The sequence below is a fragment of the Leptodactylus fuscus genome, chromosome 1 (assembly GCF_031893055.1).
Source record: "Leptodactylus fuscus isolate aLepFus1 chromosome 1, aLepFus1.hap2, whole genome shotgun sequence".
Taxonomy (NCBI): Eukaryota; Metazoa; Chordata; class Amphibia; order Anura; family Leptodactylidae; genus Leptodactylus; species Leptodactylus fuscus.
In genome coordinates, this window is record NC_134265.1 from 63,804,146 (window position 1) to 63,948,324 (window position 144,179).

The following is a 144,179-nucleotide window of genomic DNA, read 5'->3' on the forward strand; positions in this document are numbered from 1 at the left end:
ATTGATCCTGAGTTTTGAATATATTTTTCGTTTTGACTTAAAAAAACTGGATGAAAACTGCCATAAATCTATAGCGTTTTTAGAAAAACCAGTTTGGTAGAGTTGTTAAGATCATAACATTATGATAGGGTCTCTGCTGCAAATTCCAGAAATTACAGGAACTGACCGACAACAGAGCAGTATAAGTAGCTGCTTAAATCTTGTGCAGCACTGAGAGATAGATCTCAGACACCCAAACACCTTCACCAGTGCCAGCCACAAAGCCAGAGAGACTCGTGCTGAATATGGAACACAAGTTATCACTAGAGATGAGCGAACAGTGAAATATTCGAGATTCGATATTCATTTTGAGTAGAGCCTCAATATTCGACTACTTGATCGAATATCGAATCCCATTATAGTCTACGGGAAAAAATGCTTGTTTCAGGGGAAACCACTATTCGACTAAAGGAGAGTCACCAAGTCCACGAGTAGCAGGAGGAGAGTGTTTAGGAGGAGCGATGTGCAGTTAAAGTGCATGGACCATATTATAGTCTATGGGGACCATGCGCTTTAACTGCAAAGCGCTTGCAGTTGCGCTGATAAAAAGTCTGCCAGCTCTCCTGAATAGCAAGGATGAGCCTGCTGCAGAACCAGTGTTGATTTGCCGCAGGCTCGTCCTTGCTAGTCAGGAGAGCTGGCAGCTTGCTGTTACGAGGGAGCTGACCTTTTCTCATAGGAATGAATAGACCAGCGTTGATTGGCAGTGTACAGCAATCGGCCAATCAACGCTGGTTCTGCCAGAGGCTCATCTGTGAGGAGGTGGAGTCTAAGATCGGACCACAGCAGTCTCCATTGTGCTCCGATTTTAGACTCCGCCTCTTCACAGACGAGCCTCCGGCACAACCAGCGTTAATTGGCCGAATGCTGTACACTGGCCAATCAACGCTGGTTAATTCATTCCTATGAGAAAGAGAGTCAGCTCCCTCATAACAGAAAGCTGCCAGCTCTCCCGGCTAGCAAAGACGAGCCTGCGGCAAATCAACGCTGGTTCTGCAGCAGGCTCGTCCTTGCTAGTCGGAAGAGCTGGCAGCTTTCTGTTATGAGGGAGCTGACTCTCTTTCTCATAGGAATAAATTGACCAGCGTTGATTGTCCAGTGTACAGCATTCAGCCAATTAACACTGGTCCTGCCGGAGGCTCATCTGTGAGGAGACAGAGTCTAAAATCGGACCACAATGGAGACTGCTGTGGTCCGATCTTAGACTCTGCCCATAGACCTCAATGTTTTTTTTCAAATGGACAGAAAAGTCCTGCATGTAAGATTTTTTTGTCTGCTTGAAAAAATGGACATGGTTGTAAACAGACACTAAAGGACACAAGATAAAATCACATTGAAATGAATGGAAATTGCAAACGGACCAGCTAGTGTCTATTGCTAAAATATTGTATGGACAATAGCCATGGACGGACACTGCTGAGCGGACACCAACGGTAGTGTAAAAGCCCCCTGAATCACGAAAATAAATGTTCAAACCAAAAGTCAGTTTGAGAGGTAACAGCCACAATCAGGAGGCAAGAAGATTGCCAATAACAAGCCAAAGATCAATATAAAGAAGGCCAGCACAATCAGGATATGGAAGCCACACTGGGTGCTGACTGGTTAGATTTCACATCTCTATTTGAATTAAGAGTGTGTTGATTTGTTATAAGAGCATAAAATGGAAATCACAATGGAAACTGATCTGTCATAAGACAGATACAGTGTGTCCCAATTGCTGGAGGTGCAGAAAAATTAGCTACAGCTCCAAAACCAATTAAGGTATTTAATGAAATTTCGGCAAAACATACATTACTCAATGAGAATTCAGAACCCCTCATAGTGAACTGGAAGTATCCTCTGTAACAGTGATGCACCACACTTTGCCAAAGATGCGCCACGTTTACGCCAGTGTTTAGTCACATCCATAATAGTAAACCAGGACCAATGTTTCTTTGGTGATATATGCTAAAATCAAAATGGTTGAAATAGTCTAGGGCATATTCACATGCAACAGATTTATTGCAGACGTTTCTCCATATGAGTATCCGTTTCCTTCACCTTAGTGGGTTTGTTTCAGCAATAAGAACATGAATTCTACATGTTCTATAGGTTCTATGTCCCTATGCCTCTGTAATTTACAGCAAAAAACAAAGTTTAGACATCTTAATTTACTTACAGTGGCATACCTCCCAACTTTTGAAGAACGGAAAGAGGGACAAAATGTGCGGCGCGCGTAGCGTGCCGCGGCAAATTTAGCCCCGCCCACTTTTTTGTTGACTCCACCCACTCGTTAATTTTTCATGTGCCCACACACAGTATAATCCTCCTACAGTCACCCGTAAATTATATGTCCCCCCTCTATCTCTCCCCCAGTTTCATATACACCCTTCATCTGCCCCCAGATTCATGTTCCTCCATCTCTGCCCCCAGATTCATGTCCCTCCATCTCTGCCCCCAGATTCATGTCCCCCATCTCTTCCCCAGTTTCATGTCCCCCCATCTCTGCCCACAGATTCCTGTCCCTCCATCTCTGCCCCCAGATTCATGTCCCTCCATCTCTGCCCCCAGATTCATGTCCTCTCCATCTCTGCCCCGATTCATGTCCCCACATCTCTGCCTCCAGATTCATGTCCCCACATCTCTGCCCCCAGTGTCATGCCGTCCTCTCCATCTCTGCCCCCAGATTCATGTTCCTCCATCTCTGCCCCCAGATTCATGTCCCCCCATCTCTGCCCCCAGATTCGTGTCCCTCCATCTCTGTCCCCAGATTCCTGTCCCTCCATCTCTGCCCCCAGATTCATGTCCTCTCCATCTCTGCCCCCAGATTCATGTCCCCACATCTCTGCCCCCACTGTCATACCGTCCTCTCCTTCATCTGCCCCCAGATTCACGTTCCACCTCCACATTAAACTTACCTTCTCCTCCGCTCCCTCGCCGCTCTCTGCCCGCCTCTCTCGCTGACACATGCGGCTGAAGGAAGGAGCTGACACAGGTCAGCTCCTCGCTTCCCCGCTGCCCGCCTCTCTCCCTGACACATGCGGCTGAAGCTGCTCGCGTGCTCGCTTCGCCGCTGCGTATCTCTCTCGCTGACACATGCGGCTGAAGCGAGGAGCTGACCTGTGTCAGCTCCTCGCTTCGCCGCTGCCGCCGGCTCCTGGCTTGTCACATCGCGTCTACAAGCCAGGAGCCGGCGGGGCTGCGAAGCGAGATGCTGACACAGGTCAGCTCCTCGCTTCAGCCGCATGTGTCAGCGAGAGAGACACGCAGCGGCGAAGCGAGCACGCGAGCAGCTTCAGCCGCATGTGTCAGGGAGAGACGCGGGCAGCGGCGAAGCGAGGAGCTGATCTGTGTCAGCTCCTTCCTTCAGCCGCATATGTGTTCAACTCAGATCTGCATCCTCTGGATGCAGATCTGAGTTGAAATCGGGACATACCTCCCTCCAACCGGGACCGCGGGACATGTCACCCAAATCGTGACTGTCCCGCGGAAATCGGGACGGTTGGGAGGTATGCAGTGGGATTGTAATACTTCTCTATAGTTGTTGCGGCCATTTTTGTAAAACTGACAACAGGAAATACATCCATATTGGCTGTCATCCGTAAATTAGCCTGTCAGAAACTGATGGTTAAACTGTCACTTTGTTATTGATTGAGTTGGCTGACAGAATGACATTTTACTATCAGTAAAAAGATAATACAAAGGTGACACACAGCTTTGTCATGTGCATGAGCCCATAGGGAACATATTTATAACATCACAAAAGGTTAGATACACAATGTTTCAAAGCACTTTATAGGTTTGACATTTGTGACCATATATAGGGTTAAACCTCGCAAGAGACACAGAAATTTACTAATGGAGTTATCACAACTTAAGGTGGCAAAAATTGGAACAGGGGGAGGAAAATATAGCCTGAATTTCTTATAACAAATGATTGTGGCTTTTATTTGTAATTTTATTTTTATTTTGCAAATATTTATTAATCTTTAGAGGTGGTTGGTATTTAATAATCCACTGGCAAAGCCATAAAGAGGACATGTTTGTCAGGCTGCTGTATTTTATTATGTATCATCTATATTTATTTTTACAGATTAAAGTCAGACTGTAACACAGGGTATCTATTCTTCTGAGGTTGCCCTTCAAAAAGAAGACAATCACAAATATAATGGCACGCTAAATATACTGGTTACTGTCACATTATGAAACACATAGGACCACATTTGCTAACGTTGATACAGTGTAAACTTAGACAGGACTAAATGGGCCAGGTCCATCACAACGAATGATCTTGAATGATAAATCTGGCACATGATTGGACTGTTTAGTCTAACTTTATATACACACGTGGACAAAATTGTTGGTAACCCTCGTTTAATGAAAGAAAACCCCACAAAGGTCACAGTGAATACATTCACAGATTCTATGAAAATGAACGAATGAAAGTCAGACATTGCTTTTCGCTTCAACAGAATTTTTTAAAAGAATAAAACACATGAAACAGCCCTGGACAATCGCTGCAATCAAACGATTCCTGTAACTATCAATGAGACTTCTGCACCTCTCAACATCCTCCTCATGAGCAAACTGCTTCAGTTATCTCGGGTTTGAAGGGTGCCTTTTCCAGACAACATGTTTCAGCTCCTTCCATGGATGCTCAATAAGATTTAGGTCAGGGCTCATAGAAGGCCACTTCAGAATAATCCAATGTTTTCCTCTTAGCCATTCTTGGGTGTTTTTAGCTGTGTGTTTTGGGTCATTATCCTGTTGCAAGACCCATGACTAGGGTTGAGCGATCGAGATGGGAAAAGATCAGATTCCGATCGGCGGTCGAGTAAATTACACGATCGCGATCGGAATTCCGATCCCAATTGTTTTAGGCAGGATTGAGGTCAGAGGTTATTTCCCACAATGCTTTGCTACTGGCCAAGTATTGTGGGAAAAGCGAACAATGTTAGGAATGAATGGATGCCGCTGGCACACAGCCTGTGCCGACGTCCGGCGCTTAACCCCCTGTGCACCGGCTGCGTCCATTCATTCCTACGGCATAGCAGGGAGGAAACAGAAGAGTAGATGGTATCTGCTATTCCATAGGAATGAATGGACGCAGCCAGCACGCAGAGGGTTAAGAGGCCGGACGCCGGCAGGTTGTGTGCCGGCGGCATCCATTCATTCCTATACTCATCAGCTCTGCTACATCCGAGATCTACATCTCAGATGTAGCAGAGCTGAGTATACAATAAAGAGTCGATAGACAAGTCCACTTACCGCTGCCGCTCCCTGTCTGTTCTCTTCTTGCCTCTTCTCGGTCTGTGCACGCCCCTAGCTCCCAGGTTACTGTTACAGACCTAGGAAGAAGGCTGGGCTTGTGGCTTAGGAGAGTGTGGACGGGTACTGTACCCGCCCACACGCCACTAAACCACAATAAGCCCCGCCTACTGCCAGCATTAGTAACACTAGCCTGGGAGGTGGGGGCACATACGGTGCTCTGAAGACATGGGCAGTAGAAAGAAGAGTAGCGTGAACAGCACGGATCGGTAGCGGCAGCGGGTAAGTAGACAACAGGAGGGACTTAGGTAGCTGGGGGGATTTTTTAATCACTACACAGCATGGATTCTAACAATTAAAGCTTTCAATTGTTAGACTCCATGCTGTGTAGTGAATAGGATAATTTTTAAAATCCGATCTCTGATTAGTAAAAAAATCCCATTGACTTGCATTGGGATCGGAATTGGGATCGAGATCGGGTTCGAATGAAAAATGATCGGAAATCGGATTTCAAAATTGATCCTGAAAAGTCAAGATCAGCTCAACCCTACCCATGACCTGCAACTGAGACCAAGCTTTCTGACACTGGGCAGCACATTGCTCGCTAGAATCCCTTGATAGTCATGAGATTTCACTGTACCCTGCACAGATTCAAGACACCCTGTGCCAGATGCAGCAAAGCAGCCCAAGAACACAACAGAGCCTCCTCCATGTTTCACAGTAGGGACAGTGTTCTTTACAAGATATGCTTAATTTTTCCGTCTGTGAACATAGAGCTGATGTGCCTTGCCAAAAAGTTACATTTTTGCCTCATCTGTCCAAAGGACATTCTCCCAGAAGCTTTATGGTTTGTTAACATGTAGTTTGGCAAATTCCAGTTTGTCAGATTCAAGTTATTTCTGTGACCATTTTGGATTTTTCTTTCATTAAATGAGGGATACCAACAATTTTGTCCACATGTTGTATATATGTATACCCATCTTATTTGGGACTCTGTCTCACTCTAACTCAGCCTTCCCTGAGCTTAAGCACAGTACCACTTGCCCCAATACTGATTTCCACACCAAGATGATGATTCCTACACCCCCAACAGGCTCCTTAGCATTAACTACTTGGATTGAAAATACACCAAGGCTATCATAGCCTAAATGGCCCACAAAGACCACTAACAGATCCACCTCTTATACAGTCCATCTCTAGCAGCCTGCCTGTGCACTCCTGGTCTAGGTTCCACTTAGCAGTCATTTTGTTTCTCTCCCAGAATTTGCTTATGCTAGATTCACACTAGCGCCTGGAGTCCTTTCTGAGCTTTCCGTCTTCTGCATCCAACTATGGTGGACCATAGCCGAACACCAGTACAAATGACACCTCTGCCAAAAAGTTCATGAACTGCCGTGAGTGTTGATTTCTGCACTTTGCCAGATCATTCCTATTTACTGGTTGTCATAGATAATTTTTCTAGGTTTCCAGTTATTGAACCTGCTTCCACCACCTCTGCAAGAGCTGTCATACCAAAACTGGACAAGATCTTCTCTGCATATGGCATACCTGAAACAGTGAAGACCGACAATGGGCCACCGTTCAATAGTGCAGATTTTATCTTGGTTTCACTCACATGAAAATAATGCCTTACTGGTCTCAAGCCAATGGCAAAGTGGAGCGCTTCATGCAATCAATCAACAAAACTCTTCGGATTGCTACCATGGAACACAAGGATTTGTAGCAAGAATTATACAGATTCCTTAGACAGTACAGAGCCACCCCACACTCTACTACAGGAACTCCGCCAGCGACTGCGCTTTTCGACAGGCCTTTGCGCATTAAGCTTCCAAACATCCCAGTAGTTCACGTCCAGACTCCATTGGTCCTTAATGATTCCCTTGCCAAAGACAGGATGAAAAGATATGCAGATAAGAGAAGTTGTCGCTTCAAACAGCTGGACGTGGGAGACTGGGTCCTTGTTAAAAGGCTGAGACCCAGTGACAAGTTATCATCCCCTTATCATCCAGAACCCTTTCAAGTCACGCCCGTCAAAGGTACCATGGTTACTGCCCAACGCCAGGGTCATCAAGTCACAAGAAATGTGTCCCATTTTAAAAAGCTTCGTGACTACAACCCAGGAGCAAGTACAGAGGAGACAGATGATGAGGAAATTTCACCAGCTACAACTGGTTCAGAAACACCAACTAGAGATACCGAAAATTCACAGACTGTTTCTGATAAGGAGATGTCTCAACGCTACAAGAATGAGTCGAAGGCCACCAGCACACCTCAGGGACTATGTTCTACAGTAAAATTTTCTTTTTAGTTCAGATCTTTTATTTATTGTCCATTTATAATGTTTGCATTTCATTTATTTATTTATTTTTTATAAGACGAGGAGAGATGTGATGTTGTTATACTGTAAGTATGTTCTGTTCTGCTTACTTATTTTGCTTTATCTGCCTAGCAACAGTGAGGTAGTAATGGAGGAGGAGCTGAGCTTAGGGGGAGGGTTGTTAGACAGGGAGCCATGATGGAAGCATGGAATAAAGAGTTCTGATCTGTAACTAACTCTAATTATTCCTGAAGACCGGCATCCTCACTACAACACTACAGTAGTCTGTAGGATGTCAAATGTCTCAGGATGCCCAGGAGAAGTGAAGCAAGTGTTTGTTATTTTTCCTCCCCCTCTCTCTATTCAGTAGGACTATCAGCCGTGTATCCACCTGACTTCTGCACAACACAACTGATGGTCCCAATCCTATTTATAGGGCAAGAAATCCCACTTATTAAACCTGACAGGGCACACCTGTGAAGTGAAAACCATTTCCGGTGACTACCTCTAGAAGCTCATCAAGAGAATGCCAAGAGTGTGCAAAGCAGTAATCAAAGCAAAAGGTGGCTACTTTGAAGAACCTAGAATAGAAGACATATTTTCAGTTGTTTCACACTTTTTGGTTAAGTATATAATTCCACATGTGTTAATTCATAGTTTTGATGCCTTCAGTGTGAATGTACAATTTTCATAGTCATGAAAATACAGAAAACTCTTTGAATGAGAAGTTGTGTCCAAACTTTTGGTCTGTACTGTATGTGGTGGCTGAAAAATGTGGCAGTATACTGTTAGGGGTCAAAAGAAGAGGGAAATATTATGTGTGGGGCCTAAAAAGGACAATATTCTGTGTGGGGACCAATAAAGGGGGCAAAATACTGTGTAGGGACTAGCAAAAGGGAGCAATATACTGTATGAGAGTCAGTAAAGGCGGTGTTATAATGTGAAGGAGCCAATAAAGAGGAGTAATGCACTGTGGGGTGCAAGTAAAGGGGGTGTTAAACTGTATGTGGGCCAGTAAAAGGGATAATATACTGTGGGGGCCAATAAAGTGTTGCCACACTGTGTGGGCCAAATAAGGTGATTTTTTTTTATCTGTAAAGGGGCATGGCCTACAATTTTAATTAGGAAGGCTCTTTCATGGAACCAAAGATCACCGGGTCAGGTATTTTTTTTTATAGCGGAGGGGAGTGTCTTTTTTATAGGTTGTCTTAGGCATCAGAAAGGCTATGGTCACCCCTGTTGACAAGCATGTCAATATTTCGGCAATGGAGGCACCGATTCACAAGGAGAACACATCGTTTGATTCAGTTCAGTTCCTGGGTTCTGGTGACCTTTAAGAGATTTGATTTTGACAGCCACAAAAATATAGGAAACTGAATATTTTGAATATATTCTGAATATTTTGTGATTTGCTGATGCATCTGTACATAGAGAATGAGGTGAACTATGTCCATCAACTACAAATAAAGGTGTAATCTTATTGTATTCCTTCCTGAGATGAGAAGTGATCTCTACAGAACAGGACATATCAGTTTATTGTAAGACAGTGACCTGTGTGAAAATTGTAAGATTTTATCATAGCTATTAATATGGAAAATGTAAAAAGAGCCACCATTAAAACAAATGTAATTAGCTATAAACATAAAACTTCTGACCACAAATTCTCTTTAATTAATGTGTTTCTACATAATGTCTGCTGACTTGGATTGTTATTACAGTATGAGTAATTGGCAGAGATCTGGGATTCTGTGCCTTCACTACGCTGGATTACTGTATCACATCTAGTGTTGAATGAGATGCTGTCTGGTCCATCTGGAGCTTCACTTGCTGGTACAGTTACAGAATTGTCCTTCCTTACCTTTCAGATTTTGATATACATATTTCGAGATTTGTGTGACTAAATGATTTTGTTTTTATTTAAAGAAACAGAATCTTGCTCCTACTCTGTTCTACATCTGCCTATGTGTAGCCACCCTGTGGTGGTTTTCAGTGTGAAATTCAGCTTTTGAAGGCTGCTTCTAGATGTGGCATTATATTATATGGGTTTTATGAGAAATTGAAGTACTATCCCATATATTAATATATAATTATATATTACTGTGGATATGTCACCTGTGAAAATAGTACATAATGTGGATCTCTCCTAAACCTCATCTGAAAGTTTAGACTTTTCTATTTTGGTGTGTCTGTGAGTCTTAGGTTTCTGGAGTGGAATCCACCATGGACTTTTTTGGTGGAATCCATAGACTATAATGTACTGTGTGATTTCCTACTTACTACCATTGTAACATATAGTTACTAGAGATGAGCAGGTTCTATTTGAAATGGTAGTTTCGAATAGCACGCTCCCATAGGAATGAATGGACGCAGCTGGCATGCAGCCAGGGCCACCGTACTGCTGCTTAACCCCCTGCGCGCCAGCCGCTCCCATTCATTCCTATAGGAGTGTGCTATTCGAAACTACTCGAATAGTACTTGCTCATCTCTAATAGTTACTGTATAGGAACAAAGGCTACCTTGCTGTCCGCTAAAACTACTCTGGTTATTTTTTCATCAACTAAATGTTTTTGTACATAAACCGGAAACTCAATAGATTTTTCCATTTTCAAATCAATTTCTATATACTCTAGACACTAGGCAATATTTTCTGATATACTCAGTCCACTTATTAGATAGAGATAGATAGATAGATAGATAGATAGATAGATAGATAGATAGATAAATAGATAGATGATAGATAGATAGATAGCGATAGATAGATAGATAGATAGATAGATAGATAGATAGATATTAGATAGAGGTAGATAGATTTGATTCAATGAAAAATTATGAGTTAACATGAAATATTTCATTTGTTAGCACCACTACTAGTATTTGTTAAATGTTTGCTCATCATTTTGCGCATAAGTTTATTTTTTCCTACATAAGATCAGAGTATGGATAATGCCTTATTCCTTTCTGGATCCTTTGGTGTTCCGGCACATACCCCCAAGGAATTATTGTATTCGTTCACCATTAATCATGCAATAAATATTGGTGTCATTTTTGCAAAATAGCAATGAGCCAACATTATACTCAACATGATTTATGACATTACGAAATCTGTAAATCACTTGTGTTGCACTTATTTTCGCCTTAAGCTTTATATTCCTCACTTCCTTTGAAATAGAACGACTCAATATAAAATGTATAAGACATAACGTATAGCCTTTAAACAGGCTGTACAATAAATGCTGCATCCTCGATAGTCAGACAAACACATGATGTCAATTTTTTCTGCATGTTTATTGAGTCAGCTTTTATGATCAGTAACATCAATACCAGGTAGATAGTCAGTACCTGAAGAAGTGGAGAGTATATTTTAATGTGGATTGGATGTCTTGAAACATTTTCAATACATCCAATAAGAAAGAATTGCTAAAGTGAAGTCATCCAGTGCCCCATCTGAAAGCCTGTTCTATCACAATGGGAATACAGTATATGCTGTTGTGAATAAAACTAGGGCTTTACTTCTTAACAGAGTGTTACCATTGTCCACCACAGGTAGGGGGAGCAGGCCTCATTGCATTTCCTCACCCTGGGAGCCTTCACACGGAGTTACACTGCCCTCATTCTGAACGTAAAAACACGTTCAGAATGAGCGCGTAAAAAGCAGCTCCCATTGACTTGAATGGATGCTGGCATACGTGTGCAACCCATTGAAATCAATGGGAGGCTTTTTTCCCTATTGTTTTCAATGTATTACGTGCGTATGCCGGCACCCATTGAAGTCAATGGGAGCTGCTTTTTGGTATGATATATAGGTTTGAGACCCTAAAATGTCTACTAAAAATCTCATGTTTATTTTTTTGAAAATTTGCCTATTTACAGTCATTTGCCTATTTTCAGCATTTTTTAAATAGTCAGCCAGAGACTAACTATACATGAAATGTTTACTTGCCATATAAGTACCATTGTCACACAATACTGAGAGGGTTTATTCTCAGACCTTTAATAAAATACTGTATTATTTGCTATATCTTTTTATTAGACATTTGCAGTTCTAACGATCCAAAACCAGAACCAGAAGACAGTTAATTCCATTCTCACCATATCTTACAGATGTAAAGTTTTCTCCAGATTGGGGTGTTGAACCATCTTATCACCATCCAGTATCTGCACCTCACAATCCACTTTCTTTTTACAGTGGAGATGTGGGTTCACACGTGTTCTATCACTATTAGAGATGAGCGAACAGTGTTCTATCGAACACATGTTCGATCGGATATCAGGGTGTTCGCCATGTTCGAATCGAATCGAACACCGCGTGGTAAAGTGCGCCAAAATTCGATTCCCCTCCCACCTTCCCTGGCGCCTTTTTTGCACCAATAACAGCGCAGGGGAGGTGGGACAGGAACTACGACACTGGGGGCATTGAAAAAAATTGGAAAAAGTCATTGGCTGCCGAAATCAGGTGACCTCCATTTTAGACGAATAGTGGATTTCAAATCCGGGTCATATGAGAATGTGAACTTTGTGACTATGAGACAGGGATAGCTGTACAGGCAGGGATAGCTAGGGATAACCTTTATTTAGGGGGGAATGTTATTAAAAATAACTTTTTGGGGCTCTATCGGGTGTGTAATTGTGATTTTTGTGAGATAAACTTTTTCCCATAGGGATGCATTGGCCAGCGCTGATTGGCCGAATTCCGTACTCTGGCCAATCAGTGCTGGCCAATGCATTCTATTAGCTTGATGAAGCAGAGTGTGCACAAGGGTTCAAGCGCACCCTCGGCTCTGATGTAGCAGAGCTGAGGCTGCACAAGGGTTCAAGCGCACCCTCGGCTCTGATGTAGGAGAGCCGAGGGTGCGCTTGAACCCTTGTGCACACTCTGCTTCATCAAGCTAATAGAATGCATTGGCCAGCGCTGATTGGCCAATGTATTCTATTAGCCTGATGAAGTAGAGCTGAATGTGTGTGCTAAGCACACACATTCAGCTCTACTTCATCGGGCTAATAGAATGCATTGGCCAGCGCTGATTGGCCAGAGTACGGAATTCGGCCAATCAGCGCTGGCTCTGCTGGAGGAGGCGGAGTCTAAGATCGCTCCACCCCAGTCTCCATTCAGGTCCGACCTTAGACTCCGCCTCCTCCAGCAGAGCCAGCGCTGATTGGCCGAATTCCGTACTCTGGCCAATCAGCACTGGCTAATGCATTGTATTGGCGTGATGAAGCAGTGCTGAATGTGTGTGCTTAACACACACATTCAGCTCTACTTCATCGGGCTAATAGAATGCATTGGCCAATCAGCGCTGGCCAATGCATTCTATTAGCGTGAACTGAGTTTGCACAGGGGTTCTAGTGCACCCTCGGCTCTGCTACATCAGATTGCTACATCTGATGTAGCAGTGCCGAGTGTGCATCAGATGTGTAGTTGAGCAAAACTGACTCAGCACTGCTAAGTCTCTGCATTCGCATAGGAATGCATTGGCCAGCCTTCGGCCAATCAGCGCTGGCTCTGCCGGAGGAGGCGGAGTCTAAGGTCGGACCTGAATGGAGACTGGTGTGGAGCGATCTTAGACTCCGCCTCCTCCAGCAGAGCCAGCGCTGATTGGTCGAGTTCCGTACTCTGGCCAATCAGCACTGGCCAATGCATTTCTATGGGGAAAAGTTAGCTTGCGAAAATCGCAAACTGACAGGGATTTCCATGAAATAAAGTGACTTTTATGCCCCCAGACATGCTTCCCCTGCTGTCCCAGTGTCATTCCAGGGTGTTGGTATCATTTCCTGGGGTGTCATAGTGGACTTGGTGACCCTCCAGACACGAATTTGGGTTTCCCCCTTAACGAGTTTATGTTCCCCATAGACTATAATGGGGTTCGAAACCCATTCGAACACTCGAACAGTGAGCGGCTGTTCGAATCGAATTTCGAACCTCGAACATTTTAGTGTTCGCTCATCTCTAATCACTATCTACCAAGGTAAGTAGATGTATAAGGACAGGTTGGCTTTGCAGCCTCTAACAGTGGCAACTCCAGAATATATATAAAGCCAAAGCATCATATGTATATATATATATATATATATATATATATATATATATATATATATATACACACTCACCGGCCACTTTATTAGGTACACCATGCTAGTAACGGGTTGGACCCCCTTTTGCCTTCAGAACTGCCTCAATTCTTCGTGGCATAGATTCAACAAGGTGCTGGAAGCATTCCTCAGGGATTTTGGTCCATATTGACATGATGGCATCACACAGTTGCCGCAGATTTGTCGGCTGCACATTCATGATGCGAATCTCCCGTTCCACCACATCCCAAAGATGCTCTATTGGATTGAGATCTGGTGACTGTGGAGGCCATTGGAGTACAGTGAACTCATTGTAATGTTCAAGAAACCAGTCTGAGATGATTCCAGCTTTATGACATGGCGCATTATCCTGCTGAAAGTAGCCATCAGATGTTGGGTACATTGTGGTCATAAAGGGATGGACATGGTCAGTAGAGATGAGCGAACACTAAAATGTTCGAGGTTCGAAATTCGATTCGAACAGCCGCTCACTGTTCGAGTGTTCGAATGGGTTTCGAACCCCATTATAGTCTATGGGGAACATATACTCGTTAAGGGGGAAACCCAAATTCGTGTCTGGAGGGTCACCAAGTCCACTATGACACCCCAGGAAATGATACCAACACCTCTGGAATGACACTGGGACAGCAGGGGAAGCATGTCTGGGGGCATAAAAGTCACTTTATTTCATGGAAATCCCTGTCAGTTTGCGATTTTCGCAAGCTAACTTTTCCCCATAGAAATGCATTGGCCAGTGCTGATTGGAAAGAATACGGAACTCGACCAATCAGCGCTGGCTCTGCTGGAGGAGGCGGAGTCTAAGATCGCTCCACACCAGTCTCCATTCAGGTCCGACCTTAGACTCCGCCTCCTCCGGCAGAGCCAGCGCTGATTGGCCGAAGGCTGGCCAATGCATTCCTATGCGAATGCAGAGACTTAGCAGTGCTGAGTCAGTTTTGCTCAACTACACATCTGATGCACACTCGGCACTGCTACATCAGATGTAGCAATCTGATGTAGCAGAGCCGAGGGTGCACTAGAACCCCTGTGCAAACTCAGTTCACGCTAATAGAATGCATTGGCCAGCGCTGATTGGCCAATGCATTCTATTAGCCCGATGAAGTAGAGCTGAATGTGTGTGCTAAGCACACACATTCAGCTCTACTTCATCGGGCTAATAGAATGCATTGGCCAGCGCTGATTGGCCAGAGTACGGAACTCGACCAATCAGCGCTGGCTCTGCTGGAGGAGGCGGAGTCTAAGATCGCTCCACACCAGTCTCCATTCAGGTCCGACCTTAGACTCCGCCTCCTCCAGCAGAGCCAGCGCTGATTGGCCGAATTCCGTACTCTGGCCAATCAGCACTGGCTAATGCATTGTATTGGCGTGATGAAGCAGTGCTGAATGTGTGTGCTTAGCACACACATTCAGCTCTACTTCATCGGGCTAATAGAATGCATTGGCCAATCAGCGCTGGCCAATGCATTCTATTAGCTTGATGAAGCAGAGTGTGCACAAGGGTTCAAGCGCACCCTCGGCTCTGATGTAGCAGAGCCGAGGGTGCACAAGGGTTCAAGCGCACCCTCGGCTCTGATGTAGCAGAGCCGAGGCTGCACAAGGGTTCAAGTGCACCCTCGGCTCTGCTACATCAGAGCCGAGGGTGCGCTTGAACCCTTGTGCAGCCTCGGCTCTGCTACATCAGAGCCGAGGGTGCGCTTGAACCCTTGTGCACACTCTGCTTCATCAAGCTAATAGAATGCATTGGCCAGCGCTGATTGGCCAATGCATTCTATTAGCCCGATGAAGTAGAGCTGAATGTGTGTGCTAAGCACACACATTCAGCACTGCTTCATCACGCCAATACAATGCATTAGCCAGTGCTGATTGGCCAGAGTACGGAATTCGGCCAATCAGCGCTGGCTCTGCTGGAGGAGGCGGAGTCTAAGGTCGGACCTGAATGGAGACTGGTGTGGAGCGATCTTAGACTCCGCCTCCTCCAGCAGAGCCAGCGCTGATTGGCCGAATTCCGTACTCTGGCCAATCAGCGCTGGCCAATGCATTCTATTAGCCCGATGAAGTAGAGCTGAATGTGTGTGCTTAGCACACACATTCAGCACTGCTTCATCACGCCAATACAATGCATTAGCCAGTGCTGATTGGCCAGAGTACGGAATTCGGCCAATCAGCTCTGGCTCTGCTGGAGGAGGCGGAGTCTAAGGTCGGACCTGAATGGAGACTGGTGTGGAGCGATCTTAGACTCCGCCTCCTCCAGCAGAGCCAGCGCTGATTGGCCGAATTCCGTACTCTGGCCAATCAGTGCTGGCCAATGCATTCTATTAGCCCGATGAAGTAGAGCTGAATGTGTGTGCTTAGCACACACATTCAGCTCTACTTCATCAGGCTAATAGAATACATTGGCCAATCAGCGCTGGCCAATGCATTCTATTAGCTTGATGAAGCAGAGTGTGCACAAGGGTTCAAGCGCACCCTCGGCTCTCCTACATCAGAGCCGAGGGTGCGCTTGAACCCTTGTGCAGCCTCAGCTCTGCTACATCAGAGCCGAGGGTGCGCTTGAACCCTTGTGCACACTCTGCTTCATCAAGCTAATAGAATGCATTGGCCAGCACTGATTGGCCAGAGTACGGAATTCGGCCAATCAGCGCTGGCCAATGCATCCCTATGGGAAAAAGTTTATCTCACAAAAATCACAATTACACACCCGATAGAGCCCCAAAAAGTTATTTTTAATAACATTCCCCCCTAAATAAAGGTTATCCCTAGCTATCCCTGCCTGTACAGCTATGCCTGTCTCATAGTCACAAAGTTCACATTCTCATATGACCCGGATTTGAAATCCACTATTCGTCTAAAATGGAGGTCACCTGATTTCGGCAGCCAATGACTTTTTCCAATTTTTTTCAATGCCCCCGGTGTCGTAGTTCCTGTCCCACCTCCCCTGCACTGTTATTGGTGCAAAAAAGGCGCCAGGGAAGGTGGGAGGGGAATCAAATTTTGGCGCACTTTACCACGCGGTGTTCGATTCGATTCGAACATAGCGAACACCCTGATATCCGATCGAACATGTGTTCGATAGAACACTGTTCGCTCATCTCTAATGGTCAGCAACAATACTCAGGTAGGCTTTGGCGTTGCAACGATGCTCAATTGGTACCAAGGGGCCCAAAGAGTGCCAAGAAAATATTCCCCACACCATGACACCACCACCACCAGCCTGAACCGTTGATACAAGGCAGGATGGATCCATGCTTTCATGTTGTTGACGCCAAATTCTGACCCTACCATCCGAATGTCGCAGCAGAAATCGAGACTCATCAGACCAGGCAACGTTTTTCAAATCTTCAATTGTCCAATTTCGATGAGCTTGTGCAAATTGTAGCCTCAGTTTCCTGTTCTTAGCTGAAAGGAGTGGCACCCAGTGTGGTCTTCTGCTGCTGTAGCCCATCTGCCTCAAAGTTCGACGTACTGTGCGTTCAGAGATGCTCTTCTGGCTACCTTGGTTGTAACGGGTGGCTATTTGAGTCACTATTGCCTTTCTATCAGCTCGAACCAGTCTGGCCATTCTCCTCTCACCTCTGGCATCAACAACGCATTTCCGCCCACAGAACTGCCGCTCACTGGATGTTTTTTCTTTTTCGGACCATTCTCTGTAAACCCTAGAGATGGTTGTGCGTGAAAATCCCAGTAGATCAGCAGTTTCTGAAATACTCAGGCCAGCCCTTCTAGCACCAACAACCATGCCACGTTCAAAGGCACTCAAATCACCTTTCTTCCCCATACTGATGCTCGGTTTGAACTGCAGGAGATTGTCTTGACCATGTCTACATGCCTAAATGCACTGAGTTGCCGCCATGTGATTGGCTGATTAGAAATTAAGTGTTAACGAGCAGTTGGACAGGTGTACCTAATAAAGTGGCCGGTGAGTGTATATATATATATATATATATATATATATATATATATATATATATAATACAGTCCTATGAAAAAGTTTGGGCACCCCTATTAATCTTATTAATTTTTAGTTCTAAATATTTCCGTGTATGCAACAGCCATTTCAGTTTGATATAGCTAATAACTGATGGACACAGTAATATTTCAGGATTGAAATGAGGTTTATTGTACTAACAGAAAATGTGCAATATGCATTAAACCAAAATTTGACTGGTGCAAAAGTATGGGCACCTCAACAGAAAAGTGACATTAATATTTAGTACATCCTCCTTTTGCAGAGATAACAGCCTCTAGTCGCTTCCTGTAGCTTTCAATCAGTTCCTGGATCCTGGATGAAGGGATTTTGGACCATTCCTCTTTACAAAACAATTCAAGTTCAGTTAAGTTTGATGGTCGCCGAGCATGGACAACCCGTTCTCAAATGATCTGAAAACAAAGACTGTTCAACATAGTTGTTCAGGGGAAGGATACACAAAGTTGTCTCAGAGATTTAACCTGTCAGTTTCCACTGTGAGGAACATAGTAAGGAAATGGAAGACCACAGGGACAGTTCTTGTTAAGCCCAGAAGCGGCAGGCCAAGAAAAATATCAGAAAGGCAGAGAAGAAAAATGGTGAGAACAGTCAAGGACAATCCACAGACCACCTCCAAAGAGCTGCAGCATCATCTTGCTGCAGATGGTGTCACTGTGCATTGGTCAGCAATACAGCGCACTTTGCACAAGGAGAAGCTGTATGGGAGAGTGATGAGAAAGAAGTCGTTTCTGCAAGCACGCCACAAACAGAGTCGCCTGAGGTATGCAAAAGCACATTTGGACAAGCCAGCTTCATTTTGGAAGAAGGTCCTGTGGACTGATGAAACAAAGATTGAGTTGTTTGGTCATAAAAAAAAGGTGTTATGCATGGCGTCCAAAAAAACAGCATTCCAAGAAAAACACTTGCTACCCACTGTAAAATTTGGTGGAGGTTCCATCATGCTTTGGGGCTGTGTGGCCAATGCCGGCACCGGGAATCTTGTTAAAGTTGAGGGTCGCATGGATTCCACTCAGTATCGGCAGATTCTTGAGAATAATGTTCAAGAATCAGTGACGAAGTTGAAGTTACGCCGGGGATGGATATTTCAGCAAGACAATGATCCAAAACACCACTCCAAATCGACTCAGGCATTCATGCAGAGGAACAATTACAATGTTCTGGAATGGCCATCCCAGTCCCCACACCTGAATATCATTGAACTTCTGTGGGATGATTTGAAGCGGGCTGTCCATGCTCGGCGACCATCAAACTTAACTAAACTTGAATTGTTTTGTAAAGAGGAATGGTCCAAAATACCTTCATCCAGGATCCAGGAACTGATTAAAAGCAACTAGAGGCTGTTATCTTTGCAAAAGGAGGATCTACTAAATATTAATGTCACTTTTCTGTTGAGGTGCCCATACTTTTGCACTGGTCAAATTTTGGTTTAATGCATATTGCACATTTTCTGTTAGTACAATAAACCTCATTTCAATCCTGAAATATTACTGTGTCCATCAGTTATTAGATATATCAAACTGAAATGGCTGTTGCAAACACCAAAATATTTAGAACTAAAAATGATTAAGATTAATAGGGGTGCCCAAACTTTTTCATAGGACTGTATATATATATATATATATATATATATATATATATATATATCTGCCTCTACAAACTGGAACAACCATAAAGCTCCCAAATATAGTGGCATCTACATTTGTCCCAAAGTGCACGCATATCCTACATATGTGGTGTAAAACTATGTGCCCTTATACTATGCCAGGCTACTTATATTCTTTCCATACACAGAGACAGGCCAGTTAAATGCCCCCCTCTTAAACCATCTAGAATACTTACCTCTCCTGACCTGTAGGCTACTTCTTACAGTATATTATGGCTGTAGATCTAAACAGAAGGCTACGTCACTGTGATGCTGCCACCTGCTGGATAATAAATTATATCAAAAAGCATGTAGCTTCTGGTACCGTACTCACGCAGAAGAAATAAGGAAAGAGAATTAAACAGAGTAGGATTATATCTCCTGCAAGCCACAAGGACGGGTCTGCCACTTACCAACTACTGTTATGTATAAAACAGACTCCAAGCTGCTGATGGGAAGAACCTCTGTACTGTACATTGCACCAGAAAATATGTTGGTGCTATATAAGCAAAGGACATTAAATAAATACAAAATCTTCTTCCTAGATTTCACTTGTCGGTAATGTAACATCTTGCTTTCTATTGTCCAATGTTGGAAGAAATTTATCAATCCCAGCAATCTAGAATTCTGGTGTCCAAAAGTCGTAAAATAAGTTATTGCAACTTTTTTGTTTCATTACACAAATAACAGAAATTGCCTGAATATCTCCTAAGTAGCTAAATAGTGAAGAAAGTGGAGTAACATCCTAGGAAAGCTGCATTCTATTTAAAAGAAGTGCCATACGTATGAAACATATGTTTGATAAATTTGGCGCAGATTACATGAACACAGGCTGCAGAAGATATACTGCATAACAAATCTCCCCTAATATCTTTTCTGCATGGCTTCTCTCATGACATTTCTTCCATACATAGAAAAATCATGATGGATACTTAATAAGTAATAATAAGATACATATACCAGCAGGATATTGTAAGTTAAAATAAAATAGTTGATTATGAATATGTTTTTAAATATTCTATTTCTTAAAGTTTAAATGCATAATATACAATGAAACAAGAGTGTAGTTTTAACAGAACATAATAAAGTCCCCACCACCCGTGTCGCTACCTGCTAATATCCTACTAATATTATAAGTGTGAAAGTTTGTGTGTTTGGATGTTTGTGAGTTTGGATGTTTGTTCCTCAATCATGCTAAAACGCCTGGACGGATTTGCGTGCAATTTTCCACAAACATAGTTTTCCCTTAGGATTGAGTCACAGGCTACTTTTGGTGCCACTAAACAACATGGCTTCCTAGCAGGAGACTCACAAAAGCAGGACTCCTAGCCCCAGCTATAGACTCACACACACTGCCTGGCATTTCCTGCCTCAACCTGCCTGCACACTCCTTACTGTCACCTCAGGAGTAGCCCTCACTCTACTCACTCACATTTACATATAGATTTCCACTATATAACACATCACATTGTCTGTATCACGACATACACAATACAACACATCACATTGTCTGACACAATACAACACATCACATTGTCTGACACAATACAACACATCACATTGTCTGTATCACGACATACACAATACAACACATCACATTGTCTCACACAATACAACACATCACATTGTCTGACACAATACAACACATCACATTGTCTGTATCATGACATACACATTACAACACATCACATTGTCTGACACAATACAACACATCACATTGTCTGACACAATACAACACATCACATTGTCTGTATCACGACATACACAATACAACACATCACATTGTCTCACACAATACAACACATCACATTGTCTGACACAATACAACACATCACATTGTCTGTATCATGACATACACATTACAACACATCACATTGTCTGACACAATACAACACATCACATTGTCTGTATCATGACATACACAATACAACACATCACATTGTCTGTATCACGACATACACAATACAACACATCACATTGTCTGTATCACGACATACACAATACAACACATCACATTGTCTGTATCACTACATACACAATATAACACATCACATTTGCTAGCCCACCAAACTTTTTAAAGCACTTTTACAGTTTCACACGTCTGTGTCCGCCCAATTCTCAAATCACCGCAGACGAAGTCGCGGGTAAAAGCTAGTACAAACATAAAATGAGTCAGTCACACCAAGAAGATTGGTTGTCAGCCCTGCATTAGATCCAATGACTACCATACTGTATACGTAAAACAGTCATACAATGATCTTCTAACATGCAAAGGTTATATAGATGAACCCCATTATTGGAAAAATCTCTGTCAGCTTACTTTTGTGTAGTATTGTATTCAACTAATCTATATCAAACAAGCGTACTACATTCACAAGAACCAGGGCTGGGTTTGCCCAATGTTGGAGAATATTCTTCTATATAGCACCGGCCCATATAACCATTGAATTTCTATCAGAGATAAAGAAACATCCCTTAAAATATTAACATTTGCCCATTCAGGAGTCAGATCTAGTGTCATGTTATCAGTTTGAGCAAGAGAATCACAGATCGAAGTCCATAGAACCTGTGTCTGGGGCAATTCCCAAAATTTTGGTACATATTATAGTTCAATTAACATAGGAAAATGTATTTTGAGGCAACATTTTCAATTGCAATAACAAAGTGGTATATGCTCTATGAAAGATTAATAACACCATGTCCTGATATATGCTAACTGGAATGTATTGGTTTAGCGTAATTGTAGCTTCTAATAGGTCTTTGGTAGTAAAGGAGGATAGCTGTGATGACACCTGGCAGCTCCTGTCTATATAGAAGACCAGTCAATGCAAGTCCTATATATACCACTTATATAGGTCAATTCTGAACTAAGTCTATTAAAAAGAAGTTCTAGCTTGTGTCCCGGGGGTGAGTCCAGACGTATGAGCATATGTAGAGTATGTAACGTCTACATACGTCTACATACGCTAGTAGCGGAAAAAAGAAGTGAGATGACCCTTCTTCCCGCAGACCAGCGGCGCAAGGCTCCCTCATGATTAGGCCCATTCACTTGGGCGTAATCCGGAGCGGAATGTCACAAGGGAATGTCGTTGCACTGCACTGGCATCCCGTCGCGGCTAGCCATGCAGAATTTTCACATGCAGAATGCAAATTCCGCTGTGTGAAAATACCCTTACAGTTTCATACAAAGTCACATCATTTTATCTTCTTTATGATTTCATATTGAATACCAAAAATAACCATGGCACCTTTCAACGTACGGTGTGTTACCAAAGTATTCTCCCTTGTTGAATACCTAACAAGGTACCTACCATTAACAAGGAGTTAATGCTCTAGAAAATGTAAGCACAGAGAATTCTGCCATACTGGGTCTGTGCATGGTCCAAATGCAGGAGAAAGCTGCTAAAATAACATCAATATATCCATATAATGAAGCACCGCTCAAAAATGCTGTTGAAAAACACAGCAAAAATGCATAGTATTTTTTTTTTTTTCCGGAGCATTTTTTATTGACTTTTTATCTTTCCTCTTATCCTATTTATTATATAGGGAAAACACTGATGATTCCACAGTTAAAAATAAAACCCTACAGTTTTCAAAAATGAAAACATTTCTGACAACACAGAATTCCTGCAGCTCTTTTATCCCAGCAATGTTTGGATAATATTATTCGGATTGTTTATATCATTTCTGCAGCAGCCATAAACGGGGCCTTAGCCTTAAAGGGTTATTCCCATCTCAACAAACTACTAAAATAACTGCGCAAGTCCCAAACCCTATGACTGGAACTTATAGGAACACCCAAGCAGTGCTGCTCTGTGCAGTACCTGTAACCTCCATAGACGAGAACTGGAGCAAAGGAAACGGTGTAGTTCAGCTTAGTTACACTGTTTCGCTAGCTGTTTGCAGTTACAGATACGATGTAGCTAGGTGTGTTCTGTTGTCCCCTCTATGGGAGTTATAGGAACATCATAGAGCAGCACTGCTTGACTGTTCCCATAATTTCCAGCCACAGTAGCTGGGACAGGGAAATGTTATTCCTGTCTTGGCAGTGATTTGCTGTGGTAGGAATTACATGCTTAACGGTATTATGTGTAGGGTAAATACAGGGGACAGGTAAAGCAGATCTTTCAAGTGCAGTTTTAATCAATAGACATAGGGCATTGAGTGATGTCAGAGAAGGGGACATAATTTTGGAAGCTTCTCATGCACAGTCCAATAACTTACAGAAGTGGTTGTTGTCTGTGATGTGAAGGATCTATAGTGTACAGTATACCTTGCAGCTGGAGACCATATTTAAAGAAGTAGTTGTGATTCTATGTTAAGTGACTGTAATAGATACATTTTGCTAGTAATGAAAATTTGCACTGAGAATTGCCCTAGTATATACTTATCACTTTTAGGGAATAGTGCTATAACATGTAATTTTGGACCAAACAATGACTTTTGTTAGGCGACATGCACATATGAGTTTTCTGGGCCATGATTAAATGCAGTGTACAGCACCATTATCCAACCGTGCCTCCACAGCCACATTCATTGTCAGCAAGACCGCACCTGTCCTGAGATTTGCCCTGGGCTCATTGGTCCATAGATCGGGCAATGAAAGTACACTGTTGTGTGTACGGGGCCACAGAAATGAATGGATCATTGACAAAGCACATGGTCGTATACATGAGGCTTTAGGGTCAAGGTACTTGACTAAAACGTTACTGGGGACCACAATGTTCATTCCATGTCACAGATGTCTGATAAAGCATCTCTCCAATGTGGAGATGTCATTATACAATGGGATTACATATGAACATTTTTTCATGACAAACTTCTACATTATGAAATTATTATTATTTGCAATACATATCTGCTCCAGATGTGGTTCTTATCCTTTTCTATATTTTATTTAACAAAAAAATATTTGGAGAGATGCCAAAAATGTCAATTTCTTGCTTTTCTTAACAGTGACAGTGACGTTCAAAAATATCTCCGGTGCTAATTTTTACATGAACATTTCTAGGCTTCAGTAATCTCATTATATAAACCTTTTGGGACAACCTTAAATAAAGGGGGGGGGGGGGGGTTAGTATTGCCTGTCTCTAATACTCTACTCATATTTTTTGCTACATGGGGAGTAAATTGAAAATATGTTGATAGATTCTCTATGGACTTGTTCCCACACCTAAGTGCTCTAGAAATTATTTTACAGCATTATCTTTGCAACAGAATCTATTTTTGATGCATTCATGCGGTGTAAATTCATAAAAATGATAGTTAATAGATAAAACGGTATTAGGGTATGTATAGAGATGATAAACTATGGTATATGTGATCTTATAAAATGTATTTCCCCCAAAAAACCAATACAATTTAGTTTACTCCAAGAGGAAGAAAAGTGTGGTGTTATAGCTACCATGCAAGGCAATGTCCAACCAATTAAAGGGTTGGATATTGAATATTTGCCATAGCAGAGACACCCATCTTTTTCTGTGTTTTTATCCTTCTCATGACTACATGAGAGGTCTGAGACACACCCATTTGACGGTGCACCGAATATCTAAGGTTCACATCTGCATTTGGTATTCCGTTTGGAAAGTCCACTTGGGGACCCCCAAATGGAATCCTAAACACATTAAAAAGCAGTTAGCTAAGAAACTACCCCCATAGACTACAATGGGTTCCGTGTGTTTCTGTATGAAACATGTAGAGAGAAAAAATGCTATTTGTACCACACGGGCCCCATTATAGTCTATGGGGGTGGTTTCTTAGCTAACTGCTTTTTAATGCATATAGGTTTCCATTTGGAGGGTCCCCAAGCGGATTCCCCAAACAGAATCCCAAACTCAAATGTGAATCGGGGGTCAAAAGAGCTACACCCAAGACAGCTCAACAATCCAACGAAAATGCTACTCTGTACATTTCGGAAACCGAGATGTCTACAGATGAAGGGGAAGGAGGAAAATAAGAGATACTGAAATATGATTCATTTCTGTCAAGAAAAAGCTGGATAGTAATTCCTGATATCACAGCTGTGAAGGAAAACTGACTCTCTATTGGGTTGGTGTTTCTTTACTTTAAGGAGCTCTCCTCTTCCTCCCCCTCCCTTCTCCATAGACTTTCATTAGGCAGATTTAATCAATGTAAGAAATATGCAAATACAAGAAGAAACAGACACTTTTCATTAGCAACTTACATTACAAAATGTGTTTTATTCACATGTGAAGATTTGGATATATGTGAAGATGTAGATTTATTTAAAAAAAATAAAAGATTATTTGCTCTTTAAGGATTGCTGCAGATCAGTTCCATTCCTATCATCTCCAGCTCATAATAAAACGGCAGATCACTAATAAACCAGATAATGGAGTAGAAGAGATGAGGGACCAAGGGTCAGAAGTAGAGATGAGCGAACACTGTTCGGATCAGCCGATCCGAACAGCACGCTCCCATAGAAATGAATGGAAGCACCTGTGACGCTGACTTTGGCGGCGGCCGGCTGGCGTCGCAGGTGCTTCCATTCATTTCTATGGGAGCGTGCTGTTCGGATCGGCTGATCCGAACAGTGTTCGCTCATCTCTAGAGAAGGTAAAATGTTTAGAGAGAGGATTTGATGTTCAGTGGTAATGTACCTAAATTGTAGCATTGCAAAGTATGTTTGGGTGTAGAGTCACTGATCCTGCTGCTCTGCGTCCATGGGGCCCAAAACTTATAAAATGAGTCATAGTTATGTTTCAACCTGTTAGTGAGTTCCTTCATATGGTATATATGGTTGTCATTCTCCACCCAGGATGTTAGGTGGTTAAAGGGATTCGATCATTAGAATCCCTTTTTTCAGTACTATCACACCGGAATAGCCATAAAGAAAGGCTATTCTACCCCTACCTTTAGAATTCTTCTCCGCATCACCAGTGATATTCTCGGTTTTCTCCGTATGCGAATGAGTCTCCAGGCAGCACAGGGGGCAAGCCTCATGCACTCAAACAGCACAGGGGGCGTCCCCTGTGCTACCTGAAGCCTCTCCAGTGATACCTTTCTTCTTCTACAGCTGCGTGTGACCTCCTGCATCTTCTTCCTGCAAGACTGTGTTCACTCATGAAGCAGCCACTTAAAAATGGTCGACAGGACATGCGCAGTCGGCTCTTCCATTGGGCAGACCCAACTGCACATGTCTTGTCGGCCATTTTTCTGTGGCTGCTTCATGAGTGTACTGTGCACGCGCAGTACGCTCGTGTAGTTCTGCGGAGTACAGAGCACAATGAGCATGCTCAGTAGCTCTGTACCAGCATAACTTATGTATTGAATGCAAAAGAAGACATGGGAGGACGAGCGCGACTGTAGAAGAAGGGAGAGTCTTCAGGCAGCACAGGGGACGCCCCCAGTGCTGTTTGAGCACAGGGGGACCACCCCCTGTGCTGTCTGGAGAATCATTTACATACGGAGAAAACCAGGACTGTCACCGGAACAGAGGCATGGAGAAGATTTCTAAAGGTAGGGGAAGGATAGCCTTTCTTAATGCTATTCTGATGTGGTTTTACTGAAACAAGGGATTCTAATGATAAAATCCCTTTAAGTTTTTAGTCAGTTCAATTGGATAAGTGTTTTGGATGTTACTACAGTAAGAGTTGGGTGTGGTAGAATTTTGTGTAGGGGTAAAGTCTGGCATTGACAAAGTTATTGTGGCCATGGTCAGAGGAACACTCAACTGACAATTCTGTTTAGAATTAGCAAGTATTTTAAGAGTATTTTGACATATGCCTTATAGGGATTGACTTTTAAAGACCCTTCTGGCATTTTATCTGGGAGTGAACTCATTTGTACAGTTTAGTTGCAAATTCCTTCACATTCAATGGGTTTACATCTTTATGATCTTGAAGAAGACCCAATTAAGTCAACAGAAAATTATATCTCTTTTTTCCATATTCATCTATATCAACCATAAGACTCAAAATATGTAACATCTATTCTTTCTACTACTTTAGTGATTTTATTAAAGAAGACCTTCCAGAGTAGCTAGATTTTTTTTCTCTAGCCCCATCACTTCTCAGCAATCAGTGCTGTTAGATTCAACTCCCAATATGCTAATTAGTCTCTGTATTGTCAGATAGGCGGTCCTGAGGTAATACAACAAACAAACAGCACTCCAAAAAGAAATAAAAAAAGATGAGGATTTATCCCAAAGCTATTTCTTGTATTACTTATATACGATCATATGCCTGATCATTTGGAACTTGCACCTACTGACCGGGTCAGGTCTTTTTATGGTGCTGCTCTGTACAATTGTTTTCGATGGTCCTGACATAGTCATTTTAGCATCAGTGGCGTGGCACCCATTGAATCCATTGAATGATGTCCAGAGTTGCAGGTGAAGATGTTGAAAGGTTCTCTTTAAATGCTATAACTGTTTGCTGAAAATATTGATGACTATTGAAGAAATATTTTCTGTAAATTTTTCCATGGAAGCCATTACAGTCTTCTCTTCCCCTTGATGTCTAACTATAAGCTTGTCAAAATACAATTCATCCCCTTACACAACTGATCCGAGCTTACATATGTACATACATACCTCTTGTGTCACCCCCTCTTCCCTCATAGATTGTAAGCTCTTGTGAGCAGGGCCCTCAGTCCCATTGTGTAAAATGACGTTCTTTGTTATGTATCTGTCTGTATTTGAACCCTACAAATTGTACAGTGCTGCAGAATATGTTGGCGCTATATAAATAAAATTTATTATTATTATTATTATTATTATTATTATTATTATATGTGACAAGGCTTTACCTCATTTTATTTTATCAGGCAAAGTTGATCATCATTTCCTCCAAAGCAATGACTGCCATCCATAATCTCTAGACAAGGACAATAACCATGATCTACTGGGAAAGATTTTTCACTTTTCCTTTTCACCCAGGAAAAGACAATATAACCTACTCCCTCTGTTCCACAAAGACAGATAGAAGGTGACATACCTGGTGCTCGCTAAGTTTCTCTTTCAAGGGTCCTAGGTATATAGTCTATCCTCCTGATGGAATGAAATAGATAATTTTACCTTAGGCCTGTGTTTCTTGTGTATGTTCAGCCCATGATATATAGAGCGTATGTTGGCTGTATTTCCTGGACTGAATGCTGGTGAAGGAACTCTATTATGCTGTGAGTCACTGTCTCCTTGTGGAAGTCCTATCCCTGATCAGAGAAGGATTATAGAATAGGACACAATGATGTTGTGAGATGACATCCTTGGATAGTATTCAGTCTAGGAAATACAGCATATGGTCCATATTTCATAGACTGAATATACCTGTGTGAAGCAGGCCTTGCTCTTAGATTTCTGCATTAAAGCCCTGCTTTGTTCCTTCTCCATTCCAAAATAGCTCTAAATAGTACAAAGACTTCCACTGCATCCCATTGTAACCCTCCAATGTCTATAATACTTGCTCATGGGAGATCTTACCTCTATACTGAGAGGCAATATCATATTGTTCCTTCTTATCTCAGAATTTCTTTTTATCCTTTGCCTTGTTGGTAATGTACTTCGGATACATAGTCAGGGTTGGTTTAAATAAGAATTTGGGTTGCCATCTGGTTTCCACCTGAAATTGATGGAGAGAAAAGTCCTGATGTCTCTGCCGATGGGTGGAAATCCCGTGGACCCCATTATAGTCTGGGGTCTGCAGGTTTTTGCGGTTAACCTCTTTTTAAGCAGATGGGGTTTCCTTTCTTTGTGTCTCCAAGCATACCCGGAGAATGGAAACCCAAACGTCAGTGTGAACATAAAGCTATTCATTTTTTTATTGGTTTTGTCAGCTCTGTTTTGGTCCTTCATGCACCTTGTCTGACCCTCTAAACCATAAAGGTTCTTATATGTAGACTGAAAGTCAGTTTTTCTATGCATTCCTATGAAATGTTCAACGTGAGTCTCATAGGAAAGCATAGACAGTCTGATACACATAACAGCTCGTATGAATCGGAGAGTCAGAATCAGTCATGTGGTGTAACAGAGGACCAGAACATAAAAACAGGACTGAAGACACTGCTAACAATCCTTAAGTTACTGCTATTTATTATCAAAGGGCAAGTAATACCAATTCTCTAGAAGTGCTTCTGTAACATACCATATTATACATTATAAAGTGAATGTATACAATACATAAGTTCTTGTGTCTCGTATATACAGCCTCTGTTTCTTGTGTAGCTTATAACCAGTGGACAACTAGTTTTATGAATTAATTCCAAGTATATTTTTCTTTTTATTCTTCCAATTATTGTTTGTAACAATACACCTTGATATTATCGAGTATATTCTTAGTATTAGTAGCTCAATGGTTTTTATCTTGTTATGTTAGCAATAGGAAAGTGAATAATTTAATGCTGCATAACTTAATAGACAATTTACGCTTATATACATGTTGTGTTGTCGTGTTGTACATGTAATTTACATGGATGATAATAGAAATATGATTAGTAAATTGCACTTGACAAATTTATGTACAACGTAAACTAATTGCAGAACTTTATCTTCTAGAAACCCTATTTCCCATTCACTGATAGTGGGTTCTCATTGTGCTGTACTTTGTGACTCCAATGACTGCAGGATCACTTTGTAAGTATGTAAGTATGCTATTTACATTATAGGATTTTTTTTTTCTTTAAAAAAACATTACAGATTCCGAAGTCTCTTTCATTATTAGAACGTTATTGGATACACCAACATTCCTATTCTCACCCAGTAACTAAGGATTGGTTTTACCATCATCTACCAATCATTATAAATCTAATGTGACCCTTGTTATACTATGTATATAGATCATCTCATAGCACTCGAGCTTTATTCTAATAAATCCCTATATCAGTGGCGTAACTAGGAATGGTGGGGCCCCATGGCAAACTTTTGACATGGGGCCCCCTTCCCCCCTGACACCAAAGATCTCGACCGAGCTCCTCCTACGCATTCCTGCGTGCTCTATTATACCCCATAGTGGCCCCTGCACACACTATTATGTCCCTTAGAGGCCCCTGCACACAGTATTATCCCCCATAGTGGCCCCTGCACACAGTATTATACCCCATAGTGGCCCCTGCACACACTATTATGTCCCTTAGAGGCCCCTGCACACAGTATTATCCCCCATAGTGGCTCCTGCACACAGTATTATACCCCATAGTGGCCCCTGCACACACTATTATGTCCCTTAGAGGCCCCTGCACACAGTATTATCCCCCATAGTGGCTCCTGCACACAGTATTATGCCCCATAGTGGCCCCTGCACACAGTATTATGCCCCATAGTGGCCCCTGCACACAGTATTATGTCCCTTAGTGGCCCCTGCACACAGTATTATGTCCCTCAGTGGCCCCTACAGGACTAAATACTGTCACGTCACCCGCTGACTGCTATAATAGGACAATTGTGGATAAAAAGTCTGGTCATATGCATTACAATTTAGTAACTCCATGTGCCTCATATTAATAGCAGTTAACCCCATCATGTCCCTCACACTAACCCTTGTGTACCTCACATAAGAGTTACTGATATGTGAAAGACATGGAGGTAATAATAAAGTATCTTCATGATTATTACCCCCATATGTCTCACATATTAGTAACTCTTATGGTGGGGCACACAGGGGTTAATGTGAGGGACATGATGGGGTTAACTGCTATTAATATGAGGCACATGGAGTTACTAAAACAAAATTAATCACCCCAAATTCCTGATATTAATAGGCATAGTAACCCCAGTATGTCCTGTGTGCCTGTGTCCTGAGAGCGCAGAGTGGAGCCAGACCTGCAGCGGCTACTGTGTATCAGCTGTTGCTGCAGCTTCGGACATATACTTTCCTTATATTAATAGGGAAAGTATTCCACTAACAGGGGGCCCCTGCAAGTGCTGGGGCCCTGGGCAATAGCCAAGTTTGCCCACCCTAACGTCGGCCCTGCTTACCTCTCCCGGCCCACCGATCATTATACTCAGGGGTCCAAAAAGACCCCAAAGAATAATAATAGCAGCGGTAGCGGCTGTCACCGGGCCCCTAATGTCCAGGGCCCTGTGGCAGCTGCTACCACTGCTACCACGGTAGTTACGCCACTGTCCTATATTATCTGAACATTGGACATGCAAAACTGCAAAGCATCACTTTTTTGCATAGTTCCATATGCAGAGAACAAGTGGGGCAAATAACACATAATCTTTGCAGCTTTTTGATTTTTTAAAATTATTATTATTATTAATAATAATAATAATAATAATAATAATAATACACGTAATATAGATTATTTAGCAGTGCCCATCATAAATGGAAAGAGACCTTGAAATCTATAAATAAAGTATATCAAAAATTTTACCTTGTGCTCTCTCTGTGTACTAACTAAAACATAAGTTATTCTTCAAGTGCAGAGCTCCAAAAGTACCCCATGTGTGTATATGACAGTGCTGCACCCGGGGCACTCGAGGTGTACCAGTTACTTAGTATTATGCTAAGTCTATGTCCAGAATGAAATTTTGTGAGCATCAGAATTGCACTTACTACTTATCCAAGTGTCCAAGTCTCACTGATATGTATTAGGAGTGAAGGCTAGTCTGGGACACTTCATAGTAAGGGGCCACCCCGATGATATTTATGACTGCGGCACAAAGGGAATAAACATGACCATCATCTAATGTGTGTTTAAACTTTTTTGTCTATGTCTAAACTACTGTCAAACTCTGTGAAAACTTCTTTAAAGAAGACCTGTCAGCTCTCCAGACATATATTTTAGTAAATAGTTGATGCGCAAAATGTAATAATTCTCTAAAGATCTACTAAAGGCTAAATCTAATGGTGACTTCTCTCTTCTTTTTCTTCTGGACCTCTCTGCAGCTTTTGACACTGTTGACCATCATCTCCTCCTCACTATGCTCCGCTCAGTCGGCCTCAATGACACTGCGCTCTCCTGGTTCTCCTCTTATCTCTCAGACCGCACTTTCAGTGTATCATTTGCGGGCTCTGTTTCCTCCCCTCTTTCCCTTGCTGTTGGGGTTCCTCAGGGCTCGGTCCTCGGCCCCCTGCTCTTTTCTCTCTACACAGCCCCCATTGGACAAACCATCGCCAGATTTGGCTTCAGGTACCATCTTTATGCTGATGACACCCAATTATACACATCTTCCCGTGACATCACCCCTGCACTCATACAGAACACCAGTGACTGTCTCTCTGCTGTCTCTAATATCATGTCCTCGCTCTATCTGAAACTAAATCTCTCTAAGACTGAACTACTACTGTTTCCACCATCTAACAGATCTGTCCCTGATATATCCATTGCAGTCTCAGGCCTTATTATAACTCCTAGGCAGCATGCCCGCTGCCTTGGGGTCATATTTGACGCAGACCTTTCCTTCACCCCTCATATTGAATCACTCGCACGTTCATGTCACCTCCACCTCAAAAACATCTCCAGAATACGCCCTTTCCTTACCAGAGATACACTAAAGACACTTATTGTCTCTCTGATTCATTCTCGCCTTGACTACTGTAATTCCTTACTAATCGGTCTTCCCTTCACTAAACTCTCTCCTCTACAATCTATTCTGAATGCAGCAGCCAGGCTCATCTATCAGGCTAGACGCTACTGCGATGCCTCCGGTCTGTGCCAGTCACTACATTGGCTGCCTATTCATTATAGAATAAAATATAAAGTTATCACCCTCATCCACAAAGCTCTCCATAATGCTGCACCCCCTACATTTCCTCCCTCATCTCTGTCTACCGCCCAACCCGTGCTCTCCGCTCACTCAATGACCTAACACTTACATCCTCTATTATCAGAACCTCCCATGCTCGTATACAAGACTTCTCCCGAGTTGCACCACTTCTCTGGAATGCTCTACCCCGGACAATCAGATTAACTCCCAACTTCTACAGTTTCAAACGCAAACTAAAGACGCATCTTTTCAGACAAGCCTATCACAATTCCTAATGCACAAAATTGTCTGAACACTGTATAAGCAATGCCGCCCCTGCTACCTCTTGTGTCACCCCCTCTACCTCATAGATTGTAAGCTCTTTTGAGCAGGGCCCTCAGTCCCATTGTGTGAAATGACGTTCTTTGTTATGTATGTCTGTATCTGAACCCTATAAATTGTACAGTGCTGCGGAATATGTTGGCGCTATATAAATAAAATGTATTATTATTATTATTATAATTCCAGGGCAGCTTTTCTCATACAGATACTGCAAAATTTTGCATTACACTTAACTTGCTAGCTAAGAGGCACCAAATGTTAATTTGACTTTTCCAATGGATTACAATGTCTGTGTCTTGTTACATGAGATCACACTGCAACAAGTTGTCTGTGTATTATAAAATTTTGCTCCACCTGTAACGCAGTTTTGACCTTTCATAGAATTTTTGGAATACATTGACAAATTGATGTTACCAGTTTGAGGTGTCCTTACACAGTCTGACATTGTCTAGTCAGGGATGAGCCTCTGTAGGGAAACATCCATTGGACAAGGGGAACATTACCACCCAGTTGACGACCCCAGCGTTTTTATTTCAAAGAGAATACAAGTATTTGCTAAAATGGATAAGTGAGGATAGATGACTGCTCCTTTATAGGATTTTCTGCTAAGATGCCTGATAACCCAGAGATCTTGCGATGTTCATGCCTGGACCAGCCAGAGCCATTCAGGACATCATTTCCACTGCAAAATCTGTCATGAATCCACAGTAAAATCCTTTTGTGTTATTGCACATTCTGTCAGGGATTTTGCTGCGGATTTGACATGAATTTCACCCTATGCATTGCAAAAGCTGAAATCCACTGTGAAAATCTGAAAGAACTGGCATGTTGTGGATCTGAAATCATCATTGCATGGTAATCTTCACACCATGGGAATGAAATTTGTTAAATTGGTATCGACTTTGCTGCTACTGTAATGTCCTACCCATTTTCTACAAGCAAATCTGAGTATTCACAATGTATACACATATTCCAAAGCATGAGAAGTAAGTATATTTCACAGAACATGCTGAAATTTGCTTATTCCTACTACACTTGTGCTGCCATATGAAATCTCTTTCACTGTGTGGTCATTTTCCTTCCTGAATGATTTCCAGAGCCTTGTAATATTGTGATTTTCTACCTTTAGAAATCATAGCCTGCACAGGTATTACTTACATCTAACGTCTTTTACCTACTTTGCCATTACAGGGATGATATTGTCATTGGCTATTACTTTATCTGCTCTACTGTAAATGAGATGTTTGGTTAAATGTATGTTATACCAACATCAGCCACAAGAGGGAGTTGCTTGATAACTGATTGAGACCTGGAATAATTCTTCCTTTTAATATCCAGATTTTGTTCATCCAATTTGTTTTCAGATTCCAAATTCAGATTCCAGAGTTATGAGCTGGCATCCGCATCCGTGTGTGAGCAGGTTGCCACAAATCACAGTAGGTGATGCCCAGTTCATTGCTGCAGCACATGACTTGCTTTGGCTTTTTTTTGGGCTTTATTACTTATATATACTGAAGAGTTTATACAAGTTCTTTATATTTTACATAATGTACATTTAAATAATCAACTGATCCATTTACATCTCTTGAAAAGGATTCTTACATGCATATGTAATGATAAAAAAAATCACATTTGTTTTCTGCAGTATTTTTCACAGAGGAAGACTCTGCAGACTTAGTGCCCCTATTACACCTATACGGAAAATGCCTGTGTTTCCATAGGTATAATTGGCATGCTGTGACTTACAAAAACATAAACATTTTTTTAAAATGCAGCTTTTCCGCTGCAGATTTTTTTCTGCAATGTGTGGATGGGATTATAGAGAATCTCATACACTTTGCAGGTACTGTAAAATGCAGTGGTTTTGCAATGTGGAGCCCTGGCCTAAAGGGATTGCAGCGCTGCTCTGGGAATCTTAATGTTGTTTGCTGGTGCTTGCATTGCTGGATGCCATGAGTCTTGGTCTCAGTAATTGTCATGTGAACCTCGCAGCTACTGTTGATCTGAACCAGGACACGTGACGAAAAGGGAACAGGTGAGTATCACTTTTGTTTTCTTTTACATTCACCCTGACCACCCAACAAGTGGCTTCAAATCCAGGACAACTCCTTTGTTAACCGCACAGCCACAGCCATTTTTCCATTATTGATATTTTTATTTTTATTGCTCTCCTCCTTCCCAACGCCAAACTTTGTTTATTCCCTCACAGAGTGGTATGGGGGCTTATTTTTTTCAGGATGAACTGTACTTCACAATAACAGCACTTAATATTATACACGATGTACACAGAAGCTGGAAAAAAATCAGAATTTGGTGGAATTAGAGAAAATCTGCATTTGCACCACATTCTTACACGGGCAGCATGGTGACTCAGTGGTTAGCCTTGCCATGTAGGAGTCCTAGGTTCAAATCCTGCCATGGGCAACATCTGCAAGGAGTTTGTATGTTCTCCCCATGTTTGCGTGGGTTTCCTCCAGGTACTTTGGTTTCCTCCTACACACCAAAGACATACTGATAGGGAATGTAGATTGTGATCCCTATATGGGACAGTGACTGACAATATCTGTAAAGCACTGCGGAATATGATGGCGCTATACAAATAAGCATAATAAATAAATAATAATAATTTTGTTTGTACGGCATTCAATGTACAGACGAAGTGGCGTGTTACATATATTCTATGGGTCATTACAATTACAGGGAAACTAATTTTTTTCATTTTATTCTATTTGAAAAAAAAATCCTAAAATTTAACTTGAAAAAAATGTTTAAGTCACCATATTCTGACACCAGTAACTTCTTTACATTTCTGTATAAGAGACTATATGGCATTTTTGCAAGGCAAGATGTACGTTTTGCATTTGTACCATTTGGGGGAATGTCTGATGTTTCACAATGCTAATTCTTTAAAGGTCTATTACAGGCAGCTTATGGCACCCTGTAATGGACCTATGTAAATGACAATGGGAGTCCTCAATGGGTGCACAGTGTCATACAAAAACCCTTATTGGCGCTCTAATTTTGTCTCGACTATTGCAATTCTCTTCTAATTGGCCTTCTTATTACTAAACGTTCCCCTCTACAATCTGTCCTGAATACAAATGCCAGACTCATCTTTCTGTCATATTGGTATACAGATGCATCTACAACGTGCCAGTCGAGGCACTGGTTGTCTTTCTCACCCTTTCACTGGTGGTTACCTCAGCGGTGGAGATGTAATCTATACAGTCAAGTATCAGACACAAGCACTCTGTCTCTTGGGATATGTAAACTTTGTCTCAGGTTCATCTTTCCAGCAGTCTGCCGTGTTTAGCTGTTTACGCCAGGAGGACTTTGCTTGGTCCTCTGGGGCCCAATGTAAGCCCTAGGGTTGCACACCTTCTCCTGCCAGCGATGTAATGGTGCCTGTACTGGCTGCCTGTTAATCCCTTCTGTTCTATGTTCCCCATCTGAAGGAACAGCTGTCTTTATGCTTTTCCTCACATCATTAGGTAGCATAGAGATGCGTGCTCGCTCATCCCATAATGGCCATTGACTTAACCTTCAGACGTCTTACCACCATTAGGTGGAATCTCAGCTCCTTAGCAACCCAACAGTGTGGTTCTGTCCTCTGTTATTTTACTGTATGTTCTGCATTACTGCTGCTATATAAACTGTATTTATATACTCTAATAGAATATATCGTACCTATTGTATATGCCAGGATGCCGGCAGCACACTTCCTAAACTAGGGCAGCCTCCCTATTTAGAAACAGCTAACATTGCTGGCCTCATACAACATGGCACTATGTAACATATGTAGCATAGAATGGTATAACAAATCAGGTTAAGACAGAGACAAGGTTTTCCAGAAATCTTACTTAGCTTCAACAGAATACCAGTTTATTGTGACTGCTTTTTAGGCCCCTGCTGCAGTATACATATTGTGTCTGTGGAATGGTATGTGGTATAAGGATCAAAAGAAGGAAGGTGAGGGACCCTGAAGCCACATATCATCCCCATCCCAAGCTTCACCCCTATAACCATATATAGACTGCAGCTAGGGCCTAAAAAGTAGTCACAATTATACCATACTAGCTGGTACCCGCGACTTCGTCTGCGGTGATTGTAGAAGTGGGTAAATACAGGCGCGGGTAAGGTTTTCGTACTGTGTATAAGGTATGGGATATAAAATGCAACTTTGTATCTTGTTTTTGCTATAATTCTGAGAATACGTGAGACTTTTGTGTTGAATGTAATTTGTATTTCAGCTGCTATACGGTGTTCTGCGAAACTGTACATAGTGTCTTTGGGACAGAGGTATTTCAGGTTAATATACTTCGATATACGACATTGTATGATTTGTTATTTTGCGCCAGTACATGTAAGTTTTGGGCACAGGATACTCTTGAGCAAGCAACATAAAGTCTGGCCCTGTGCATGACAGTTTAGTAACTCCATGTGCCTCTTATTAATAGCAATTAACCCCGTAATGTCCCTCACATTAACCCTTGTGTAAGAGTTACTGATAGAGATGAGCGAGTACTGTTCGGATCAGCCGATCCGAACAGCACGCTCGCATAGAAATGAATGGATGTAGCCGGCACGCGGGGGGGTTGAGCGCGCCGGCTACGTCCAAGCGGAAGTACCAGGTGCATCCATTCATTTCTATGGAGAGTGCTGTTCGGATCAGCTGATCCGAACAGTACTCGCTCATCTCTAGTTACTGATATGTGAGACACTTGGAGGTTAATAATTAAGTATCTTCATTATTGAGGTCTTTTATTAGTACCTCCATATGTCTCACATATTAGTAACCTTTATATGAGGCACACAGGGGTTAATATGAGGGACATGATGGGGTTTATTCCTATTAATGTGAGGCACATGGAGTTACTAACACTAAACTAATAACCCCAAATGCCTGACATTAATGAGAATAGGAACTAAAGGAAGGTAGCTGTGTGTTTCTTACTTTCAGTTTGCTAGCAGCTTCCTTTCCTCCTCGGGGAATCTTTGCAGGATGCAGACCACTATAGCAGGCACAGACCTGAGCGATTAAGCTCCACCCCCTGGGTTTCCTGCACCCCTCTCAAAGGGGAGTGTCCTTATGCCTCAGCTCTAGCAGAGCACTGAAGAGACTCAGACTTCATTTAACTCTTGCAGGTCCTGTGCTGCTGGCATGCCAGTGAAATATGGCAGGAGTGCCACTCTTGGCACGTGTGCCAGGGGTTGCTGACCTCTGTTGTAGAGGGTAATATGAATTTTGTGGCTTGCTATGGTCCAAAGTGTGTGAGATTGCAGAGATAGTGATGTGAGTTTGGGTTTTGTGGGAGTCCTGGGAAAAATGTATGGCTGCTATTGTGACGAAAAGTAGCCTATTGCGCAATCGAGTGTAGTGACTATGTTTGTGGAAAATTTCAGCCAAATCGGTGGAGCGGTTTTTGCGTGATTGACCGCCAAACATCCGAACATCCAAAGTCACAAACTCACAAACATTTCACATTTATAATATTATTAATAATAATAGGATACTTTTTTTTATTATTATTATACCATATTACACCATATACCAATTATACCATACACCCGTTTTATTTATTTGTTTTGCACTTTTTCCTTTTTACTCTTGTTCACTTCTTCCACTTGTCTCTTCTTTGCTTCCCCTTTCTCCTCCCCATTTTTCTGCTTCTCAGGACTTCATTCCATTGCTTTCTATGTACTAATACTTTTATTTTTCATCACTTTGGGACCTGTTACTTTTCCCAGGTTTTCTCCCGATCATTGCTGGCCCCGGTGAGAGTCAGTGCAGGAATGTTGTTTTTTTATGTTTCAAAAATGTTATAAATACCAAAAAAAAAAAAAATCATTATAAGGCATAAGTTATAATCCTCTTCATAGGACAACATAATGAAAAATAACATGAGTAAGTAGGGGGTCTTGCCACCATAACAGGGTCGACCATAACCCATAGTATAGGGTCCTATATGTTTAGGAAAGCCATTTTTAATCCTCTTGCATGCAGTCATATGGAAACCAAAGATAATAAATTGTGACATCATAATAGATTGTGCCAAAAAAAAACTACCAATATACAAAATAAACTAATGTATAATCCCTAAAATCAGTATTTGGCAAAGGTACATTCAGGACAGGGTGATTGTGATTTGTTTATTTGTTTTCCCCATTGAAAATAAAAAACTTGAGAGTCTTCAGTAGTTGATACCTTTTTTAATGGCTAACTAATAATGATGACAGATTACAAGCTTTTGGGATATCTCAGATCCCTTCCTCAGGTATATTTAAAAACACTTTCTGAAGGATGCATATTTATTAGAGATGAGCGAACAGTAAAATGTTCGAGATTCGATATTCATTTCGAGTAGCCCCTCAATATTTGAATACTTGAATCGAATATCGAATCCTATTATAGTCTATGGGGGGAAATTGCTCGTTTCAGGGGTAGGCAACGTTCGATCAAATTATACTTACCAAGTCCACGAGTGAGGGTCGGGCTGGATCCTTCGAGAAGTCTTCTCCGTGCAGCTTCCCCGCGGCGTCTTCCAGCTCTGAATTCACTCTGCCAGGCATCGGGCCTGGGCAGAGCCGATTGCGCATGCCCGCACTACAAGTGGACATGCGCAGTCGGCTCTGCCCAGGCCCGATGCCTGGTGGAGTGAATGAAGAGCTGGAAGACAACGCGGGGAAGCTGCACGGAGAAGACTTCTAAAGGTAGGAGAAGAACCAGCATTGATTGGCCGACTGTATAGCATTCGGCCAATCAATGCTGGTTCTGCATTGAAATTTTCCATTTGAATAGCAAGTGGTACTCGATCGAGTACGAGTATTTCGAACACCGTAGTATTCAATCGAATACCTACTCGATCGAGTACTACTCACTCATCTCTAATATTTATGCAAAAAGAGACACATAGGAATGGAATGTTAGGTGGGAGGGTGGATGGTCATTAGTAAATAAAAGTAAACAATTCATCAGTTCACAAGGCCCTTATCAGTTCATTGAGTGGTCTTCTACGGTTTTTGACCAGTCTCTATCAAGAGACGTATTAAGAATTATTAAGTCTTGACTTCTTCAGTCAAGAGACTAAGAATTCGGATGAATTCACAGTGCCACACAATTACAGAGCAAAAAATGGACCTTCCTGTGCCAAAACACTTTTGCAATCAAGATCATAATATCACCAATGACATGAAAATTTTGGTTTTAAGGGGAAACTTCAAATCCAAGAAAGAGAGAAGGATTTATGAATACAAGTTGATGACCTTGTTTAACACACTCCAGGAAGGGTTGAATCTGTCACACGGTTTTATGGTCTTTTACAGGAATCATCACCGATCAAAAGCAGCCATAAAGACCACTCATTGAACTGATAAGGACCTTGTGAACTGATGACTTGTTTACTTGTAGGTACCAATGACCATCCACCTTCCCACCTAACATTCTATTCCTATGTGTCACATTTTGCATAAATATGCATCCTTCAGCAATTGTTTTTAACTATACCTGAGGAAGGGATCTAAGATATCCCAAAAGCTTGTAATCTGTCATCATTATTCGTTAGCCATTAAAAAAGGTATCAACTACTGAAGACTCTCAAGTTTTTTGTTTTTTTATATTTCATTTTTCCCATGGTCAGTCTTAGGCTGGTTCCAGTCAAAGTGCCTAGTTATTGTTGTGATATTGAAGTACAAGCAGATTGAGGTCTGAAATATGACTTGAGCACCCATGGTTAGTCCAAATACAGACAATTATAATTTGACCATATATTTGGTCAGCTTTATTGCTGCAATACTTAAACTCCTGTATTTCTACTGAACTGAAGAGAGGCCAGCATTGTAGATCTAAATTTGGTCCTACAGAATCACAGAAGCTACAGATGTTGCAGCTGTATGAAGGTTGCATGAAACCACTTTTTTTCAGTCAAGTGGTGTTAAAGCAGTGATCTCTAGCCTTTGACACTCCAGCTCTTGTGAAACTACAACTCCCAGCATGCTTCTGTAGGAGTTCTGACCAAACAGCCAAGTAAGTGTGCATGTTGGCTTGAATGTCCACCTTTTAACATCATATTTTTTCAGAGAATTATACCAGTCTTTGGCAATATAGAAAATATGCAGTAGGATATTATTTAAAAATAATGCATAGACCCTAAGTTATGCCTTGAGAAAATCTACTTTAGTTGATATGTCATATTTGTGCTATTTGGCTCCTTCTACCCCTCTGCCATTGTTCCCTACAGTCTACATTTATCATTTTGCCGCTAATTCTTTAATGTAATGGGGTTTACATTCACATCACCCTTCATTTGCTTGGCATTGAGTCTTATCTAAGTGCAGTAAGTGACAGAGCTCAGTGATGTGCAACTTATATCATTTAGTTATACAATTCCCCTGACGCTGCAGAATCTCTGTTGTATTACTATAAATGCAGCTTCACACAGCTCTCTGTTGCCTCCTGCTTGTGATAGCTGACAGGGAGAAGCCTATGACCAGCAGGAAGAAGTGCAGGATATAATGATGCTTGCATTACATAGGATACACTGAACATTCTGCACACAGATCCTACAGATAGTATAGACAGTTACTGAGGGATTTGTATAACATAAGAGTTTAACGCATAAAACTACCACAAGTTCCATCTAGTTTCTTCCCTTATATACCTTTTTATCTTAAGCTAGACATGGGTTTATCCTAGGCATGATTAAATGCACTTACTGTAAATGTCCCAACTACATCTATTAGACATTTGTTCCAAGCCTCATCTATTCTTTCAGTGAAATATTTCCTGACATTGCTTCTGATCTTCCCCCCAACTGATTTCAGAGCTAAAATGAATCATTGCATAGACTCACCTACTATATGACTGCATTCTTGGAACTTAACTACCGAGGATTTGGGCTATAGATCATAATAATAATACTATATAAAGATACATTCAGAAATTAGTATGTGCAGAATTCTGTACCTATCAGTTTACCTGTCTTAGTCTTCATTTATATGAACTATTTTAAATAATTTTGTCACTAAATTATTTTGTCTGATTTCTAATATGTGGAAACATACTTTACGTATCAGGCATTCTATATTTATGCCATAGCAGCATGAAACACTTTGCATGCAGGAAATCTCCATTTCTCCAATTACATGATCAGTGGGACTATAATATGTAATTCTTTGGTTAAGTCAATAGGATCAAGGTATTTGGTAGCATGCTATGGCCCCATTATAATCATTAATGGGGGCCAGCGAGACAGGACTAGGATGGCCACCAGTCTGTAGATTCATGTACAGTCTGTATGTCTGTGATAAAAATATGGACATTGTTGTTTTGTTTTGTTTTTGTTTTTTTTACTCTTAGCAGATTATTGTTATTGTAATAGTCCTGATTTTACAGGTAAAATTGTTGCTCATGTTCATGTTAGTATTCTGAGCAATGGAATAATATTACTTATAATCTCTATGATTCATTGTTATATCCAGTTTTTCAATAAAAATGTTGTCTGTCTGTGATTTTTGTATAAGCTGTCAAGGAAAAAAAAAGAGGTTTCAAATTCTGGTCAGTAAGAACCTGCACTGATGACTAAGCTAAAAGAGCTGCGATTCCTCATCTTAAAGTTTCATCATCTTGATAATTCCCCCCACTGGCATGCCACTAAGTGATCTGCGTATAAAGGTATGTTGGAATTAAATATGGTATCGTGCATCGATTTAATATATAATTCTCATACACTTTATCACAACCCCTCTTACATGACTCCAGCCATCCAGTATTTTCTATTATAAATCAGATTCTCAAACTCATGCATCCTACATGTGAATACTGACTAGCAAGGATAAGCCTGCTGGCAGCTTGATGTTACGAGCGAGCTGACTTTTTCTCATAGGAATGAATTGACCAGAGTTGATTGGCCAGTGTACAGCATTCGGCCAGTCAACGCTGGTCCTGCCGGAGGCTCGACTGTGAGGAAGCGGAGTCTAAGATCAGACCACAGCAGTCTCCATTGTGGTCTGATTTTAGACTCCGCCTCCTCACAGACGAGCCTCCGGCAGGACCAGCGTTGATTGGCCGAATGCTGTACACTGGACAATCAAAGCTGGTCAATTCATTCCTATGAGAAAAAGTCAACTCCTTCGTAACATCAAGCTGCCAGCTCTCCTGACTAGCAAGGACGAGCCTGTGGCAAATCAACGCTGGTTCTGCAGCAAGCTTGTCCTTGCTAGTCAGGAGAGCTAGCAGCTTGATGTTATGAGGGAGTTTACTTTTTATCAGCACAACTGCAAGCGCTGTGCAGTTAAAGCGCACGGACCCCATAGACTATATTGCGCGTTTTAACTGCACAGCGCTCCTCCTAAATACTCTCCTCCTGCTACTCGTGGACTTGGTGACTTTCCTTTAGTCGAATAGTGGTTTTCCCTGAAATGAGCATTTTTTCCCATAGACTATAATGGGATTCTATATTCGATTGAGTAGTCGAATATTGAGACTCTACTCAAAACGAATATCGAATCTCCAATATTTCGCTGTTCGCTCATCTCTAATTATTATTATTATTATTATTATTATTAGTATGTATTTATTTTCACCATTATTACCATTTACACACAATACACAAAACAAGTGCAGTACAAGCAGTGTCCAACTGGTACAGTGGGATATAGGGTCCTGTCCACAAGGATTTACAATCTATGAGGGAAGGGGGATAGACACAGTAGGTGAGGATAGAAGCTGCTCTATTGGGGATGGTGTGGGGCAGTAATATAATTGTTATTAATTCAAATCACCCCTTATCCCTATAAGGGAGCCTTCACATGGAGTATACGCTCTGCTCATTCTGAACGTAAAACATGTTCAGAATGAGCGCGTAAAAACCAGCTCCCATTGACTTGAATGGGTGCTGGCATACGAGCGCTCCCCATTGAAATCAATGGGAGGCTTTTTTCCCTATGGCTTTCAATGTGATACGCGTATCACATTGAAAGCAATAGAGAAAAATGATCAAATCGGCTACACTGTAGCTAGAAAAAAATGCCAAACAACCATTTTTTTCCCTGTTTTGCCTCTTATAAAAGTTTTAACAAAAGCAAAGACATCAAAGCAAAAGACATTCCCTAAAATTATATAACTAAAAGTTCATTTGGCCCTGAGATACCCTGTGTATCCTCATACATAGAAATTAAAAAAAAAAGGTACAGGTTTTAGAATATGGGGATCAAGAATTTTTTTGTTGGAGAAGTTATAGATTTTTTTAAGGTGTTAAGATGTAAATAAAACTATATAAATTTAGGGTTGAGGGGATATCATAACTCCATAGGGAGAGACCACCAATTAGGTGTGTGGAGTCTTATTAAGCCATGAGCGCTCCACTGTGCATAGGAACATGGGAAGAATATGCAAATCTGACTTCCATGATGTAATTAGGAAGCCAGTGCCTCAGGCATGCACACCAATAGAGGGCGCTCACTGAGGATGTGAAAGTCTATCTTCCCTCATGTAATTAGGAAGACAGAGCCTCAGTCATGCAAACCAATAGAGGACGCTCCCTTTAACATCATGCCGACCTTCTCAGAGGCCTTTGTTTGCAATGATGTTGGGATTATACGGTAGTCCCTCAGCCAAGGACAGCTGTTTCGATGTTCTTGCATCTCATCAGCTCGGCGCAGAGAGGACTGACCTGGCAGAGGTGAGAGGCTTAGACAGGGTTGAGGGGATATTGTTACTCCATAGGGAAAGACCACCAATTAGGGGTGTGGAGTCTTATTAAGCCATGAGCGCTCCACTGCAAAGGAACATGGGAAGAATATGCAAATCTGACTTCCATGATGTAATTAGGAAACCAGTGCCTCAGGCATGCACACCAATAGAGGGCGCTCACTGAGAATGTGCAAGTCTATCTTCCCTGATTTAATTAGGAAGACAGAGCCTCAGTCAAGCAAACCAATAGAGGGTGCTCCCTTTAACATCATGCCAACCCTCTCAGAGGCCTTTGTTTGCAATGATGTTACCAGGGAATATACCAGGTAGTTCCTAATTACATCATGGAAGTCAGATTTGCATATTCTTCCCATATATAAATTTAGTACCCCTGGAATCCAAATCACCCATAGAATACAGGTGACATGTCATTTTGACCTTATAGTGAACTCTGTATAAACAAAACCCGGAAGAAAGTCGCACAAACACAGTTTCTATCCAAATCCAGTTCCATTGTATGGTATAATAAATGGTACCATTATAAAGTACAATTTATCCTGCAAACATTAAGCCCTCATATGGCTCGGTGAACAAAAAAAATAAAGTTATGGGGTTTGGAAGATGGAGAGTCAAAAATGAAAAATATCTGCGGCTGGAAGGGGTTAAACATAGAGATGAGCGAACAGTGTTCTATCGAACACATGTTCGATCGGATATCAGGGTGTTCGCCATGTTCGAATCGAATCGAACACCGCGTGGTAAAGTGCGCCAAAATTCGATTCCCCTCCCACCTTCCCTGGCGCCTTTTTTGCACCAATAACAGCGCAGGGGAGGTGGGACAGGAACTACGACACCGGGGGCATTGAAAAAAAATTGGAAAAAGTCATTGGCTGCCGAAATCAGGTGACCTCCATTTTAGACGAATAGTGGATTTCAAATCCGGGTCATATGAGAATGTGAACTTTGTGACTATGAGACAGGGATAGCTGTACAGGCAGGGATAGCTAGGGATAACCTTTATTTAGGGGGGAATGTTATTAAAAATAACTTTTTGGGGCTCTGTCGGGTGTGTAATTGTGATTTTTGTGAGATAAACTTTTTCCCATAGGGATGCATTGGCCAGCGCTGATTGGCCGAATTCCGTACTCTGGCCAATCAGTGCTGGCCAATGCATTCTATTGGCGTGATGAAGCAGTGCTGAATGTGTGTGTTTAGCTCAACTACACCGGTGGAGTAGTTGAGCTAAGCACACAGATTCAGCTCTGCTTCAATCAGCGCTGGCCAATGCATTCTATTAGCTTGATGAAGCAGAGTGTGCACAAGGGTTCAAGCGCACCCTCGGCTCTGATGTAGCAGAGCCGAGGCTGCACAAGGGTTCAAGCGCACCCTCGGCTCTGATGTAGCAGAGCCGAGGGTGCACAAGGGTTCAAGCGCACCCTCGGCTCTGATGTAGCAGAGCCGAGGCTGCACAAGGGTTCAAGCGCACCCTCAGCTCTGATGTAGCAGAGCCGAGGGTGCACTTGAACCCTTGTGCAGCCTCAGCTCTGCTACATCAGAGCCGAGGGTGCGCTTGAACCCTTGTGCACACTCTGCTTCATCAAGCTAATAGAATGCATTGGCCAGCGCTGATTGAAGCAGAGCTGAATCTGTGTGCTTAGCTCAACTACTCCACCAGTGTAGTTGAGCTAAACACACACATTCAGCACTGCTTCATTGGCCAGAGTACGGAATTCGGCCAATCAGCACTGGCTCTGCTGGAGGAGGCGGAGTCTAAGATCGCTCCATACCAGTCTCCATTCAGGTCCGACCTTAGACTCCGCCTCCTCCAGCAGAGCCAACGCTGATTGGCCGGATTCCGTACTCTGGCCAATCAGTGCTGGCCAATGCATTCTATTGGCGTGATGAAGCAGTGCTGAATGTGTGTGTTTAGCTGAAGCAGTGCTGAGTGGTGTGGAGCGATCTTAGACTCCGCCTCCTCCAGCAGAGCCAGCGCTGATTGGTCGAGTTCCGTACTCTGGCCAATCAGCGCTGGCCAATGCATTCTATTAGCCCGATGAAGTAGAGCTGAATGTGTGTGCTTAGCACACACATTCAGCTCTACTTCATTGGGCTAATAGAATGCATTGGCCAATCAGCGCTGGCCAATGCATTCTATTAGCGTGAACTGAGTTTGCACAGGGGTTCTAGTGCACCCTCGGCTCTGCTACATCAGATTGCTACATCTGATGTAGCAGGGCCGAGTGTGCATCAGATGTGTAGTTGAGCAGAAATGGCTCAGGACTGCTAAGTCTCTGCATTCGCATAGGAATGCATTGGCCAGCCTTCGGCCAATCAGCGCTGGCTCTGCCGGAGGAGGCGGAGTCTAAGGTCGGACCTGAATGGAGACTGGTGTGGAGCGATCTTAGACTCCGCCTCCTCCAGCAGAGCCAGCGCTGATTGGTCGAGTTCCGTACTCTGGCCAATCAGCACTGGCCAATGCATTTCTATGGGGAAAAGTTAGCTTGCGAAAATCACAAACTGACAGGGATTTCCATGAAATAAAGTGACTTTTATGCCCCCAGACATGCTTCCCCTGCTGTCCCAGTGTCATTCCAGGGTGTTGGTATCATTTCCTGGGGTGTCATAGTGGACTTGGTGACCCTCCAGACACAAATTTGGGTTTCCCCCTTAACGAGTACATGTTCCCCATAGACTATAATGGGGTTCGAAACCCATTCGAACACTCGAACAGAATCGAATTTCGAACCTCGAACATTTTAGTGTTCGCTCATCTCTAGTTAACCACATGAGGACCGCCGTACGTAAATTTACGGCCTCATGTGCTGGTACCTAAAGACCGGACTATTGTCGAAATACGTCCGGTCTTTAGGTGCCATTTCGGAGCAGATCGCGCCCCCCCCTGGTAACAGTCCCGCCCCTACCTCTAGCCCGGGACTTGGTGAAGATGCCGGGGACCGATCTGATTGGTCCCCGGTCATGTGATCGCTGTGACAGCAAGTCACAGCGATCTCTTTTATTTACAGTACAGGCAGCGTCTCAAGTCTCCTCCCTCTCCTCTTCTCCTTACACATTGTTACTTTGTGAGGAGAAGAGAAGAAGGAGAGAGACTTGAGACATTGCTTGCTAAAAAAACACCCATATACACAGTTTCCACTGCCCGATCCTGCCCCCAAACCCATCGATCCCCTAATTCCTAATCCCCTATCCCCAAATCTATATATAGATCATATATATATATATATATATATATATATATATATATATAAAAAAAATAAATATATATATATATATATATATCTGTGTATATCAGAGCTAGATAGGGAGATATATATATATATATATATATACCCACCATATAGGTATATATATATATTTCTGTCACTTGTATAGCGCTAACATATTCTGTGGCGCTTTACAGAAAGTGTCAGTCACCGTACCCTATAGGGCTCACAATAAATTGCTCTCTAGCACCATATATATATATATCTACCGTATAAATTTTAGATATATATATATACATATATATATATACCCGCCATATAGGTATATATATATATCTGTGACTTGTATAGCGCTAACATATTCTGCGGCGCTTTACAGCCACTCTACCAAAGAGGGCTCACAATAATCAGCTCTCTAGCACTATATATATATCTACCGTATAAATTTTAGATATATATATACATATATATATACCCGCCATATAGGTATATATATATATATCTGTGACTTGTATAGCGCTAACATATTCTGCGGCGCTTTACAGCCACTCTACCAAAGAGGGCTCACAATAATCAGCTCTCTAGCACTATATATATATCTACCGTATAAATTTTAGATATATATATACATATATATATACCCGCCATATAGGTATATATATATATATCTGTGACTTGTATAGCGCTAACATATTCTGCGGCGCTTTACAGCCACTCTACCAAAGAGGGCTCGCAATCAGTGACATTATGGCGAGGAGGTTTTATACTAGTGAGGAGGCATACGCCATTCTTTGGTCAGATGCATCAGATGCGTCTGACACTGAAACATTTGCAGACAATGAAAATGACAATACAAGTGTCATTTCAGATTTGTCTTCAGGGGACGTTCTCCCTGATGACATTGACTCTTCAGATGGTGAAGGTGCCGGAACTAGCAGTGCGGCAGCACACAGTGACACTTTCCCACTAATTGATGTGCGTTCCCTCCAGTGGGCACCTGCTCCATCTTTTGCCCCTAGAGTCCACCCATTTACTGCATCTCCTGGCATAACAGTGGATGATTCCCAATTTACCCACATGAATTATTTTAGTTTATTTATAAGCGATGACCTCCTCAATGAAATTGTCCTTCAAACGAATTTATATGCCACCCAGTACATAACCCAAAAACCTTCCTCTGCCCATGCCAAAGATTGGACACCCACAGATCTGGTGGAAATGAAAAAATTTTGGGGCCTCACCCTAAATATGGGTATTGTGAAAAAGCCCTCAATCAGATCATATTGGTCAAAAAGTCCCGCACAGTCAACCCCAATATATTCGGCAGTCATGTCCAGGCTTCGCTATGAGCGAATAATGAGGTTCCTTCACTTCAGTGATAATTCACAGGCCCCCCCAAGTGATGATCCAAACCGTGATCGGTTATTCAAACTGAGACCCCTCATAAATTATTTGAACCACTCCTTTTTACAACATTACACCCCAGAGCAAAACGTCAGTGTGGACGAATCCCTCCTTAGTTTTCACGGTAGACTGAGCTTTCGCCAATATCTCCCTTCCAAACGGGCAAGATATGGCATAAAGCTATATAAGCTTTGCGAAAGCAGTTCTGGCTACACCGCCGCCTTCAGAATATATGAGGGACGAGATAAAAAAATTAATTCCCCAGGATGCCCCCCAAATTTTCCCATCAGTAGTAAAATAGTGGTGGAGATAATGCAGCCCCTGCTACACAAAGGGTACCACTTGTATTGTGACAACTTCTATTCAGGTGTGGCCCTATTTAGACACTTGCATTGTGCAAGCACAGGAGCATGTGGAACCATGCGCAAAAACCGAATTGGTTTTCCGCAGCAGCTAGTGGGGAAGGGCATACAAAAGGGGGAGTCCTGTTCTTATTCTTGTGAGGAGCTGTTGGCGGTGAAATACAGAGATCGGAGAGATGTCTATTTGTTGAGCACAATACACCCCACAGGAACAGTGGCAGTGAGGGAAAGAGGGGCAACAGCAGACAAGCATAAGCCAATAAGTGTGTCCGAGTATAACAAACACATGGGGGGGTGGATTTAAGTGATCAAATCTTACAGCCCTATTTAGTAAAAAGAAAAACCAAAACCTGGTATAAAAAAGTGGCCATTTACCTCTTTCAAATTGGAATCCAAAATGCCTTTTTACTTTATAAAAAGAAGGGAGGCACCGACAAATATCTGGATTTCCAGGAAAAAATAATTCACAACCTCCTTTTTGACCCTCAGGACCCCATAGAGACCCCCCAGTCTGAAGATGTCAAACGACTCGCTGAAAGGCATTTTATTAGTCTACTTCCCTCCACAACAACACGAGCTAACGCGCAAAAAAAATGCCGTGTCTGCACCAAAAATGGGCGACGCAGAGATACCCGTTACCATTGTCCCTCATGCCCCTCAAAACCAGGCCTGTGTATTGTCCCTTGCTTTGAGAGATACCACACTGTTCTTCATTATTAGATCTCTTCCCCAGAAAATTCCACTTCTAATTTTGTGATTGCCACCAAGCCCCATCTTTTGCATAAACCTGCAAATTCCTATTGTTATAAACTCTAAATTCCCTAAATTATACCCCTAGATGAATACATTGGGGAACAAAAATACTAATTACATTTTTTTGCATCTTTTTCAACATTTCACAAAAAATCTGGATACTCTAAGAAGATGCTAAAGCACTTATTGAATGCCTGCAAACTATTCTAGCAAAATCTGGCCTACAAAATCCAATTAGCGCTCCATCCGTTCTGAGAGCGACCGTGTGCCCGTACATTCGGGTACCAGCACATATGGGGTATTGTCACGTTCGGGAGAAATTGGGTAACAAAATGTGGGGTGCAATTTCTCCTTTAACCCCTTGTGGAAATGCAAAATTTGGGGTAAAGCAACATTTTATAGCAAAAAATGTCATTTTCCCATTTGCTGGGCCAATTCTGTGAAACAACTGTAGGGTCAAAGTGCTCAATATACCCCTTGATAAATTCCTTGAAGGGTCTAGTTTCCAAAATGGGGTGATATTTTGGGGGTTTCCACTGTTTTGGCACTTTGGGGGCTCTGCAAAAGGGACATGATGCCTGCAAACTATTCTAGCAAAATCTGGCCTACAAAATCCAATTAGCGCTCCATCCATTCGTACATTAGATTACCAGCACATATGGGGTATTGTCACGTTCGGGAGAAATTGTGTAACAAAATGTGGGTGCAATTTCTCCTTTAACCCCTTGTGGAAATGCAAAATTTTGGGTTAAAGCAACATTTTATAGCAAAAAATGTCATTTTCCAATTTGCTGGGGCAATTCTGTGAAACTCCTGTAGGGTCAAAGTGCTCACTATACCCCTTGATAAATTCCTTGAGGAGTCTAGTTTCCAAAATGGGGTCATTTTTGGGGTGTTTCTACTGTTCTGGCACTTCAGGGGCTCTCCAAATGCAACATGGTGCCTGAAAGATATTCCAGCTAAATTTGCCCTCCAAAATCCCAATAGCGATCTTTACATTCTGGACCTCACAGCATGCCCATACATCACTTTACAGCCACATATGGGGCATTTCTGTAGTTGGGGGAAAATGCGTAACAAATTGTGGGATGCATTTTCTCCTTTAACCCCTTGTGGAAATGCAAAATTTTGGGTTAAAGCAACATTTTATAGCAAAAAATGTCATTTTCCAATTTGCTGGGCCAATTCTGTGAAACTCCTGTAGGGTCAAAGTGCTCACTATACCCCTTGATAAATTCCTTGAAGGGTCTAGTTTCCAAAATGGGGTCATATTTTGGGGGTTTCCACTGTTTTGGCACCTTGGGAGCTCTGCAAATGGGACATGGTGCCTGAAAAGTATTCTAGCAAAATCTGGCCTACAAAATCCAATTAGCGCTCCATCCGTTCTGAGAGCGACCATGTGCCCGTACTTTACGGTAACAGCACATATGTGGTATTGTCGTGTTCGGAAGAAATTGTGTAACAAAATATGGGGTGTAGTTTCTCCTTTAACCCCTTGTAAAGATGAAAAATTTGGGGCTACAGTAACATTTTATTATGAAAAAAGTAATTTTTCATTTTCACGTCTAAATGGTAAAAAAATCTGTGAGACACCTGTAGGGTCAAAGGGCTCACTATACCCCTTGATAAATTCCTTGAGGGGTCTAGTTTCCAAAATGGGGTCACATTTGGGGGGTTTCCACTATTTTGGCACCTTGGGAGCTCTGCAAATGGGACATGGTGCCTGCAAACTATTTTATCAAAATCTGGCCTACAAAATCCAATTAGCGCTCCATCCGTTCTGAGAGCGACCGTGTGCCCGTACATTAGGGTACCAGCACATATTGGGTATTGTTGTGTTCGGGAGAAATTGTGCAACAAAATATGTGGTGCATTTTCTCCTTTAACCCCTTGTAAAGCTGAAAAATTTGGGGCTACAGTAACATTTTATTACGAAAAAAGTAATTTTTCATTTTCACGTCTAAATGGTAAAAAAATCTGTGAGACACCTGTAGGGTCAAAGGGCTCACTATACCCCTTGATAAATTCCTTGAGGGGTCTAGTTTCCAAAATGGGGTCACATTTGGGGGGTTTCCACTATTTTGGCACCTTGGGAGCTCTGCAAATGGGACATGGTGCCTGAAAAGTATTCTAGCAAAATCTGGCCTACAAAATCCAATTAGCGCTCCATCCGCTCTGAGAGCGACCGTGTGCCCGTACATTAGGGTACCAGCACATATGGGGTATTGTTGTGTTCGGGAGAAATTGTGCAACAAAATATGGGGTGCATTTTCTCCTTTAACCCCTTGTAAAGATGAAAAATTTGGGGCTACAGTAACATTTTATTACGAAAAAAGTAATTTTTCATTTTCACGTCTAAATGGTAAATAAATCTGTGAGACACCTGTAGGGTCAAAGGGCTCACTATACCCCTTGATAAATTCCTTCAGGGGTCTAGTTTCCAAAATGGGGTCACATTTGGGGGGTTTCCACTATTTTGGCACCTTGGGAGCTCTGCAAATGGGACATGGTGCCTGCAAACTATTTTATCAAAATCTGGCCTACAAAATCCAATTAGCGCTCCATCCGTTCTGAGAGCGACCGTGTGCCCGTACATTAGGGTACCAGCACATATGGGGTATTGTTGTGTTCGGGAGAAATTGTGCAACAAAATATGGGGTGCAGTTTCTCCTTTAACCCCTTGTAAAGATGAAAAATTTGGGGCTACAGTAACATTTTATTATGAAAAAAGTAATTTTTCATTTTCACGTCTAAATGGTAAAAAAATCTGTGAGACACCTGTAGGGTCAAAGGGCTCACTATACCCCTTGCTAAATTCCTTGAGGGGTCTAGTTTCCAAAATGGGGTCACATTTGGGGGGTTTCCACTATTTTGGCACCTTGGGAGCTCTGCAAATGGGACATGGTGCCTGCAAACTATTTTATCAAAATCTGGCCTACAAAATCCAATTAGCGCTCCATCCGTTCTGAGAGCGATTGTGTGCCCGTACATTAGGGTAACAGCACTTATGGGGTATTGTCGTGTTCGGAAGAAATTGTGCAACATAATGTGGGGTGCATTTCCTCTTTTAACTCTTAGTAAATGTGTAAATTCTAGGGCTAAATGAATATATTAGTGATAGGAATTGAAAAATGTAAATTTGACCTCCATTTTGTTTTAATTGCTGTGAAATGCTGAAAGGGTTAAAAAACTTTCTACCTGCTGTTTTGGATTCTTTCAGGAGTGCAGTTTTTAGAATGGGGTGACTTATGGGGGTTTTTATTACAGAGGCCTTTCAATTTCCCTTCTGAACTGAACTGGTCCCTTGAAAAATGTGTTTTGGAAATATTCTTGAAAATTTTGAAAATTACTGCTTGATTTGTAAGCCTTATAATATCTGAAAAAAATTAAAGAGTGATTAAAATTTGATTGCTACATAAATGAAAGACATGGTTAATTATATTTATGAAAAAATTTGGGTGGTATGACTTTCTATTTGAAAGACATGCAATTTCAAAGTTTGAAAACTGCATTTTTTTCCAAATTTTCGCCAAATTTCATATTTTTTAATAATCAAAGACATAACATACCGACCAAAATTTACTACTGACATGAAGTACAAGGTGTTACGAAAAAACAATCTCAGAATCACTTGTCTATGTTAAAGCGTCTCAAAGTTATTGCCATTTAAAGTGACACATGTCAGTTTTGAAAAAAAAGGCCTGGTCTTTAACATACTTTTGGGCCCGGTCCTTAACCGGTTAAACACTGTGTGCTGGGTGGTGGGTAGCCAGTGAAGTGATTGGCAGAGCGGAGGGGCTGATGAAAAACTGGGGGTGAGCTGAATTAAGTGACTGAGTTTAGGGTAGACTGGTTTTTTGGATCTAAAGCTCACCAAACAAGTAGATGGGAGGGTGTCCACGAAAATTTATAGGAAAGCCACATCAACAAATGGCTTCCTAAATTGGCTTAGTTGTCATCCACAACCGCTAAAACGGGGTATACCGGTAGGCCAGTTTATTAGAGCAAAAAGAAACTGTTCCTCATATGGAGACTTCCTGGTGGAATCAAAAAAGCTATCAGGGATGTTCTCTGAAAAAGGTTACCCTGAGAAGGTTGTGGATAAAGCCTTTGCCAGAGCCAAGGATATGAATAGAGGTCAGCTACTGGTCCCAAAAAGAAGACCGGAGGTGAAGGGTCCGACTAGAATAGTGGGGACCTTTGATAAACAGGCATATGGAGGTGCGGGCGGTCTTAAATAAATTCTGGGACATTTTGAGAGCAGACTCTGACTTGGAAGAAGAGGTGGGCACTGGACCCAGTATTACCTTCAGAAAAGGGAAAAATTTGAAAGATCGTTTGGTGCACAGTAACCTACCTAGGGTAATGGAGGATGGCACATGGTTGGCCCAGAGTAAACCTGTCGGCACATTTAAATGTGGTAAATGTTCAGCCTGCCCATTTGTAAAAAAGAGCCCTTTTTTTGAGAGTGTAGTAACAGGGAGGAAATATCAATGCAGAAACTTTGCAAACTGTGAAACAATGGGTGTCATTTATCTCCTCAGTTGCCCATGCCCACTTAATTATGTGGGTAAAACGATCAGGCAGCTGAGGAGAAGAATCAGAGATCACATATGCGACATCCAGAATGGACGTGACACTCCGGTTGCGCGACACTTTGTAAATTTTCATTCGGGAGATACCTCTGGTCTCAAGGTACAGGTTATGGAGGTGATAAAACCTCACCCAAGAGGAGGAGACTGGGATAACTTTGTACTGAGAAGAGAAACCCAATGGATTTATAGAATGGAAAGTTTATCTCCCAAAGGTCTCAATGAACAGCTGGATTTCACTTGCTTCCTGGAGTAGAGGTCATGTGATCTTATGCGGCTGAGCTGCCACAAACACGTTCGGCATGGCTTATATCCTTTTGTCCATTACATCTACATATCTATGTGTTTAATTTAGATCTAGTGTATTGATGATTTGTACCAATAATACACAAATAGAGATCCTGTAGACTTTGATGAGGGTGATAAATCACCATTACACTTTTCTTGCAATTGGGCGACTTGTTGCCAATTACCCTAGTAATGTTACACTTACCCCTTGAGCCTATATCCATCATTTTACGATCACACCTAGTAATGGGTCTAAAATATGTAATACATTAATATTAATCAACAAAGGAAACATCTAGTGTTTGTAGAGAGATGAGACTGTCTAATACCTCCTAACGTTGAGTATCTATAATTGATACTTGAAATAACGTTTCCATTATACCAGTACGGGTTTTAATATAGTTGTTGATACTTACCTGATTTACTGGGGCGTTGTATATAATGTATCAATTGTGTGCACGTAGTAGGGTGGCAGTGATGATGGTGGAAATCTCTATGTTTCACATAGAATGATGTCTATTGATGTATACATACTGTAGTGTCAATTTAGTAAATCTAACAAACACTTTAGGAAACCAGACATTATTAGTTACCAACAAACTAACAGAGGAGAAGGTTTACTCCCCTATAACATGCGTTAATAAGAGACTTAAGGGGCGATACCTGTTGATATCGAAGTATATAAGTCCCTGCGCATGCGCCGGCAACCCGGTGAGAGCATTGTGGGTGTAGCGCTGGGTGAAGGAACGATAGTTCATTTATTTCCATTAGGCGCATGCGCGATATATGATGGGATGTAAGTTAGTCTCTGCGCATGCGCCGGTAAGCCGGCGAGAATGCTGCATGAGAAGCGCTGGGTGAAGGAACGAAAGTTCATTTATTTCTATGAGGCGCATGCGCGAACATCGCGTCAGATTCCATATATGCCGCATATGGGAGTGTGGTCCCGATCCAATAGGAGTGGAGGTGGGAGGCTCCTCTTGCGGAGGGAGTATCCATTCTTTGATGTAACTCTAAGAGGGTGTGACCGTCAAATTAAGCTGATTGGCCATTTTTTTGATGGAGGGAGTAGGGAGTGTCTTAAATACCTGCAAGTGAGCAGGGCTATTCACCGCTGAACATTTGAGCGGCGGTCCTGCTAGCGGTCAGAACATCCACCGCTTGTTGCTATGTCTGTGTTCCTGGAGCAAGGAACTTATAGATAGACCCCTGATGATTCTCTCCCATAGAGAAGAAACGCGTAGGGTCAAATTGAGAAGTTATTGATACTACCCACACACGGACAATTTGAGCAGTGACCTGACCGATGGTACCTCCCTTCTCTGTTGGTGTGGCGTTAGGCCAGTAGCCTCAGAGGGGTGGGGGAGTATCCCATTGTGTCTGTGTATGCGGTCTTGCTCATATTTTAATCTGTGTTGCTGTTGGTGGCTATCTTGCACTAAGTAGGGAGTGAGTGAGGTCTTGCAGGGACAACTAAAGCAGTACCTCCTTTCCCTATATATCGCTCATTTTTGTAATAAGCGGGTATTGGTGATGGACAAAGAATTTTTTTATACTTTTGTTTGTGTCCAGTTTTTAAAGTATATCTAATAAAAGTAAGTTTTATTGATTAATATTCCTATGGTGGATGCGTCTATCCCCCTTCAGTGCACTTGGGTAGACTGGAGGGGACAAGAACATTTGCTGGAAGGCGATTGAAAGGAGTGTTACAGTAGACTAAGTAGGAGAGTATGAGGGACTTGTGTCTTAAAATATTGTCTTAAAAGTTCAGTAACTTTTTGGACAACTTAGTCTTATTACATAGAGAATGTGATTCTGGACTAAAATGTAATACACTTTAATTAAAATTATTGCTGTCTGCTTGAAAAACCTCTATAGTTCCTGGGGCTAGCTGTCTCCTAGCTAATTTGCTGTTCACTTTCTGTTACTAGGGAGTCCATAGATGCTAGATGACTTCATACTGAGTGGAAGAGGGAGGGACTGTTCTATCCTTACACAGTGAATAGAAAGGGGAGTATCTGTCTTCCTCACAACCTTTACACACATCTGCAAACTGCTTTCTCTGTGCATTGAACTGAACATTCTGCACACCTGACATCTTACAATGTAAGAAAAGTCTTCTATGTACTTGTATCTCCTTCCAGCTGTGTGTGTTATTACAGATGAGATATAATTTACTTTCCTAACTGTGCTCATAGATTACTCTTTTCCTGTGCCATACCTGCATTTATTTTCAGTATATTTCCCAGATCTCCTATATTATGGACACTTGGGATTTCCTTTGCTATTTCACAGTTACTCCTGGCAAAATTACATGTAAAACCACTAGTAGTAGTTATGAATAGGGGATAAAGCAGGCTGCTCCTTATTGTACACGGCCCCTATCTATCTATCTATCTATCTATCTATCTATCTATCTATCTATCTATCTATCTATCTATCTATCCTGTATATATATGCCAGATTTACCACTCAGCATCAGCCCTAGGGATAAATCTGGCATATTTTTCCTACTATCTTAGTTTCCACTGTCTATTACTGGAAGTAAAACTGGACCTCTGTTTCTACATTGATTTTAATACGAAGAAAGTGTATGAAAAAGGCCTTAAAAACTAAGATTACCTACCCAATTATGAAAAATAGTTCAAACCTCATAAACCAATAGGTGTAAAATACTGTACATTTGTTCCAAATTTCTTTTTGAACACAAAAATGAGAAAAAGAGAAGGAGAGAACTAATGACATCATTGATGCTTATTACAAACATTACAAAACTCACTGAAAGGTAACTTTACTACATTGTTTCCAGATTAGCAATAGCTGGTTCAGTGATCAGATGCTTAGAGGCAAGGATGGCAGGGTAACAGTATATGCTATGGCAATAAATGCATAGCTCGAGCTTATTCATCATAAGAAAATGTACAAAATCTAGAATATTATATTTTGTAGAATACGATAAAATTAACTTCTATTGTTCTTACCTGAGACAGCAAGTGTTATAGAAGACTTCAAAGTGCAAACCCATTCAATTAAAAACCCAACCTGGTAGTTTTATGCAATGCAAAGTTAATGGACTGGTTTAAAATCCATAAAATAGTGGATTTCTCCTAATCTGAAATGGTTCATGTGTTTCATGTGAACATACCTAATGTTTCTCCAACATTACATCTTTCGAGGTGTAATCACAATGTGCATCAGTAAAGATTAAAAGATGAACGTTAGTGATCTGAAAAGAAAGAGATGGCTGAATCACTGTAATTCCACCCATACTAAAAGCCTGCAAAGTGAAGGAATTTTCCTAAGTATGTTTTTGTTTATCAGGCACAATCATTTCTGTTGACTGACCCATTCAAGAAGAGAGACAATAGGAGAATTTTCACATTCTTATATGCTGCTATAATGTCTCTTTTTTTAAAGAGTGGTTTCAACTTTTCTGACTCTGTAAATGGCCACCATTTTTTGAAACCATTGATCAATTGGTCAGAAAAGTATATTGTGATGACATCATAGTAGATACTATAATCCTGTAAAGTATATATATATAATTGTGCTTAATACGGTAAAGACATGGCGTAGTTATGTAATTAAATGGGCTATGCTGTACAAAGTATTTATCCTATATCCAATAGGAAAGAGAATATTTACCTGATTGGTGGGGATCCGACCAATGAGACTGCCACCAATTCCAAGAATGGTGGATACCTTCCCCTGCTGCACATTCAGCCTGAATGTAGTCAACCTGAATGTATAGGTGTGGCTTGGTGGATGTACAAACCATTCATGGCTCTGCAGCATAACTATACAATTACTATCAGGTTTTTCCAAAGAATGCATATGATTGGTGGCCATGTCACCAAGGGAATATTTGGTTGTTAATTTAGGATAGGGAATAACGTGCAGGTCAGTGATGGTCCTCCCACTCAGACCTCCATTGATCAGGAGAATGGAGGCCTTTTTTGCGTCCCATACTGAATGGAGCAGTGGTTGTGTGCATGACTCCATTCAATTCATTGGGAACACTGGAGATAGTCGAGAGCTTTACTTAGATGGAAATGAATGGGAGAACCATCCACCAATTGACATACATTTTGGTCAGAATGGAAAATGGGTACAAAGAGTACCTTTAAAGGAGTTTTTCCACCAAAGCAAGTTATCCCCTATCCATAGTATGACATGCCCTCTGGAATGAATGGATCCATGCACATACTCTCCAACTATTGCTCCATTTAGAACTGGGGAAGAAAGTCTTCTGTTCTCCTGATCAATGGGGGTTAACCACAAAATGTTCGCCTGCTGAGTTGGCCACTGATCATATGTAATCTTTTTGGGAAATCTGATAGTAATTGTTCAATTTCACTGCCGAGTCATTGCAGAGAAACTGAAGAACCTCACAGTGGCCATTCATTGGCTGGCCTGTGTATTTCAGATCAGGACAGATCTTCCTAAAATTGAGAACTGCTTTAATGCCAATTACCAAATGTATGGATAACGCACCATACAGTACATCTCACTTTATTTGCCAATTATCATCAAACAAGTCTGGTATTAACCTATTAAGAATGCTGTAGAGCGTGAGGACTAAGTGAATTCTATAATTTTTTCCACCCCTTGTTTAACTAGAAGATACTATGACTAGAGATAAGCGAGTAGTATTCAATCGAGTAGGTATTTGATCGAATACTACGGTATTCGAAATATTCGTACTCGATCGAATATTACTAGCTTTTCGCAGTAAATATTCGATTCAGATCCAGCGTTGATACAGTCTATAGCATTCCGCAAATCAATGCTGGTTCTGCAGCAGGCTCGTCCTTGCTAGTCGGGAGAGCTGGCAGCTTGTTGTTACGAGGGAGCTGACTTTTTCTCATAGGATTGCATTGACCGGTGTTCATTGACCAGTGTACAGCATTCAGCCAATTAACGCTGGTTCTGCCGGAGGCTCGTCTGAGAGGAGGCGGAGTCTAAGATCGGACCACAGCATCTCCATTGTGGTCCGATCTTAAACTCCGCCTCCTCACAGACAAGCCTCCGGCAGAACCAGTGTTGATTGGCCGAATGCTGTACACTATATAGCATTCGGCCAATCAACGCTGGTCTATGCATTCCTATGAGAAAAAGTCAGCTTCCTCATAACCGCAAGCTGCCAGCTCTCCCGACTAGCAAAGACGAGCCTGCGGCAAATCAACGCTGGTTCTGTAGCAGGCTCGTCCTTGCTAGTCGGGAGAGCTGGCAGCTTGTTGTTACGAGGGAGCTGACTTTTTCTCATAGGATTGCATTGACCGGTGTTCATTGACCAGTGTACAGCATTCAGCCAATTAACGCTGGTTCTGCCGGAGGCTCGTCTGAGAGGAGGCGGAGTCTAAGATCGGACCACAGCAGTCTCCATTGTGGTCCGATCTTAGACTCTGCCTCCTCACAGACGAGCCTCTGGCAGAACCAGCGTTGATTGGCCGAATGCTGTACACTGGACATTGTGGTCCGATCTTAGACTCCGCCTCCTCACAGACGAGCCTCCGGCAGAACCAGCGTTGATTGGCCGAATGCTGTACACTGGCCAATCAACGTTGGTCAATGCATTCCTATGACAAAAAAGTCATTTCCATCATAACAGCAAGCTGCCAGATCTCCCAACTAGCAAGGATGAACCTGCTGCAGAACCAGCGTTGATTTGCCGCAGGCTCGTCTTTGCTAGTCGGGAGAGCTGGCAGCTTATGGTTACGAGGGAGCTTACTTTTTATCAGTGCAAGTGCAAGCGCTGTGCAGTTAAAGCACACGGACCCCATAGACTATAATGGGGTCCGTGTGCTTTAACTGCACAGGGCTCCTCCTAAACACACTCCTCCTGCTACACGTGGACTTGGTGACTCTCCTTTAGTCGAATAGTGGTTTCCCCTGAAACAAGCATTTTTTTTTCCCATAGACTATAATGGGATTCGATATTCGATCAAGTAGTCAAATATTGAGGCTCTACTCGAAACGAATATCGAATATTGAATATTTCACTGTTCGCTCATCTCTAACTATGACCAATATTGAATACTGCTTCTGAAGGGTTAACCTGCCATATTCAGAGGATTTTAAGTCCCAGTTTCTGGCTATATTAAACAGCTGGAAACCAGAATTGACTACACTATTACAGTGCTGAGTGATAACACACTCAGTGCAATATAAAAGCATCTCAGACACCAGGAAGGGGATAAAATGTTAATATACATATAGTGTGGCAGATAATCTAATATTAATTTGTCTGGATTCTAGCATAAAATTTGCCAAAAAACTGGTGTACATACTTTACAGTTCATTGTAACAGTTTCTGCACCATGCCCAAAGAGTAGTGGGGCTTGTTGAAAAGTAGCCTGGCTCAGTATGCCACATCGTGCATGAAACTAAGCCAGCCAACTAATACCTGAAATATAAAAAACAAAAAAACTTGCGTCTTCAGTAGATGATACCTTTTTTAATGGCTAACTCATAATGATGACAGAATATAACATTTCGAAGCTCTTTGGCTTCTTCTTCAGATATAACTTAAAACAATTCCTGAAGTTGCGTATTTATGTACAACAGGACACATAGGGATAGGATTTCAGGAGGGAGGGGGAAGAGGCTTATTAGTATATACATGTAAACAACTCACAGTTCCCTGGTTCTTATCTTTATGGCTGTCTTAGTTCAGTGATTTCTATAGCATGACATGAACCCATGTGAGACATTCATTCCATTCTCCAGAGTGTTAAATAGGGTCATGCTCTTGTACTCATAAATCTGTCGTTCTTTCCTTGATTTAAAATTCCCTCTTAAAACCAAAATTTTCATGTCATTGGTAGTATTATGATCTTCATTGCGGAAATGTTTTGGCATGGGAAGGTCCATCCTTTGTTCTCTAATTGTATGTCGATGTGAATTAATTTTCATTCTGAGCTTCTGACCGGTTTCTCCGGATGTAATCCACTTGAGTGCAACTGCTGATTCAGTGGTTTTGGACCCCCACTAATCAGATATTGATGACTGTCACGGAGCAAAGGTATACGTCCTTCCTCCGGAGGATATCTTGAATCAACAGGGACGCAAGAGGTCGGGAGACAACAGCAATTTATTGTAATCCACAAAGTTAGTAGCCGGCGGCAGTCACATCAACCGTAATAACAATAAGTCCACAGAAGTCACAACTCAATGATAGCTTTGGTTCTTTGGTCCTGTAACTAAATCCTGGCTCTCTGCAGAGCTGTGCACAGGCCGGCTAACACATACTAACTGCTAGCTACAACTATATACTAAGACTGTTACATCCTATATCTGTGGGTGGGAAGGGCTGAGTCACAGATCCTTCCCCCCTCACCTATGCCAAACAGAGCAGACTCCCTGTCTCCTGTGGACAATGCACCATCCAACATCTTCTTGGGGACACCGAGCAGATTATCTCCACCCATTGTCCTCACTAGTTAGAGGTATTTGCATACAATGTGCTAACACACTAGACCCTAATCAGCCAACTACACATTGATGTATACAACAGGTTAGAGAATACATTCCACATGAAATATATATTACACATGGCCTATAGTATAGACTCTAAACACCCCGCGACAACCCCTCCCCCTCTCAAAACATGTGCATGACACAATTGGCCTACACAGGTAAATTGGGGAATGCACATCAGTCTCTATAGCTCATATGTCCTCCTGCCGGGATAACCCATCTGCGTTCTGGTGTTGGTTCCCTCGGCGGTACTGAATGGTAAAGTTGTAGGGTTGAAGGGCTGGCATCTGGCAGAAAATCCGGTGGATCCATGTTGGCTTCTCCCTGAGCTTGGCTTCGGGTCACTGCTCCCACAAAGTGGCACTGCAGATTTCCAACATCGTTGCCTAACAGAACATCGGCCGGCAGCCCGCTCATCACACCAATTGTGCATCGTTTTGGTCCATAACCATAGTCGAGTTCCACGGTAGCTTTAGGAATACGTCTCCGATTACCCCCTGCCAACTCGATAGAAATGCCAGGGCCCTCCTCTAGGGCCTCAGGTCGAACCACTCGGGGGTCCGCTACCGTTAGGAAAGCTCCCGAGTCCCGGAATCCAACAACTGTTCGGCCATCCAGGAGGACCTCCTGCAAGTGCTTCCGCTGAGGGTTTGCGGGATGTGTGGCAAAGGGCTGAATCCCATAGACCCCTGGAGGTGGAACAGATGGGTCATTCATGGAGTCATCTGGAAATGGGGCCAAACTTTCTGTCCTAGGGGTGGTTCCCAGGTAGTGAATAGGCCGGGATGCCACTGTGGAACGTGCCCCCAAGTTAGCAGGGCAGCTAGCTTGCAAATGTCCAGGCCGCCCGCACCCAAAACATCTGCGCTCTAGAGTTCTTCCAGCAGGTCGTTGTCTAGGGACAGGGTTGTTCATAGCTGGAGGCCGATGGGCTGGGGCAGGGGTAGAGGGGGAATTGTAATCCTGAGGCTGGACACAAAAGGTGGGTGGCTGGCTGAAGGGTGTCTGGGGGACGGTGGTAGTTTTCCGCTCCTCTGCAATCAACCTCTTCCACTGCGGCTTGATGGTCAGGCCCTCATCTGCAAGGGAAGCAGCTTGCTCAACTGTGGCTAGGTTCCGTTCCAGCACCCACTCACGGATCTCAGCGGGGCACTGGGAAAAGAACTGTTCCTTAAGCATGACTTGGAGGATCTTATCGACTGTGACAGCCTCCTCTCCTTCTAGCCAGCGCTTGCATGCTTGTTTCAACTTGTGGGCGAACATGTGGAAGGAGCTTCCCCCATTGTAAGACAAAGAGCGGAACTGAACTCGGTAGGTCTCTGGAGTGACTGCATAACACTTCTGCACTGCTCTTTTAATGGCCTCATAGTCCCGCTGATCACTAGGGTCCATGGCTCTGAGAGCTTCCACAGCCCCATCTCGTAGGTGCCCCACCAGATACCGGACCCAATCCTTCTCTGGGACTTCCATCAGGTGGCACTGGTGTTCGAAGTCCTGAAAATATCCATCAACATCCCCAGCCGCTTCCTCAAAGGTCTTGAAGTGTTTATGGGAGACATATGGTGGTTCTCTCACTGTTGGGCTGGGGGTCGACGTTTGATTATAATTCCTCGTAGTTCTCAGCCATTCGCATTTCATGCGCCATTCTTTCCTTTTCATGCGCCATTCTCTGTTCCTCCTCCGTTTCCTGAGCCCTCTGTAATGCTCTACTCCTTTGCTCTGAAGTTGCTTCTAGCCCCAGCACTGCCAATTCCTCCTCATACAAAACAACTCATCTGCTCTTTTGGGTCTGTACCTGCCACTCCTGTATCTCTACTCTCTCCTGGGGGCAGCCCTCCTCATTGTCGCTTTGCAGGGTCATCTCCTCCAGTGCCTCGATCAGTTGATCTTTCGTTCTTCCCTGGTAACTCAGGTTTAGTTCCCGGGCCCTTAATTGTAGACTTGCCATAGTCCAGTTCCTGTATTCTGAGGTTGTGGCTCCATTAATCGCTGAGCTGTTGTAGTCCATCTCGCTGTCCGCTGTTGATCCCACCGCTGCCAACCAGTTGTCACGGAGCAAAGGTATACATCCTTCCTCCGGAGGATATCTTGAATCAACAGGGATGCAAGAGGTCGGGAGACAACAGCAATTTATTGTAATCCATAAAGTTAGTAGCCGGCGGCAGTCACATCAACCGTAATAACAATAAGTCCACAGAAGTCACAACTCAATGATAGCTTTGGTTCTTTGGTCCTGTAACTAAATCCTGGCTCTCTGCAGAGCTGTGCACAGGCCGGCTAACACATACTAACTGCTAGCTACAACTATATACTAAGACTGTTACATCCTATATCTGTGGGTGGGAAGGGCTGAGTCACAGATCCTTCCCCCCTCACCTATGCCAAACAGAGCAGACTCCCTGTCTCCTGTGGACAATGCACCATCCAACATCTTCTTGGGGACACCGAGCAGATTATCTCCACCCATTGTCCTCACTAGTTAGAGGTATTTGCATACAATGTGCTAACACACTAGACCCTAATCAGCCAACTACACATTGATGTATACAACAGGTTAGAGAATACATTCCACATGAAATATACACTCACCGGCCACTTTATTAGGTACACCATGCTAGTAACGGGTTGGACCCCCTTTTGCCTTCAGGACTGCCTCAATTCTTCGTGGCATAGATTCAACAAGGTGCTGGAAGCATTCCTCAGAGATTTTGGTCCATATTGACATGATGGCATCACAGTTGCCGCAGATTTGTCGGCTGCGCATCCATGATGCGAATCTCCCGTCCCACCACATCCCAAAGATGCTCTATTGGATTGAGATCTGGTGACTGTGGAGGCCATTGGAGTACAGTGAACTCATTGTTATGTTCAAGAAACCAGTCTGAGATGATTCCAGCTTTATGACATGGCGCATTATCCTGCTGAAAGTAGCCATCAGATGTTGGGTACATTGTGGTCATAAAGGGATGGACATGGTCAGCAACAATACTCAGGTAGGCTTTGGCGTTGCAACGATGCTCAATTGGTACCAAGGGGCCCAAAGAGTGCCAAGAAAATATTCCCCACACCATGACACCACCACCACCAGCCTGAACCGTTGATACAAGGCAGGATGGATCCATGCTTTCATGTTGTTGACGCCAAATTCTGACCCTACCATCCGAATGTCGCAGCAGAAATTGAGACTCATCAGACCAGGCAACGTTTTTCCAATCTTCAATTGTCCAATTTCGATGAGCTTGTGCAAATTGTAGCCTCAGTTTCCTGTTCTTAGCTGAAAGGAGTGGCACCCGGTGTGGTCTTCTGCTGCTGTAGCCCATCTGCCTCAAAGTTCGACGTACTGTGCGTTCAGAGATGCTCTTCTGGCTACCTTGGTTGTAACGGGTGGCTATTTGAGTCACTATTGCCTTTCTATCAGCTCGAACCAGTCTGGCCATTCTCCTCTCACCTCTGGCATCAACAACGCATTTCCGCCCACAGAACTGCCGCTCACTGGATGTTTTTTCTTTTTCGGACCATTCTCTGTAAACCCTAGAGATGGTTGTGCGTGAAAATCCCAGTAGATCAGCAGTTTCTGAAATACTCAGACCAGCCCTTCTGGCACCAACAACCATGCCACGTTCAAAGGCACTCAAATCACCTTTCTTCCCCATACTGATGCTCGGTTTGAACTGCAGGAGATTGTCTTGACCATGTCTACATGCCTAAATGCACTGAGTTGCCGCCATGTGATTGGCTGATTAGAAATTAAGTGTTAACGAGCAGTTGGACAGGTGTACCTAATAAAGTGGCCGGTGAGTGTATATTACACATGGCCTATAGTATAGACTCTAAACACCCCGCGACAATGACCAATGATAAGGTTAGCGAATCACAAGCTAATACCCCTTTAAACAGAGGTTATATTCATGGATAATTACTTAAAACTATGTTAATGAATATTTAATTAACACTAAATTAGATCATATTAATAAAAAAAACTAGATTTTTTTTACAGATTGATTTTCTGTTTTGGGTAAAAGTCCTCCACTGATACTTTTAGTAAAATTGATATGCACATATAGTTATAAAGTTGCAAAGGAAGCACAGACTCGGTGTTCATGGCATGTGCCTTAGGGGTTGCTCTTTATAAACTTGTGGCTTCAGGCCTGTCATTTATTATGTGCTGATAAAACTGAAAGGGCATTAAATGTGTAACTTGTTTTTCACATATTTCTTATTTTACAGTGACCTGGATTTTTCTGGCATTTTATATGTATATATTTATGCTTGTTGAAAAGACAAGCCAGAGAGTTTAGAATAAAATAAGAGATTGCAGTTTTGTCTGTAACTGGCATGATGCAAAAGTCCTATCTACTAGGAGCACATATCTCAGGTAGAAATATATTTGTAGTAGACTGTGCGACTAAGGTAGAATGACAAGAAGAGGAGATCAACAGATAGGATGGCAGAAGAATGCCTAAAGTAATCTCATACTATAGTTTATACTCTATTTTTTCGATTTTAATGTATGTATAATAAATATTCAAAAGTGGTGTTTGAAAGATTTTCTTCCATTTAGACTGTTAGGATCAGAATCTAAATCATAATTATAGACAAAAAGAACTCAATAAAACATTGTCCATGCATATATTTAAGATATTACCCAGCATTAAATGCTCTTACACACATTTATATAAGCAATTTCATTTACAGTATGTAATCCACTTGAACAGCAAATAGTCAGGTTTTTTGTGTTAAACCATGCCTATAACCCTGCCCATGCCCTACACATTATAAAGTTTCTTAAGTGGTCCCACATAGTATAATGCTCCTTAAGTCATACCTCCTAGCCATCCTGTATTTGGCGGGACAGTCCTGGATTGTGGGTCCTCTGCTGCTGTCGCGGTCAGGGGGAGGTATGTCCCGGATTTAACTCATCTGTGTTCACAGAGGATGCAGATGAGTTGAATACAGCAATGAAGCAGGAGCCATCCGCAGACAGCCTCTGCTTCATCACTGTGCTCCTTTATGCACCAGCCCTGAGAGCTGTAGGTGCAATCACATCACTCCTGTAGCTCTCTCAACAGTGCAGAGAGGCAGACCTCAAACAGAGCAGAAGGGGAGTGAGGAGAGGTGAGTATCAGTGCTTTATTTGTGAGGGCAAATGGAGGGGGAACATTAAACTGGGGGCAGATGAAAAGTTGACACTAAACTGGGGGCAGATGGAGGGAGGGACATTAAACTGAGGACAGATGAAAAGAGAACATTAACCTGGGGGCAGATTAAAAGGGGACATTAAACTGGGGCAGATGTAGGAGGACATTAAATTTGTGGCAGATGAAGAGCATGACATTAAACTGGGGCAAGTTGGAAAGGGACATTAAACTGTGGTGGTAGCTGGAGGGGGACAGGTGGCTAATTAGCATATCAATAAAAGGGGCTAATTTAAAAATGTCTGGGAGGATTAACAAACAAAAGGTATGTGTGGAATAGCCTTTCTAAAGGCTATGCAAATATAGAAAGTGAAGTTCAAATATATGCTTAGTTAAAAATGAGTTTTCCCAATGATAGTATCCCTTTAAGCACACTTGTATAGTTTTACCTGGCTACCAATGTTCATTGCATACATATGGAAACACTATCTTTGTCTGTGCTTGTGTGTCACAGTATAGTCCGTATAAAACTCAACTCTGAGACTACTACTTCACTATGAAATTTATTCAACCCATCAGAGACATCAACTGGTTAATGAAGTAAAGAGGGATTCCTCTTCATTTTCCGGCTGCTGGAAATGAGTAAAAAACCTGTGATTGGTTGTTATGGAAACCTGGAGTAAAGCTGTGTGTTTGTGACCCTTTGTAACAGTGTCATCTACAGTGCCCTACGCCTTTAAAGCTGACCCTACAGCAGTGAAGACAAATGGCTGGGTTGTTATGGAAACCTGCAGTAAAGCTGTGTGCATGTGAAGACTAAACAACTATGGGCTTCTATTGTCTGATAAGGAATATGTGACCGTGTGTATGGCAGTTGGAATATAAGTGAAAGACTTTCAGGCTTCTATTGGCTAATGCAGGTAATTTTTTTGGGAATACTGTATCTCAGGAACAGTATGTCATAGGAAGACCCAGTCTAAAGCCTTCCTGGACAGATGATGTACCTGTGTGCCAAACTTGGTGAAGATCGGTCCAGTTATTGCACATAAAGAACAGACAGACAGAATATATATCTTATTATATAGAGGAAAACCCAACTCACTTGGACATACCATTCTGGAGATACAGCTTTCTCAAAACCCTGACTCCCCATTAGCCAAAACAAACCTACAAGTCTTTCACTCATATTCCAACTACCATACACACGGTCACTCCACATGTACAATCCAACACTGATATCCTAGCTGAGATGCATGCATCAGAGGATTAGATTCACAGGTCAGCACACAGTAGTACATGTTAGAGGATTAGATACATGCGTCTGCACACAGTTCTACACACCAAAGGATTAGATGCATGCGTGTGCACAAAGTAACATACGCCAAAAGATTAGATATGTGCGTCTGCTGCACACAGCTTCACATGCCAGAGGATTAGATACATGCATATGCACAAAGTACCACACACTGGAGGATTAGATACACAGGTCAGCACACATTATCACACTGGAGGATTAGATACTCATGTCTGCACAAAGTACCACACTACGGAGAATTAGATATGAACATCTGCACAAAGTATCACACGCTGAAAGATAAGATACATGCATCTGCACACAGTTCCACATGCCAGAGGATTAGATATGTGTGTCTGCACAAAGAACCACATGCCAGAGGATTAGATACACAAGTCAGCACATAGTATCACACACCAGAGGATTAGATACGCACATCTTCACACAGTACCACACACCGGCCGGAGGATTAGATACGCGCTTCTGCACACAGTACCACAAGCCGGAGGATTAGATACGCACGTCTTCACACAATACCACACGCCAGAGGATTAGATACGCGCCACTGCACACAATACCACACACCGGAGAATTAGATATGCGACACTGCACACAGTGCCACATGCCAGAAGATTAGATATGCATGTCAGCACACAGTACCACATGTGGTCGGATTAGATACGCGCATCTGTACACAGTACCACATGCTGGAGGATTAGATACACAAGTCAGCATACAATAACACATGCCGGAAGATTAGATATGTGCATCTGCACACAGTTTCACATGACAGAGGATTAGATACACGAGTCTGCACACAGTTCCACATGCCAGAGGATTAGATATGCGCGTCTGCACAAAGTACCACATGTCAGGATTAAATACACAAGTCAGCACACAGTATCACACGCCAGAGGATTAGATACACGCGTCTTCACACAGTACCACACCCTGGCCAGAGGATTAGATATGTACGTCTTCACATAGTACCACATGCCAGAGGATTAGATACGCACATCTGCACACAGTTCCACACGCCACAGGATTAGCTATGCGCAACTGCACACAATACCACACACCGGAGGATTGGATATGTGCCAATGCACACTGTTACATACGCCACAGGATTAGATATGCGCATCTTCAGACAGTTTTAGACGCCAGAGGATTAGATACATGCATCTATACACAGTTACACATGCCACAAAATTAGATACGCACGACTTTACACAATATCACATGCTGCAGGATTAGATACGCACATCTATACACAGTTCCACATGCTGCAGGATTAGATACACCTGTCTGTGCACAGTTCCACACGCTAGAGTATTAGATACTCAAGTCTTTACACAATACCACACAATGGAGGATTAGATACGCTCCCCTGCAAACAATATCACATAGTGGAGGATTAGATACGCACTACTGCACACAATACAACACGGGGAGGGTACCTCAAAGTACCTGCACCTACCATCAAGGTGTGGGGAAGGGTAGTTATCACTACCACACCGGAGAACTTTTATACAGGCTAGCTATACACTCTACTATAAGACAGCTATAATAGGAATCATCTGAGCTGGATACTTTGTGGCTGCACAAATATCTCTGAGTGTAGGTGTTACGGTTCTGTGTGCAAATATAAAAATAATATTTTTAACCAAGGAACCGCTAGACTGCAGGTCACTGCAGTGAGGTCCACAAGCCTCTGGGGCGGCCGTGTGTCTGGACAAGCTGCAGTACTGCGTTGGTGTGTACAGGGGTAACACGCGTACACCAGTTAATTTTACTGCAGAAAGGAGACAGTGCAGCTCCCAATGTGAACTGGGCTGCAAAGGGAATTCACCCCAGTTAACCTCACTGGGTGTGAATGATGTGGGTGCGGCTTTAACGTACACTAGCCGCTAAGGAGGACTCACCCCAGTTACCTCACTGGGTGAGTGGTGTGTGTACAGCTCTAAATGGAAATTAGCTGCAATAGCCGCGCACCAGTAATCTTTACTGGAGGACTGCACCTGAGCTTAGGCTGGAGCCCGGGCTGCCAGGGGTTAACGTCACCCCTGGTCAGAAAATCAAACAGAACTCCTTAACCACTAGGAGTAGCAGTGGCGGGAGACAAGCAGTGGACTAACTAGTGAAACCACACCTGCTGCAGTGCCACAGGCTGGGACAGCGTCTGCTGCACCCAAGCCTTAGTGTGGAGCTGTCAGTTCAGGCTTTACTGGTTCTGCCTAAATGTTCCTAGAGTCAGAGACAGAGGTATCCCCACACAGAGGCCTAACCTGTCACCTAACATTTGCTGGAACCTGTCCCTGCAGTGTCATTCCCCAGTTTGATTTTAAGTGTGAGCGCCGGGCGGGGGAAACTCAAGCTATTTAAAGGGAAGTCCCTGCCCAGCAGGGCGGTGCCCATGACCTCACCGGGCATGCTCAGTGTGGCAAAATCAGGACTTAGCCTCTAGTCGTCTCACCGTCCGACGTCGAAGGCGAGGGTTGGATTGGCCCGCAGGTGGCGCTGTGCGCCTGAAAGCGAACCTGCGAGAGCCCATCCTAACAGTAGGCAGGCTAAACAGTGTATTTTGTTAATTGCTACATATGAGGCTGCTCCTCTATTATTATTAGTCTCCTGAGGATTCCCTGCAATGGGAGGAAACATGTAGAGACAAAAAACAACACTTTGATATAAAAATAACACTTTGAGGTAGCCGATTTTGAAATCATTTGGCCCCTCACATTGAAGCCTGGAGAATTTGTATATTACCTGCGTCTCTTGGTATTTGTTTTACCAATGCTAAGGGCTCAGGCTTTATTATATTGACCTCACAATGTCCATTGTTTTTTTCTGGACACTATAAGATTTTGTTTGGGGTAATGGGATTAACCCACTGTGGCCTCCATTTCTATAGTCCCACACAAGAGCAGTTAATTATTTGTCTGGCTGGTATCACCTACAGCATATGTCTAAGATCTGTCATCTGAGGTTATAGCTACTAACATTTTTAAACACCCTCTGATACATCTTGTAAGAGGCTGCTTCCTTTTGCTCTATAAAATTATATTATGAGCATTGTTATATATACCTCGCAGTTGATGTGATTTTTTGGGTTGCACACAGTTAACTCTGTTATGGTGAGGGATAGTCTCCCTGATATCCTATGGACTAGTTTTATTCAGGGTTCCTAGTGTTGCAGCCATGGTTTAGACTTATCCCTGCATTTAGGATAGGCCTATAATTAATCACAATTCACACATTGGGAGGTATATTTTTTTTATTCCATTATACATATTTATACCCTGGGTTTTTCATTTTAACGTATATCAATAAAGAGTTAGTTTTAAATTGTTGCAATTTCAGTTGGAATTAATGGCAGGCACCTGAACCCAATAGAAATGCATGTTAAAAATGGATCAGGGGATACAGATAACATCAGACCATCAAAAACAGATAAAAAGATATAGAATTAATACAACACAAATATACAACCAAAACGATTTGTCCATTTTTGGAGAAACGGGCATGGTCATGTGAATATAAAATGTCCTGTTGTTCCAATCATCTGATGGAATAATACAAAGTAAGCAAAATGTAATGCCTATCAAAATGGTACCAATAAAAACTACAGCTCACCTCTCAAAAAATAAAACCTCACACAATTCCGTAGACAGAAATGTAAATGTTATTGACAAATTGTATATTTTGATTTTGTGTTTGGTACCCCGAACGGAGTACCAAACACAACTGCAAGCGGTGTGCAGTGAAAGCATATACAGATCGCATAGACTATAATGGGGTCCATGTGCTTGCCGCAAGATCTCTGCAGGGGACATGCGGACAGGAAAGTACTTCACAATCTGCTTTCATGTCTGCATGATTTGTGCGGACATCTCGCGGCAAGCACACAGACCTAATTATAGTCTATGGGGTCAGTGTGCTTTCACTGCACACTGCTTGCAAATGCGTTCGGTATTCCGTTCAGGGGGTCCCCATGTAGATGCAGATGTGAACCAAGGGTAAGAATTTTTTCCTAAATCAATTTTTTCCTTATGTTTTATAAATGCGTTCTGTGGACTATTCAGTGGTACCATTATAAATAGAGATGAGCGAACACTAAAATGTTCGAGGTTCGAAATTCGATTCGAACAGCCGCTCAATGTTCGTGTGTTCGAACGGGTTTCGAACCCCATTATAGTCTATGGGGAACAGATACTCGTTAAGGGGGAAACCCAAATCCGTGTCTGGAGGGTCACCAAGTCCACTATGACACCCCAGGAAATGATGCCAACACCTCTGGAATGACACTGGGACAGCAGGGGAAGCATGTCTGGGGGCATCTAACACACCAAAGACCCTCTATTACCCCAACATCACAGCCTAACAACTACACACTTTACACACTCAATACCACCTCTCTGACAGTAGGAAAACACCTTGAAACATGTGTATTTGGCACTTGCAGTGAGGAGAGCTTGTCACCAGCAGTGAATTTGGCCCTTGTAGTAAGTTGAGGTTGGCACCAACATTTGTTTTGAAAATCAGGGTGGATTGAGCCTCTAACCAGCAGAGTTTGGGCAAATTCATGGTGGAGGGAGCCTCTAAACACCCCAGTTTGGGCAAATTCATGGTGGAGGGAGCCTCTAAAAACCCCAGTTTGGACCAATTCATGGTGGAGGGAGCCTCTAACCAGCCCAGTTTGGGCAAATTCATGGTGGAGGGAGCCTCTAAAAAACCCAGTTTGGACCAATTCATGGTGGAGGGAGCCTCTAACCAGCCCAGTTTGGACCAATTAATGGTGGAGGGAGCCTCTAACCAGCCCAGTTTGGACCAATTAATGGTGGAGGGAGCCTCTAACCAGCCCAGTTTGGACCAATTCATGGTGGAGGGAGCCTCTAAACAGCCCAGTTTGGGCAAATTCATGGTGGAGGGAGCCTCTAAAAAACCCAGTTTGGACCAATTCATGGTGGAGGGAGCCTCTAACCAGCCCAGTTTGGACCAATTAATGGTGGAGGGAGCCTCTAACCAGCCCAGTTTGGACCAATTCATGGTGGAGGGAGCCTCTAAACAGCCAAGTTTTGGGAAATTCATGGTGGAGGGAGCCTCTAACCAGCCCAGTTTGGACCAATTCATGGTGGAGGGAGCCTCTAAACAGCCAAGTTTTGGGAAATTCATGGTGGAGGGAGCCTCTAACCAGCCCAGTTTGGACCAATTCATGGTGGAGGGAGCCTCTAAAAAACCCAGTTTGGACCAATTCATGGTGGAGGGAGCCTCTAACCAGCCCAGTTTGGACCAATTAATGGTGGAGGGAGCCTCTAACCAGCCCAGTTTGGACCAATTCATGGTGGAGGGAGCCTCTAAACAGCCCAGTTTGGGCAAATTCATGGTGGAGGGAGCCTCTAAAAAACCCAGTTTGGACCAATTCATGGTGGAGGGAGCCTCTAACCAGCCCAGTTTGGACCAATTAATGGTGGAGGGAGCCTCTAACCAGCCCAGTTTGGACCAATTCATGGTGGAGGGAGCCTCTAAAAAACCCAGTTTGGACCAATTCATGGTGGAGGGAGCCTCTAAACAGCCCAGTTTGGGCAAATTCATGGTGGAGGGAGCCTCTAACCAGCCCAGTTTGGACCAATTAATGGTGGAGGGAGCCTCTAAACAGCCCAGTTTGGGCAAATTCATGGTGGAGGGAGCCTCTAACCAGCCCAGTTTGGACCAATTCATGGTGGAGGGAGCCTCTAACCAGCCCAGTTTGGACCAATTAATGGTGGAGGGAGCCTCTAACCAGCCCAGTTTGGACCAATTCATGGTGGAGGGAGCCTCTAAACAGCCCAGTTTGGGCAAATTCATGGTGGAGGGAGCCTCTAAAAAACCCAGTTTGGACCAATTCATGGTGGAGGGAGCCTCTAACCAGCCCAGTTTGGACCAATTAATGGTGGAGGGAGCCTCTAACCAGCCCAGTTTGGACCAATTCATGGTGGAGGGAGCCTCTAACCAGCCCAGTTTGGACCAATTCATGGTGGAGGGAGCCTCTAAACAGCCCAGTTTGGGCAAATTCATGGTGGAGGGAGCCTCTAAAAAACCCAGTTTGGACCAATTCATGGTGGAGGGAGCCTCTAACCAGCCCAGTTTGGACCAATTAATGGTGGAGGGAGCCTCTAACCAGCCCAGTTTGGACCAATTCATGGTGGAGGGAGCCTCTAAACAGCCAAGTTTTGGGAAATTCATGGTGGAGGGAGCCTCTAACCAGCCCAGTTTGGACCAATTCATGGTGGAGGGAGCCTCTAAACAGCCAAGTTTTGGGAAATTCATGGTGGAGGGAGCCTCTAACCAGCCCAGTTTGGACCAATTCATGGTGGAGGGAGCCTCTAAAAAACCCAGTTTGGACCAATTCATGGTGGAGGGAGCCTCTAAAAAACCCAGTTTGGACCAATTCATGGTGGAGGGAGCCTCTAAACAGCCCAGTTTGGGCAAATTCATGGTGGAGGAAGCCTCTAACCAGCCCAGTTTGGACCAATTAATGGTGGAGGGAGCCTCTAAACAGCCCAGTTTGGGCAAATTCATGGTGGAGGGAGCCTCTAAACAGCCCAGTTTGGGCAAATTCATGGTGGAGGGAGCCTCTAACCAGCCCAGTTTGGACCAATTCATGGTGGAGGGAGCCTCTAACCAGCCCAGTTTGGGCAAATTCATGGTGGAGGGAGCCTCTAAAAAACCCAGCTTGGACCAATTCATGGTGGAGGGAGCCTCTAACCAGCCCAGTTTGGGCAAATTCATGGTGGAGGGAGCCTCTAAAAAACCCAGTTTGGACCAATTCATGGTGGAGGGAGCCTCTAAACAGCCCAGTTTGGGCAAATTCATGGTGGAGGGAGCCTCTAACCAGCCCAGTTTGGACCAATTAATGGTGGAGGGAGCCTCTAAACAGCCCAGTTTGGACCAATTAATGGTGGAGGGAGCCTCTAACCAGCCCAGTTTGGACCAATTAATGGTGGAGGGAGCCTCTAACCACCCCAGTTTGGACCAATTAATGGTGGAGGGAGCCTCTAACCAGCCCAGTTTGGACCAATTCATGGTGGAGGGAGCCTCTAAAAAACCCAGTTTGGACCAATTCATGGTGGAGGGAGCCTCTAAACAGCCCAGTTTGGGCAAATTCATGGTGGAGGGAGCCTCTAAACAGCCCAGTTTGGGCAAATTCATGGTGGAGGGAGCCTCTAACCAGCCCAGTTTGGACCAATTAATGGTGGAGGGAGCCTCTAACCAGCCCAGTTTGGACCAATTCATGGTGGAGGGAGCCTCTAAAAAACCCAGCTTGGACCAATTCATGGTGGAGGGAGCCTCTAACCAGCCCAGTTTGGGCAAATTCATGGTGGAGGGAGCCTCTAAAAAACCCAGTTTGGACCAATTCATGGTGGAGGGAGCCTCTAAACAGCCCAGTTTGGGCAAATTCATGGTGGAGGGAGCCTCTAACCAGCCCAGTTTGGACCAATTAATGGTGGAGGGAGCCTCTAACCAGCCCAGTTTGGACCAATTCATGGTGGAGGGAGCCTCTAAAAAACCCAGTTTGGACCAATTAATGGTGGAGGGAGCCTCTAAACAGCCCAGTTTGGGCAAATTCATGGTGGAGGGAGCCTCTAACCAGCCCAGTTTGGACCAATTCATGGTGGAGGGAGCCTCTAACCAGCCCAGTTTGGACCAATTCATGGTGGAGGGAGCCTCTAAACAGCCCAGTTTGGGCAAATTCATGGTGGAGGGAGCCTCTAAAAAACCCAGTTTGGGCCAATTCATGGTGGAGGGAGCCTCTAACCAGCCCAGTTTGGACCAATTAATGGTGGAGGGAGCCTCTAACCAGCCCAGTTTGGACCAATTCATGGTGGAGGGAGCCTCTAAAAAACCCAGTTTGGACCAATTCATGGTGGAGGGAGCCTCTAAACAGCCCAGTTTGGGCAAATTCATGGTGGAGGGAGCCTCTAACCAGCCCAGTTTGGACCAATTAATGGTGGAGGGAGCCTCTAAACAGCCCAGTTTGGGCAAATTCATGGTGGAGGGAGCCTCTAACCAGCCCAGTTTGGACCAATTCATGGTGGAGGGAGCCTCTAACCAGCCCAGTTTGGACCAATTAATGGTGGAGGGAGCCTCTAACCAGCCCAGTTTGGACCAATTCATGGTGGAGGGAGCCTCTAAACAGCCCAGTTTGGGCAAATTCATGGTGGAGGGAGCCTCTAAAAAACCCAGTTTGGACCAATTCATGGTGGAGGGAGCCTCTAACCAGCCCAGTTTGGACCAATTAATGGTGGAGGGAGCCTCTAACCAGCCCAGTTTGGACCAATTCATGGTGGAGGGAGCCTCTAACCAGCCCAGTTTGGACCAATTCATGGTGGAGGGAGCCTCTAAACAGCCCAGTTTGGGCAAATTCATGGTGGAGGGAGCCTCTAAAAAACCCAGTTTGGACCAATTCATGGTGGAGGGAGCCTCTAACCAGCCCAGTTTGGACCAATTAATGGTGGAGGGAGCCTCTAACCAGCCCAGTTTGGACCAATTCATGGTGGAGGGAGCCTCTAAACAGCCAAGTTTTGGGAAATTCATGGTGGAGGGAGCCTCTAACCAGCCCAGTTTGGACCAATTCATGGTGGAGGGAGCCTCTAAACAGCCAAGTTTTGGGAAATTCATGGTGGAGGGAGCCTCTAACCAGCCCAGTTTGGACCAATTCATGGTGGAGGGAGCCTCTAAAAAACCCAGTTTGGACCAATTCATGGTGGAGGGAGCCTCTAAAAAACCCAGTTTGGACCAATTCATGGTGGAGGGAGCCTCTAAACAGCCCAGTTTGGGCAAATTCATGGTGGAGGAAGCCTCTAACCAGCCCAGTTTGGACCAATTAATGGTGGAGGGAGCCTCTAAACAGCCCAGTTTGGGCAAATTCATGGTGGAGGGAGCCTCTAACCAGCCCAGTTTGGACCAATTCATGGTGGAGGGAGCCTCTAACCAGCCCAGTTTGGGCAAATTCATGGTGGAGGGAGCCTCTAAAAAACCCAGCTTGGACCAATTCATGGTGGAGGGAGCCTCTAACCAGCCCAGTTTGGGCAAATTCATGGTGGAGGGAGCCTCTAAAAAACCCAGTTTGGACCAATTCATGGTGGAGGGAGCCTCTAAACAGCCCAGTTTGGGCAAATTCATGGTGGAGGGAGCCTCTAACCAGCCCAGTTTGGACCAATTAATGGTGGAGGGAGCCTCTAAACAGCCCAGTTTGGACCAATTAATGGTGGAGGGAGCCTCTAACCAGCCCAGTTTGGACCAATTAATGGTGGAGGGAGCCTCTAACCAGCCCAGTTTGGACCAATTAATGGTGGAGGGAGCCTCTAACCACCCCAGTTTGGACCAATTAATGGTGGAGGGAGCCTCTAACCAGCCCAGTTTGGACCAATTCATGGTGGAGGGAGCCTCTAAAAAACTCAGTTTGGACCAATTCATGGTGGAGGGAGGCTCTAAACAGCCCAGTTTGGGCAAATTCATGGTGGAGGGAGCCTCTAAACAGCCCAGTTTGCGCAAATTCATGGTGGAGGGAGCCTCTAACCAGCCCAGTTTGGACCAATTAATGGTGGAGGGAGCCTCTAACCAGCCCAGTTTGGACCAATTCATGGTGGAGGGAGCCTCTAAAAAACCCAGCTTGGACCAATTCATGGTGGAGGGAGCCTCTAACCAGCCCAGTTTGGGCAAATTCATGGTGGAGGGAGCCTCTAAAAAACCCAGTTTGGACCAATTCATGGTGGAGGGAGCCTCTAAACAGCCCAGTTTGGGCAAATTCATGGTGGAGGGAGCCTCTAACCAGCCCAGTTTGGACCAATTAATGGTGGAGGAAGCCTCTAACCAGCCCAGTTTGGACCAATTCATGGTGGAGGGAGCCTCTAAAAAACCCAGTTTGGACCAATTCATGGTGGAGGGAGCCTCTAAACAGCCCAGTTTGGGCAAATTCATGGTGGAGGGAGCCTCTAACCAGCCCAGTTTGGACCAATTAATGGTGGAGGGAGCCTCTAAACAGCCCAGTTTGGGCAAATTCATGGTGGAGGGAGCCTCTAACCAGCCCAGTTTGGACCAATTCATGGTGGAGGGAGCCTCTAACCAGCCCAGTTTGGACCAATTAATGGTGGAGGGAGCCTCTAACCAGCCCAGTTTGGACCAATTCATGGTGGAGGGAGCCTCTAAACAGCCCAGTTTGGGCAAATTCATGGTGGAGGGAGCCTCTAAAAAACCCAGTTTGGACCAATTCATGGTGGAGGGAGCCTCTAACCAGCCCAGTTTGGACCAATTAATGGTGGAGGGAGCCTCTAACCAGCCCAGTTTGGACCAATTCATGGTGGAGGGAGCCTCTAACCAGCCCAGTTTGGACCAATTCATGGTGGAGGGAGCCTCTAAACAGCCCAGTTTGGGCAAATTCATGGTGGAGGGAGCCTCTAAAAAACCCAGTTTGGACCAATTCATGGTGGAGGGAGCCTCTAACCAGCCCAGTTTGGACCAATTAATGGTGGAGGGAGCCTCTAACCAGCCCAGTTTGGACCAATTCATGGTGGAGTGAGCCTCTAAACAGCCAAGTTTTGGGAAATTCATGGTGGAGGGAGCCTCTAACCAGCCCAGTTTGGACCAATTCATGGTGGAGGGAGCCTCTAAACAGCCAAGTTTTGGGAAATTCATGGTGGAGGGAGCCTCTAACCAGCCCAGTTTGGACCAATTCATGGTGGAGGGAGCCTCTAAAAAACCCAGTTTGGACCAATTCATGGTGGAGGGAGCCTCTAAAAATCCCAGTTTGGACCAATTCATGGTGGAGGGAGCCTCTAAACAGCCCAGTTTGGGCAAATTCATGGTGGAGGAAGCCTCTAACCAGCCCAGTTTGAACCAATTAATGGTGGAGGGAGCCTCTAAACAGCCCAGTTTGGGCAAATTCATGGTGGAGGGAGCCTCTAACCAGCCCAGTTTGGACCAATTCATGGTGGAGGGAGCCTCTAACCAGCCCAGTTTGGGCAAATTCATGGTGGAGGGAGCCTCTAAAAAACCCAGCTTGGACCAATTCATGGTGGAGGGAGCCTCTAACCAGCCCAGTTTGGGCAAATTCATGGTGGAGGGAGCCTCTAAAAAACCCAGTTTGGACCAATTCATGGTGGAGGGAGCCTCTAAACAGCCCAGTTTGGGCAAATTCATGGTGGAGGGAGCCTCTAACCAGCCCAGTTTGGACCAATTAATGGTGGAGGGAGCCTCTAAACAGCCCAGTTTGGACCAATTAATGGTGGAGGGAGCCTCTAACCAGCCCAGTTTGGACCAATTAATGGTGGAGGGAGCCTCTAACCAGCCCAGTTTGGACCAATTAATGGTGGAGGGAGCCTCTAACCACCCCAGTTTGGACCAATTAATGGTGGAGGGAGCCTCTAACCAGCCCAGTTTGGACCAATTCATGGTGGAGGGAGCCTCTAAAAAACCCAGTTTGGACCAATTCATGGTGGAGGGAGCCTCTAAACAGCCCAGTTTGGGCAAATTCATGGTGGAGGGAGCCTCTAAACAGCCCAGTTTGGGCAAATTCATGGTGGAGGGAGCCTCTAACCAGCCCAGTTTGGACCAATTAATGGTGGAGGGAGCCTCTAACCAGCCCAGTTTGGACCAATTCATGGTGGAGGGAGCCTCTAAAAAACCCAGCTTGGACCAATTCATGGTGGAGGGAGCCTCTAACCAGCCCAGTTTGGGCAAATTCATGGTGGAGGGAGCCTCTAAAAAACCCAGTTTGGACCAATTCATGGTGGAGGGAGCCTCTAAACAGCCCAGTTTGGGCAAATTCATGGTGGAGGGAGCCTCTAACCAGCCCAGTTTGGACCAATTAATGGTGGAGGGAGCCTCTAAACAGCCCAGTTTGGACCAATTAATGGTGGAGGGAGCCTCTAACCAGCCCAGTTTGGACCAATTAATGGTGGAGGGAGCCTCTAACCAGCCCAGTTTGGACCAATTAATGGTGGAGGGAGCCTCTAACCACCCCAGTTTGGACCAATTAATGGTGGAGGGAGCCTCTAACCAGCCCAGTTTGGACCAATTCATGGTGGAGGGAGCCTCTAAAAAACCCAGTTTGGACCAATTCATGGTGGAGGGAGCCTCTAAACAGCCCAGTTTGGGCAAATTCATGGTGGAGGGAGCCTCTAAACAGCCCAGTTTGGGCAAATTCATGGTGGAGGGAGCCTCTAACCAGCCCAGTTTGGACCAATTAATGGTGGAGGGAGCCTCTAACCAGCCCAGTTTGGACCAATTCATGGTGGAGGGAGCCTCTAAACAGCCAAGTTTGGACCAATTCATGGTGGAGGGAGCCTCTAAAAAACCCAGTTTGGACCCATTCATGGTGGAGGGAGCCTCTAACCAGCCCAGTTTGGACCAATTAATGGTGGAGGGAGCCTCTAACCAGCCCAGTTTGGACCAATTAATGGTGGAGGGAGCCTCTAACCAGCCCAGTTTGGACCAATTCATGGTGGAGGGAGCCTCTAAACAGCCCAGTTTGGGCAAATTCATGGTGGAGGGAGCCTCTAACCAGCCCAGTTTGGACCAATTCATGGTGGAGGGAGCCTCTAAAAAACCCAGTTTGGACCAATTCATGGTGGAGGGAGCCTCTAAACAGCCCAGTTTGGGCAAATTCGTGGTGGAGGGAGCCTCTAAACAGCCCAGTTTAGGCAAATTCATGGTGGAGGGAGCCTCTAACCAGCAGAGTTGGTGGAAATCAGGGTGGAGGGAGCCTCTAACCAGCAGAGTTGGGGGAAATCAGGGTGGAGGGAGCCTAGTATTAGCAGAATTGTGCAACGCTTATGGTGGATGAGTATGAGGATGCGGAGGAATTGGAGAGGTTGAGTACAGACATGGAGTTTCATGTTGGGGTGCTTTACACAGGTGGGCACAAAAATGACGGCTCTACCCAGTGGTGGTTCATTTTTATCAAAGTGAGCCGGTCGGCACTCTCAGCTGACAGACGGGTGCGCTTGTCAGTGATGATGCCACCGGCTGCACTGAACACCCTCTCAGATAGGACGCTGGCGGCAGGACAGGACAGCACCTCCAAGGCATATAGGGCAAGTTCAAGCCACAGGTCCAACTTCGACACCCAATACGTGTAGGGCGCAGAGGGGTCGGAGAGGACAGGGCTGTGGTCGGAAAGGTATTCCCGCAACATGCGCCTATACTTCTCACGCCTGGTGACACTAGGACCCTCCGTGGCGGCACTTTGGCGAGGGGGTGCCATCAAGGTGTCCCAGACCTTAGACAGTGTGCCCCTCGTTTGTGTGGACCGGTGAGAACTTGGTTGCCTACTGGAGGAACTGCCCTCCCTGCCGCCAACGTCACATGCTGGAAACATCTCCATCATATTCTGCACCAATTGCCTGTGGCAAGCATTGATGCGATTGGCCCTCCCCTCTACCGGAATAAAAGACGAGATGTTGTTTTTATACCGGGGGTCAAGGATAGCAAAGATCCAGTACTGGTTGTCCTCCATGATTTTGACAATACGCTTGTCGGTTGTAAAGCACCCCAACATGAACTCAGCCATGTCTGCCACAGTGTTAGTTGGCATGACTCCTCTGGCCCCACCGGAAAGTTCAATCTCCATTTCCTCCTCATCCTCCATGTCTACCCATCCGCGCTGCAACAATGGGACGATTCGAAGTTGCCCGGAAGCCTCCTGTATCACCATCACATCATCGGACAACTCTTCTTCCTCCTCCTCCTCCTCCTCCTCCTCCTCCATTAAACGCAGTGAAGCGGACAGATGTGTGGACCTACTCTCCAGCTGTGACGGATCGGATGCTATCCCTAACTCCTCTGTGTGATCTGAGTTATCCCTGATGTCAATCAGGGATTCTCTCAGAACACACAAGAGCGGGATTGTAAGGCTCACCATCGCATCCTCAGAGCTCACCCTCCTTGTGGACTCCTCAAAGACCCGTAGGATGTCACAAAGGTCTCTCATCCATGGCCACTCATGGATGTGAAACTGAGGCAGCTGACTTTGTGGCACCCTAGGGTTTTGTAGCTGGTATTCCATCAAAGGTCTCTGCTGCTCAACCACTCTATTCAACATCTGAAACGTTGAGTTCCAGCGTGTGGGGACGTCGCACAAAAGCCGGTGTTGTGGCACATGCAGGCGTTGCTGGAGAGATTTTAAGCTAGCAGCGGCTACTGTCGACTTGCGAAAGTGGGCGCACATGCGCCGCACTTTCACCAGTAGCTCTGGAACATTGGGGTAGCTCTTTAGGAAACGTTGCACCACTAGGTTGAAGACGTGGGCCAGGCATGGAACATGTTGGAGTCCGGCAAGCTCCAGAGCTGCTACCAGGTTCCGGCCGTTATCACAAACGACCATGCCTGGGCCCAGGTGCAGCGGCTCAAACCATATTGCCGTCTCATCGAGGAGGGCATCCCTCACCTCGGAGGCAGTGTGCTGTCTGTCCCCCAAGCTGATCAGCTTCAGCACAGCCTGCTGACGTCTACCAACGCCAGTGCTGCAACGTTTCCAACTCGTAGCTGGGGTCAATCTAACAGCGGAGGAGGAGGCGGTGGCGGAGGAGGAGGCGGTGGCGGAGGAGGAGGCGGTGGCAGAGGAGGAGGCGGTAGAGGAGGAGGAGGAGGGGGGTGTTCTTCTGGTGTCCCTGCCAGGAATGTTAGGCGGGGAGACGAGGTACACCGGGCCAGTTTGGGAAGCAGTCCCAGCCTCAACTACATTCACCCAGTGTGCCGTCAGTGAAATGTAGCGTCCCTGTCCGCATGCACTTGTCCACGCGTCGGTGGTCAAGTGGACCTTTGTGCAAAGCGCGGAACTAAGGGCCCGCCTGATGTTGAGTGACACGTGCTGGTGCAAGGCGGGGACGGCACACCGGGAGAAGTAGTGACGGCTAGGGACGGCATAGCGAGGTGCCGCAGTTGCCATCAGGTCCAGGAAGGCGGGAGTTTCAACAAGCCGGAACGCCAACATCTCCTGGGCCAGCAGTTTAGCGATGTTGGCGTTCAAGGCTTGCGCGTGTGGGTGGTTAGCAGTGTATTTCTGCCGCCGCTCCAATGTCTGAGAGATGGTGGGTTGTTGTAAAGAAACGCCTGATGGTGCCTTTGATGGTGCAGGAGAAGGAGATAAGACAGGACCAGGGGAGGATGAGGTAGAAGTCAACAAAGTGGCGGAGGCAGATGAAGTGGTGTCCTGGCTCGTCCTCTGGAGTGCATCGCCAGCACAGTCAGCAGTGGCAGTGGCAGAGGCAGTGGCAGAGGCAGTGGCAGTGGCGTGAACGGCAGGCGGCCTTTGTCCTGCCGTTGCTGCCTGCCACTGATTCCAGTGCTTGGATTCCAAATGACGGCGCATTGAAGTGGTGGACAGGTTGCTCTTCTCAGAGCCCCTAATCAATTTCGAGAGGCAAATTGTGCAGACAACACTATATCTGTCCTCGGCGCATTCCTTGAAAAAACTCCACACCTTCGAGAAACGTGCCCTCGAGGTGGGAGTTTTTCGGGGCTGGGTACGAACTGGAACATCTTGGGAGATTCCGGGTGTGGCCTGGCTTCGCCTAAGCTGCTGACCTCTGCCTCTGCCTCTAGCTACCCTTTTTGGTGCTGCACCTGCCTCAACATCCACACTACTTTCCCCGCTTGACATCCCCCCTGTCCAGGTCGGGTCAGTGTCCTCATCATCCACCACTTCCTCTTCCAACTCCTGTCTCATCTCCTCCTCCCGCACAATGCGCCGGTCAACTGGATGCCCTGACGGCAACTGCGTCACATCATCGTCGATGAGGGTGGGTTGCTGGTCATCCACCACCAAATCGAACGGAGATGGAGGAGACTCTAGTGTTTGAGCATCTGGACACAGATGCTCCTCTGTTAGGTTCGTGGAATCGTGACGTGGAGAGGCAGGTTGAGGGACAATGAAAGGAGCGGAGAACAGCTCTGGGGAGCAGGGACAGTTTGGGTTATTGTTCTGTAAAGCTTCGGAATTTTGGGAGGAAGGAAGACAAGACTGTTGGGTAATAGGAGGAGAGGAGGCAGAGTCTGACTGGCTGCTGGACAATGTGCTGTAAGCGTTCTCTGACAGCCATTGCAAGACCTGTTCCTGGTTATCGGGCCTACTAAGGTTTGTACCCTGCAGTTTAGTTAATGTGGCAAGCAACCCTGGCACTGTGGAGTGGCGCAATGCTTGCTGCCCCACAGGAGTAGGCACGGGACGCCCTGTGGCTTCACTGCTACCTTGCTCCCCAGAACCATTCCCCCGACCTCGCCCACGGCCTCGTCCACGTCCCTTTCCGGGAGCCTTGCGCATTTTGAATTCCTAGTTAGAAATTGGCACTGTATACCAGTAGTAAAAATTGTGGGTGCACGTAACCCCAATATATTCTTTGAATTACCAGTCAGACACTGGCACTATATGGCAGTAGCAAGAAATGAGGGTATTTGTATTCCCAATATACTCTTTGAATTCCCAGTCAGACAATGGCACTGTATACCAGTAGTAAAAATTGTGGGTGCACGTAACCCCAATATATTCTTTGAATTCCCAGTCAGACAATGGCACTGTATACCAGTAGTAAAAATTGTGGGTGCACGTAACCCCAATATATTCTTTGAATTCCCAGTCAGAAACTGGCACTATATGGCAGTAGCAAGAAATGAGGGTATTTGTATTCCCAATATACTCTTTGAATTCCCAGTCAGACAATGGCACTGTATACCAGTAATAAAAATTGTGGGTGCACGTAACCCCAATATATTCTTTGAATTCCCAGTCAGAAACTGGCACTATATGGCAGTAGCAAGAAATGAGGGTATTTGTATTCCCAATATACTCTTTGAATTCCCAGTCAGACAATGGCACTGTATACCAGTAGTAAAAATTGTGGGTGCACATAACCCCAATATATTCTTTGAATTACCAGTCAGAAACTGGCACTATATGGCAGTAGCAAGAAATGAGGGTATTTATAACCCCAATATATTCTTTGAATTCCCAGTCAGACAATGGCACTGTATACCAGTAGTAAAAATTGTGGGTGCACGTAACCCCAATATATTCTTTGAATTACCAGTCAGAAACTGGCACTATATGGCAGTAGCAAGAAATGAGGGTATTTATAACCCCAATATATTCTTTGAATTCCCAGTCAGACAATGGCACTGTATACCAGTAGTAAAAATTGTGGGTGCACGTAACCCCAATATATTCTTTGAATTCCCAGTCAGAAACTGGCACTATATGGCAGTAGCAAGAAATGAGGGTATTTGTATTCCCAATATACTCTTTGAATTCCCAGTCAGACAATGGCACTGTATACCAGTAGTAAAAATTGTGGGTGCACGTAACCCCAATATATTCTTTGAATTCCCAGTCAGAAACTGGCACTATATGGCAGTAGCAAGAAATGAGGGTATTTGTATTCCCAATATACTCTTTGAATTCCCAGTCAGACAATGGCACTGTATACCAGTAGTAAAAATTGTGGGTGCACGTAACCCCAATATATTCTTTGAATTACCAGTCAGAAACTGGCACTATATGGCAGTAGCAAGAAATGAGGGTATTTGTATTCCCAATATACTCTTTGAATTCCCAGTCAGACAATGGCACTGTATACCAGTAGTAAAAATTGTGGGTGCACGTAACCCCAATATATTCTTTGAATTACCAGTCAGAAACTGGCACTATATGGCAGTAGCAAGAAATGAGGGTATTTGTATTCCCAATATACTCTTTGAATTCCCAGTCAGACAATGGCACTGTATACCAGTAGTAAAAATTGTGGGTGCACGTAACCCCAATATATTCTTTGAATTACCAGTCAGAAACTGGCACTATATGGCAGTAGCAAGAAATGAGGGTATTTATAACCCCAATATATTCTTTGAATTCCCAGTCAGACAATGGCACTGTATACCAGTAGTAAAAATTGTGGGTGCACGTAACCCCAATATATTCTTTGAATTACCAGTCAGAAACTGGCACTATATGGCAGTAGCAAGAAATGAGGGTATTTGTATTCCCAATATACTCTTTGAATTCCCAGTCAGACAATGGCACTGTATACCAGTAGTAAAAATTGTGGGTGCACGTAACCCCAATATATTCTTTGAATTACCAGTCAGAAACTGGCACTATATGGCAGTAGCAAGAAATGAGGGTATTTGTATTCCCAATATACTCTTTGAATTCCCAGTCAGACAATGGCACTGTATACCAGTAGTAAAAATTGTGGGTGCACGTAACCCCAATATATTCTTTGAATTACCAGTCAGAAACTGGCACTATATGGCAGTAGCAAGAAATGAGGGTATTTGTATTCCCAATATACTCTTTGAATTCCCAGTCAGACAATGGCACTGTATACCAGTAGTAAAAATTGTGGGTGCACGTAACCCCAATATATTCTTTGAATTACCAGTCAGAAACTGGCACTATATGGCAGTAGCAAGAAATGAGGGTATTTATAACCCCAATATATTCTTTGAATTCCCAGTCAGACAATGGCACTGTATACCAGTAGTAAAAATTGTGGGTGCACGTAACCCCAATATATTCTTTGAATTACCAGTCAGAAACTGGCACTATATGGCAGTAGCAAGAAATGAGGGTATTTATAACCCCAATATATTCTTTGAATTCCCAGTCAGACAATGGCACTGTATACCAGTAGTAAAAATTGTGGGTGCACGTAACCCCAATATATTCTTTGAATTACCAGTCAGAAACTGGCACTATATGGCAGTAGCAAGAAATGAGGGTATTTGTATTCCCAATATACTCTTTGAATTCCCAGTCAGACAATGGCACTGTATACCAGTAGTAAAAATTGTGGGTGCACGTAACCCCAATATATTCTTTGAATTACCAGTCAGACACTGGCACTATATGGCAGTAGCAAGAAATGAGGGTATTTGTATTCCCAATATACTCTTTGAATTCCCAGTCAGACAATGGCACTGTATACCAGTAGTAAAAATTGTGGGTGCACGTAACCCCAATATATTCTTTGAATTCCCAGTCAGACAATGGCACTGTATACCAGTAGTAAAAATTGTGGGTGCACGTAACCCCAATATATTCTTTGAATTCCCAGTCAGAAACTGGCACTATATGGCAGTAGCAAGAAATGAGGGTATTTGTATTCCCAATATACTCTTTGAATTCCCAGTCAGACAATGGCACTGTATACCAGTAGTAAAAATTGTGGGTGCACGTAACCCCAATATATTCTTTGAATTCCCAGTCAGAAACTGGCACTATATGGCAGTAGCAAGAAATGAGGGTATTTGTATTCCCAATATACTCTTTGAATTCCCAGTCAGACAATGGCACTGTATACCAGTAGTAAAAATTGTGGGTGCACGTAACCCCAATATATTCTTTGAATTACCAGTCAGAAACTGGCACTATATGGCAGTAGCAAGAAATGAGGGTATTTGTATTCCCAATATACTCTTTGAATTCCCAGTCAGACAATGGCACTGTATACCAGTAGTAAAAATTGTGGGTGCACGTAACCCCAATATATTCTTTGAATTACCAGTCAGACACTGGCACTATATGGCAGTAGCAAGAAATGAGGGTATTTGTATTCCCAATATACTCTTTGAATTCCCAGTCAGACAATGGCACTGTATACCAGTAGTAAAAATTGTGGGTGCACGTAACCCCAATATATTCTTTGAATTCCCAGTCAGACAATGGCACTGTATACCAGTAGTAAAAATTGTGGGTGCACGTAACCCCAATATATTCTTTGAATTCCCAGTCAGAAACTGGCACTATATGGCAGTAGCAAGAAATGAGGGTATTTGTATTCCCAATATACTCTTTGAATTCCCAGTCAGACAATGGCACTGTATACCAGTAGTAAAAATTGTGGGTGCACGTAACCCCAATATATTCTTTGAATTACCAGTCAGACACTGGCACTATATGGCAGTAGCAAGAAATGAGGGTATTTGTATTCCCAATATACTCTTTGAATTCCCAGTCAGACAATGGCACTGTATACCAGTAGTAAAAATTGTGGGTGCACGTAACCCCAATATATTCTTTGAATTCCCAGTCAGACAATGGCACTGTATACCAGTAGTAAAAATTGTGGGTGCACGTAACCCCAATATATTCTTTGAATTCCCAGTCAGAAACTGGCACTATATGGCAGTAGCAAGAAATGAGGGTATTTGTATTCCCAATATACTCTTTGAATTCCCAGTCAGACAATGGCACTGTATACCAGTAGTAAAAATTGTGGGTGCACGTAACCCCAATATATTCTTTGAATTCCCAGTCAGAAACTGGCACTATATGGCAGTAGCAAGAAATGAGGGTATTTGTATTCCCAATATACTCTTTGAATTCCCAGTCAGACAATGGCACTGTATACCAGTAGTAAAAATTGTGGGTGCACGTAACCCCAATATATTCTTTGAATTACCAGTCAGAAACTGGCACTATATGGCAGTAGCAAGAAATGAGGGTATTTGTATTCCCAATATACTCTTTGAATTCCCAGTCAGACAATGGCACTGTATACCAGTAGTAAAAATTGTGGGTGCACGTAACCCCAATATATTCTTTGAATTACCAGTCAGACACTGGCACTATATGGCAGTAGCAAGAAATGAGGGTATTTGTATTCCCAATATACTCTTTGAATTCCCAGTCAGACAATGGCACTGTATACCAGTAGTAAAAATTGTGGGTGCACGTAACCCCAATATATTCTTTGAATTCCCAGTCAGACAATGGCACTGTATACCAGTAGTAAAAATTGTGGGTGCACGTAACCCCAATATATTCTTTGAATTCCCAGTCAGAAACTGGCACTATATGGCAGTAGCAAGAAATGAGGGTATTTGTATTCCCAATATACTCTTTGAATTCCCAGTCAGACAATGGCACTGTATACCAGTAGTAAAAATTGTGGGTGCACGTAACCCCAATATATTCTTTGAATTCCCAGTCAGAAACTGGCACTATATGGCAGTAGCAAGAAATGAGGGTATTTGTATTCCCAATATACTCTTTGAATTCCCAGTCAGACAATGGCACTGTATACCAGTAGTAAAAATTGTGGGTGCACGTAACCCCAATATATTCTTTGAATTACCAGTCAGAAACTGGCACTATATGGCAGTAGCAAGAAATGAGGGTATTTGTATTCCCAATATATTCTTTGAATTCCCAGTCAGACAATGGCACTGTATACCAGTAGTAAAAATTGTGGGTGTATATAGCCCCAATTCTATTGCTAGGGGACTTGCAGGGTATTTCTGGGGTGAAGGTGGGGGGGCACACCGTTGGAACGGGTATCGGGGTATATATCGGGTATACGGGAATACACTGACAGTGTATTCCATTCAGGATCCTGGGAAAGCTGGGTTGCGGCGATTGAGCCCGTCAGTGCCGCTGTTGGTTGTCTTCTCCTTCCTATCCTAGCCTGTCCCTGCCTACCCAGAATCTAAGCCCTAGCTAGCTGGACGGAAACCTCCGTCCTCGGTGAATTGCAAGCTCAGAATGACGCGAAGCTGGGCGTCGCTGTTCTTTTAAATTAGAGGTCACATGTTTTCGGCAGCCAATGGGTTTTGCCTACTTTTTTCAACGTCACCGGTGTCGTAGTTCCTGTCCCACCTACCCTGCGCTGTTATTGGAGCAAAAAAGGCGCCAGGGAAGGTGGGAGGGGAATCGAGTAATGGCGCACTTTACCACGCGGTGTTCGATTCGATTCGAACATGCCGAACAGCCTAATATCCGATCGAACATGAGTTCGATAGAACACTGTTCGCTCATCTCTAATTATAAATATAAATTATTCTGCATAAAATATGCCATCATACAGAACAAAGCAGTTAAGACTGTCGAAAGTGAATGTGAAAGAAACAAAAAAATAAAATAAAAAATTGCCTACCACATGGAAGAGGTTAATGAGATTTTGATAAACAAAAGGTTTTAGAATTTGAACTATGTTTGGGATTTCTTTTTATTGCTGCCACCTATATTATGGAGCCAAAATGGCATTCCTTCCTCTACAGTTGTTTACATAGGAAATATTAGAGCCATTACAAGAGAGCATTCCCCTAAACAGCTGCAAATTTGTGAAATGATTTATACATTTAATCTTTTGTATATGCAATTCCCCTTAGAGCAAGAGCCCAGCTGAAGAAGCTGTAATGTCCTACAGTATATGTTATTGGGGAAGTCACAGGAAGCCAGATTTATTTGGTTGATATACTTTGGCTGTCGTACTCACTAGACTTACATTTTGAAGTATATATTTTTGCTTCATCTTGTTCAAATGAAGAATGTAGCGTAATTTTTTCTACACTTCCAATTATATTTCATATTATATATTGTAATTTTTTTGTAATTACAAGCAATTTACTTTTTTGGTGGTTGATTGTGTCTAATGAAATCCATGACTTTTACCCAGAGTCCTTGTTAGGTTTTCCTTCATCTGAAAAACAAAAAAACTTGAGAGTCTTCAGTAGTTGATACCTTTTTAATGGCTAACTAATAATGATAACAGATTACAACGTTTCGGAACTCTAGACTCCTTTCTCAAGTAAATTTAGTTCTGAAACGTTGTAATCTGTCATCATTATTACTTAGCCATTAAAAAGGTATCAACTACTGAAGACTATCAAGTTTTTTGTTTTTTATATTTCCTACCCACTGGCTAACACGGTACGAGAACAAACATTTTCCTTTCCTTCATCTGGGCAAAGATTGGTTTCTGGGAGATACCATTGCATTCAGTACTTTGAGTAATTCCCTGCCCATTGCCCCCATAATAATCTCAATCCTAGCTATTTAACCCCTTAGATGCTGCAGTCAATAACTCCTAGACATTTAAGTGCTTAGATTTTTTTTTTTATTATTATACTTGATTTATTTAAAAAAAGTGAGCCAAGATAAAAGCGTACAGTAAAAATAACCATTATATAGCACACATCACCAACCATCTGTTAGGCTAGGTTCACATCTCTGTTCGGAAACCTAATCAGCTTAAAAAGCAGATAGATGTGGCAACCCGCAGTTTCATCTCCGATCCACTGTCCCCTAAACCCTGATACTTTACAGTAGCAGCAGCAGAGATGGGAAAACATCTCTGCCACCTGCTAATGTGAAGGTACCAGGGACAATTGTTGATGATGAAAGTATCAGGGCTTGGGGACAGAAGTCTAGATATTAATCTTTCTCCTGACCACTGGTAGGGGCCATTGTTTGTGGGGGTACAAAGGGGGATTACACTGTGCGGAACATACAGGAGCATACACTGTAAAGAGGTAACAATGTTTTGAACTTGTAACTTTCATGCTCCATATCTCACTATCCACTACAGCTCCGAACGTGAGACTACCATTATTTTAAACACAGCAGAAGCACATTGTGGTTTTATCCGGTATCATTTGTCATTGCATTTTCACAGAGATTTCCTCGGTGGACTTTCTGACCTTATTATACCTATAAGGATAACACCAGCATTCCCATAGGTATAATTGACTTGCTGTAATTTTCTAAATTGTGTGGCTGGGATTAGCCAGAATCCCATTCACATTGCAGGTAAAACGCAGCGTTGTTGCTGTGGTGTTTCTGCAATGTGGAGCTTTAGCTTAAAGGTAAGACATTATCTTTCACATGAGTTATGTTGCTTTGTCAAATTAGACATGTAAATTCAGTACACCATATATTCCAAAAAAGTGGAATATATGGTGCACTGAAAAAAGTTCTTGTGATTCATGTGATTGCAGGATGTAAATCCAGTGCCGCACCTCCCATGAGGCGACCTGAAGCGAACGCTTCAGGCGGCGTTATGCCAGGGCCTCAGGGAGGGCGGCATTTTTGCTAACCTAAGCCAGTCCAGGACAAGCTGTCCTGGACTGGCTTATCACCGAGCGGTGGTTTGGGGAGGCCACTGGAGCAGCGCTGCTCCAGCAGCCTCCCCTCACGCTCAGGCAGAGAGCAGTCAGTCTCCGGGCCTACTCTCTGCCGGCGAACGGGGCTAAGCCACGCCCCCTTCACTCGGCCACGCCTCAGATCCGCCCAACCACGCCCCCGATCCGCCCGGCCACGCCCCCTATCCAACCGGCCACACACCCCGCCCCCTCCTCCCGGCAGGGGGGGGGGGGTGTGTGTGTCTTTCTGCAGTTAGCCTCGGGCGGCGAAAGGAGCAGGCTCACCCCTGTGTAAATCCTATAAACCTCATGGATAGACTTGATCAGCACCATCTTTCCAGGGGTCATAACTAGAGATGAGCGAGTAGTACTCGATCGAGTAGGTATTCGATCGAATACTACGGTATTCGAAATACTCGTACTCGATCGAGTACCACTCGCTGTTCGAATGTAAAAGTTCGATGCAGAACCAGCATTGATTGGCTGAATGCTATACAGTCGGCCAATCATCGCTGGTTCTTCTCCTACCTTTAGAAGTCCTCTCCGTGCAGCTTCCCCGCGGCGTCTTCTGGCTCTTTATTCACTCTGCCAGGCATCGGGCCTGGGCAGAGCCGACTGCACATGTCCGCTTGTAGTGCGGGCATGCGCAGTCAGTTCTGCCCAGGCCCGATGCCTGGCAGAGTGAATGAAGAGTCGGAAGAGCCGGAAGATGCCGCGGGGATGCTGCAAGGAGAAGACTGCACGGAGGATCCAGCCTGACCCTCACTCGTGGACTTGGTAAGTATAATTTGATCGAACGTTGCCTACCCCTGAAACGAGCAATTTCCCCCCATAGACTATAATAGGGTTTGATATTCGATTCGAGTAGTCGAATATTGAGGGGCTACTCGAAACGAATATCAAACCTCGGACATTTTACTGTTCGCTCATCTCTAGTCATAACCTGTTCAGCAGGTGTAACATACCTTTATGGACAAAAAACAATGCCTAGGAAATCTTTAGCTTTCATGCAAATTATTCGCCAAGTGCGCTAGTTACAGGGACAAGTCGGCATACTCTCCTCCTCAATCACATATCAGCCGTGATCGACATCCTCAGGCTCCCCTGCATCACGTTTGTCTAATTGGAAGTACCTAGTTTGCGCTTATAGCTCCAGAGTCGGCACATGCACAGTATTTATGTCTGTCAATGTTGTCAGGAAAAAAAATTGCTGTCAACAAACAAAAATGTTGTCACCATTATGAATTATTAAGTAGCTTGAGAAACTTTCTTCTATGGAAATTCTTTAATTTACAACATAATAATAAAAAAAAAACCTGATAAAGCCAGCATTTGTTTTCACCACAGAACTACAATGCAATGTGGAATTTGTAAGAAGAGGACACAGAAGATGGACTAATGCAACAAACGCATACAATTTGGTCATGACTGCCGAACAATACGAATAAGAAATGCAGGTGCATGTTGTTTTGGCTGCAATCCAAGTACCAAGAGTATTACTGCAAATACCTACTGTATATCAGGATACATAAATATGAGGTTCTTGGTACTTTTGACATTTTGATCAAACTGTAATTGTAAGCCTCCATGCCCCGTCAGGGCAACCATTATGGGAGTGTAGGTGACCTCCATTATGGTTCATGCAATGAGAGAATCAGTGGGAACAGTTGCAGCTTTCTGTCCTACTTGGAGCAGCTATAAAAAAGCTAAGTATTAAGCGAGTGTGGGAGCTTGCGAGGGTGGTTTGGTCTAAGTGTGACTTAATATTAAGTGACTTTAGATTCAGGGACTTTACAGGGAAAACCCTTTTATTTTTTATTTGAATTTGTGTGTTTTGTTGTAGTAATCCTCATCAGGTAAGATGAGCTCCATATTTACCAATGCTGTCCAGTGTGCATCTTGCAACATGTATGCTCTGCTTGAGCAGCCTCTTGAGGGGGCTTACTGTTGTGAAAGATGCAATCTCATTGCACATTTGGAAGCCTAGATCATGGATCTAAATGGGCGAATTGAAACACTGCGATCCATTGGTAACTTGGAAAGGAGTTTGATGCTCACAGAGCAGCATCTCATTGGGGCAAGTGCTGATGGGGATGGTAGCATGGAGGTGCAGGAACTTGAGGCAGCTAGCTGGGTGACAGTTAGAAACCATAGCGAAGAGTGCCAGGGAGGTTAGTCCTGAACTGGCACACCCCAACAAGTTTGCTAAATTGGCAGATGAGGGGGATGTTAGTACAGGGGTAACATTGCTGCAGCACGATACTTCCTCTGAAAGCCAGGGGAATGTCTGCTCCAGTAAGAAGGGGGATAGGAGCACATAGAAGACTAGACAGGTACTGGTAGTTGGAGATTCAATTATTAGGGGAACAGATAGGGCAATCTGTCACAAAGACCGGGATCGTCGTACGGTGTGTTGCCTTCCTGGCGCTCGAGTTCGACATATCGCGGATCGGGTTGACAGATTACTGGGTGGGGCTGGTGTGGATCCAGCGGTCATGGTGCATGTTGGCACAAATGACAAAGTTAGCGGTAGGTGGAAGGTCCTAAAAAATGATTTCAGGGATTTAGGGAGCAAGTTGAAGGCAAGGACCTCCAGGGTAGTATTCTCAGAAATACTGCCTGTTCCACGAGCCACACAGGAAAGGCAGCGGGAGATTAGGGAGGTAAACAAGTGGCTTAAGAGTTGGTGTAGGAAGGAGGGGTTTGGGTTACTGGAGAACTGGGCCGACTTTACTGTGGGCTACAGGTTCTATGCTAGGGATGGGCTGCATCTCAATGGGGAGGGTGCAGCTGTGCTGGGGGAGAAGATGGCTAGACGGTTGGAGGAGTGTTTAAACTAGGTACTGGGGGGGAGGGTAACAGATGTAGAGAGCAAGATAGTGTAGAAATGGAAAGAGGGCTAGATACTGAAACTGGGGGTGGAGCAGGGGGTGGGGTTAGAGCAGTCAGTAGGCAGTGGAAGAGTAGGGAAGATAAATCTATGAAATGTATGTATACGAATGCCGGAAGTCTTACTAACAAGATGGAGGAACTAGAAGTGATGATGTTGGAAGAAAATTATGACATGGTGGGGGTAAGTGAGACATGGCTGGACTCTAGCTATGACTGGGCTGTAAATATACAAGGGTACAGCATGTTTAGAAAGGAGCGTACAAATAAGAAAGGGGGAGGGGTTTGCTTATACGTAAATCCGGTCTTAAGCCAGTCCTGCGTGAGGACATCTGGGAGGAAAATGAATATGTGGAGTCCTTATGGGTGGAGATTACGGGAGGAACAAAAAATAATAAAATACTGATAGGGGTTTGTTATAATCTCCAAATATAATGGAAGAAGCTGAAAATATACTAATAAAACAAATAGATGAGGCTGCAAAGCATAATAAAGTCATTATTATGGGGGATTTCAACTACCCTGATATCAACTGGGAGGCAGAAACCTGCAGGTCCAACAAAGGGAACAGGTTCTTGTCAGTAATAAAAGACAATTACCTATCGCAAATAGTGCAGGACCCAACAAGAGGCGAGGCACTTTTAGACCTAATTTTAACAAATGAACCTGACACACTGTCAAAAGTGGAGGTTGGGGGACATCTGGGTAATAGTGACCATAACATAATAAGTTTTCTTGTACACATTAAGAAGACGTTCATTAGAGGGGGTACAAAAACACTAAACTTCAGGAAGGCAAATTTTAACCAGCTGAGAGAGGAGCTTAGCAGCATAAACTGGGACAATGTCCTCAACGTGACAGGAACACAAACTAAATGGGACATTTTCAAAAATATACTAAATAAGAGCACTAGAAAACACATACCCTATGGGAATAAGCGGGCTAGAAATCATAGAAAACCAATATGGCTAACTAAAACAGTACAGAATGCAATGAGGGGTAAAAAGGAAGCATTTAAAGTACTAAAACAAGAGAGTAGCAACAGCATTAAAAAACTATAAGGAGAAAAATAAATTGTGCAAAAGACAAATAAAGGAGGCAAAGATTGAGGCTGAGAGAAAAATTGCCAAGGAAAGTAAAAGTAATCCGAAATTATTCTTCAATTACATAAATAATAAGAGAATAAAAACTGACAATGTGGGCACTCTCAAAAATAGTCTGGGTGTAATGGTGGAGGAGGATGAGGAAAAAGCACAAATATTAAATGCCTTCTTCTCTACAGTGTTTACACAAGAAAATCCATTGGCCAACAACATGATTAGCGGTAATGTTAACTCTCAATTAAAAGTCACCTGCTTAACCCAGGAAGAAATACGGCGCCGCCTGCAAAGCACTAAAATAGAGAAATCGCCCGGTCCAGATGGAATACACCCCCGAGTTCTGAGGGAATTAAGCATGGTCATAGATAGACCCTTGTATCTAATATTTAAGGATTCAGTAATGACTGGGTCTGTACCACAGGATTGGCGAATAACAAATGTGGTGCCAATTTTCAAAAAGGGGTGTAAAAGGGAACCCGGAAACTATAGGCCAGTAAGTTTAACTTCTGTGGTGGGAAAGATATTTGAGGGCTTTCTAAGAGATGCTATCCTGGAGTATCTCAATATAAATAATCTTATAACACCAAATCAACATGGGTTTATGAGGAATCGGTCCTGTCAGACTAATCTGATCAGCTTCTATGAGGTCAGTTCAAGACTGGACATGGGTAATGCAGTAGACGTGGTGTATCTGGACATGGGTAATGCAGTAGACGTGGTGTACCTGGACTTTTCAAAGGCTTTTGATACTGTTCCACATAAATGGTTGGTATGCAAAATGAGAATGTTGGGACTGGGGGAAAACATATGCATTTAGGTTAGCAACTGGCTCACTGATAGAGGAAACAGAGGGTACTTGTTAATGGTAAATATTCAGACTGGGCTACAGTCACCAGTGGGGTGCCACAGGGGTCAGTATTAGGTCCTCTCTTGTTTAATATCTTTATTAATGACCTGGCAGAGGGTTTACAAAGCAGGGTGTCCAAATTTGCAGATGATACTAAACTTTGTAGGGTAATCAATAATGAGGAGGATAGTAGAATATTACAAGGGGATCTAAGGAAACTGGAAGCATGGGCAGAGACTTGGCAAATGAAGTTTAATGTTGACAAATGTAAAGTAATGCACTTTGGGCGACGTAATAAAATGTATGACTATGTACTAAATAGTAAATTACTGGGTAAGGGCCCCTTCACACGGAGTAAACGCGCGTGTATTTTGGCAAAATACACGTGTAAAAATACACGTGTAAAAATCAGACTCCCATTGACTTCAATGACATTTTACATGTGTATTTTGACGTGTATTTTGATGTGTATTTTGACGTGTTTTTTTACACGTGTAAAAGAAAATGCCATTGAAGTCAATGGGAGTCTGATTTTTACACGTGTATTTTTACACGTGTATTTTGCCAAAATACACGCGCGTTTACTCCGTGTGAAGGGGCCCTAAGACTGTCAATGAAAAAGACTTAGGGATTTTGGTGGACAGCAAGCTTACCTTTAATGACCAGTGTCAGGCAGCTGCTGCCAAGGCAAATAAAGTTATGGGATGCATCAAAAGAGGTCTAGATTCTCATGACAAGGACATAGTCATGCCTCTATACAAATCCCTGGTACGGCCACACTTAGAATATTGTGCGCAATTTTGGGCCCCGATATACAAGAAAGACATAAGTGAACTTGAAAAAGTGCAAAGACGGGCAACCAAAATGATTAGGGGAATGGGTGGACTGGAGTACAATGATAGATTAACAAACTTGGGGTTATTCCGTTTAGAGAAAAGACGTCTACGGGGAGATCTAATAACAATGTACAAATACATGAAGGGACAATACAAAGAACTTTCTAAGGATATTTTTACTCCTAGGCCAGTGACAGTGACAAGAGGACATCCTCTACGTCTGGAGGAGAGAAGGTTTCACCAGAAACATAGAAGGGGATTCTTCACAGTAAGAACAGCGAGGCTCTGGAACTCTCTGCCCCAGGTAGTGGTGATGGCGGATTCACTGAACAAGTTCAAAGTGGGCCTGGATGTCTTTCTTGAAAAGAAAAATATAACGGGTTATGGTCTCTAGATTTTAAGGACACGTTGATCCAGGGTTTTATACTGACTGCCAGATTTGGAGTCGGGAAGAAATTTTTTCCCCTGAAATAGGGCAATTGGCATAAGCCTCATGGGGTTTTTTGCCTTCCCCTGGATCAACACTGTAGGGGATTGTAGGGTTATAGGTTGGACTTGATGGACTAATGTCTTTATCCAACCTCATCTACTATGTAACTATGCATGCCACTTACCTACTCAAGGCTCATTCTAATTAGAGCCTAATATGGGTGAATTACATTCCCCTATTTATTCAGAACACACAGGTTCAAAGAGAGAAAAGGCTATTTCTGTTAAATACAGGACATGATATGGCTTAGAAATACATTTTCCCTTAATTCATGGGAGACCAAGCTGCTAAGAGAGGGGGGTCATTTTAATGTAGGGACCCACCTGACAGAAGTCACTTTGACGTGGCAGGTTATCAAAATGTAAAAAGTACCAAGAACCTCATTTTCATGTATCCTTATATACAGTAAGTATTTGCAATAATCTGTTGGTGCTAGCAGAGGGCTGTTTGCACATTTTTGTTGCGCTGTGGGACACAGCTTCTGTGCAGTGCTGCCCTCTTTTTTGGACAGTAGGCAGAGCAGGGTGTCTAGGCAGGCTAAGAAGGGGTTGCCAGATTTGCTATAACCGATGCTATAAAACTGGTGTGAGTTTTATCCACAAATCTCCACCATTTCATGACTGGCAGAGATTTACAATCAGGAATACCTACTGTACATGTGCTAGAATTACTAAGAGGCTCGAGCTTCTTAATAATTCAGGCAAGTCCTGTGGCTGTCAAGGAGTCCATTAAGAAATCATCAATCCTAATAAATCCCCCTCTTAGTTTTTTTCTTGTTTCTCAAAGGTTTACCTTTACAAGTGAGTTTTTCACGTCTTTATGATTGTCTGATAGTCCAGAAGATCTAATAGTCTGTTACCTGCACTTCTTACTGATGCCAGAAACTTGCACTTGAGAAGACTTACATGATAACGTCAACTGTCCCATATATATATATATATATATATATATATATATATATATATATATTTACTTTGTACTTTTAGCTTTTCAGTACAGTATATTCTCTGGTTGTTTATTCACGCACAAGGCTCTTGATAGTTGCCAGGCCTATAGTATCATTACCTAGCATGAGCTTCATCTTCCATTAGTTATTTGTTTAATGGTCCGGGTATCCTTTCTCCACTTTGACATTGTTAACACCTTAGAGATGCCTGCTTTATTGCTGATTGTGTAAGGGTAGCGGAGTGGATTTGGAGAAGTTCTATGGAACATTTTGTTAAAGTTCAGGCACTCTATCTGTGATTACATGACAGTAGTTTAGGGACTCTCTTTCAGGTAGATATTGCATCACAGAACTGACAGAATGGATAGAGAATGGCCCTTGTGCCTGATCCATAACAGTCATTGCCTGTTACATACATTTCAAGATTCATTCCAACTATGAAGATAATCGAAGCAGCCGACAGTTACCCTGCAGCTGCATGGATTTATGATGCTACTGTCAAGGAAATGAGCCGAAATGACACAGTAGCTGGCTTTAGCTGCAAATAATGTGATAGGCTGTACAGAAGTACTGTAGCAGCTGCTGTCATTGCAGGTAATAGGCTATAAAGAAGGCTGATAGCAATACCTGTCATTTTTTAATGGCTGACTTCACTGAAGAGCTTTTGTGGCCTTTAACATGGAGATAATATAAGATACAACAAATTTTACAGCTTTCATGTTGCATTCATAATTTATCTTTAGAGTACAACCCAACAAGGACAGTATTTGCCAACACAAGAAAGTGTTCTGCTGCTCTATAACTGTCTCTTCTGAATATATGCCTAGTGGTTATTAAATCTTTATCTTACTATTACTTAACAAGACTCATAAATCCCTAATATGTGTTGCATGGGTTTTATAGAACACATTACTGAATAGCAGTATGCAAGATTGGAAAGCTGGATGTAATGAAATGGTCAAGATCAAACCTGGAATAAAGTTAGCAATGATAATGTGTATGAATATATGGCTGTGGGACCTGCATTTTATTCTCTTTAGGTTTAGCTCTGGACAACATACACATGAGATTTCTACTGTGTGGGGGGCATTAAGGGTAGGTTCGCAGGGCAGAATTTTTGCAAAAATTCTGCCTCCCATTTGTTTCAATGGAAGGCAAAAATTTCCACTAGCTGAAAAAATATTTTTGCCTAAACCATTATTGACGGCAGCTTTTACATAGATGTACTGTACTGTACATCATCCCAACAAAATAAAGACCACAAAAATAACCTGCAGCAATCTCTAGAGTGTCAGCAATTGAACAGTTAAAAATTTAATAGGTTCATATTGGTTATTTTTTTAGATTGTTTGCTCTTGGGCACGGACCACACTGGACAAGCACACTGAAGAATTCCCCATAGTGTAATTTTGTGGCTTGTTTTTCTTCAAATCACCACAGTAAAAAAACAATCTGCTCCCCCATATTATTCAACTTTTAAGATAAGATAATCCTTTAATGGACCCGCCATGGGGAAATTCAGTGTGTTACAGCAGCATGGATAATACAGTAATATATTACAAGAAAGAACACATACTAGCTCATAGCAGATAGAAAAGATACTAGGAGTCATAACAACTAAGAAGAAAAAGAAGGACTCAGGACCATTTAGTTCTCTGTGCGGAGTGATCTCCGCTTAGCCTGATGTTGATTATACAGCCTGACTGTGGTTGGGGGGAAGGATCTCTGAGAGCGTTCCTTCTCACACTTGGGGTGCAGCAGTCGGTCACTGACAGTACTGCCCAGTCATTTTCAAAGCCATGGGTAAAAACTAGAGATGAGCGAGTAGTGTTCGATCGAGTAGGTGTTCGATCGAATACTACGGTATTCAAAATACTCGTACTTGATCGAACACTACTAGCTGTTCGAAGTTTAAGATTCGATGCAGAACCAGCGTTGATTGGCAGAATGCTATACATTCTGCCAATCAATGCTGGTTCTTCTCTTACCTTTCCGAAGTCTTCTCCGCGCTGCGTCCCCGCATATTCTTCTGCCTAGGCAGAGCCGAATACGCATGCGCGGGCATGAACACGCATACACGCGCATGCGCAGTCGGCTCTGCTCAGGCGTCGGACTTGGTAAGTATGATTTTATCGAATTTTGCGTACCCCTGAAACGAGCATTTCCCCCCATAGACTATAATGGGGTTCGAAATCCGTTCGAACAGTCGAACAGTGTGCGGCTGTTCGAATCGGATTTCGAACCTTGGACATTTTAGTGTTCGCTCATCTCTAGTAAAAACCAGAACAATAATGATATGCCACAGGTTTGAAACCAGCAGCTTAATTTGTGTTGGGGAGATTTATTGCAATATATGAATGACATTTGCTGTTATGATAGGTCATAGTGGGTGACTCCACTACGGTCAAAGCATACATAGTCCAAGCCTTAGGGTATTTTTTTCTTTAAAATCTGAAAATGATATACATTGTCTAATAGGTCCCATCACCCTGATATTTTGGTGTATTCTTTATCCCAATATAATTAACAAGTCCGGGGATATAAGCCCTTTTAGTGTTGATGCAAATTAAGGTTTACTAGCCAAGTGGGATGTAACACTGTGGTTTTCCTATGTGATCTCTATGTACTGTATGTCATGCAGTATTACCGCCCACTTGACTATGTATATACTAATCTGCTTCCACAAAAATGCTCAGGTTATATGTCAGTGGGCATTTCAGACTTGGTGACAGACAGAGGTTATCTGTTAAGAATGACCCATTTTTTCCTATAACAGAGCCATCCTTGTCCATAGATTCTTCCAAACACACAGCAGTACTATTATGATAGAAAAAAAACACCTTGTCTCTGATATACAAATTTGGTATTACAAGTTGCCTATTGAAATCAAAAGGGCGAACATCTAAGACATTCTCATGCCGAAATCTCCACAGTGGGATTTGCTCGTTCCAACTGTTTTTACATTGACTAACTGAGGAGTGGTCCCAAGTGTGGTCCCCCCCTCTACGACATACATATGCTGTAATAGGTCATATATAAAGAGGTGTTCCTCATGGCATTGAATGGATACTAACTTGCATCAGAGGTTTCCAACATAAGTTAATATTAATGTAAAATGTTCCAGCACACAAGGGACCAGAACTAGGATGAATTATTGAATTTTTCAGCCCATTGGACATCTGTATTAATACTTAGCCAGGTAAAGAATGCCTGATTAAAGGAATTCAACCATATTAACAACCAACACAGGACTTATTCATCATTTATAAAAGGGATATCAAGGCTCAAAACTTTCCCACATCTGAAACATTTCTCATTTTTGAAACTGCCTGATGTAGGGAAATCTAAAGGTCTTAAGAATTGGAGAAACACATCCTGCCTCAAAATGTGTAGATTTGCTCCATACACGCACCATAAATCTTTGAATCCTTTTTTATTAATGCAAATTTGTTTTTAAATGCTGTTTCAACATTTTTGTAAATAAAGAACATATCAAGATAAAACGAGCTAGTTAGCTGGCAGTGGAGCTCCGTCTTGCCTCAATTTGAGCTTTACGTATGGCAGTTTTCATTCTCTTTAATCGTTTTCTCAAGCCATTCTTTATAATCACATTTTTATAAAATGCAATAACTTTAACTTTCTCATTACTTTCTCTACGATTTGCACTATAATGTTCACTTTGTCAAGATTTAAAGTATGTGTGTTCAGTCTTGGAAAAAAAAGTGGCAAAATAAAAATGCAAGAAATTCGAGGCATCTTTGAAATGACTGCAGTGCAGTTGTTTATTACTGCATGTTCTCGCGTGCTACTAAAAGATATGTGTTTGTAAGTAGGAATAATTATTCAGCAGAAGAGGCAGAGCTATGCAAAGAAACATCGGCTCATCACGGCACAGATACTAGCCAAGATCAGTTACACGATTTATACACTTAGATGAGAGTTTTCTGTACAACTCCCATTAAATTCAGATTATTAGTATGAAATCCTATAGTAAAAACTATAGTAATACAAAGGCTCTGAACATCAATCCATGGCAATTCCCAAATTATGATGCATAGAAAATATAGACATTAGTAGTAGAGATGAGCGAACAGTGAAATGTTCGAAGTTCGATTCAAGTAGCCGCTCAATACTCGACTGTTCAATTAAACATCAAACCCCATTATAGTCTATGGGGAATAAATACTCGTTTAGGGGGAAACCGCTATTCGACTCAGGAGGGTCACCAAGTCCACTATGACACCCCAGGAAATGATGCCAACACCCTGGAATGCAACTGGGACAGCAGGGGAAGCATGTCTGGGGGCATCTAACATGCCCAAGTCACTGTATTACGTCGGGATCCCTGTCAGCTTGCGATATCCACGAGCTGACTTTTTCCCATAGGAATGCATTGACCACCGTTGATTGGCCGAATTCCATACAGACTACAGCATTCGGCCAACCAACGCTGGTTCTTCAGGAGGCTCATCTGTGAGTAGGCGGAGTCTAATATCAGACCAAAATGGAGACTGCTGTGGACCGATCTTAGACTCCGCCTCCTCTGGCAGAACCAGCGTTGATTGGCCAAATGCTGTACTCTGTATGGCATTCGGCCAATCAACGCTGGTCAATACATTCCTATGCTGAGATGTAGCAGTGCCGGCCGTGCGCTCAGCACTGCTACACCGGAGATGAAGCAGAGCTGAGTGTGTGCTGAACCCTGCTACACACTCAGCTCTGCTGCATTAGAGATGCGCTGAACCCTACTACACACTCAGCTCTGCCACATCTCAGCAGTGCCATGTGACAGTGCTCACAATCTAAATTCAAAATTAGTATGTCTTTTGAAATGTGAAAGGAAACTGGAGTACCCAGGTACAAAAAAATCAAACAATACAAGGACAAAGAATATACAACTCCATGAATATATTATCCTTGTTGAGACTTGACCAGGACCCGAGCACTACAAAGCTTTAATTAGAACAATTATCTGGTAATTGATCATAAGGTTTTCTGCATAGAATGTGTAACATCATCTAACCAGCCAGTGTGTCTGTGCAGTATCAGAATCAGATGTATTCATACTGTAGATTATATTTCACCACTCAATTTATATGCTTATATGAATTTACTCATCTGTAATTCTGACATCAGATGATATTATTGATGTCTGATTCTTTTCTCAGCACTCTGTGTCTGCATCACTTATACTTCCATAGTCTCTTTAGCTGTCAGTCACAATACAAATTACATTTAGGCCCTTTCTCTAAATATTAAAATGCTGACTTCAGACAAAGAAATAGGTTGAGTATGATCACTATAACAAAATAGATAGATAGATAGATAGATAGATAGATAGATAGATAGATAATAGATAGATAGTAGGTAGATATGCTGACCATAATGTGCCTGGGAGGGGCATCTGTGACCTGAGTTTCTGAGTTGATGGATATGTTATGGTCTGTTGTGTCTGTGATCATATCTAAGAATACAAATACCAGTGAAACATCTACAGACATTAAGCAACTGTGGTTGAAAGTCATAGCTTGACGTGAGGGTCCGATGAGCACTCAAATTGTCAAATTGTAGCAAAAAGTGCAAAACTACTGGCTACTCAGATTACTGTAGTCAGCATCAGTACCATTGAAAACCATAGGGCGTGCACTGCATAAAAGATGATACACATAACAGTGCCGAAACAACCAAAACAAGCTTTGACTTTCACCCATAGATGCTTCTGTCTGCAGAAGTTTTGCTGGTCTTTACATACTGAAATGTGATTACAGAACCAGTAGATATCGTCAAACCCATTAATTCAACATCTTGGGTCACAGATGCCTCTACCGGACACACACTAGCAATCTTACCTCTATATAACTGACTTCACATATCACACCCCTTAACACACAAGTAATAGCATTTATCAATAGAGATATAGACTGCGTGGCGGAGAAAAAAAATAGGGCATTACTGGTGATGGCATGTCTGTCAGGAAGACTTCAACTTGTGTATGTAAAATAGGGGTGTTCTATTTATTTTGCCCAACTCCTGTACATAGATATGTTAAAAGAAGGCTTATTCTTGGTGTTGTCTGATGCCACATTGGTATATGCATGGTCAGCACGGTGGTTCAGTGGTTAGCTCTGTTGCCTTGCAGTGCTGCAGTCCTGTATTCAAACCCTGCCAAGGACAACATCTGCAAGGAGCTTGTATGTTCTCCTCGTATTTACCGTATGTGGGTTTTCTCCTACACTCCAAAACATACTGATAGTATTATTTATATTCTATATTCCCTATGTAACAGAGTTTTTATCCTTGTTGATCAAATGTTATTTCCTAACAATGCATAGGTTGGCATTACAGAAAATACTAATTATTATTAATCAACTTTGTTTTTATGACCAGGGCATCAAAAACAATATATATCTCTGATATTAATAAAAATAACGACTATATTCAGCTGTCTAGCTTCATATAAAATAACAACATGTCATAGAAAAATAATGTTATTATACAGGACTGTAACTACTGCATTAACACCTTATAGGGCTCCACCAGCGGCTCCCATTTTACATTGCTCTTTCCTAAAGAGAACTCAGTACGTTGTGGCCAGTCCCTCTGGTGGTAATGCGCATTCTTGTCCCTGCTGTCCCATAGGCAAAGCAAGTAGAGATATTTTGTGTTACCACCCTGTAAACCCATAAGAAACGCTACCATCTTAAAATCTCCAATAACATCCCAACGATGAGTAGCATATTTCAGCATCTCCAACAAAGTCTTGACGTTGTTGTAGTCCTCCTTTAAGTGTACGGAGTGAGCCAAAGGAATAGACAGATACTTGTTCCCATTATGTAGCAGCACAGCCTTTAAACTTCTAGATGAGCTGTCTATAAAAAGTCGCCACTCTTGTGGGTTAAAGACAATACCAACTGCAAGGAATAAACCAGTGACATTGTGACAGTAGCACAGACAGTCACGAATGCTGAAGAAACTAGCAAATGTTCGATGCTGTTTCCGCTGGTCTGCAACTTGAACACTCGTTCAGAAGGTTCCACTGCTTCAGTCTAGATGTCAGTAGCTCAGCATTGGACTTTGTGAGTAGAGATTAGCGAGTAGTTAAATACTCGATATTCGTTTCGAGTAGCCCCTCAAAATTCGACTACTCAAATCGAATATCGAATCCTATTATACTCTATGGGGGGAAAATGCTTGTTTCGGGGGTAGACAACATTCGATCAAATTGAACTTACCAAGTCCACGAGTGAGGGTCGGGCTGGATTCTCCGAGAAGTCTTCTCCGTGCAGCGTCCCCGCGGCATCTTCCAGCTCTGAATTCACTCTGCCAGGCATCGGGCTTGGGCAGAGCCGACTACGCATGCCCGCACCACAAGAAAATGGGCGCTTACAGTCAAAGCGGCCATTATCTTGTAGCGCGGGCATGTACAGTCGGCTCTGCCCAGGCCCGATGCCTGGCAGAGTGAATTCAGAGCCAGAAGACGCCGCGGGGATGCTGCGCGGAGAAGACTTCTAAAGGTAGGAGAAGAACCAGCGTTGATTGGCTGACTTTATAGCATTCGGCCAATCAACGCTGGTTCTGCATTGAATTTTTCCATTCGAATAGCGAGAGGTACTCGATCGAGTACGAGTATTTCGAATACCGTAGTATTTGATCAAATACCTACTCGATCGAATACTACTCGCTCATCTCTATTTGTGAGTCCCATATCTAATATCAAGTAGTTGAGATCCTTTTGATTGGGGTAGTATCTCTCCGTTTCTCCCCTACTGACACTATAGACTGGATCAGTTACATCTTCTTGTTCAAAATCTGATGTGCCACTTTCCTCTGATGGCTGATTTCTTTCAGGAGGTGCAGGTATGTGGAGCTCAGTGCGGTGTGGTACTGGAGCAATTGATGATGGGATATCAGGATACGCCACTGGAGGAGCATTCGTGCCAATTCAATGTTTGGACGGATCAACCATGCAAAAGTACCAGTTGGTTGAGTGGTTGGTAGGCTATCGCCAAATTGTTGGAATAGAAAACTTCATAGCTCTTCTTTCCCCTCTGAATCATCCCTCAAGTGCTCTTTTGCAGTTTTAACAACTGTAGTGAGGTGCCCAGGGTTTTTCCTGGTCCCCAACCTGTACTCCGAAGTATACCTTATAGGCTTCACACATCCTGACCGATGTTCACGGCTCATGTCTTGATGAATTCGTCCAGCGAGGCACCTCCCATGAGGCGACCTGAAGCGAGCGCTTCAGGCGGCGCTATGCCAGGGCCTCAGGGAGGGCGGCATTTTTGGTTACCTAAGCCAGTCCAGGACAAGCTGTCCTGGACTGGCTTAGCACCAAGCGGTGGTTTGGGGAGGCCACTGGAGCAGCGCTGCTCCAGCAGCCTCCTCTCACGCTCAGGCAGAGAGCAGGTCGTCTCCGTGCTGTGGGGGAACAATAATATCTTATGAAAAATTGTGTATAGAGGTGGGGGCTGAGATGGTTCTATCTGTCCATCTCTCTCTCCCAGAGAGATGCAGTTTGGATCTTGCCAGACTGGTTATGTAAATACTATGCTCTGTGTATTGGGTGATGCTATCTTACAAAGAAACTAATTAAAATGGAGACAGTTCGGCAGGAACCACAGGCATTGTTAGGAAAGGATCAAAGACCAAAGACCCTTTTTAAGATAAAGGGACAAGAGAAGGGTAATTAAGTTAATTGTCTCCAACAAGGATGTCTATTGTCTTTAGAATACCATGAGATAGACATCTAGGGTGTGTATTTGAGACATGTGCTGATGGCCGCCATTTTGTGTGAAGTTTGCGGTCACCAGACCATGTGCTCACAAGACTCCATTTTAGAGTCCTCAGGGGGGTGTGACCTCTCTCCAGTTTCTTATCCAATAGATATGCATCAGGGCTATTGTTACAAACTTCTCCACCAATAGATGTATGCTAATTATACTAGCCAATCCTCTTCTGTCTATGCCATGTGATATATACTTTGTTCTAACCACCATTAAACCAGAATCCATTTTGATACACGACCATCATGTGTCTTCATGATTCTCCAGGCTAAAAGATGGCGGAGGCCGATCTTGGCCTGTTAATTAATTTTCCTTTACAGACAGCATATCTCTGGGGTATTATGATTTCCCCCGACAGAAATTGGCGCCCAACGTGGGGCTTGAGAGATGAGGAGACGGTTTGCTGATCCCCCGGACGACCAGATTACAGGAGTGCTTGGAAATACAGATCCAACAAAGTCAGCGCTGCAAGGTAAGAACTTTAATCTTACCAGTTTGATCTGTGTTTCTAAGAACTTTTGTATTCCTGTCCGAGTGTGAGGTAAACACATATGTTCCTTATATAGATAGCTCAAGCTTTTTGCAAAGAACCTAAAAGAATATTTATTGTCTGTAAAGGGGGATGGGAAATCTCATTCTTTGTATACTGTCCATGCTGTGATTTGATTGATACATCTGTTATAAAGTGTATAAGGCGGTACAGGCAGTCTCCATCCTTAGTTAAAAGACAGAGATTAGTTCAGTGAAAATGGGGAGTAATCTGTGTGATCCCCCAAATAAATCTGTGTGGTTCCGGGGAGTAATCTGTGTGATCCCCCAAATAAATCTGTGTGGTTCCGGGGAGTAATCTGTGTGATCCCCCAAATAAATCTGTGTGGTTCCGGGGAGTAATCTGTGTGATCCCCCAAATAAATCTGTGTGGTTCTGGGGAGTAATCTGTGTGATCCCCCAAATAAATCTGTGTGGTTCCGGGGAGTAATCTGTGTGATCCCCCAAATAAATCTGTGTGGTTCTGGGGAGTAATCTTTGTGATCCCCCAAATAAATATACCCCATATGAACTAATAGAGATGAGAGAGAGAAGTTGCCGCCCAAGTAAAAGAAAAAATAAATAAATAAATAAATAAATAAAAAATCCTTAAGAGAGCAGGGGTTCCTAAGATAGGATTGTTTGATAGTAAATGTTGGGAACCAATGGAGATTAGATCATGCAGGACAGATACAGGAGCATAAGTTACAAAGAGGAATAAGCTCTGATTGAAGAACAGAATGGGGGGAGTGCAGAGTCAGCCGGTATGGAAATCAACCCAAAAGATAGTTTAAAGAAAGAGCAGGTGGAAAAGGATGAAATAAACTGCTGATAAGATGTTGGATAGTTGAAAAAAAAAAAAAAAAAAAAAAAACAAATTAAGTAAGGGTATAGGAAAGAATAGTTACAGAAATAAGGTATTCAGTGTTTGTATATTTTCCTTAGTGTAAGGAAATGCATAGTGGACACACACTCAGTCCAGTTAAAAGATCAATGCGTTCTGCACATGGCATTGTGTTGTTAGTGCCATGTGAGTGATGATGAAGGTCAGGCCCCTCCCCCCAGTGTGACTCGTATATATCCACAGCAGAGGTATCATGGTATACAGGTTTGGTAGCAAGAAGGGGGGAGGGGAGACACGGCAGTTAGCTAAGATTTCAGCTATGAGTGATACAATGTAACATCATTGGTATAATGTATGGAGAATTATGAATATATGGTTTAATAATTTGTAACTGTATAATGTAAGCTGTTTTTAGAAATGCCAGTATTTGATTTTTAAACCTTGTGTAACAGTGGTAAAAACTTTGATTGGAATCTCATAAAGAAAAATGTTAAAATTCTGGCAGTTGGTCCTTAAGGCGAAACCTCAAATATAGTTTAAAAGGTTCTGAACATCTGTGGTAATTAGAAGAGAGGGGTTTGCCATAGACATATTCAAAAACTGCACAAAGATATTAATATGTAATGTTGGTATCAGTATTGGCTGTTTAAATCATATTTAATGTCTTTAGAATTGGATTAATGGCATAAATTTTAGATAATCATCATTATGTTTATTTTTCAGTGATATACACATTGATAAGAAGTCGAAGCCATCTAATGACATGTTTGTTTATTTTTCCTCAATATTCAGCTGTGCAGGAATTATAACTAACCCTGTGATTATTTGTAGGAAAATAATTTATCATAATCTTTATGATTTATTGGATGTGTGTGTGTGGAGCTCCAGTGTGAAGTATGCATGTATATATGGAAATGAATGGGCCCATATGTGTGTCAAGTATATGTACAGGTTACATGTGTTTGCTATATGCACATGCTCTGTTTGTCCATGTTTGTATTGTTACATTTTTAGTCTCCACAGGGAGCAGATGAAGAAATTGAATGCTGATAGTCCCACAGAGGGTGGTGACAAGTAGATATGAGTTTCTTTCCATTGCTGAATACATATATGTGTGTTTTGGTAAATATGAGATGTACTTAGTCATTGTTATTTAGATGATCCTTCTGATATGGGAGTAGGCACCATAAGGGATAGGCAATGCATGTGAGCTATCTTAATATGTACACGCAGGTAAAGATAAATCGTAGTTTTGCAAAACAAAAGTGGTATTTCTGCGGCATTGTTTGCTACAAGGTGATAGACATCTGACTAAGTAGATTAGAAGGCACTCGGATATCTGCTCTGTAATGTGTTTTTGTGTATAAATTCTTGTTATGACGGGGGAGGGGGGAGATAGATTGATCCCTTAAAGTTTTTGCCTTTTCTGCTGATATATTTTGAGCATTTAATGAATTAGTTGTAATTCTGGAATAATTAGAAGTTGTAGAGAATTGAATTTACTTAGGATTGTATAAATAAGTCTGAATACAGGTTTGGCAAGTTTTAGCCAGCCAGCGACTTACAATGGCTGGACCCTCAAACAACAGAATGTCTTAATTAGTGTCTTAATTAGTGTCAAAAGTCCTATTGTATAATGGCTAAAGGGTAAATAGAGTATTGTATTGCCCTGTGTAGCTTAAAGTGAGACACTGGAAATCTAATTAGAAGTGTCTCTTATTGTCACCTTAACTAAAAGAAGTGATAGCAAAAACCACCAGTGTATGAAAAAGATTAGACAAATGTTTTATGGGAGATTAAGTGAATATTATTGTGATATGTTGATAATTTAAATTTTTTTTTTATTCTTTGTGCCACAGATAGACAGACATGAACCTGATGTGTTTTCCTCTATCAGAACGGTGGTAAGGCAATCCTCACACAGATAGACAGATGTCATATTTCTTTGGCAAGATAGAGCAACATGGAATTTGCTCTACATCCTCCTCAAACATCTCATTTCAGCGTTATTTGACTTTTGAATCCTGCAACTCTTATACCAGTAGGAGTTCATGATTCAAAGGGGGAGTAGATGATGAGATATTTAGTAGATGAGATATTTTTAAACTCCCTCTCAGAAGAGGCGGCTTCAGTCATGTCACTGACGCCCCATTGGAGAATCCTGACTATGAGATGTTTGTGGACGGTTCCAGGTACCTAACAGAAAAAGGCAAATTTGAATACAGGGTATGCTGTAGTCATTATACATGACACCATAGTATAAGAAGCCCTTCCACCACATATGTCAGTATAAGAGGCTGACCTTATAGAAGCCTGATAGCACAGCAAACATTTACACTGACTCCAGGTATGCGTTTGGCATTGCACATGGTTATGGTCCAATATGGAGGTCCAGGAACTTCCTGACGGCACAGGGCAAACCAATTAAGAATGGAAACTTAGTAAGTCAGTTGAGATATGGCCATATTGCTTCGTAAGCAGTTAGCAATTGTGAAAGTCAGAGCTCACACAAAGGGAAGAGACCCTGAGAGTATTGGAAATTAGAAGGCTGATTGAGCAGCGGTACTACTGCCATGGAAGGGTCTCAACCAGGTGAGAAAAATAGCAGACCCCAAGGGGCTGTACTCTAAGGTGACTGGGGAGGAAATTGAGAAATGGACAAAGGCTGGTGCCAGAGAATGTGAAAATGGGGGATAAATCAGTGTACCCCCAAATGGCTGGTTTGGCCCACGGTAAGGTGCATGCCTCTTGAAATGCCATGGAGTCATTAGTGGGTAAACTATAGTTTGCCTCAGGGTTTGGAAGGGCTGCAGGGAATCACATAAAAGCATGTCACATATGTGCTCTACACAATCCAGGACAGGTAGTTAAGACACATCGCATGCACACCAAAACCCCTGTATCCATTACATACAGTTGCCTGAATTTACAACGTACAAATGTGTTGGTCTGTGTATTTGTTCTCAGGTTGGATCAGCCGAGCAACGACACAGGTAACTGCCAAGAAATTGATATCTGAGCTTGTGTGTAGATTGGGGATACCTGAGAGGATAGAGTCTGATAGAGGTACACATGTCACAGGTGAAATAATGAATAAAATAATGTATGTATTGGGGATTGAGCAGAGTTCAGGCAAAGTAGAAAAGGTTCAAGTGCACACTAAAGTTAAAAATCTAAAGGGCCATGGCAGAGACAGGAAGGCCCAGGCCAGAGTCTGTAGCATTATACTCAGTAGGAACCACTCCTAATACTAAGACAGGTCTGTCACCATTCAAGGTGCTTTATGGAAGGATGCTTAGACTAAGGGTTGTATTTTCCCCAGACTTCACAACTTAAGTATGAGAAGTACTGCCAGCTATGTCCAGAACTTGTGTCAAAGACTGAAAGTAACACATGAACAGGCGTTTTCTTCTATTCTAGACCCTGTTTGATCTTTTGATTTTTTCCAGGAGCACATAGCTTGCAGGTGGTGATTGGGTGATAGTGAAAAGACATATCAGAAAGACGGCCCCTCCTAAGTGCTGATGACAACTGCCACCTCCGTCAAATTGGAGGATACCTGCTTCCCATTGTAAAAAGTTCCTGAATCACGGCAGGAATGAAGAAATGGACATTATTTGTTTTGTTTTTTTTGTTGTTTTGCTTTCCTAAAAGGATAATGGGGATATGGCAAAACATTGTACAAATTGCCATGGGCATATTGTGTATATAGTATTTTCTTTCAAGTTAATTTTGATATGTTTTAATAGATGTTATGATAAAGATAGATATAAGTGGTAGACATTTATAAAAAAAAAATATCAGATGGGGAATCCAGCAGGGCTGGCATTTAGGGAACTAAGTGAACGTACTCATCTGATATGAAAAATAATAAATGTCTTAATGGGGGAATTGTGGGGGAACAATAATATCTTATGAAAAATTGTGTATAGAGGTGGGGGCTGAGATGGTTCTATCTGTCCATCTCTCTCTCCCAGAGAGATGCAGTTTGGATCTTGCCAGACTGGTTATGTAAATACTATGCTCTGTGTATTGGGTGATGCTATCTTACAAAGAAACTAATTAAAATGGAGACAGTTCGGCAGGAACCACGGGCATTGTTAGGAAAGGATCAAAGACCAAAGACCCTTTTTAAGATAAAGGGACAAGAGAAGGGTAATTAAGTTAATTGTCTCCAACAAGGATGTCTATTGTCTTTAGAATACCATGAGATAGACATCTAGGGTGTGTATTTGAGACATGTGCTGATGGCCGCCATTTTGTGTGAAGTTTGCGGTCACCAGACCATGTGCTCACAAGACTCCATTTTAGAGTCCTCAGGGGGGTGTGACCTCTCTCCAGTTTCTTATCCAATAGATATGCATCAGGGCTATTGTTACAAACTTCTCCACCAATAGATGTATGCTAATTATACTAGCCAATCCTGTTCTGTCTATGCCATGTGATATATACTTTGTTCTAGCCACCATTAAACCAGAATCCATTTTGATACACGACCACCATGTGTCTTCATGATTCTCCAGGCTAAAAGATGGCGGAGGCCGATCTTGGCCTGTTAATTAATTTTCCTTTACAGACAGCATATCTCTGGGGTATTATGATTTCCCCCGACAGTGCCTGCTCTCTGCCGGCGAACGGCGGTAAGCCCTGCCCCCTGCACTTCACCATGCCTGCACCGCTCTGCCACGCCCCCTCCAATCCGCCCCCTCCTCCCGGCGGGGGGGGGGGGGCGGCTTTCTGTAGTTCGCCTCGGGCGGCGAAAGGGGAAGGTTCACCCCTGAATTCGTCACATACAGTATGTAGCAAAATGAATCAGCAGAATGCTTAGAGCCTCTTGATGCCATCTCTGCATCTAACTACACACTGTATTTCTAAGTCCTATTCCATTGCTGCACTTGCTCTCACACTATCACACTATATCCAGGGCCGCCGATAGGGCAGTACTACTGGTACTGGCGTCAGGGGCCCGGCCAAATTGAAAAATGGGGGGGGGCCCGGTTTTGGCCCGCCACTGTGTGCCGGCCCTCTGGCACCCGTAGCAGTCATTGTGTATGTCCTATTTCAACTCAGATCTGCATCCAGAGGACGCAGATCTAATTTGAAGACATACGCGGCTGAAGCAAGGAGCTGACACAGGTCATCTCCTCGCTTCGCTGCTGCGCGCCTCTCTCCCTGACACATATGCAGCTGAAGCGAGGAGCTGACATGTGTCAGCTCCTCGCTTCGCCGCCGCCACTGCTACTGGCTTGTAGACACGATGTGATCACATCGCGTCTACAAGCCAGTAGCCGGCGAAGCGAGGAGCTGACACAGGTCAGCTCCTAGCTTCAGCCATCGCGTCTACAAGCCAGTAGCAGCGGCGGCAGCGAAGCGAGGAGCTGACACAGGTCAGCTCCTCGCTTTGCCGCTGCGCGCCTCTCTCCCTGACACATATGCGGCTGCAGCGAGGAGCTGACCTGTGTCAGCTCCTCGCTTCGCCGCCTCCGCTACTGGCTTGTAGACGTCATCACATCGCGTCTATAACTGTGCGCCAGTGAGAGAGAGGCGCGCAGAGAGCTGCGAGGGAACGAAGGAGAAGGTAAGTCAGTCAGTGTAATGTGGAACGTGAAACTGGGGGCAGAGAGAGGACGGCATGACACTGGGGGCAGAGATGGAGAGGACGGCATGACAATGGGGGCAGAGATGGAAGGGACATGAATATGGGGGCAGAGATGGAGGGGACATGAATATGGGGGCAGAGATGGAGGGGACATGAATATGGGGGCAGAGATGGAGGGGACATGAATATGGGGGCAGAGATGGAGAGGACGGCATGACAATGGGGGCAGAGATGGAGGGGACATGAATCTGGGGGCAGAGATGGAGGGGACATGAATCTGGGGGCAGAGATGGAGGGGGGGAACATGAAACTGGGGGCAGAGATGGAGGGGGGGGGGGACATGAAACTGGGGGCAGAAATGGATGGGCGGACATGAATCTGGGGGCAGAGATTGGGTGGGAGACATGAAACTGGGGGCAGATGAAGGGTGTATATGAAGCTGGGGGAGAGATAGAGGGGGGACATATAATGTACGGGTGACTGTAGGAGGATTATACTGTGTGCGGGCACATGAAAAATTAATGAGAATGGGTGGAGTCAACATACCGGTGGGTGGGGCTAAATTTGCCGCGGCACGCAAAGCGCGCCGCACATTTTGTCCCTCTTTTGGTTCTTCAAAAGTTGGGAGGTATGGGTACAGGGGGCAGTGGAAAGATGCTAGAAGGTGGACGGGGGGGGAGGGGGATTGTTGGGGCATCGGGTGTGCAGCACTACGGAGAGGGAACTGGGGCCTTGTAAAGCTGCTAAATAAAGGTAAATGTAATACAGAATTGGTATGTCGCAAAATAAAGTAGTTTTAAAATGGCGGCAGCGGGGGGGGGGGAAGGGGCAGACACTTAGGCTGTATGGGGCCCCAAAATTCCTGATGGCGGCCCTGACTATATCGCTATCCACTATCACACTATAACTACAATTACAATAAGTTCTACTGTCCAGCAGATGTCTAGAATATTCTACCAAAGTCTAGACATGGCTAGTATTATGTAGACGTTAAAATTTTTCAGAACAGTCCAGAATATTTCACCATCTAGATATATGATATGCTTGTTAATTAAAATATATGATTTTAAAATATCGATGTCCTGGTACCAAAAGTAAAGTTTATGAGTTGAAATTAGCGTTTAATATTCTTTTCAGATCTAAATAATCAGAAAATAACATTATTAAAACAAAGACAAAACAAAAATAAATATGTGTTACATTGTGTAATTATATATACTTAAAGAGGTTGAACATTTTAGAAAAACGTGACTGCTTGCTTCTTCTAGAAACTGTGCCCCATCTGATCATGGATTCTCTGGTGTAGCGGGTGAAGTAAACAGAACGGGTAGCGGGTGAAGTAAACAGAACCAAACTACAATACTATTCACAACCTGTGGACAGATAAGGTGATGACAGGTTTTGAATGGTTTGTATGGATTTGAAAAAGAGCGGCCATGCTTTTCTAATCCTCTGAAGTTTCTTTAGCCGCTTATTTCAACAGTTATTTATTTTTTTAAATGTAAATCGACCAATAACTCACATTTACTACTCCTATACGGAGACACAAATGAGGTAAGGTTTTTATGCATGTTTTGTTACACATAAAATCAATTTTCTCATTTTGGGTAAAAACTGACGACTTTTCACCTATCTTTACACCTTCCTTTTTTTTTTTTTTTTTTTCATTTGTGAATCTGAACATCATTTACTTGCAGTGTAGGGTATTGCTGCTTTGCTTCTTACTATTCTTATTTTATTAGTCTCCAAATTATCATTTTAAAACATCAGATCTGACGATAAATATCCCAATAATCTGAGCTAGTGGTGCTAAAATGATCAATATTTAAAGGGGCTATACAGCCATTTATACTTAAAAAAATAGCTTACAATACTAAATAAATAAGACAGTCACAGTCACAGTGATGACTTCAGTGATTCTGGAACTCCAGCCTGTATATATGTATTACATTTATATATAAAGCCACATATTTATACTATATATGTATTTGTGTTCCTTGCAGTATGTTACAAAGAGCTACAGGTTCACTTCCTAACCCTATCAATATCCATGGACATGAGTAAGGGAGCCTTGACACGGAGTTTACACTCCGCTCATTCTGAACGTATACTCATTCAGAGTGAGCGGCGTAAAAAACAGATCCCATTTACTTCAATGGGTGCCGGCATACGCGTACTACCCATTGAAATCAATGGGAGGATGTTTACCTATTGCTTTTCAATGTGATACGCACATATTGGCATGAGCCTCATGGTTTTTTTTTGCCTTCCCCTGGATCAACACTGTAGGGATTGTAGGGTTATAGGTTGGACTTGATGGACTAATGTCTTTATCCAACCTCATCAACTATGTAATTATGTATATGACAGCACTCATTGAAGTCAATGGGATCTGGTTTTTACGCCGCTCACTCTGAACGAGTTTATGTTCAGAATGAGCGGAGCATAAACTCTGTGTGAAGGCTCTCTAAACATGGTTTCTTGCTTACCACCTTGCAGGAGGATGAAATGGATTTTAGTCTCCCTTGGCTCTTCAATTGATGACCTTTGCTAAGAATAGATCATCAAGTAAAAAGTCTTGGAAAACCTCTGTAGCCCCACATTGCGAAAAAGCTGCTTTTTTGGTTTCTGATTTTGCGGTGTTTTTTTTTGAGCAAAGGCCATTAGTGGATTGAGCAGAAGGGAAAAGTATAAGAGTCACCTAGATATTTCCCATTCCTTTCATAACCACTACTGGGTTTGGTTAAAAAAAAAAAAAAATTGTCTAATAGTGATAGAAAAATATGTTAGCAATTTCACTCATGTTTTATGTAATGCTAATACCCTTGAAAAAATATGTATTATGTTGGGGCAACACGGTGGCTCCGTGGTTAGCACTGCAGCCTTGCAGCTCTTGCGTCCTGGGTTCAAATCCCGCCAGGAGCAACATCTGCAAGGGGGTTGTTTGTTGTGTTTGTGTGGATTTCCTCCCATTGTACAAAGACATACTTAAATGAAAAAATAAAAGCACATTACCCCCCTTCCCTTATAGATTGTAAGCCCTCGCAGGCAGGGCTCTCTACCCCACTATGCCAACCGATCACTGTTAGTATGATATGTACCTGTATATTTTGTGTATTGTATGTAACCCCCAAATGTAAAGCACCATGGAATTAATGGTGCTATATAAATAAACAATAATAATAATAATAATAATAATAACATTGGGATCCCTATATATGGGGCTCACAATCTACATTTAAAAGAAAAATTTATATATATATACAGTCCTATGAAAAAGTTTGGGCACCCCTATTAATCTTAATCATTTTTAGTTCTAAATATTTTGGTGTTTGCAACAGCCATTTCAGTTTGATATATCTAATAACTGATGGACACAGTAATATTTCAGGATTGAAATGAGGTTTATTGTACTAACAGAAAATGCGCAATATGCATTAAACCAAAATTTGACTGGTGCAAAAGTATGGGCACCTCAACAGAAAAGTGAGATTAATATTTAGTAGATCCTCCTTTTGCAAAGATAACAGCCTCTAGTCGCTTCCTGTAGCTTTTAATCAGTTCCTGGATCCTGGATGAAGGGATTTTGGACCATTCCTCTTTACAAAACAATTCAAGTTCAGTTAAGTTAGATGGTCGCCGAGCATGGACAGCCCGCTTCAGATCATCCCACAGATGTTCAATGATATTCAGGTGTGGGGACTGGGATGGCCATTCCAGAACATTGTAATTGTTCCTCTGCATGAATGCCTGAGTCGATTTGGAGCTTTGATGTTTTGGATCATTGTCTTGCTGAAATATCCATCCCTGGCGTAACTTCAACTTCGTCACTGATTCTTGAACATTATTCTGAAGAATCTGCGGATGCTGAGTGGAATCCATGCGACTCTCAACTTTAACAAGATTCCCGATGCCGGCATTGGCCACACAGCCCCAAAGCATGATGGAACCTCCACCAAATATTACAGTGGGTAGCATGTGTTTTTCTTGGAATGCTGTTTTTTTTGGACGCCATGCATAATGCCTTTTTGTATGACCAAACAACTCAATCTTTGTTTCATCAGTCCACAGGAACTTCTTCCAAAATGAAGCTGGCTTGTCCAAATGTGCTTCTGCATACCTCAGGCGACTCTGTTTGTGGCGTGCTTGCAGAAACGGCTTCTTTCTCATCACTCTCCCATACAGCTTCTCCTTGTGCAAAGTGCGCTGTATTGTTGACCGATGCACAGTGACACCATCTGCAGCAAGATGATGCTGCAGCTCTTTGGAGGTGGTCTGTGGATTGTCCTTGACTGTTCTCACCATTCTTCTTCTCTGCCTTTCTGATATTTTTCTTGGCCTGCCACTTCTGGGCTTAACAAGAACTGTCCCTGTGGTCTTCCATTTCCTTACTATGTTCCTCACAGTGGAAACTGACAAGTTAAATCTCTGAGACAACTTTTTGTCTCCTTCCCCTGAACAACTATGTGGAACAATCTTTGTTTTCAGATCATTTGAGAGTTGTTTTGAGTAGCCCATGATGCCGCTCTTCAGAGGAGATTCAAATAGGAGATCAACTTGCAATTGGCCACCTTAAATCCCTTGTCTCATGATTGGATACATCTGGCTATGAAGTTCAAAGCTCAGTGAGGTTACAGAACCAATGTTGTGCTTCAGTAAGTCAGTAAAAAGTAGTTAGGAGTATTCAAATCAATAAAATGATAAGGGTGCCCATACTTTTGCACCAGTCAAATTTTGGTTTAATGCATATTGCACATTTTCTGTTAGTACAATAAACCTCATTTCAATCCTGAAATATTACTGTGTCCATCAGTTATTAGATATATCAAACTGAAATGGCTGCTGCAAACACCAAAATATTTAGAACTAAAAATGATTAAGATTAATAGGGGTGCCCAAACTTTTTCATAGGACTGTATATATATATATATATATATATATATATATATATATATATAATTTTATATTGAACAATGAAATATTGTGGGTGTATTGGCAACCCAGTTATTGCAAGGTCTCCAAATTTCTGATTTCTGAATTTTGCTTCAGTCTAAATATAGTCTGGGCGTAACCTAGGAATGGTATTTCTAGCGGCATCAACAGAAATGAATGGTTTTGCATAGGTCTCATTAGTGATCTGGGTGTCATTGAGGCACATTTTCTGAACTTGAATGTCTGTCCCTCAGATATGAAATATATTCCATGTGATTATGTAAACTTGAATGGAAAACGTGTCTTCTCCAATGACAAATCCTCCCCATTTCATTCTAATGAGTAAATGTTTCACATTCAGCATCAGTTCTGAGAATGCTCACTCTGTAACCTTTACATTCAATGTGAAATATATCTTACAAATCAAGAGCGATACACCATAGGTAGGCTTTGTATTGTGCATGTAAAGGAGGACCCATTATTCTTAACTAATTAACACCAACGTGATATATAGCGCCATATGAATACTACTGTATAAGAGGAAGTAAAAACATTTATGTTTCTAATAGTTTCCTTTCAATGACCTTAAATATGTTAATTTGTCTTTGATGAAGTGAGACTGTCAAGCAAAATGGTCAACATCCTCATTATTTATGGGATTGCATTTTTCTAGTAACAATCCTTAATCTAGATGAGGCATAACCTTGTCTACAGCAGTTCTCTGCTTAGTATGTCTGAAATAATGTTGATGCTGCTATACTCTGCATGTCATTATTGTTCTATTTTAATAGCTTCCTGCACAGTTGTCATCATTTTTGTGTTTTGATATATTTTTATTTTATTATAAATACATATATATATATATATATTTTATTTTTTGACATTTAAATATATAGAATGATAAATAAATTTCACATTATATAATAAACACTTACAGGCATAATTTATTATGTATTAAAGATTTTATCAAAAATATTCCTAATATAAAAAAATAATAATACTCACCCATTCAATTACTCACCACTCCAGATGATGAGGACTAGAGATGAGCGAACACTGTTCGGATCAGCCGTACCGAACAGAACGCTCCCATAGAAATGAATGGAAGCACCTGGCACGGCGACCGGCCGCCGGCAAAGTGTACGTCACAGGTGCTTCCATTCATTTCTATGGGAGCGTGCTGTTCGGAACGGCTGATCCGAACAGTGTTCGCTCATCTCTAATGAGGACGATACATACGTCATTCACATGAATGCTGCGGCCAATCATGAGTGTACAGAGCCAGCCTGTGTCTGCACCACACATACACCTCACATACACACAGGGTCGGACTGGCCCGCCGGGGTACCGGGGAATCCCCCGGTAGACCCCAGCCTGGACTGTCAGTGCTCATTTCGTCAATGCAGAAGCACTGGTCAGGGGCCCGATCGGGATGTCAGGGGCTGGTTCAGGCCCCTGTCCAATGCATTTGCATTGATAAACTGACCACTCATAGTGGCAGGGGCCAGATCGGTAAGCTCGGGGCCCCAGGCTGACAGCAGCGCTGTAATTACTAAAGATGCCCGGCTGCCGGCAGTTTCCCAGGGCCCCGACACTTACACAGAGGGGCCTCCTGCTGGTGCTATATTTTCCCTATTAATATAGGGAAAGTATACATCGGACTCGGGAGCACACCAGGGGCAGCAGCTATCCCTGCAATCTTTAGAAGCGATCTCTCTGCAAGCCCGGACTTTCCCCCCTCCCCCTCCTCTTCAGAGTGAGTCATCGCTTACATCGGCCTGTGTGGGGACAGAGGAGTCTGCTGCTGCAATGATCCACAAATGTGAGTATATTTTTTCCTTTTTTTTAGTAAAATGTAATGTTTAATATGTATATGTGTACATTTGTTTAACCCTTAAGTCCTATCATGGTGTCTATCATAGACCACTATCACACACATATCATTATGATAGACACCATGATAGGACTTAAAGGGGAATTCCCATCTACATAATTATTTTTAAATTTGTAGATAATAAAAAGTTAAACATTTTTGCAAATACAAATAATTAAAAATTCTGCAGAGTTTTAAAGATTTTCTCTAACTTTCTTAGTGGTGTCAGTCTGTTATCTTGATCGGTTGTCAGTAGATACGACCATGAATGCAGGAACTTTCTAAGGTCAGAAAATCAGCCATGATTTCCTTATTGTGGCCGCGATACCTTCTGATACATGTAATGTCCCTGCCTGATAACCCGGATACAATAAGAAAATCATAGCTGGGTTCCTGACAAGTCCCAGACCATAGAAAGTGTCTGCATTAGTGGTCGCAACCATTGGCAACCGATCAAGATAACAGACTGTCACCACTAAGAAAGTTATAGGAAATCTTTAAAACTCTGCAAAATTTTTATTTACTTATATTTGCAAAAATGTTTAACTTTTAATTATCTACAAATATAGATATGATTATGTACATGGGAATACCCCTTTAAGAGTTAAAGCATGTGTCTTGTATACTGTGTGAGGACTGTATGTTTGTATACAGGTATGTGTGTGAATATACAGTATGCTATAATAATGTGTGAGTTTATGTATATATGTGAGTATATATTGTATATATGGTATATGAATGTATATAAATGTGTATATGCTAATTATACATACTATATATATATATATGTGTGTGTGTGTGTGTGTGTGTGTGTGTGTGTGTGTGTGTGTGTGTGTGTGTGTGTGTGTGTGAGTATATATGAATGTATATGTATGAGTGTGTAGTGTTGCAGTATAGGTATAATGGAAACAGAAAGTCCTCAGAGCAAACCTCTGTGGAGTTTCTGAAAAAAGCGCTGCAGGAAAAACTGATGTGTTGCCGCCGGGGGTTTTCCCGCAGCGCTTTTTGGCTGTGGGACGCTGTGTTAGGTCTTATCCATATAGTGTGATGTACAGTATATTGAGATGTTAAAGAAGACCTTTCACCATTTGGGGCACATGCGGTTTTATATACCGCTAGAAAGCCGACAGTGCGCTGAATTCAGTGCAGCTTTCCTGTTCTGTGCCCCCGGTGAAGAGCTATCGGTGCTGGTACCGTAGCTCTTCACTGTCAGAAGGGCATTTCTGACAGTCAGTCAGGAACGTTCTTCTTCCCAGCAGCGCCTATTGCACTGTACTGTGAGATCGGGAGCGTTCCTCACCGCTCAGCGTCATCACTAGGCGGTAAGCAAAGCCCCCTCACACAGTACAGCGCAATAGACGCTACTGTGAGGAAGGGTGTTACTGATTGACTGACATAAACGCCTTTCTAGCGGTGTATTAATCCACATGTGCGCCAAATGGTGAAAGGTCCTCTTTAAAGATTAGGCGCAGACGTGAGACGCAGTGTTTTTCATTGAGCTTTTGTCCCCAGCGCCCCGTTATCCTCCTGCCTGTGTCCGTTCGGTCTCATGGCGTCATTTCTGGAAATCCTGTATCTAATTGGTCTCGCGGTCCCATGAGGTGCAGGACTCCCAGCAAGGAGGCGCCAGCACGAGACTAAATGGACACTGGCGGCGGACAATGGAGCAATGGGGACAGGTATTTTACACCTTCCATCAGGCACATGGGTTGATCCAATTCCTGGACAAATCTTTAAAGGATTGATCCATCTTTATAATATTGATGGTCTGTCCTTAGGATAGGCCATCAGTATTACATCTGTGATGATACAACAGCCAGGACCTCTACAGATCAGCTATTCCAGGACAGTGCGGCTATAGGTAATGGTAACATTTCTAGGAGCTGTGCTGTTCACTTTCCATACAGAGTGTAGCAGTAGGTTTAGGTAGTATGTTGTTGCACGTTGTATGGCAGGTGAGCAGCATGGCTCCCGAGATGCTATTACTTTTAGCTGACTCACTGTGTGTGACAGATTATATCAAATTTCCTATTTAAATATATTCACAGTAGAGAGGTTGATCACACCTCCCATAGGAAATTAAAAATTAACTTTTATTTCAACCTTTTAAAATCCCGGTTTATGACAATACAACATAAATACAATGTTGAGAAATTACCAGTATTTGTATTGGGAGCTTGCTACCATGGCTGTGTATACCCTGATAGTTGCTGCCTCCCTAATAGCAAATTGCAGTCTTGACTCCTCATAGAGGTCTTTAAACAGGAGACTAGTTGCTCACAGCTCAGTGTACACTACCCCACCACTTGGAGATGTAGAAGTGAGATGCAGCCTGCCAAGTGTTTTGCTAGAATTTTCACAATATTATATTAAATTGGTCCTTAACCAAATTTGAGTCTTTCAGTTGAAGTTAAGGATGAACACATCTGTATTTTGCAGGGTTGTTTTAATACACTAGTGAGAGCAATTCAAACTTATTCTAAGTGAGTCTCCCAAACATACACATATAATTTAATGCCTGTGGGGAATCGCTCAGGTAGATGCTTGTAGCAGTGCAGGAAACAGGGACACAGACACTGGATTGCACACAAGTTCAGGCTTTATTCACATGTAGCGCATACACTGCTTTTGCAAAGCTACAGATAAACAAAACAAATCAAAACCCTTCTCGGCTGAGAAACTAACTTAAACGTAAGGAAACTTTTCCCTGACTATACAGGAGACTGGCTACCAGTCTCCCACCTTGGCAACAGCAACAGGTGGCACAGTACCTGCTTTGGAGGTGCGGTCTGTACAGGTCAGCTCAGTCAGTGTGGTGCCAGACTACTAGTCTTCACACTCAGACTGTTATTAGGGCCAGATTAGTCAGCTGACCTCCCTGGTGTGAGTCTCACCATACACCCTTTAGGTGCCTGGCTGGAATATACTTGTCTTCCCAGACTACACCCGTCACTCTCTCACATGCCCCATAAAGTAAGCCCCATATAATGCCCCTTCAATCACCATTGATCATTTTTACCAACAATTAACCAAAAAATAAATGAAAAAAGTTCACCTAATTCCATTCCCAAGGAGCTTTCTGCAGGCTCTGGCTGTCGTAACGTCTAAGGCCTGGAGCTCACATCAGACATGATAGGCTCAAGCCTGAATAGTGGAACATGGAGTTGGTAGCTCCATGCTCCTCCATTGTAATCGATTCTATCTGTACTCTAAGGAAATGTTCACACAGAGTTTTGTGCAGGTGGATTTTGAGGCGGAATCCACCTCAAAATCCACCTGCAAAAATGGCTCCCATTGACTTCAATGGGAACCGCTCGCTTTTTTTCCCCATTAGCTAGTATCGGAAAAAAGAAGCAGCATGAACTATCTTGCCGCAGATTCCGAGACACGCTCTTGTTTAGGCCCATTCATTGGGCTTAATCAATAGCGGGATGCCGCGACGGAATGCCAATGCAGTACAGTGCATCGACATCCCGGCGCGGCTAGCCAAGGCAAAAAAGCCACACGGTGGAAAAGTTTTCTGCCGTGTGAACAAGCCTTTAGGATGCAGATGGAGTTGAAATTGCTATCTGTCTAATAGAACAACAGGATAGCCCCTGATATTTGGGACTGTACTGTTTGATCTGGGTTGGCTAAGGGGCCCCTACAACCATGGGCCCAGTGTGGATGCACTGTTCGCCTGTAATTAAAGTGGTCCTGATTTTGCAGTGCATTTCAATACAGTGCTCACCAAATACTATCATATAGTGCCAACATCCCAGCATTGGTGACAGTATCTGCCCAAATAAATGTCATAAAGTTTCAAAATGCAAAACACATTTCTCAGCCTCTTTGTGGCTGATGGATTCAAGCAGTTTGATTGAAAAGAAAACTTCAAATTTTATTTGTAGATAATTTTCAGTCACATCCAAATATTACCTTCAACATAATTTTAGAGTTCATACTAGTCAATGCAATTTTTTGTTTTCTTTTCATATATTTTTAGACAAATAGACTTTCCGTTTATTCACAGGACACACATACCCAGCTGTAGTATGCCCAGCTATATGTATAACTGTCTTATTGATCCGTACACTGTTGTTTCCGTGTTCTGTTACACTTTGTCTGAAAATCAATTAAGAGAGATTTTAAAAGAAAAGAAATCGCAGACCTTTTGATCAGATTTTAGCACTGCTCTTGGCACCACATGGAAACTTAAAGGGATCTCTAGGTATCCTGAAGCAAAGGAAAAGTGAGAACTTTTTGTGAGAAACAGATCCCAATGCCTAAATGTTTACCAATATGGTACTTCATAGGAAATGCACTCAACATACTGACACATACTGACACAGACATGATGAGTTACAAGTATAGCAGAGTTTAACTTTGCACAAATTGTGTTAAGAATATTAACACTTCCAATAATACTGCAATGCACAGAAATAATAATATAATAATACTTGTACGTCTTTATTGATTATACCATAAAATACTTAAATTAGTAGACAAAGATGAAAAAGACAACAAAAAAATCTTATATATGTTACTAGCACAAACTGCTCAGAAAGGGCGCCCCTCTACCCTAACAACCTCATCAGTGGGGTAACTAGGAATGGCGCCCCCCCTCCCCGACCGAAACCGACGCCGAAGACCTCGACCGACCCCCTCCTACACATTTCTGCGCGTTCTATTATCCCCCATAGTGGCCCCTGCACACAGTATTATCCCCCATAGTGGCCCCTGCACACAGTATTATGTCCCTTAGTGGCCCCTGCACACAGTATTATGTCCCTTAGTGGCCCCTGCACACAGTATTATGTCCCTTAGTGGCCCCTGCACACAGTATTATACCCCATAGTGGACCCTGCACACAGTATTATCCCCCATAGTGGCCCCTGCACACAGTATTATCCCCCATAGTGGCCCCTGCACACAGTATTATCCCCCTTAGTGGCCCCTGCACACCGTATTATCCCCCATAGTTGCCCCTGCACTCAGTGTTATGCCCACTGTGGACACCCATAAACAATTATTATACTCTGGGGTCTTTTCAGACCCCAGAGTATAATAATTGGAGACCCGGGGGAATAAAACATAAAAAACTACTGTTACTTACCTGTCCCCCGACTCCTATGCGGTTTTATCTGCTGCCTTCTCCGCTGCTGTCCTTGTACAATGACGTCGGACGTCACATGACCCGGGACGCAGGCCGGGTTCATATTACGTCAGAGACGTAAGAAAGGACATCAGGAAGGAGGCCTGGCAGGATCGTGGAGAGGTAAGCAACAGTGTTTTTTTATGTTTCTTACCTCTCGTGGTCCGCCAATCATTATACTCGGGGGTCTGAAAAGACCCCCCAAGTATAATTATTGCAGCGGTAGCTGCTGTCACCGGGCCTCTATTGTCCTGGGCCCTGTGGCAGCTGCCTCCGCTGCTATGGCGGCAGTTACGCCACTGAACCTCATGCTGGCATTCCGGGATATCAAGAAGAACAAATAAGAATGCTTTCAAGATAAATCACTATTTCCAATCCTAAAAGTGAATACAGAGCTAATAACAAAGATCCATACAGGCCACAGAAGACATATTGGGCCCCAACACGTGTATCAAGGAGACAATACAAACATAGGCAAATGCTATTCTTATATACAATCCATGAACCAATAACACATGCCTAGAGAGATCATGGGGTCAAAAGTGCTTATTACATCAAATGATCTCCTGGGCATCTAATGGTACCCAGACCCTGCTAAGATGCCCAGGAGAAGTGAGGCAAGCAAATGGTATTTTTACTTATTGACTCTGGGTCTCCAGCTATGATACTATGGCATCTGAGGAGTCTCCAGAATATAATAAACGCACTTATGGTTCGTATCCAACAAGTTCAGTCTGAAACAAAGTGGAGCCTCGCCTCGCAAATATTCATTGAAAAAATCTCAGGAGGTTCGCCCATCTCTAATAGTCTTGGGATGTTACTGCATCTGAAACCATGTTTGGTTGTGTTGGAATAGCTTTTGAACCTGAGCCCAAAACATCCATGCAACACTTCTACAATTGTTACAAAATCTGCAAGCCCTAAGGACCCACAACATAAAGACCTAGAAAACAGGGGTATAACTTGAGGGTTGCAGAAGGTGCAATCGCTCCCAGGTCCAGGGGCCTTAGAGGGCCCATAATCACTGGCATCAGTACTGAGATTGCAGCTTCCATCTGGCCCATAAACTGAGGAGACCCACAGATTACCCCTAACCACACTAAGGTGGATTAAACTCCTTAGCACCCGTAACCATCACTATCAAGAATTCATTGTAGACATGAGGTAGGGGGCCCCGGACAAAAGATTGCGCCAGGGCCACAAGACTTTAGTTATGCCACTGCTAGTAAAGAATAGCTGATGTAGAGTATGTGAAGACCCATCCTAGCCCACTCAGTCCCAGTCCATTACAGGCTATGATAATACTATGGCATCTGTTATCTATTTTCATGCAGATCAAAATGAATCCTGACAGATTGCACAGACTTACATTAGGTTCCAACAGGTTTTTACCTGGATTTTAGTGTCATTGAAGTCACTAATAATCTAATGCAAACTAAATTATTATCGCCATCAAACCCCCTGAAACCCTGACATAACAGAGCATAAGGCTGGTGTGAGCAGAGCTTTATACTCTCAGATGCCTGAGTCATCTTTACTTTGCTACTAGGTTCATTCTCTGAACAGTTTTATGTCTTGTTTTTTTAATCAAAGTCATATGTTAATTTTGCCACAAAAAGTGTCAGGCCTAACGTGTGAAATGATTCATTGGACGTGTAATTAAGAATAATGTGTGAATTTTAACAAATCAATAGTCAAAATCTGTTTGACTCAGACTCAGCAACATGTTTCATATATAGCCGTTTTTATTTTTTATAAAGTATTAAAAATTCTGACATTCCATTTAGACTGTAAGTAATGTTTTAAAATAAAACTTGGAGTTATATGTGATAGATAAGAGAACATTTCAAAGGTATTAGCTGGTCTTTAACCCTTCAAGTGGATCCTCCCGGGTAAAATAAAATCCTCCCAAGCCAATAATAGTGCAACACAGGAGCTTTTAATAGGAGTAGAAACATACCTTTGTGGCCACAAACCGACAATGCAATGCCAAGATTATCATCTTTTTTTATGGATTACAATATTTTCCAATAAACTGCTGCAAATACTTCAATTCCCTTTCAAAAAATATTTTAAAATACCTGGGTCATTATGGTTACATGAATGTTATATAGATTTCATTTTGTGTACCTTCTGTTTTCCGTATGTTTATGCACAGCAAATTTTAGGGGACATTCACATTTCTGTCACTGTATGTCTTTTGTCATTCTGCCGGGTTTCCGTCCTAAGCCCCAGAGAAATTGGACAGGGGACAGCTTCCCAGCGGTCAGTTTTAAAACCCATTCATTCGTAGATGTCGGGAATAGAAATGAGCGAACAGTAAAATGTTCGAGGTTCGATATTCATTTCGAGTAGCCCGTCAATATTCGACTACTCGAATCGAATATCGAACCCTATTATAGTCTATGGGGGGAAAATGCTCATTTCAGGGGTAGGCAACGTTCGATCAAATTATACTTACCAAGTCCACGAGTGAGGGTCGGGCTGGATCCTCCGTGCAGTCTTCTCCTTTCAGCGTCCCTGCAGCGTCTTCCAGCTCTTCATTCACTCTGCCAGGCATCGGACCTGGGCAGAGCCGACTGCGCATGTCCGCACTACAAGTGGACATGCGCAGTCGGCTCTGCCCAGGCCCGATGCCTGGCAGAGTGAATGAAGAGCCAGAAGACACCGTGGGGAAGCTGCACGGAGAAGACTTCTAAAGGTAGGAGAAGAACCAGCATTGATTGGCCGACTGTATAGCATTTGTCCAATCAATGCTGGTTCTGCATCGAACTTTTACATTCGAACAGCGAGTGGTACTCGATCGAGTACGAGTATTTCAAACACCGTAGTATTCGATCAAATACCTACTTGATCGAGTACTACTCGCTCATCTCTAGTCGGGAACACTATATTTTTAAAGAATCTAAGGGGTCAATCTGCCAGAATCCTTGTGCTGGGTCCAAGCTGTATGATTCAGCAGCAGTTTAGGAGATACTGCTTTAGTGCCTGCTATTTTTCGTGTCAGTGCTGTAGAGTACTATTGTGGTGCTAAGTGTTAACTGTAACTAGTGGGCACTGATCAGGAAGGGGTTAAATGGATTTTAGGAAAAAGGTAACCAAAATATGCAATGCAGTAATAGACCAGACCATTTACAATAAGGCTTGTAATGTAAATTAGAACCTAGACCTCATGCACACACCCAAGTACGCAGGCCAAGAGCCCCAATTTTAATGAGTGATATCCAAGTCCCTTCTGCACCCCATTAATGTCAGTGAGGGGATCTGTTTCAATGTCATGGAACAGGATAGTTCAAGGATAAATCAAAGAAGATGGCAGGAGGCGCGCTGGTCCAAATCAATTCTTATATTCAACACACAACGCGTTTCAGGTTAACCAACCTTTTACAAGTGTGTACATGATGCCCATAACAAACCACACATATGAAGCAGGATAGGACCTTCTCTATAATCATCAGAATGGAGAATCAGAGCCCCCTTCGGATGGCGCATTTGGTCATGTACATGGGGCCTTAGGGTTCTCTTAGTATTCTATCTATTCAGAAACAACTGCTACTCATCCTGTCTCTACAATGAGGGATTGGTAAAATCTTTAAATAATGATGGATTATTGAAAGAAATGTAAAAAATCTTTACAGCAAAAATGGTCTACTTGGAAAATAACTAGAGTTTCTGCTGTGAGACAGCAAGCAGTAATGAAGTCAAGACTGGTCGACTGAAACTGTTATGGGAGATATCTAATTCTTGGAAACGATTTATCCCTTAAAGCTAAGTATACAGCAAATAAATGGAACCAAGGAGCATTAGGTCTCAGTGGCCTTTACTTGGAAAATCCTTTGTTGAAATGTGTTATCCGAAAAAAGCTAAAGGACTTAGAAATCTTGGAACATACAATTATTTAGACGGGGGAAGACATTGTCTCAGCAGAGAAAATAGTTCCGTTTTCCATCATTTAATAAAACACCTTTAATGAAGGGCTGTGGAATAGATTATATTTGTGTAAGGGGCCAGTAGAAATCTGGTCATCCCCCTCGTGACACAGGACCAAGCCAGTTTTATGAATGCCTGAGGCATAAAGAAGCTGGTCATCCCTTCGGTGAGTATAGGCTAGTCACAAGTCTGCCTGTGCCTCAGGCATTATATATTAGATTGGAAGCTTCAAGGGGCAGATATTCCCTGTGAATGAATAATTCCGTATACTGATCTGCTTAGCCTGTCACAGCTATATAAAGACATAACAGTCATTGTCTTGGTCTCCAAGGCTTTTTATCCTACTTGACAAATTGTTCCTAATTATTAAATAACAAAAAAAAGCTCTCTGCAGGATTAGGATTTTTTCATTCAATGATTCCACTATAAAGTCACTTATTTTTCATCAAATTTTAAACTGAGGAACATTCTAGTTCAAAGAATGATTTCCAGCAAATATCAATGTTACTCTACATAGAATGTAAGTTCACAGTAAGTGCGATAATTGTGTATTTATAGATAGACATAAATAGCGTCTTATTTTGGTGTCTGGCAAAGGGAAGTTGTCAGGAGGATGCCATGTCCATATTTTCGGGTGTATAGAGTGGAGACTTAGGCTTAGTTCACACGGGAGGCAGTAGGGCGGATTTTGGCGGATTTTTGGCCGTGTCACTCTTGGGTCAAAACCTGCCTGCCGTGACTGTCGCGGCTTCTTCCAACAGTCACAGCTTCCCACTCCGGAGCAGGCTCAAATTAATGGGCCGACACCCAAGGTTGCTGCCGCCAGGCGGACGCCACGCTCAACGAGCCACGGAAGCTGCCTGAAGAAAGGGCAGCCCGCTTCTTTTTGCCGCTCACGGAAAAAAGTAGCCTAGTGGTCTACATAGACCACCATTGTGAGGGGGCGGATTACGCGCCATAATCTGACCCCTTAGTGCCCATGTGAAATAGCCCTTAAAGTCCAAGGAAAGTTGAAAGTTCCAGATAACGTTTTGGATTTGACAATTTCCTAAAATATATTTGTGTAAGCTCATGACACAAAGTTGTAAAGACTATTGGTATATGGTTTTAAAATTGTGCTGTCTTCTCCTATTCTATACCGACCATAGACTTTTCTCACTCCATTGATAATATTGGTAAAATACATAATTATAAGTTCCTTTGATTTGATGTATGGAATCTCCACTCTCCTATTGATTGACAAAAAATCAACCATCATCAACATTTTATTCTTTCCAATCAATAATCTAGCTGTCGCTTATAGTGAATATGGATTGGCTGGAGTAGCGATTCTTGACCTTTGGCAGGAGATCCACCACATAGACTCTGGGGGTATGTAAACCACAGTTCTGCAAGTGGAAAACCAAAATCACCCTCCATCTTGAAATACTGATGCACAGTGGCAGACGTCAATAGGAATCAGGTTGGAGTTAAGGGGTTGGTCATCTCTACAGCAGTGGGTAGTCTGTGCTAAACAAATTCTGATCTATGATCTGATGAGTGAAAAGCTGTTTGGAGGCTAAAAGGGTTTCCATCAATTCCAAAATTGTGCAGGATGCTTATTTTTTCACTATCCTGCTCCAATCTCTGCCACCCATTGAAAACTGTATGGATGCCTTTTATCAGCTATATTATTATGCTACAGTGCTGGATATATCAGTCCAGCCCAATGAAGGGTTGGGAACAATTTCTTCACTTTAGATCATGCACTGGGCTCTTGTGACCTTACTTGCATATTTGATAAAAATTTTAATTTCCTACCATAGTTTCATGAGTACAAACTGACAGAGTACCTTTACGAAAATCTGCAGAGTGTCTAGCTACAAAACTGAATATATTCTATGTATGTACCCTATTATATGACTTTTTATGAAATATCCAGAAAAATGGTATGTAGCCTTAATGGCAATGCTCCATGGGAGCGTACAGTATGGTCTGCTCGAGAAGGACGTTAACCATCTCTCTAGTGCCATATTCTAATTTCTCTCTCCTCCTCCACAATCACTTGAGCGTGTTCCTAGAATCTAATTGTCCACAAATCCCCAAAGTGCTTAAATTATCTCCATTATTCCATAATGTAAATTTATATCTAGATTTATGAGTGACTAATAGCATTTAAGCTGACAGTGACATGTTTTACATCACTGATGGGAATACGTAGTCACATTGGTCACTTTTCTCAGTGGCCTCAGTCATATATTCCTCCCTTATGTTAGCCCACATAGTTTTTACAAGCATCAATGTTTCAGATATTGTAGGGGCAGATATTACTAGGAACAGATCTAACCCAATGTCTCAATCCTACAAAGCAGTAGTACAAACCGCTCTTCTACCAATATGATCATATAACAACCAAGTCTAGTTCACGCCTCCGAATATAATACTTTCTCTTTCCACTCACTTTACCCATCTTACAAATATCTATAATGAACACATTTTTTCTTTTTTTTTCTGCAAACTGTTTTACTTAAAGTAATTCATGACATTCAGTAAACTTATTAACAATTTCCATTTTAATGTGCAAACATATTTTTCCCAGACATTTACACTTTAGCTTTAATATAACATCGCTCATCTTCAGGAAATTCTGCAGTGTGTTCACCATGTGTGGCTCGGGCCTAATACAGGAATTATTTCTAAGTGCTACATTATATTGATTATCGTCAGCACATCCCCGTTCACACAGAGCGATACAGTGCTGCTGATAATCTTGCATGCTGTATATAAGATGCATTTATCTAAGAGAAGAGCGTTGCTCTTTTGTCAGCTGATCGGCAGCACAATTACATGGACCTATTATCAGGAATGAACATTACATCTGTAATAGACCCTTCAGTCTTACTGATCATGTGTACAAATTACAAGCTACAAACAGCTCTGCAATTATATGGAACTGTAATTCAGCAGCCATTATAGTCTATGGAGTCATAATATACCTTTACATGCGACCAATCTCATACGGTGAATTGGATTACAGAGATACAAATGCCGCCATCTTCATCTTGAAGCTGATAACCTGTTGGATTATGATAACAACAAAAGCCGTGAAAAAAAAAGTTGAGTTAAAGTGATTAGCAATTGTTTACTTAAAGGGTTAAAAATCATGTTAAACTTGGCTCAATTTGTATTTCTCACTAGAAACAATTAATTCGGATAAAAATATGTCACGTGGAGGCCTTATATAGTGAAAAAAGTATCGATGGTTCCAACCCTGTCATATATTCAGACATGTCCAGATATGTTTAAAGAGGACCTTTCACCATCTGGGACACATGCGGTGTAATACACCACAGTGCACTGCCGGCTTTCCCTTTCTGTGCCCCTGGTGAGGAGCTATCAGTACTGGTACTGTAGCTCTTCACTGTCAGAAGGGCATTTCTGACAGTCAGTCACGAACGCCCTTCCTCACAGTAGTGTCTATAGCGTTGTACTGTGAGAGAGGGCGTTGCTTACCGCCCAGGGATGATGCTGAGTGTAGTGTTGTAGTGAGGATGCAAGTCTTCTGGAATAAGTCCACTAAGAGATGGTTACTTTTGTAGATCAGAACACTTTATTCCATGTTTCCATCATGGCTCCCTGTCTAATTATTATTTATTATGTATTTATTTATTTATTTATTTTGCTTACTTATATAGCTCCATCATATTCTGCAGTGCTTTACAGACATTGACAGTCACTGTCCCATATATAGGGCTCACAATCTAAATTCCCTATCAGTATGTCTTTGGTGTGTGGGAGGAAACCGGAGTACCCGGAGGAAACCCACACAAACACGGGAAGAACATACAAACTGCTTGCAGATGTTGTCCTTGGCAGGATTCAAACCTTGGACTCCAGCGCCGCAAGGCTGCAGTGCTAACCACTGAGCCACTGTGCTGCCTGTCTAACAACTCCTCCCCCTAAGCTCAGCTCCTCCTCCATTACTACCTCACTGTTGCTAGGCAGACAAAGCAGAATAAGTAAGCAGAACAGAACATACAGAACATACTTATAACAACATCACTCTGAGCGGTGAGGAACACCCCCTCCCCCCCAGTATTCGTCTATGGACAAGTGCTGTGAGGAGAAGGAGGGGCTGTTCCTCATCGCTCTCACAATACAGCACAATAGGCGCTACTGTGAGGAAGGGCGATCCTGACTGACTGTCAGAAACGCTCTTCTGATGTTGAAGAGCTACGTTACCGGCACTGATAGCTGTTCACCAGGGGCACAAAGGGGAAGCCGATAGCGCTATGAATTCAGCGCACTGTCGGCTTTCTAGAGGTATATTAAACCCCATGTGCCCCAGATGGTGTAAGGTCCTCTTTAAGAATCTTTCCTAAAAAACAACATTATCTATTGATAAGTTAATAAAAACTATATTCTAACTAGTTAACTATTCTATCTTGGACAAGTTGTGGCCAGGGGGGGACATACATACGTTGCAGCCTTTTAAAGGGAATCTGTCAGTCAATTGTTTTCTCCACCTTAAACTGACCATATCAAGTAAAGACCTTTCCTATGTAGCCCCTCACTAAGATTTCTGTTTCTGAAAAGTCAAGTATAATCTTTAGAAACCATACATTGACATATACAAATATACCTTAACTAGTCTCCAGAGGCAGTGAGCTTCTTCATCTAGATAGACAGTCATATGATTGTCTTCTTTCAACCTCTTCTACTATGTAACTATGTAACTATGTCACCGGCAATAAATCACCCTGTGAGATCAACAGTTAGGTGGGGTATTAGGGTGATGACAAATGGGGAAGGACACATCAGTCAAATCATACAGGGTGTGATTTAGTGCAATGACTGCGTGACTAGATGAAGCTGCCCCCCCCACACCCCACACCCCACACACACCTTGACTAGTTAAGGTAAATGCATATACTCATATAACATTCTAAAACCTTGTAACTTTACAGCTTAGTGAGGGACACCATAGCACGTCATTACTTAATGCTACCCATTTTGAGGACAATTTCATGTGGAAATACACCTGACTGGTTCTCTTTAAGCCTTTTATTAACATGTAATATTATGTTCCATTGGTGTCATGAAAAATATCATTGGCTAACGAAACTGGTGAACAATTACATTTGGTCACATTCATAAAATTCACATTCTGAAATTTCCCCACTGTGGGACTATTAAAGGATTATCTTATCTTATCTTATCTTATAATATGCCTTAGGTACTATTACATCTAAATTGGAGACCCATTAGGAGCTATTGTCTGGAGAAATACTGGGTGGAAACCCAAAGGATTCCATTATCATCAATAGGGTCCATTAGGCACCCTTGATATCCATCATGTCAGGGATCCAGCAGTATTATTCATGTTTTTTTGGTGTATTAGCATTGCATTAACATGACTCCATTATTGTATATTAAGGAATTCTCTCTATTATAACATGACTGGGTGCAGGACTACTGTACCTACATTATGATTATATATTGTATAGCTATTTTATCTTTTCCTGCACTTTTATACTTTACAGGTCTTCGGAATGACCCCTAATAATTGTGCACTATGCAATATATATTGTGAGAATATATATTTGCTGATCACTCCGTCGGGCACCTGATTCAGACTTGTTAAGCTCCACTATCCCTGTTCTTTTAGAGACTCTGTCTTACTTTACTTTTTTTTTTTGTAGATAGTGTGTTTTGAGAACTTCAAGTATTTCTTTGATTTTGACTGAAAAATTAGCACTTATATTGTCAGATAAAAACCTGCAGTTACTGAGCTAGAAAGTGATTTTCTTCTCCTGCAGCTGCAAAATCAAGTGCCTTAGCTGAGTTAATGCTTTTCATTTCTTTTGCATGTGTCAGCATTAATAGAGGGAAGCTTCAATACAGACTACCATGTGAAGATGGTGCTGAGTAGTCTAGATTCTATTCTGTTGAAAGCGTTTTGCATTTTTTGGAATACCTCACAAAGGGAGACTTCAAATCAGGCTGAACTTCAAGCAAAGGTTAATGCTATTCTCTTTTGGGTTCAACCACCCACTTTGCTTTAGGTCACTGGTTGAGGCTAATGCATCACACAAGGGCTACTGCAAACTTGGCATCTACTTGATTAGGCTCCCTGCTGATCTTATACACATACCAGCTCCCTTGCCAAGTCAAATAACACATTTAGTGAATTGGAAATAAGATTTAAGTGGGCTAGCACAATGCAGCTTACCCTCTTATCTTTTACTGAATTCTTTCTTTTGAATTGAAGACTGTGAAAACTGCTCTTGTTAGAGGACTTAATCTTCATTTTTGCTCTACATTATTTGGAAACAGGTCAATTGAATGTTGGAACTACTAACTCCGCCTACCGCCGGAAAATGCACCGGGTGACACGGCGATTGTATGACATGAATGAGGGGCTTAGTAAAATGAAATACTTTTTTTTTCCTGGACAGATTTTGTTGTATTTTTATCTACCAAGCAATTTAATGGAGTGGTTTTAGTACCGCATGCAATCATAATATCACATTTATAGAGCTGTCACCTCTCCTGACACGTCTGCTACAATAAGTACTTGTATTCCCTATAATATGACAATTCTGGAGTATATATTCTAATAATTCTGCATTGTGCCACTCCTCTACCTAGAATTTAGAGATTATTTGATGGGGATGCGACCCCCTCACATTGCCCAGTCAGTGCTTGTAGTGTCAGACTATGTAGGCACTTGACATGGGGAACGGTAGCACCCAGATGTTATGTAATTCATACATGTCTAGTATAAATAACAGAAGAATGACATAACATAGGACTATAAAAAAAAAAAAAACATGCCCCAGATTCATTATTTCATGGGGAGAACAGGTATTTACTAGAGATGAGCGAATACTGTTTGATCAAGTAGGTATTCGATCAAATATCAGGCTAATCGACATATTCGATTTTGAACGACTACCATGCGGTAAACGCAGTAAAAATTTGTATCCCCTCCCACCTTCCCTGGCGCTTTTTTTTTGCACCAATAACTGTGCAAGGCTCAACTCACCCAAAGGGCCAAAAACTAAAACACTGCTGGTGCATGGCTCAATTCACCCGAAGGGCCAAAAACATTCCTGGTACAAGGCTCAACTCACCCAAAGGGCCAAAAACACTGCTGGAGCAAGGCTCAATTCACCCAAAGAGCCAAAAACACTGCTAGTGCAAGGTTCAATTCACCCAAAGGGCAAAAATCTAAAACTCTGCTGGTACAAAGCTCAACTCACCCCAAGGGCCAAAAACTAAAACACTCCTGGTGCAAGGCTCAACTCACCCCAAGGGCCTAACATTCTGCTGGTTAAAGGCTCAACTCACCCAAAGGGCCTAACATTCTGCTGTTTAGAGGCTCAACTCACCCAAAGGGCCTAACATTCTGCTGGTTAGAGGCTCAACTCACCCCAAGGGCTGAAAACTAAAACACTGCTGGTGCAAGGCTCAATTCACCCGAAGGGCCAAAAACACTGCTGGTACAAGGCTCAACTCACCCCAAGGGCCAAAAACATTGCTGGTACAAGGCTCAACCTACCCGAAGGGCCAAAAACACTCCTGGTGCAAGCAGCGCCGCACTTCCCATGAGGCGACCTGAAGCGAGCGCTTCAGGCGGCGCTATGTCAGGACCCCAGGGAGGGCGGCATTTTTGATTACCTAAGCCAGTCCAGGACAAGCTGTCCTGGACTGGCTTAGTACCGAGCGGTGGTTTGGGGAGGCAGCAGCCAGCTGCCTCCCCTCACGCTCAGGCAGAGAGCAGGTCATCTCCGTCCCTGCTCTCTGCCTGCGAACAGCACTAAGCCCCGCCCCTTTTCGCTACCATGCCCCCTTCTCGCCACCACGCCCCTTCACCCCGACCCCTCCTCTGGGGGGGGGCGGCTTTCTGTAGCTCGCCTCGGGTGGCAAAAGGGGTAAGTTCACCCCTGGGTGCAAGGCTCAATTCACCCAAAGGGCCAAAAACACTGCTAGTGCAAGGTTCAATTTACCCAAAGGGCAAAAATCTAAAACTCTGCTGGTGCAAAGCTCAACTCACCCAAAGGGCCAAAAACTAAAACACTGCTGGTGCAAGGCTCAATTCACCCAAGGGCCTAACATTCTGCTGTTTAAATGCTCAACTCACCCAAAGGGCCTAACATTCTGCTGGTTAGAGGCTCAACTCACCCCAAGGGTCAAAAACTAAAACACTGCTGGTGCAAGGCTCATTTCACCCAAGGGCCTAACATTCTGCTGGTTAAAGGCTCATCTCACCCAAGGGCCTAACATTCTGCTGTTTAAATGCTCAACTCACCCAAAGGGCCTAACATTCTGCTGGTTAAAGGCTCAACTCACCCAAAGGGCCTAACATTTTGCTGGTTAGAGGCTCAACTCACCCAAAGGGCCCAAAACTATACTGGTTAGAGGCTCAACTCACCCAAAGGGCCTAACATTCTGCTGGTTAGAGGCTCAACTCACCCAGAGGGCCTAACATTCTGCTGGTTAGAGGCTCAACTCACCCAGAGGGCCTAACATTCTGCTGGTGCAATGCTCAACTCAATTAAAGGTGCAACGTTTAGATGGCTTCTTTCCAAACCAAGGGTGATTCCTTTCAGTAAGATCTGGTGGCTGTTTCCAGCCCTGATTATCCTGGTTGATTTTGTTCAGTAATGAGGCCAGCTAGCATGAGCATCTTTGTGATGATGATTGTCCATGTCCACTAATGTGCATGAAGACTCGGTCACAGTAAATGTTCTTATTTTTCTCCAATTCAAACTCTGAATGAACTGCTCTGAAAGATGGCCTAGGCACTGCTGCAATGGCAATCACTGGCTTTTCCTGTTCTGGTTCCAAAGAATCTTGTGTCTTACTTGAGGAAGAGACGATCTTAGTCTGACTGCTGGTTGCTTGTGCTGCAGCATTTGGAGTTGGGTCTGTCAGCCTTGTGATGAACTCCTCATTCTGGATCCCATTACTTTAAACAGTCTCTAAAGACTTTTGTCACTTTGCATTTTGTTCAGTTCCAAAGGACTCTGTGTTTAGATTTGGCTCAGTCGTAGCTACAGAACAGGTCTTGGAAGGCAAGGTTTCCTTTAGTGGCTCCATCTCAGCAGGATAATGATGAACCTTGGTTAAATCTGGTGTCGGAAGGGAAAGTGGTTTCTGATCTACATCTAAAGTACTGGAGCATGTTGTTTGGACTATTAACACCTGATCAGAACCCTGTAGAGTCTGAGACATGACATGTTCCCTTTTTGTATCTTTGGTGTCGATAACATGCTTATGACATACAAATTTTAAAAAAAATGTTAAATTCATCCACCTTCATTTCCAAGAACTTACTTCTCTAAAGTTCCTGCCAGTAGGTGTCTCCTTTGTAGCTAAGGCAGTTCACACTTTTGTTACCAGGGAAACATGTCCATAGTTACTTGATAGAAGTATGTGGATAGACAACAAGCATAGTGGTGATTTTTTTCTGTCTTTACTCAGTAAAAAAAGATGGGAGGGGTTGATTTTCCTTACAGTCTGCACACATACATCTTCAAACTATTGCTCTATGTAAAGGACTGAAGATTCTGTAAACCTCATGGCTTGGAATGTAAGAAAAGTCTTCTATGTACTTGTATCTACTACTGGCTGCAGTTATTATAGATGGGATATTACTCACAGACAGTAAGAAAGGAGAAAAAACAATGCAAACAAAGGCACAAATACTGAATTTCAACTATAAAGTGCAAAAAATATTGTCAAAAAGACAGATATTCATAAATGAATGAAGTTTATTAGAAGGAATTAATAAAAATGAGAAAACAAAGTAACAAAATGAATAAAACTGCAGGATTTTTCACGGGCCTCCAGGTCATGGATTTGGCGGGTCCATAGACTTCTTTGTACACAAAGCTGTGAATTTTGCAGGCACCATAGAAGTCTATGGAGATGTAGAATCCACAGCAGGGAGACTGTAGTGTTACTGTAGTGTGCAAGCAGCCTTACTGAGCAGCAATATTGGTCAGGCGAAAACTGCCTCATAGTGAGATTGTCATTATTGTTGACTATACAGGGATCTTTCATCACTGAAGCCCTACAATAGATAGTTGTGTAACTGTAAACCAATTTTACTCTTTTGTCCATGAACTACTTATAAACTACACTGGAGGGAGGGGGGAAGGGCTGCACTATGTTGTTATTTGGGTGTAAATCAGTGGCATAACTAGGAATGATGGGGCCCTGTGGTGAACTTTTGACATGCCCCCCCCCCCGACGCTGAAGACCCCAACTGACCCACCCGCCCACATTCCACAATACTATACCCCATAGTGGCTTCTGCACACAGTATTATACCCCATAGTGGCCCATGCACACAGTATTATACCCTATAGTGGCCCCTGCACACAGTATTATCCCTCATAGTGGCGCCACACACAGTATTATACCCCATAGTGGCCCCTTCACTCAGGATTATGCCCTACTGTGGACACCCATGAACAATTATTATATTCTGGGGGCTTTTCAGAAACCAGAGCATAATAATCGGAGACCCAGGAGGGATACAAACATAAAACACTGTTACTTCCCTATCCCTGGGTTCGCTGTACTTCCCACTGATGGTGGCCATCTTCAATGATGTCCGGGATGTCACGTGACCCATGGGGCCTGGTCATGTGAAGTCAGGGACGTCACACAAGTAGACCTGAAGCCTGCCCGGAGAGGTAAGTAACGCAGTTTTTTATGTGCCTTACCTCTCACGGACCTCCGGTCATTATACTCGGGGGTCTTTTCAGAACCTAGAGTATAATAGTACTGTTTGTGGGGTCTGCGTTGTCACTTACCGATCCCGGCTACTGCCAGAATTGGTAAGTAAATAGGGCCTGTTACCGTCTGGAGTAACTCTAGCCAGTAACGGCCTATTAGAAAAAAAATGCAGGGGTAGTGGCTGTCGCTGGGCCCCCTAATGTCCCGGCCCCTGTGACAGCCACTACCCCACCCCATTTACACTCCTGGTGTAAATGTTTTATGTTTGTGTAAGGTGCATAAATTTTAATTTTTGATAAAAAATTGTTCAAAAAATAGTTGTAATAGTTTATACTACATAATATGTATTGAATATATAAAATCAATAAAAATGTTGAAACAAAAAAAAGTTGCTCACATCAATGTTACGACAAATTAGTAAAATGTCAAAATAATAAAAATTTAAAGTGGAAAAAAACAATTTACTGTAGCACTCCCAAAATGTCAATTTCAGTGCGACACTGAAAATTTTACTTTAGCACAATCAATGATTTACCATATTTTCCGTGAACGAAGCCGTGGGTATTCTACTAGTTACATATAAGATGGCAACCAACACTACCAGAAAAACAATGCGGAAGGTGCATGGATCATATTGGTGCGGGCATAAATAAACATACAATGCTGCTCTAAATTATTCAAGAGACAATGTGCCAATGTAGCATGATTGTAAAAATAAACCATAAACCCTTCAACCAAAATCATACAATTGGGGTGCAGGGTCTACAATGTAACAGGCACATATATAATGGATATATAGAACATCAGCGTTTCTGAAACAGATAGCAGTAAAGAAAAGTGACCAAGTGTGTGCATAGTAATGAACAAGGCAAAGTCTAATAGTGAAGCACAAGAAAACCTGGTCAAGTTCCAAACATCACCAAAGTAGACCCACAGGAAAAAAGCACCTTTAGTAAATCATAATGGGACCTTACCACAAATGTACACTCGTAAACTTAGCTGTTCATTGAAAAAATAAACCTCATAACCTCTAGGCTGGTCTTACACGATTTAAGTCCGCAAATGGTCCGCAAATTGCAGGTTTTCAATTGCGGATACATTATATTCAGTGTGGCCTCTTACACCACTGGATATTTTATCCGTGGTGTGCTGTGCCATGACCGAGGTCCGCCCTGAATACAGCAGGTCTGCAAAGGCCGTGAATTCACGGCACTGCACAGACTCGCCCATAGAACTCTATGGGCACGTGCAGCAGGACATGGACGTCTGCGGAATGTCTATAGTATTGCTGATCAGCAACT